A 108557-nucleotide genomic window follows, 5' to 3' on the forward strand; every position below is an offset into this window, starting at 1 on the left:
ATGGTTTCCTTCTTTCACTGGATGTTCCTTCCCGGTGCATTGGTTCCTCTCTCTCAATCAGAGCTCTAAATATTGCAGTACCCTGAGTCCCAGTCCTGAGATTTCTTCTTTTCTCTGTCTTACTATCTCTTTAAGTGACTTTATCCAGTCCCAAAGATTCGAGTATTACCTGTATTCTGTTGGCTTTTATTTTTTCTCTCTCTTAGTGATGGAACCTTACTCAGCTCTACATGTCTCTTACTTAACCTATTCAAGAGCTCCATTTGGATATGTCATATGCACCTTAAAATCATCATAGCCAACACATAGTACTGTTTTTCCTCTGTGGCAGCGACTGCTGGCTGACTCCAATAGCCACACTTCACTTATTTGGTAATAGAATTCCCAAATTTTAACTGGGCAGATATTTTCCAAGATGAACATCAATGACATCTAGCCTCCTTTTTTTTTTTTTTTAAGATTTTATTTATTTGATACAGAGAGAGAGATCACAAGTACACAGAGAGGCAGGCAGAGAGAGAGGGGGAAGCAGGCTCCCCGCCAAGCAGAGAGCCCAATGCGGGGCTCGATCCCAGGACCCCAAGATCATGACCTGAGGCGAAGGCAAAGGCTTTAACCCACTGAGCCACCCAGGCGCCCTGACATCTAGCCTCCTTTGGGTATGGTCGCGTTACCAAGTTCTGGCTAATGGAATGTGAATGGAAGGGAGATGTACAACTTCCAGGACAAACCCTTAAATGGACAGGTAGACCTTTCATGTTTCCTTCACCGCCTCCTCTCAGGCTGGAGCACTGACCCAGTGAGTATCGTGGTGACCTTTGACAATACAGAGGACAACACCAGGTGGACAACAGCAGTTTGAGAAACACTGCTCTACGGGTCAGTGGGGCAACAAGTTAGTTTGAGTTCTGAATACCTAAAGCAAGCCTTTCAGCCCTACACTGCTTATATTTTTGAACTGTTACCTGAAAGAGAACTTAAGTCAATCTGGGTTAAGCCACTGGAGTCTGTCTCCTTATTCCAGCAAGTTAACCTGTATCCTAACTGATTGCTCCCAATCTGCTCCTTCTCATTGGTCATTTTCCTTACCATCAACTTTTCCCATCTCAGTTTCAATCATCAACCATCCAGTGGCTAAGACCCCAAAACTAGACTTAAGTCTTGTTTTCTCTCTTCCCTTCCATTCACTGTCAGGCCATCCATGTGGCCAGTTGGCTTTACCTCCAACATATATCGCAAATCTGATCTCTTCTTCTAATTCACATTGCCACAACCCTTTGCCAAAGAGATTAGCATCTCTTCTCTGGACCCCAGTGGCTTCCTAGCTTCCTACCTTCCTTCCTGATGCACCCAGTTCATCTTCCATATAGCAGCCAGAGTGAGATTTTAAAACCATAAATCAAATCATGTATCTCTCATCCTCTGTCCCAAGGGCTTTTATACTCATAATAAAACTCGAATTCCTTATTTTGGAGTTCAAGATCCTCTAAGATGTAGACATACCTCATTTCTTTTGTTTGAGAGAGAGAGAGAGAGAGAGAGAGAGAGAGCTCTTGTATAAGTGCATGAGTTGGGGGTGGGCAGAAGGAGAGGGAGAGGGAAAGGCAGACTGCATGCTGAGACTGAGCCCAAGGCTGGGCTCAATCTCATGATCCTGAGATCATGACCTGAGCCAAACTCAAGAATTGGTCGCTTAAGCGACTGAGCCACCCAAGCACCCCTCTAGACCATACTTCTGATCTCAACTTGTACAGGTCATTTGGCCTTATTCTGGTCCCTTGAAAATGCCAATTATGCTTTAGTCCCATGTCCTTCGCACTTTCTCTTGGAAAACTGCCCAGATCTTTGCATAGCTGCATCATCAAATCTCACCCCAAATATCATCTCTCTCTCTTTTTTAAAAAGACTTTATTTGAGAGAGGGAGAGTATGAGCGGGGTGGGGAGGAACAGACGGAGAGGGAGAAGCAGACTCCCTGCTGAGCAGGGAACCTGATGCAGGGCTCGATCCCAGGACCGTGGGATCATGACCGGAGCTGAAGGCAGACACTTAACCTACTGAGCCACCCAGGTGCCCCTTCAAATATCATCTCTTCAGAAAGCTCTTTCACCATTATTTTTTAACTTCACTTTAGCAGTTAGTTCCTGAAATATTAGCTTGTTAGCTTTTGTATTTGTCTTTCCCTGGTAAATACTATATAAACTTCTTGAGGACAGGGACTAAAAACAAATGGCCTTATCACCACAAGAATTCATATTTTCTGAGACCATTAAGTCTATTATGTGAAGAATTAATATTTATCCTATTAACAATTGTGATCCAAGTCCTTGCAAAGTAATAATCCCACCTTTACTCCTTATTATAACAGTGGTGTCTTTGTTTCCTTGGCATGTTTTATTATTTCTTTTCCTTCCTCCTTTCCTTCCTTTTTCTTTGTTTCTTTTTTCTTTCTTTCTCCTTCCTTCTTTCTTCTCCTTCTTCTTCTTTTTCTTTTTTTTTTTAAGATTTTGTTTATTTATTTGACAGACAGAGATCATGAGTAGGCAGAGAGACAGGCAGAGAGAGAGAGGAGGAAGCAGGCCCCCTGCTGAGCAGAGAGCCCGATGCGGGGCTCGATCCCAGGACCCCGGGATCATGACCTGAGCCAAAGGCAGAGGCTTTAACCCACTGAGCCACACAGGTGCCCCTCTTTTTTTTGTTTTTTTGTTTGTTTGTTTGTTTTAACATAGAGCCTTCTCATGAACTGAACAGCCTTCTTTTATGGCCATCCATGAAGAAGGATGACATCTCCCTTCCTCATCCCCGTAAGAAAAAATTGAGAAAATAAAAAAGCATTATTTTTAAGCATTAGGAAAAACTGTGAAATATCACTATTTAAAATAACTCTACTGCAGGAGAACACAAGATTTCACTTAATTCCCTGCCCATATATAGAAGTCAGCTAGTATAAAGAAAATTAATTTATGCTTTTGTTTAGTTTTTCATCTCTAGAACTAAAAACAAGCTTTAGCATTCTTTTTCAAAAGATTTGTTGATTTTAGAGAGAGACTGTGGGGGGGCGGGAGGGACAGAGAGAGAGAATCTTGAGCAGACTCACTGATCCCAGAGCCTGAGGTGGGGCTAGACGGGGCTTGCAGGGGGGCTGGACCTAAGCTTGATCTTACCACCCAGAGATCATGACCTGAACAGAAATCAAGAGTCAGACATTTGACCAACTGAGGCACCCAGGTGCCCCAAGGCATAGCATTCTTAATGCCAAGAGTTCTTACCCTTAGCTGCTACTGGAATTACCTATAGATGCTTAGGTCAAACCCCATACCACGATCTCTGAGGAGTGAGGCCAAAGCACCAGGTTTTTAAAGCTCTCAAAGTGCTGCCAACGTTGAGAATTATTAGTCTAATTAGTTTGCTCTTTAGCTTTTACTGCAATGGATTTATTCACCTATTAGTCAAAATGTATTTGCTTTCCAGTTTACCTTTCAAGGATTTTAAAATATTGATTGGACACTGACATTCTATTTAATGTTTTAATCTTTTTTAAAAAAGATTTTATTTATTTATTTGACAGAGAGAGAGACAGCGAGAGAGGGAACACAAACAGGGGGAGTGGGAGACGGAGAAGCAGGCTTCTCGCTGAGAAGGGAGCCTGAAGCGGGACTCGATCCCAGGATCCTGGGATCATGACCTGAGCCAAAAGTAGACACTTAACTGACTGAACCACCCAGGGGTCCCTAATGTTTTAATCTTTAATGTTTTTCTTATGCCAGACTCTGGCCTAAATATGCCATTGTCCATTCTTAGTAGAGTGAATTCTTTCCAACAGAAATTCAATGGAAGTGCCCCCCTAAATACCTAGTATCTGTACAACTTAAGGCTTTGAAAAGGGAGAGTGTGTGTGTGTGTGTGTGTGTGTGTGTGTGTGTGTGTGTTGGGATGGTGAGGGCCTTTATATACAGTATTTATTTAGGACTTAACATTTTTACAAACATTTCATTTGATGTTTACTTCAGCATTCTGTAAAGTGGTACCATATTTGATAAGTAAATGAGGAAACTAATGCTCCGAATTAAGTAGGCAGTCCAACGGTTACATAATTTGTTTTCCTTAGTATAGGCTGCTCAAAATACCATTAGTCATTTAGTTGTCAAAAACTAATATTCAGGGACGCCTGGGTGGCTCAGTTGGTTAGGCGGCTGCCTTCGGCTCAGGTCATGGTCCCAGGGTCCTGGGATCGAGTCCCGCATTGGGCTCCTCGCTCAGCAGGGAGCCTGCTTCTCCCTCTGCCTCTGCCTGCCTCTCCGTCTGCCTGTGCTCACTCTCTCTGACAAATAAATAAATAAAATCTTAAAAAAAAAAAAAACAAAAAAGGGCACCTGGGTGGCTCAGTGGGTTAAAGCCTCTGCCTTCGGCTCAGGTCATGATCCCAGGGTCCTGGGATCGAGTTCCGCATCGGGCTCTCTGCTCAAGAGGGAGCCCGCTTCCCCCTCTCTCTGCCTGCCTCTCTGCCTACTTGTGATCTCTCCCTCTGTCGAATAAAGAAATAAAATCTTAAAAAAAAAAAACAACTAATATTCACACAGTTTCACAAGAAGGGAACTAACATATTGAATGTAAAAGTAGAAATATAACCTGGGGCACCTGGGTGGCTCAGTCGATTAAGCATCTGGCTCTTGGTAATGATACTGGAGTCGTGAGATCAAGACCGCCATGAAGCTCCCTGCTAAGTCCACAATTCTGCTGGAGATTCTCTCTCTCCCTCTCCTTCTGCCCCTCCCTACTCTCTCTCAAATAAATAAATAAAATCTTTAAAAAAATAATAATAATAACCCAGCCTTCTTTTAAGCCAACTATTGAAGAGATTTGCAAAAATGTAAAATATGCCAGTCTTCTAAGTTTTCATTTTGGAAAATGGAAGTTTCATAAAAACCTTCATGTTAACATGTATTGGGTATATTGTTATTTTAAAATACTTAATGCTTTTAAATGTTCTGTTTTAATTTTGGATACAGTATATATTGATAGATAAAACAATGCATATAAACAAAAATTCTTTGGGGTCTCCAAACCAGAAAGTTTGAGAATCACTATAAGCTATATGCTATAAACTATATGCTATCTTTTAGATGTAAGAAAAGCTAAAGATCTGAATGAATTATTTACCTTAAGCCCAGCTCACATAAAGCAACTTGAACACTTCCTCCAAGGCTCAACACTATTAGCAATGCTAAATATTTTTACTGCACATGAGATAATTATTACAATTACATGACTACAGGTCATGGATCTCAGGGTCCTGGGATCAAGCCCTGAATCAGACTCTCCACTCAGCCGGGAATCTGCTTCTCCCTCTGTGCTCTGCCCCCTTCAAATAAACAAAGAAAATATTAAGAAACAACAACAAAAACAGCAAAATAGTAGACTTTTTCCATAATGCTGAATCTGCTATGTAGTACTTGTCCTTTTTGAGAAACTGTGCTCAGTTCTTCAAAATCAATAAAGGCAATGCAATTCAAATCCATTCATCATCAAAACATAGCCTGAGTGTCTGAGGTTATGAGCAGTATGGGAACCAAATATTTAAGAAGTAATAAGGCCTCTACTATTGCAGGGGTTATAAATATTTTTTTCTCATTTAAACTTCCTGGAAATAAGCACAGTGTTATAAAAGGGAACATGATTTTTTAAAAGATTTATTATTTTAGAGGGGGCAAGGCAGAGGGAGAGGGAAATAGAATCCCAAGCAGACTCCCCACCAGCACAGAGCCCAAAGCATGGCTCAGTTCCACATCCCTGAGATCATGACTTGAATGGAAATCAAGAGCTGGATACCCAACCGACTAAGCCCCCCAGGCACCCCAGGAATATTCTTTTTTTGACATGAAAGTTGCTTTATTCTTCAAACTACACATAGGTGCACCTGGATGGCTCAGTGGGTTAAGCCTCTGCCTTTGGTTCAGGTCAAGATCTCAGGGTCCCTGGATCGAGCCCTGCATCAGGCTCTCTGCTCGGCAGGGAGCCTGCTTCCCCTTCTCTCTCTGCCTACTTGTGATCTCTGTCTGTCAAATAAATAAATAAAATCTTAAAAAAAAAAAAAAAGCTACACATATTATTCTTCATCCCTATCTATTCCTGCTTCCCAAACATCTTCCACCTCCCTTTCACAAGACATCTTAATCTGGCATCTGATGGTTTAAAATGTTTTCTGTAACATAATTCTGAATAACACCCATTTTATTTGGGGGGGCTGGTTTTTTGTTTTTTTTTTTTACAGATTTTTAAAATTTATTTATTTGACAGAGAGAGAGATCACAAGCAGGCAGAGAGGCAGGCAGAGAGAGAAGGGGAAGCAGGCTCCCTCCTGAGCAGAGAGCCCGATGCAGGGCTCCATCCCAAGACCCTGAGATCATGACCTGAGCCGAAGGCAGAGGCTTAACACACTGAGCCACCCAGGCGCCCCTGAGTAACACCCATTTTAAAGTAGAAATAAATACATTCTCGAAATGTTTATTGAACTGACATAGTCTATTTGTATGAGAAAAGATATGCAAAGTTAAGTTGCCTACGGGAAAAGATCACTCTGATAACTTCAGTTTTTAAAAATGTATGCATGATAATCTCAGTTGGTGTTTATGGAACTTCTTGGTGGCAAGAAAAATCGACTCTTAAAAACAGATTTGGAACTGAGACAACTACCAGATGAAAGCAGGAAGCAAAAAAACTTAGGAGAATTGTACTTTCTGAGAGGAAAACTAATATCGCAGAACCATTTAATGACAACTTAGTCTTACAGAGGTTCAGGTATCTACTGACATTCATGACAAACTTTAGATTGAAATCATTAATTATCTCCAGAAAATTATATGTTTCACACATTTTGCTATTTTAAAGAACACTTAAGTATCACACAGACACTGACCCATGCCAGGGCAATTTTACCATTTTTACGCGGATGTGGGGATTAATGATCTTTGGTATCTGGGTGCATTCCAGGTCACAAGACAAAGAGCAGATCTTTACTTGTGTGTGTGTTCGTACAGTTACACATCTTGCTCCCTTGAAGTAACATAGGACTGCTCAAATACATAATTAATATTATTGAATATTATTCCTTCAAAGCATAGGTCTATTAACCTTGTATTCTAGGAAGAAATTTAAAAAAAAAAGATTAAGTAAAGAAATGTAATTGTGATCAGGGGCGCCTGGGTGGCTCAGTGGGTTAAGCCGCTGCCTTCGGCTCAGGTCATGATCTCAGGGTCCTGGGATCGAGTCCCGCATCGGGCTCTCTGCTCAGCAGGGAGCCTGCTTCCCTCTCTCTCTCTGCCTGCCTCTGTCTACTGTGATCTCTCTCTGTCAAATAAATAAGTAAATAAATCTTTAAAAAAAAAAAAAAAGAAATGTAATTGTGATCTAATCTCCTAGAGATTCTCAGAATCCCTACTTCTGAATATTGGCCCTACTGCTATTACATATATATTTTTCTTATAACTTAAAGTTCTCTCTGTGGAAGGTCTTCGGTTAGGGGTAAAAAGTCTTACAAAGAAACCGTTTAATAAAGGATGTAAACGTTCTACTAAGCAAAAGATTCATTTCCCCAAAAAAGCCAAACAGAAAACAATACGTTACTAATGTTTTCTATTTATTCATTAATAAAAAGTGCATAGTACAAGCCCTTTATCCCAGTCCAAGTACTCAGTAAAGTATTACAATAAACCCTGGATGGCACAGACATGATTTGTTTGGCATGATTTAAACATTGAAAAACAGCAATTCATACTTAGTACATCACATGACCACTTTCGCTTCTAACAAAGTAATCATCAGACATGGTAACAAATACATATGCTCTTCATTTAGAAATATCATGTTAAGACTAAATCTACTATTGCAACAACAAAAATTTAACCCCTTATGTGTAAACTCTTCGTTTCTCCTCAAGTTGCTGTTTTGTGTCTTAAGCTGATGAGCTGGTCAAATTTTAGCATGTTTATTTAGAGTGACAGGCTTTAATTCAGGGTGATACATTTCCAAGGTTCCTTTGAAAATAAAAGAATTCAGTCATTCTATAAACACTATCACATCACATACCACGATGACACTAAAAGTAACCATGGACTAGCTGAACCTAATTGTTACTTTAGAAAATCTCTGCAAGTTTATTTAAAATATGACTTGTTGGCCATGGGATAGTGCTTGGATAGATACATGATAAACTCTTTTACTATACACAGTTCCAATGTTAACTTTTTCCATATGGAAAGCAAGAAAACATTATTTTGCATAAGGGACATTACATGACTCTAAAACAAAATAAACTTAATGTTATTTGTGGAACATTTAAGAGCCCAAAGTGATTAAAATATGAAGCTTTATCTTTCCTTTTTCCAGATTATTAAAAAATGAATGTAGCCACAGTTCCGGTGAATGTAAGCCAAGTAATGAGTAAGAGTGTGCTCAATAAAAAGGCCACATGTAGAAGCTTTAAGAATTAAATAGAGTAATATAAATTACTAGTTAGGTTAACAGGAATACTTTATAAGCAGTAGTATGCGGTCTTTCTCAGGAATGCAGAGAAATTTTACAAGCAAAAAAACCCAAAACTAAGTATTTCTCTAGGAACTTTCGTTCCTAATTAAATAGACGGCCCATATAGAAAAGGTTAATATACTAGATGTACTGTCAATTAAGTGTATGTGACAGAAATGAAGAACCAGGAATAAGAATCTAGATTTGTAGGTCTCTAGCCAACTAACACTAGACACTCTGTTTCCTCGTCAAGGCCAACTGGCTTTAACCAAAGCCAATTCTCAATTACTTGTGAGCCACAGATTCAGTGAATGCATCAGCATCTCTGCCAGAGGTTGGCTTTCCAGCAGCTTAGAGAACAGACTGCTAGGATGTATGTACAACCTTCAAAGTCCAGGGGCCAAGGGCAGAAAAAGGAATGCTTATAGAGATTTAACTCCAACCTATGCCATCCCTGCCCTTTCCACATTGAATACTCTAACAGCTGTAAAGCTGGGAACGCTTCCAGTAGGCCACAGCAAGAGGAAGATTTAAATCTCTGGTGCTCCCTTATCTAAGATTTGACTTACCTGTGGTATGATCCCCCTCAATTAGCACAAGTAATTAAGAATAGATGATACTATGTCAAGAAGTTGAGCTCAAAGCTAAGATCCACAGAAGGAATGCAAGCAGTCAATATTGGATTATATAATGAAATGAAGCCCTTAAAAAGTTAATGGCCTAAAATGTAATCATAATAAAGGGGGAAAAAATACCCTAGGAGCATCACACAATTGTATCAGAGACTCTATTAAACAGTACAATGATATAGAGAAGTTTATTAATTCATACATGTAATTTCTCAGATCGATACAGTGAAAAGCTAGACTGATCTGGGGGGAAAATCCTTACATTGATAGCAAAATATCTTCCAGCCCCCATAAACCATCTGTAATCACTTGCTAAGGAAAAAAATTCCATAACCACATAGGTCATGCCAGACTTGTATTTATGGCATTTGTATTCATTTCTTTCAAACTGAGCAAAACAATGCAACCTTTTACTTTTTATACATTTCAAAATTTTACTTATAATGTTCCTCCCCACCCCAATCCATCTTATTACTAAAAAAGAATGAGATAAGGGGTGAGAAAAAGATCCTTGATTGCTTCTTCATTTTCCTCTTTTTCCCTTGGAGTAAACCATCAAGTATTTTCTGAAGTCAGAAGGGTAACAAAAGACTCAATTTTTTCTTCACAGAAAAAAACCAGGCTAAATAAGTAAACAGCTTTCAAATGTCAGCAACCAAATAGACCCCCAATACAGCTTTCAGAGAGTTCCATTTAACAGGGAAGTGTTAGAACAGAAAAGGTTCCTGAGAGGCACCCATTTAACAAATAAATTATAGCTTAAATTATTACTGTATAGAATATACCTGGCAAAGGCAGAAAGCATTAACTTTTTTCCTCCTTTCATGAACCTTATAAGGCTATAATGGACTGTAAATCACCCACCATATTTAAATCATGCTTATTTAAAGTTCTCCTAATATTAGACATTTTTGTGGGAATAGAAAACTTAGTAAACAACTATTTCATTTCTTCTCCTCTCTTTTTTCTAGCCACATAAGCCAGTTGTAGTGGATGACACAGATCTGTAAAATATTCCAAAGGCTGCCACAGTCCCAAGAACTAGAAAAAACTGCCACCCACAAATAAACTATTAAGGTAAATGTAAATACAGTGTGGTTCTAATTTTTTTTCATACAATCTCAGAGAACACCAAGTAACTTTATAAATACCTTATGAAAAAAAAGGAATTTTAAAAACCTATCAAAACTATTTAAAATATTTAAAGGCAGGATCTCAAATTTCCTTCAATCGGCCAGAAATCATCACAAAAAAATTATGATCACAGTTACAAATAGAATGAGTGGAATGTTTAAGTTTAGGATAACCAAAAAAGCCCATGTAAATTTTTTAATATAATCATTTACTCAAATATACTGTAAAAAGGAATGGTGATAACACAGGAAGCAAAAATAAGCTTGCGAGTGAAATTTCTAGAAGCTCATGAAAACAATACCATCCCATATTGCAGATGCAAAAGGAAAAACAGTCTAATGGGGTTAAGAGTACTCTGGTCATCTTCGTTCATTTGGTCGTGCAAGGTGTTAACTATTTTCACTTCCCATATCACAAAGTTAGTCCACAGGAGGGGCTGGTGGATCTTGTCCCTGGCATTAGAAAGACAGAAATTATGGAACCGACTTCTTGAATCCCAGTGCAACCGAACTAACACATAGTAAGAACTGAGCAGCATGACCCCCACCCTCCAATCCCTATGCACATACTTATTTGGACTTCTCATGTGCTGTTACACCAGGGAACGCTAGCTTAACACTATAATTCACCAACGTTTGTCTAATTCCTCCCTGTGGTATGGAAGAAAGGAAAACTATGTAACAGTAAAATGATTTGGATGACACTGCTCTCCCTGACAGCTCCAGAGGTGACATTTACACCGATAAAGAACGCACCATCCCTCTGGCTCAAGGTGACTGAGCACATTACAAAGTGACGTAGAGACTCTTGCTTCTCCCTACCGAAGGTCAATGAGGAAGCATGTGGCCCCTGCTGCTACTGGCAGGCATTCTGTGACCACAAAGGGAGCCCACTTTGGAGCGAAGGTGATGGCTGAAGAAAGAAAGTAGGTCTTTGATGATATTGGTTTTTTTTTTTTTTTTAAGATTTTATTTATTTATTTGACAGAGAGATCACAAGTAGGCGGGGGGGGGGGGAGCAGGCCCCCTGCTGAGCAGAGAGCCTGATGTGAGGCTCCATCTCTGGGACCCTGAGATCATGACCTGAGCGGAAGGCAGAGGCTTAACCCACTGAGCCACCCAGGCGCCCCCTCTGGTGATATTGTTAAACAATCCAAACACTATCCCTACTTCTCTGGATATCCTAATGTGTGAACCAATAGAGCCACTTGTTTAAACCAGGCAGAGCTGCTCACTGTTACTTGCAAGAGAAAGTATGTGAACTGGAAGGGAAAGTTCAGAGCTTTTAGGAATCTTCAGGGAGATACCATTTATTTATTCTGACACGTTACAGGAGGTGCTGGTGGAGGCTGGTCAATTTTCTGCTCGAAATTAGTATGTTTTCTTGCTTACTCCTAGGGCAATGGACCTACTAGCCAAGAACTGCGGACCTATGATGAAATCAGGTTTAGGGGCTGTCATCTTAAATTTGTCCCTTTCGATGGCTTCTAGGCCAGCTTATTAAGTTGGATTTCTTTAGCTGCAAATGTTGAGGAAGTTGCTCTCTGATATGAAAGTAATAAAACTATACCTAAAAAGTAAGAAAAAACACCGAGGAGAAAGCATCTTACCAGGATAACATATAAGCTGTTTTATGGATACCTTCTTCTCCAAGAGAAACAAAGAAAAAAAAATTTAAGGCTTTTTATATAGAGCTAATGATGCCTTCTTTCTTAAAGTCAGGATGGCTATGTATCTAAATGTTCCTTTCCTAAACAGACCAAAGCACTGACCAATTATCATTCCACATTTGCTTTCTCCCACGTAAGGAGTTAGTTTAACTCAACTTCTAATATTAGCAATACAAGATTGTGGAAAAAAAAAATTATTTTAGGAATTCCACGTGGTGAAGGTTGGAGAATGGAATCAGTGGGATAATTTGGTGTTCAACAAGTGAATTCACCATGTAAATATCTTTAAAGAAGTAATATCCAAGACAAATAGAAAAGAAAAAATATAAATACCCATTCTCCAAACGATTAAAAGGAATCCTTCCATGAAGTTTCTGTTAAAGACAGCACCAAAAACTCCCTGTTGGGTCACTTTATTTATCATGTTTTTTCATTTTTAGAAGGTTCTAAAAATGGTAGTTATCAGGACTATCAAGATTTACTAACATGAATGATCCTACCTCTCCTTCATCAGTTCAGTTGACCTATTATGCAGAAATGGAAGAGTTTAAGAGAAATTGGATGGGAAAACAAGAGGAAAAATGGATTTCACCAGACAGGCTCAGGACCTCTATTGTATTTAATAGCTAAGAAAGAAGGGGAGAAAATGAAGTAGAGGGAAAAACATTTGAACTGTAGCTAGTGAGAGAATTTAGGAAGCTGAAGGGACCAACTGTGAGGAACTGGGGAGTAGAAGACTGAGAAATACTGCTGTGGATTATTATAAACTGGATTTCTTTTTTAATATTAAGAAAGACTGGAATGTGAGTGAAGATTGGAATGTGTTTTAAAATTCTCTTTGGGCTACTGGTCTGTGCTTTTCTATGTAACTCCTTGAAGACTAAGCTATTTGGGGTTGCAAGATTCATAAGGACTCCACGGCAAGAACTTATTCCGTGAGTTAAATCTTCCTTTTGCTGATGCTGGTATTTCACTCAGAACAAACTCCTCCCATTTCCAGGCCATACCCTTTCCCTATCCAAATGAATTTCTAATCCACAACACTTACATTATGAGGACTGGTTGGCTTGCCCGTTAGGTTGGATCCTCTTAGATTAGGAGGTCTCAGTAGAAACAAGATCACTGCAATAACCATCCAGGCCATCAAGATCATGGTAATACTGATGCCATTATCACCAGAGGGTCCTGGTACTAAAGAAAAACAAAAAATATATTTGCAAAAAAAACTGTAGCATGGTTATAACATTGTTAGATAATATAAAAAGAAATTCTAATGTTTAAATGCCAATTTCAAAAATTGTATCAACATTAAAAATTGTATAAATAATTTTAAGAAGTGCAATTATGAAATACATCTTCAATTTCCCTTTCCTCTTGTGAGAAAATCTAAATGGTTAATGATATAAAACAGTCATAGGACAAAACCTATATTACACAAGGATTTTAATAGTCTAGTGGTTCTTAATATTTTGGTGTGATAGAATTCTTTGAGTGTTTAGAAAAATTACAGATTCTTTCTACTCTAAGAACTCATGTATACACACTCAATTTTGCATATAATTTGGGAAGGTTCATGAACGCACAAAACCACCAATCCCTAGATACACCGAGACCTACAAAACCCAAATTAAGACCACCTGATGTACAGTAAAAACAGCCTACTTCAGGACAGGAAAATTCTGCATTTTAATTATAGAAGTAGCATGAAAAAATAACAGAGTATAAGGAAAAGGGATCATCTGGGTTGTATAATATATCAATGAATTTCATGATATTCTCAAAGAAAGAGTAATTTGGCCTTCTTTTTTTGCAAAAAGAAGTTGGATTCAGATCTAGATATTCTAAAGTTTATGCATTTATCTAAAGAAAATGTCAGGGCTGTGTGTGTTGGTCTCTCCCAGCTGCCTGAGGCAGCCATATCTTATTTAATCCATTATAACAAGTACCTAGCCTAATGCTTGGCCCACAGTATGAGCTTAACATATTTCTGATAAATAAAACAAACTTATCATTGAGGTACATTAGAGAACTCAGTTGTCAAAAATGAAAATTAAAGATTAGATTTCTAAAGGAAAACAGTTTATCTACATGGTTACTAAAATAGTTCATCAGGACTGTAACTCTTTAGTTTAGTCTCCCCACCCGGAGAAAAAGTAAAAGAAATCCATACAAGAAGTTGAAACTAAGCTGATGCACCAAACTGGGGTACATGGGCCCAGGTCTCACTCCCAAGCAAGGGAAGGGATGGGTGGACTTACTGAGGCCAAAGGTTAATGACCAAAGGGAACAACAGCCAAGCAAATTGCTGGGCTGGCCCAAGAGCAAGCTGGAGAGGAATGTGGCCTCTTGTCCAAGCCCCCATCACTTCCCCAGAACAGAAAACACAGGACTCCAGGTCACCAAAACTGTGTTACCACACAATGCATCAGTATTTTTTTCCTCTGTATCATACCCATTCCTTCTTTGTTCTCTGCAACTATATTAAACATGCCTCCCTCGTAACTAAGACAATTTCTCCACTTGGCTTTGGATCACATCTCTCTTGCAGAGATCTTATCCATTATCCACTCTCTTAGGTGTTCAACACCCCTCCCCATTGCAGCCATCCTGTAAATCACTTAAACACAATCAACTTTCCCTGCTTGGGGGAAAAAAATCCCTCCCTCAAACCCTTTCCTTGCCCAGCTATCAAAGCTAACAGCTTAAGAAATTAGTACATTTCACTACCTCCCATTCACCCTTTAGGTGGGTACCCACCTCCATCCTGCAAACAGCTCTTCAAAAGGTCGCCTATACATCTCCATGCTGCTAAGGCCCCTGGATAATTATAGAGCTCATTTTCCATGACCATTCTCTCCTTTTTTTCTTCTTCTTCTTCCTTTGTCTTGCCTTACTACTGCCTAGTTTTCTTTCTTACACTTACAACTCCATATATGCTTGTTCTCCTCTTCCTGGCTTTTATTTACTTATTTTTATCATTTTTTTAAGATTTTATTTATTTGAGAGAGAGAGAGAGAGAGAGAGAGTACAAGTAGGGGGAGCAGCAGGCAGAGGGAGAGGGAGATGCAGACTCCCCGCTGAGCAGGGAGCCTGATGTGGGGCTCATCCCAGGACCCTGAGATCATGACCTTTCACGACTGGAGATACTAGGTATCTGAACTGACTTGGACTTGCTGAAATATTCAGAAACAGAGATGAATGGAGTCACTGAGGGCTTTCTGTGATTATTTGCAGTCCCTTATGACAAGACACTTCATAAAGTCTCAAAACGGGTATGCTACTCAAATTCCCTCAGACTACATAAAGTGAATACAAACAACTATAAGGAACAGCTTTTAAAAAAAAAACCTTTTTTTAAAGTTTTAGTTTTATTTAAGTAACGTCCACATCCAACATGGGGCTTGAACTCACTATCCTGAGAAAGAGTCACATGCTCTTCTGACTGAGCAGGCCAGGAGCCCTAAGGAGCAGCTATTTTAAAGTCAGTAAAGAGAGGTGAACAGGCTCTGGCCATTGTGTGTGTGTGTTTTTGTTTGTCTGTTTTTTGTTTTGTTTTTAAGATTTTTATTTATCTATTTGACAGAGATCACAAGTAGGTGGGGGGGGGGGAGAAGGCTCCCCGCCAAACAGAGAGCCCGACGCGGGGCTCGATCCCAGGACCCCAGGACCATGACCCGAGCCGAAGGAAGAGGCCCCAACCCACTGAGCCACCCAGGCACCCTTTGTCTGTTTTTTTAAGTGAGTTTTCTTTTTTGAACTTATTTATTTATTTGACAGAGAGAGAGAGATCACAAGTAGGCAGAGAGGCAGGCAGTGGGGGGGGGGGGGAGCAGGTTCCCCGCTGAGCAGAGAGCCCGATGCAGGGCTTGATCCCAGGACCCTGATCTCACGACCTGAGCCCAAGGCAGAGGCTTAACCCACTAAGCCAGCCAGGCGCCCCACCACTGTGGTTTTTATTGTGATAACTTTTCGGCACTTACAAGTATCAGGGGCACAATCACATGGGAGTTATAAAATCTGTTCCCTTACTGTCTAGAAACTTTGTCTTAAGAGAGTAAATGCTTTTTACTCTATGATCTGGAAAGACGTCAAATCAAAAATATAAAAGGACTCTACATGAAAGTACAGCATTCTATTTTGCTTAAAGTTTAAGTCTTTAGTTACAAGCAAATGTATTACACTAGCTTACAAATGGAATATTCACAATAAAGCCATTAACTTAGCTGGATACCAGGAAGATGAAAGAGTAGAGAGGGAGGCTCTAAGAGCTCGTAGATCCCAAAGGATTATTTCTATAAATTGAAATAGGTTTCCAGTGGAATAGTAGAAACAGAACAACAGTGAATGTGGCACAGTAGCACCAGGAGGTTTTCACTCCACAATTTTGGGGTTGTAGAGAATAATTACATTATCTCCAGCACAGCTACTTGTTTTCAAGTTGATTTACTCCAGAATCACGTTAGTGATAGAGCCGGTTTCCATATAACGCTTTATCCGAAAGGCAGTCTTTTGGAAGAGCGAGCAGACTTGCTCTGTACTGCTCTAGGCAGCAAAACTATGGGTGAACACCACAGTGAAATGGAGGTTACCTCAATATAAAGAATCATGCGGCAACTGAATCTGCTAACACAGTGCAGCTAAATTCCGCTACCACACAAAGTCATGAACTCCATATTCAATTAAATCATCTCAAGTACATGCAACATGATACCACGGCAGGCACAATGGGTACTGTGATCTAATAAGAAATACAGATTTGGTTTTCATTCCAGTTCCTGGCAAAGAAATCCTAAAACCCTTGGAATTTCCTGAGAGACAGGAGAGAAATGTCATTTGTTGTTACTAATAATAAACTTGAGTCTATGCTAATGAGGTGACCTTGATGGGCCTCTGGAGAGCTTCAGGATGGGGTCTGGTTGCCAGAGTTGGACCATATAATTAGAGAGCTGGAACTAACCTCCAGAGAGGAGAGGGGCTGGAGATTGAGTTAATCACCAATGACCAATGATTTAGTCACTCACATCTACAGAATGGAATCTCCATAAAAACTCTAAACAATGGGGTTCAGAGAGCTTCCAAATTGGTGAATACTTATGAGTGCTGGGAAAGTGGCACACCTAGAGAAAACAGGGAAACTCTGCACCCCTCCACCACATAACTTGCCCTGTGCAACCCTTCTGTCTGACTGTTCTTGAGTTGTACCCTTTATGACACACTCGTAATGCAAGTAAACCGTTTTCCTGAGTTCTGTGAGCTATTCTAGCAAATTACTGAAATTGAGAAGGGACTGTGGGGACTCTTAATTAATATATATTTTATGAAAACAGCAAAAACTCACTGGAGAAAATTTAGAATACAAAGAAAAGTAATTCTATCGCCCACAGGAAACAACTGCATAAACCATTTAAAAATATGGCTTTCAGGCAGGATTTCCACCAAATGCTGAAGGAAGCAGTGGAGAAAAACTGGCCAATATAACTAAATTGATACTTAAGCTCTAAAGTTTTGTCTTTATATGTAGATTAAGAAAATGAAATCTCACTCAAAGAAATAAAGAGTTTATTTGGGTTAAGGGGGGGCTGGCTCGAGCATGGTAAATACCACAAATGTAATACATACTTGTTTTTCCATAAGGAGTTCAATAAGATTATTTTCAACTAGAAGAACAGGTTTTAACTTAACCTGCTAGGGGAAAATTTTGAGCTGCTTGTCAGAGGGCATAGTGTAGATTAATGAATGCTACTGAAAAAATACCACAAAGAAATCAAGACTGGAGGAACCACTACCTAGTATCCTAACAATCTAACACGAAGTCCGCACATGACCATTACCTACTTGTTCAGAGGCTGCACCAGTGGACAATGATCTGACAAGATTTCTACTTTGGGCGAAGCACTGTACTAGCTCCTATTTCTCTAAGTTGTTGTACTTACAGAATTTAATGGGCTATCCGGTTTACACAGCAGTAACAATAATTAATAATGCAATTAAAGTCCTTCTATAATAGCACTTACAGTATTTAGTGTCAGATACAAAATAAAGTGGAGCTCAGCTTCAAGGATAGTAAGGATAAGCAACTAGCCTATTAATAAATGCAATTTGGTAATATGCCAAAAGCCTTAAAATGTACATAAAATGTAGCAGGGGGAGTTAAAGTGTTGGGATTTAGAATGGGATCACACTTTAGTTGTTATCAACTTAAAACAGACTCTTCTAAGTTGTTTTATGTAAGCATCATGGTAACCACAAAACAAAAACCTACAGTAAATACACAGAAGATAAGGAGAAAGAAATATAAGCATAACACTAAAGAAAGTCCTCAAACCACAAAGGAAGAAAGCAAGAGAAGAAAAGAACAGAAAGGAACTACAAAAACAGCCAGAAAACAATGAACACAATGGCAACAAGTATATATGCCCATCACTAATTATTTTAACTGTAAGCAAACTAAATTCTCCAATCAAAAGACACAGAATGGTGGGGTGCCTGACTGGCTCCGTCAGCATGTGACTTTTGATCTCAGGGTCATGAATTCGAGCCCCATGTTGGGTGCAGAGCTTACTTGGAGGAATAAAAAAAAGCACAGAGTGGCTGAATGGATCAAAAAAACAAGACCTGTCTATATGCTGCCTGTAAGAGACTCACTTCAAATGTAATGGCATACACAGACTGAAAGTGAAGGCACAGAAAAAGATATTCCATGCAAACAGAAACCAAAAGAAAGCTGGAGTAGCTATACTCATATCAGATAAAATCAATTTTAATACAAAGACTGTAAGAGACAAATAAGGGCATTACATAATGAAGGGGTAAATCTACTAGGAGGATGTGACATTTGCAAATATTTATAGGAACACCTAATATATAAAGCAAATATTAACAGACGTAAATGGAGAAACAGATAGCAATACAGTAATAGTAGGAGACTTTAATACCTCACTTACATCAGTGGACAGATCACCTAGACAGGAAATCAATATGGAAACATCAGCCTTAAATGACACACCAGACTAGATGGACTTAACTGTATATACAGAACATTCCAGCCAAAAGCAACAAAATACACATTCTTCCCAAGTGTACACCGAACATTCTCTAGAACAAATCAGATGTTGACCACAAGACAAGTCTTACTAAATTTAAGAGGACTGAAATCATATTAATCATCTTTTCCGACCACAGCAACATAAAACTAGAAGTCAGTTATACAAAGAAAGCTGGAAAATTCACAAATATGTAGAGATTCAACACACTTATGAACAGCCAGTAGATTAAAGAAAAACAAAAGTTTTTAAAGACAGTATTCACCCACTTTTATTTTATCTATTTATTATTTTTTAAAGTAGGCTCCACACCCAACATGGGGTTTGAACTCAGGACCCTGAGATCAAAAGTTACATGCTCTACCAACTGAACCAGCTAGGTGCCCCAGAAAAATTTTTTAGAGAATCCCAAAATATCCCAAAGCAAACAAATATGGAAATATAACACCCAAATTTAGGGTATGTTGCAAAAGCAGTTCTAAGTGGGAAGTTCAGAGTGATAAATATCTACCTCAAGAAATAAGAAAAGTCTCAGTCTAATTTTACACCCCAAAAGCTAGAGAAAAAAAAAAAAGAACAAATAAAGCCCAGAGTCAGTAGATATAAGGAAATACCAAAGACTAGAGTAGAAATAAATGATACAGAAATTAAAAAGGTAACAGAAAAGATCAATACTGAGTCTCTGAAAAGATAAACAAAACTGACAAACCTTTAGTCAGACTAACCAGAAAAAAGAGGGACAGGACTCAGCTAAAATCAGAAATGAAAGAGGAGATGTTACAACTGACAGTACAGAAATATAAAAGGATGATAACAGACTAGTATGAATCATCATATACCATATTCTTGGTATATAATCATATACCAAGAAATGAATAAATTCCTAAAAACATGCAGCTATCATAAAACAGAAAATCTGAACAGACTGACAACTAGTAAGAAGAATCAGTAATGAAGAACCTCCCAACAAACCAAAGTCCAGGACCTGATGGCTTCACTGATGAGTTCTACCAAACATTTTTTTTTTAAAGATTTTATTTATTTATTTGGCAGAGAGAGCCAGAGAGCACAAGCAGGCAGAGCAGCAGAGGGAAAGGGAGAAGCAGGTTCCTCACCGAGCAGGGAGCCTGATGCAGGGCTCGATCCCAGGACCCTGGGATCACGACCTGAGCCAAAGGCAGACGCTTTACCAACTGAGCCACCCAGGCACCCCAAACTAAAAGACTTCTGCACAGCAAAGAAAACAATCAACAAAATAAAAAGGTAACCTACTGAATACAAGAAAATATTTGCTCTTTAAAAAAAGTTGGGGGTGCCTGGGTGGTACAGTCAGTTAAGCATTCAGCGCAGGTTGTGATCTCAGGGTCATGAGATCGAGCCATGCGTCGGGTTCCACGCTCAGCAGAGTCTGCTTTGGACCCTCTCTCTCCCTTTCTCTCTGCTCCTTCCCACTGAGCTCATGCTCAATGTCTAAAATAAATCTTTTTTTAAAAAATATTTTATTTATTTATTTGACAGAGAGAGAGAGAGATCACAAGTAGGCAGAGAGGCAGGCAGAGAGAGAGGAGGAAGCAGGCTCCCTGCCGAACAGAGAGCCCAATGCAGGGCTCGATCCCAGGACCCTGAGACCATGACCTGAGCCGAAGGCAGAGGCTTAACCCACTGAGCCACCCAGGCGCCCCGAAAATAAATCTTAAAAAAAAAAAAAAAGAAAATATTTGCAAATCATATAAATATTCAAATATTTGAATATGTTTTGTGTTAATATTTTGTGTTAATATTCAAAATATATAAAGAACCTATATAACTCAATAGCAAAAAACAATCTGATTAAAAAATCATCAGAAGACTTGAATAGGCATTTTCCCAAAGAAGACACAGATGGCCAACAGATCAAAATCACTAATCATTAGGAAATGCAAACAAAAGCATAATGAGATATCATCTCATACCTGTTAGAAAGTCTATCACCCAAAAGACAGGAAATAAGTGTTGGTGAAGCTATAGAAAAAAAGAGCCCTTGTGCACTGTGGGTAGGAAGGTAAACTGGTGCAGCCATTATGAAAGACAGTATGTAGTTTTCTCAAAAAATTTAAACAAGAATTACCATTTATATGATCCAGCAATTCTACTTCTTGGTTTTTTACAAAGAAAATGAAAACATTAATTAAAAAAGATATATGGGGGCGCTTGGGTGGCTCAGTGGGTTAAGCCTCTGCCTTCGGCTTGGGTCATAATCTCAGGGTTCTGGGATCGAGCCCCACATCGGGCTCTCTGCTCAGTGGGGAGCCCGCTTCCCCCTCTCTCTCTGCCTGACTCTCTGCCTACTTGTGATCTCTCTCTCTGTCAAATAAATAAATAAAAATCTTAAAAAAAAAAAAAGATATATGCACGCCCATGTTCAATGCAGCACTATTTACAATAGCTATGAGCTGGAAACAATCAAGTGTCCATCAAGGAATGAATGGATAAAGAACTTGCAGTGTACATATACAAGAGAATATTTTTCAGCCACAAAAACAATGAAATTTTGACATTGTGACAACATGGATGGATGTGAAATAAGCAAGACAGAGAAAGACAAATGCCTTTTTATCTCACTTATATGTGGAATCTAACAAAACAAAACAAGCTCATAGACACAAAGAAACTACTGGTGGTCGCCAGAGGGAGGTGAAGGGTGGGAGAAAGTGAAGTAGAAGAAGGTAAAAAAACAACTTAAAAATGTGCATATAAAGAATGCTTGTTCAACTATTATTTGTAATAGCAAAAAATATACCAGCAGCCTAAGATTTCAACGAAAGGAAATAATTTAAACACTGGTATATCCCAGGGCGCTTGGGTGGCTAAGTCAGTTAAGCATCCAACTCTTGATTTTGGCTCAGGTCATGAGGTCACGGTCATGAGCTCAAGGCCCAAGCCTGGTTCCACACTCAGTAGGGAGTCTGCTTGAGATTTTCTAGCCCTCTCCCCTGACCCCTCCCCCGCTTGCATGCACAAGCTCGTGTTCTAAAATAAATAAAAAAATTTTTTAAAAAAACAAACAGAGGCGCCTGGGTGGCTCAGTGGGTTAAAGCCTCTGACTTCGGCTCAGGTCATGATCCCGGGGTCCTGGGATCGAGGCCCAAATCAGGCTCTCTGCTCAGCAGGGAGCCTGCTTCCCCCTCTCTCTCTGCCCGCCTCTCTGCCTACTTGTGATCTCTGCCTGTCAAATAAATAAATAAAATCTTTAAACAAACAAACATACAAACACTGGTGTATCCCCATAAAGTATTATTTATTTAGTCAGTTACTATTTTTTAAGATAAATATATACTGATATGTTTATAATACAGTAGTGAAAAACAACACATACAAAGTGATTCCATTTTCCTAAGTTATTTAAAATTAATTGTACCAGGTTTCAGCCTCCCGTTAATGTCACATTTCTGTTCTTAGTCAAATTATTATGGCCTAAGACAGAACTAGCTTAAATGTTAGTTATTAGTTCCTCTCAAGTCATTTGTGTCCTGAAAAAAAAAGATGTCTCACCTAATAGCCAGTCTAGGGGCACCTGGGTGGCTCAGTCGGTTGCGCCTTCAACTTTGGATTTTAGCTCCCATGGGTTGTGAGATCGAGCCTCAAGTTGGCTCCATGCTCAGTGGGGAATTTTCCTTTCCTTTCCTTTCCTTTCTCTCTCCCTCTGCCCCTCCCCTTCTCTCTCTAAAATAAATCTTAAAAAAAAAGAAAAAAAAAAGTCACCAAGTCTCTCAGCTATATTCATAATGCAGGATCCATTTTCCTGCTCTCATTCTCACTTTGTATATCAACACTGCCATAAAGCCACATTGAGAAACCTCCCAACCGCCTATGCTCTCTTGAAAATGCCAATGTCAGAACCAAAAGGCCCCAAGTTTCCAAACCATAGGAAAGAATGGCTTCCTTCCTTCGTTCAGAAGTTCCCAAAGCTGCCAACAGATGCAAAGAGATTATAGAGAAAGGGTGAGGGGTTCGTGCTAGCGGCCTTGATGGTCTGGTAGGACCAGCCAAAAGTGCGCTGTTACACGTATGTTTGCCAAGAAAAAGGTCTGAAAGATTTTGCACCAAGTTGTCAATAATGGTTATCTTTTTTTAGTGTTCTGGAAGTCTTTTCTTATCTATGATTTAAAAATTTTCTTTAATGACCAGAGTTTGTTTTCAAGGCAAAAAAAATTTTTAATTAAAAAATGAAATATTTAAGTAGGAAATACATTACTGAGAACCATTTCCTTAAACAGTAAACTGTAAGAAAAATTTCTGACAAATATTCACAGTTCTCTGTCCTCTAATTCTGCCCCCAATGCTAAGGTTCCTCCTGTCCCATCATTACTTACATTCCTGAAGACATTCCGTGTCTGTGCAGTAGGACTGGGACTGCCTCAACTACAATGAATAAGAAGAAAGGAAAGTTAGCCATCGGACTTAACCAAAAAGGGATAATCTTTATTAGAAAAGTCATGTTTTATTTTTTAATGAATGCTACCATACTAGATATACTGTACCTGCAGAATCAAATACTAACATAGACCACACTAAAGAGTAGTCCAGCTTTGGGGGACTTTTTTCTACTAAAAATAATTTTCAAATATACTGTGATCTAGTGCAGTTCACTTATCTAAATTAAGGAATTTTTTAAAAAAGCACCTGTGACAGAGACTCCTACTGCACGTTAATAAACTTCCCAAAGGAAAAGCTGTAAACTGTAGAGGAAGATGACTAGAAAGAGAGTAAACTCTGTTAATGAGATTTTTTTCTTACTGAAAATTAGAAGCATATCGAGAAAAAACAGATTCTATTTGTAGAAAATATGTCTTTGAAAGGGAGCAATCTATTTTTCTCCCTTTTTGCTTGTATTTGCATAAGCAGTGGCTGGATAAATTAAGAAACTAATAAAAATGGATACCACAGGGGTTGAGAGGGGATGGAGGAGTAGACTCTGACAGAGACGAAAGCTGAAGCTTCCAATGTCTCTTTTTCCACAATTTAATTTGGGAACCATGTGCTTATCAATTTTCAAAAGAAAATGTAAGAGAAAAACGATCATAGACATACATCATCCTTTTATGTTCACTCTATGCTGAGACATCTTAGGATGTTTAGAAACGATAATAGGATAAACCTTAAAATAGAGATGACTATATAGTAAAGAGAACGAGGAGCATGGGACTTTTCAAATCAGCCTTGTTACTTTGTAATAATACCCTTTCTGCATTACAGCAATAACTCAAGACTTACAGTTGCTGGGGGAAAAGCAACAACAGAGTCGTTGTGCTTAGCTGGTTAAGTATGAGCTCTGCAGAAAGGCCTGGTCTTTAAATCTGGATCTGCAACTTTCTAGAGTATCAAGGTCTTGGGAAAGGTCTTTAAGACTTCTAAGCTTGAGTTTCCTCACCTGGTAAATCAAGTATACTGTTACCTATATTTGAGTACTAGTGAGAATTAAAACAGATAATACATGTGAAATGTAGTAACAACCCAAGGAATGTTAGTGATTATTACTACTGTGCGACACCAATTACAACCTCATCTAAGCAATTACTGCAATTAACTACACAAATCATTTTGTAATTTGTTCTCTAAGAGGACCGGACTTGCTTTGGTGTGTACCTCTAAAAGTCGTCCTACTTGAACTAAAATGGGAAAACAGATCATAATGTAAAAATATGCTATATATCCTAACCCTAAATGTGAAAGGAATTAATCAAAAAACTCTTCAAAAATTATACATTCTATGGCCGTTATCAAAAAGACAAAAAACAAGTGTTGATGAGGGCATGGAGAGAAGGGAGCCTTTGTGCAATGCTGGTGGGAATGTAATTTGGTGCAAGCCACTATGGAAAACAGTATGGAAGTTCCTCAAAAAATTAAAAATAGAATCACCATATGATTCAGCAATTCCACTTCTGGGTATTTATCTAAAGAAAAAGAAAGTTCTAGTTTGAAAATATATGCACCCCCCACTTCACTGCAGCATTACTTACAATAGCCAAGACATAGAAGCAAGCTAAATGTCCACCAGTGTACAAATGGGTAAGGAAAACGCGGCAAACATACACAATGGGATGTTACTCTGCCATTTGCAACAACAAGGATGGACTGGGAAGACATTAGGCTAAGTGAAGGAAGTCACAAAGAAAAACATAAATACTATATGATCTCATTTATTGCGGAATATAAAAACAAAAAGCAAACAGAGTTTATGGATATAGAGACCAGATTATTATTTTGCCCAGATCCATCACAGGAATCACTGTGTGTGGCAGCCCTGGCCTGATGAAATGTTATTTCTTTTTTTTTTTTTTTAAGATTTTATTTATTTATTTGACAGACAGAGAACACAAGTAAGCAGAGAGGCAGGCAGAGAGAGAGGAGGAAGCAGGCTCCCTGCTGAGCAGAGAGCCTGATGCGGGGCTCGATCCCAGAACGCTGAGATCATGACCTGAGCCGAAGGCAGAGGCTTTAACCCACTGAGCCACCCAGGCGCCCCTGAAATGTATTTCTCAAGTAATAAGCCTGAATGTGATTCCCTGATCCACGGGCTGCAGACTCCACGGTGTGTTAGCAGGCATGAAAACAACATTCACCTTGTTGGAGATCATCATCACAGCTCTTGAGTAACCAGGTGCGTTGTCCAGGAGCAGTAATAATTTGAAAGGAATCTCTTTTTTTCTGAGCAATAAGTCTCAGCGGGTTTAAAATATTCAGTAAACCATGTTGTAAACAGATATGCTGTCATGCAGGCTTTGTTGTTCCATTTACAGAGCACAGCAGAACAGAATCAGAATAATTCTTAAGAACCCTAGAATTTGGCGAACAGTAAGCACTTGACTTCAACTTGAAGTTACCACCTACATTAGCCTCTAATAAGACAGTCAACTTGTCCTCTAAAGCCAAGTATTGACATCTCCTCTCTGGCTAAGAAAGTACTAAATGGTGTCTTCTTCCAATAGAAGCTGTTTCATCTTCATTGAAAATCTAGTGTTAGGGACGTGTGGGTGGCTCAGTCATTAAGCGTCCACCTTCGGCTCAGGTCATGATCAGGTCATGATCCGAGGGTCCTGGGATGGAGTCCCGCATTGGGCTCCCTGCTCAGTGGGAAGCCTGCTTCTCTCTCTCTCACTTTCCCTGCTTGTGTTCCTTCTGGTACTGTGTCTTCTATCAAATAAATAAATAAATAAATAAAATCTTTTTAAAAAGGAAAAAAGAAAATCTAGTGTTTGGTATGGTTACCTTCATGACTATCAGCTAGATCTTCTGGGTAACTTGCTGCAGCTTCAACAGCACCACTAGGGGCTTTACCTTGCACTTTTTGTTATGGAGATGACTTCTTTCCTTAAAACTCATGAATAACCTCTGTTAGCTTCAAACTTTTTCTTCTGCAGCTTCTTTACCTCTCTCAGACTTCATGGAATTGAAGAGATTTAGGCTCTTGCTCTAGATTGGGCTTTGGCTTAAGGGGAGATGGTGGCTGGTTGTTCTTCTATCCAGACCACTCAAACTTTACCATTATCAGCAATAAGGCTGTTTTGCTTTCTAATCATTCTAATCATTCATGTGTTTGCTGGAACAGAACTTTTAATTTTCCTTCAAGAACTTTTCTTTTGGGGCACCTGGGTGGCTCAATGGGTTAAAGCCTCTGCCTTCAGCTCAGGTCATGATCCCAGGATCCTGGGTTCAAGCCCCACATCGGGCTCTCTGCTCAGCAGGGAGCCTGTTTCCCCCTCTTTCTCTATGCCTGCCTCTCTGCCTACTTGTGATCTCTGTCAAATAAATAAATAAAATCTTAAAAAAAAAAAAAAAAACAGAACTTTTCTTTTGCATTCACAGCTTGGCTAACTGGCACAAGAGGCCTAGCTTTCAGTCCATCTCAGGTTTTGACATGCCTTTCTCACTAAGTTTAATCATTTCTAGTTTTTAAATTAAAGTATGAGATGTGGGACTCTTCCTTTCACTTGAACACTTAGAGGTCATCATAGGGTTATTCACTGACCCAATTTCAACACTGCAGTGTCTCAGGGAATAACAAGGACAGAGGAGAGGGAGAGAGATGGGGGTGGGGGGATAGCCAGTTGGTGGAGCAGTCACGACACACAACATTTATGGATTAAGTCTGCCATCTTATATGGGTGCAGTTCATGGTGCCCCCAAATCACTTATAATAGTAACATCAAAGACTACTGATCACAGATCACCAACATAAACATAATAATGATAAGGTTTGAAATATTACAAGAATTACCCAAATGTGACAGAGAGACACGAAGTGAGCAAATGTAGATAGAAAAATGGTACTGATAAGACTTGGCTCAATGCAGGGTTGCTACAAACCTTCAGTCTGTAAAAAAATGCAGTATGTGAAAAGTGCAATGAAGTACAATTAAAATTAGGTACACCTGTAGTTTAACTGAAACATAGCCACACTCATTTGTCTACAGATGCTTTCACTACAATAGCTGAGGTGAGTATAAAGACATAAAGCCTGAAATATTTACTGCCTTGCCCTTAAATCACTGAACCTAGAAAATAACACATGGGATAAGCGGAAAAAAACAAATATTTCTGTGTAGCTATATAAAAATGTTCATTTAGAAATGTGAGATGCTCATAAATTACATCTACCTAATAATAATAATACAACAGGGGTGCCTGGGTGGCTCAGTGGGTTAAGCCTCTGCCTTCAGCTCAGGTCATGATCTCAGGGTCCTGGGATCGAGCGAGGAGCCTGCTTCCTCCTCTCTCTCTCTGCCTGCCTTTCTGCCTACTTGTGATCTCTGTCAAATAAATAAATAAAATCTTGAAAAAAAAAATACAACAATCATTTGTTCATTTACTCATTCAAAATACTTAACGAATGCCTATTATGTGCCATGTTGAGTTCTAGGTACTGAGGATATGGTATGAAAAAGACAAAGTTTCTACTGTTATGGATCATAACAGTCTTGGGGGGAAATCAGACAACTGACAAATAAATGTATCATAAAAATGTCAGAGAGCCTTGCAGAGAACAAAAACAGGATGGCATTATATCTAAATCCGGCAGCAAGACAGAGGCAGTGACTCTTAAGAGGGTATCTACATGATAGTGAAGGTCAAGGGGATGAGCATTCTGGGCATTCCAGGCAAAGTAAACAACAAGAATGGTGATGAGGAACCAACCACAAAGCTAGTGTGGCTAGAGCATAAGAGCCATGCTACTTACTAGCTTTTGTATTTAACCCCAGAACCAAATGCTCTCTATGCGCAAATCATCACAGTATGCTATTGATGTCCTTTGTCTGACTGCCCCCAGGTGGGAGACATATACCAATATACAACAGATACCTACATTGTTCAACAGTGTGGAATTGCAGTACTTTCTCATTATTTTATATCTGAGATATATTTAAATAAAAATATTTTTAATATGTTAAAATTTATAAATTATTACTCTTAAAGTGACTTATTATAATTTAAATTTGACTTTATATAATTTAAATAACATAATTTATATATTATAATAAAACATTATGAATATTTAGAAATTAATGTGGATTAACTCACTGCCCCATGTATGCTTTTCTAGTCCTAAAATATGCACACTTTCACATAATCACAATTATGATAACAAATATTAGAAACTTGTATGTACTAAGAACTTTAATTTGTTGTCTTCTTTAATCCTCACCCAAGGGCCGGAGGCAGGTTCTATTTTTGCTATTTTATGAATGGATGAAACCTGAGTTTGTGGAAGGTTAGCTACTTAGTATGAACTCCAAATTATAAATTTATTTTCCAAAGTCTAAATTCTTTTTTTTAAGATTTTATCTACCTATTTGGAAGAGACAGAGAGAGCACTAGAGAGAGAGAGCAAGTACCAGTGGGGGGCAGAGGGAGAGGGAAAAGCAGGCTCCCCATCAGCAAGGAGCCTGATGTGGGGCTAGATTCCAGGACCCGGGGATCATGGCCTAAACTGAAGGTAGATTTAGTTTAACCAACTAAACCACCCAGACACCCTAAAGTCTATAAATTCTTAACACAATTTCATTCTACTTCACAATGTACAAAATTCTGTGTCATACTTTTAGTTAACATATCATTACATTCTCTCAAGCACAATTCTGAATGGTTACAAAATACTTCTGTGAACTGATGTACTATATAACCGATCTGAAGCAAATTCAGATTAAAATGAAAATAACCATAGGTATAGTTAATTAAATAGTCTCTAAGACCAACATAGCCAACGTTTCCCTTCCGCACTAAAAGAGATCTCTCTGGAGGTGCTGGCTGGCTCAGTCCATACAGCAAGTGACTCTTGATCATGAGGTCGTGAGTTTGAGTCCCATGGAGATTTCTAAAAAAAAAAAAAAAAAAAGTGCCACAGGAAGAAAGAGTAGGCCTCCCTTTGGGACTATGATTAAAAATAGTAATGTAGGGGCGCCTGGGTGGCTCAGTGGGTTAAAGCCTCTGCCTTCGGCTCAGGTCATGATCCCAGACTCCTGGGATTGAGCCCCGCATCGGGCTCTCTGCTCAGCGGGGAGCCTGCTTCCCTTCCTCTCTCTCTGCCTGCCTCTCTGCCTACTTGTGATCTCTGTCAAATAAATAAATAAAATCTTAAAAAAAAAAATAGTAATGTACAGGGAGCCTGGGTGGCTTAGTGGGTTAAGCCTCTGCCTTCGGCTCAGGTCATGATCTCAGGGTCCTGGGATTGAGCCCCGAATCAGGCTCTCTGCTCAGCGGGGAGCCTGCTTCCCTCTCTCTCTCTGCCTGCCTCTCTGCCTACTTGTGATCTCTGTCTGTCAAAGAAATAAAATCTTTAAAAAAAAAAAGTAATGTACAATTTGTCCTGCTATATAAGTTTCTAGAAAATTAATTAATTCACATATAATTGGTAAAAAGAGAAATTATGCCAGTTTAATGTGGAAGCTATGTTGATTCATAAGAAGTGATTTTTCCTAGGTAAAGGCAGCCAGAAGAGTGGGAGTCAAATGCTTTTCAGCAAGAAAGGATAAACCCTGTGGCTCATGCCGTGCAGACAGGAGCTCCCTGAGCTTTAAGAAAATTAAAAATGAGTGCCTGCGGGCATGTGCACAAACTCACACACACACACCCAAGAACGAGAAGAATTTATTCACTGGGAGCCTGGCTGAGTGCAGCAAATCTTTGGAACATTCCACCAAGAGCTGTGGTGGGATCCTGCTCTTCTGACCAGTCTTTGAGTTTGCAGTGACACTCTTCATGTTCACAAGGAGGCAATGCTGCAGGCTCTGAATAATGAATGAGGTGCCAAAGTATTATGACCACATTCCTAGTCCAGCACTTAGCGTGCTTCCAAAACAGGGTTTTGGAATATATTTATATCTATACCTATATCTATAACCAGTGTTCAGATTCAAACACCTATCATGAATACATTACAGTCGTTAAAAAATTCAAAAACCATGTATTTAGTACAACAAGAGAATCTCACTGTTTTGATGGAACTCTTTAAACAAAGGCCTAATTTACAATACATCTCAGTTTTCTTTTGACTTATTTGAAGATAAGTGGTACTATTGATGCTAATTTTGGCTACTCCAAAAGGAAACTATTTGTGAAAGCAAATAGTAGGAAACCAAGGATAATATGTGAAGGAAACAGAAATGCCAGTATCTATAGGATGGTCATGGACTTCAAGTATTTTCTGTACTACAATGGAGGGGATGAGGAGGGAACCACGTGTGGATTATCTATAGCCAATAGTTGCTGTCCTGGTAAACTTTCATGTTAACATTGATCCCAGGATCCCAGAAAAGAATTAAAAGTAGATTTAGATCTCTCCACCTAACTAGGATGGTCATGGAAAGTTCTTGCAGTGAGTTAGCTTCAAAATCACAGACATCACAGTTATGAGTACAATAAATATATTTCTTCACTGGGGAAAAAGGCGGAAAACAGGGATTAAGAGAGACTGAAAGAGGAGCATCTGGGTGGTTCAGGCAGGAAGTGTCTGTCTTTGGCTCAGATCATGATCTCTGGGTCCTTGGTTCGAGCCCTGCATTGGCTCCCTGCTCAGCGGGAAACCTGCTTCCCTCTCTCCCACTCCCGCTGCTTGTGTTCCCTCTCTCGCTTTCTCTGTGTCAAATAAATAAAATCTTAAAAAAAAAAAAAATTGAAAGAATAAAAGATACCTGGCACACAGATTTCATGTTAGGGAACATTAAACAATCTAAAATAGTCTGTTAGGATATCCCAGAAGCCTAATAGAATACCTTCGCTGTCGGAGGTCTATGGGAAAAAATGTAGACCAAAGAGAAGATTCTAATGACAAAAAGCAGGGAAGTGGATCTTCTATGAGCAATCTTACTTTGGAAAAAAAATATTGAAAAGAATTACAAAGAACAGTCTCTTTTTGGAGTTATCAAAATGTACCTGTTATGGAGACTGAATGTACCCCCAACATCATAGGCTGAAGCCCTAAATCCCCAATGTGATGGTATTTGGAAGCAGGGCCTTTGGGAGGTAATTAGGTTTAAAGGAGGTCATAAGGGTGAAGCCCCCATGATGGGATTAGTGCCCTAGAAGAAGAGACTAGAGCCCTTATTCTCTCCATGCTATGTGAGGATACAGCAAGAAGGCAACCGTCTGCCAACCAAGTACAGTTATCACCAGACACCAAATCTGTGTGCACTTGATCTTGGACTTTCCAGACTCCAGAACTGTAAGAAATAAATGTTTGCTGTTCAAGTCACCTGTTTGTGGTATTTTGCTATAGTGGCCCGAACTAAGTACCTAAACAAGAAGTTATTTACTATTTTCCTATGTCTGCTCAGGAACCGCACGCATACTGGAAGTCATCTCCCATCCCATGGACAGGAGCTGCTTATGCACTGGTAAAAAGAAGAGTGGTTAAAAGTGAAGCTTTACTTGAAGTCAGAGATATTCAGGTTCAAATTCTGTGTCTGTTACTTTCTATAAAGTTTCAAACTATAAAGACGTAAATATGACCTACCGATGTCACTGGGTTGCTTCGTTATTGTCCCAGATATACCAAAGAATCAGAGACCTCAGACCAGAATGGGGAGATAGAGTTTACTGAGGAGATACTAAGTATAGCACATTTTCAAGAGAAAGCAAGCAAGAGCGGCAATGGCTCCAAGAAGCTCTAGCTGCATTAAGCCTGCTTTCTGTATATGTAAATTTGGCTTTGATTGACATTTTTGACTGACACCTGGTGGTTATATAACATTTTGGCTTCTGCGTATCCGCCTACCCGTGATGCATTCTGTTATAACTCTATTTACTTACGTCTTCCATATTCTTGAGTTTCTAATGAGTATTTTTGCCTGGACCTTAGGGCAAGCTGCACCGTCTGTGTGCCTGCTCAGCTCATGGAGGTCCTCTTGTCGCTTCTGGGCCAGCTCCGTGGCTAGGCCTCTCCTGCTGTTAGCCCTTGGAGGTGGCTGTGAAGGTGTGGCTGTTAACCCTTAGGGATGGCTGCAAGGGTGTGGCCACCATGGGCTTTCTCCCTCCTTGCTCTGACGCTCCCTGGTGGTCTAGTGGTTAGGATTCGGCACTCTCTCCCTCCTTGCTCAGACCTAACTACCCTAACTACCTTCCTAACACTATGAACCTTAAGGCATCGTGAGGATTAAATGATATGATTAAACATATATAAAGTAAAATATGTATATAAAAAACCCAGTTCATGGCCCATAGGATAATGTTTTTAGATCACAGCATCACAACAATAATATACAGGCAAGAGAGAAAATGTCCTTTTACTATACAACAGGGCTGCTTGTTTGTGAAATAAGCATGCTCAAATTTATCACTACTATTTTTTTAAAAAACGAAACTCTAAAACCAACAACAAAGTACTTTCAAAGCAATGACTAAACAGTTGGGTCAATGTCTTCTCTAGCCAGACCTCACACAGCTCACAGCTGTAAGGTTGGCTTGAAAATATCCAAGCAGGGAGATTCCTGCGGCTTTCCTCAAAATATCAATACAGAACACTTCCTACATCCTAATGGGGCTCAGTAATGTTCTAGTAGTTCTTAGGGATAGAGCAGTGACCAAAATGGACAGAAGCCTACCATACAATAACTCTTTTTTAACATTCTGGGTAATATATTCCAGACACACACATTCGTAGTATACAGTTTATCCTTGAACACAGTGAGTAGGGATGTTGGTCTCCTGTCAAAAATCCATGTATAAGTTTTAATTCCCCCAAAACTTAACTACTAATACACTACTGCTGACTGAAAGCCTTACCCATAACGGTTGATTAACACATATTTTGTACGCTATCTGTATCATATACTGTATTCTTATAATAAAGCAAGCTAGAGAAAAGAAAACATTAAGATAATGACAAGAGAAAGCACAGTACGGTACTGCATCTATCAAAAAAACCGTGGGTAGGGGAGCCTGGGTGGCTCAGTGGGTTAAAACCTCTGCCTTCCGCTCAGGGTCCCAGGGTCCTGGGATCGAGCCCCACATCGGGCTCTCTGCTCAGCAGGGAGCCTGCCTCTCTGTCTACCTGTGATCTCTGTCAAATAAATAAACGAAATCTTAAAAAAAAAAAAAAAAAAACAACACCATGGGCATATGTGGACCCACACAGTACAAACCCATGTTGTTCAAGGGTCAATTGCATATATGTATGTGTATAGAATTTTACAAAACAACCCTCTCCATGTTATCTTGCTCTTTTTTACCATATTTAACAGTCACAAATCTTTTTTTAAAGATTTATTTATTTATTTTAGAGCACACACACATGGTGGGGAGGGGCAAGGAGAGGGTGAGAGAGAGAGAAGCAGACTCCCTGCTGAGTGTGGGGCTCAATCCCATGACCCTGAGATCATGACCTGAGCTGAAACCAAGAGTTAGACACTTAACCAACTGAGCCACCCAGGTGTTCCTAGTCACAAATCTTTTAATGCCCAAAACCAGCTCTACATAACTTTTAATATTCCACAGCATTCCATTTAATTACATCATTTCCCAATTTATACATGAAAAACAATGCTGTAGTGAATGTTCCTATAAATACATTCTTACTTAATTAATCTCTTTAGGATAAGGAGAGAAATTGTTAGAATAAAGGTATACACATTTTAAGTTTTCATACACATTATCAAATTACAGTAGGGATACTTTAAAGAAATGACAAAATACAAAAAAAGAATATTCAATTCAAATATTTCTACATAATCACACCACTGCAGAAGTCCAATGTTTCAACTGGGAGATCAGCTAGAATCTAGTATTTTGATCATATTTAGTTCTTTTTTTAAAATTTTTTAATTTTTTTTATTTTTTAAGATTTTATTTATTTATTTGAGAGAGCATGAGCAGAGGGAGGGGCAGAGGGAGAAGCAAAGTCCCCACTGAGCGGAAAACACGATGCGGGGCTCCGTCCCAGGACCCTGGAATCATGACCTGAGCCAAAGGCAGACACTTAACCGAATGAGACACCCAGGCGCCCCTGATCACACTAAATTCTTAATGACTAAGTAGCATCTCTACATATTTTCCTATAACACTAACAAAAATAACTTGCGGCAACCACAATAATCCATGTGCCTTTCAAGCTTCAAGACTTCAAATAGCTGGGTTGAAGAGAAGTCTGAATATTCTGAAAATATTTTTTAAATGTCTAAACACTAATAGGTTGGGTTACTTTGTACAAATGATATACATATGCTTTCTCCAAGCCTACAAAATATCTTCTGATTTTGAGTTTAATTTTTTTTAAGATTTTATTTATTTATTAGACAAACAGAGATCACAAGTAGGCAGAGAGGCGGGCAGAGAGAGAGAGACAGAGAAGCAGGCTCCCTGCTGAGCAGAGAGCCCGACACTGGGCTCGATCCCAGGACCCGGAGATCATGACCTGAGCCGAAGGCAGAGGCTTTAACCCACTGAGCCACCCAGGCGCCCCAAATTTAATTAACTTATTGAACAAAAATCAACACACAACTTAAAGCCAGTGACAAGGGAACAGTGTTAATTCATATGCTATACCCTTAGGTACAAGCGATTTTGATTTTATACCTATATAAGGATAGATAGATAGATATGTATATCTGTAAAGATATACAAATGCATAAGATATGTGACTGGGAAGTCCACAAACTAAATGCAACCTCTGGCAAAGCAAGCAATAGTGACCATGGGGCCAGAGCTGAGGGGTAGGCCACAGGAAGTTGCCAAAGTCAAAAGATTTTGACTTTTTGCTCTATTTTTCTATATTATTTCAAGTATTCACAATTTTAATATTTACATCTTACTCGTGTTTCTGAAAGAGAAAATTCCAATACCATTACACTGTTAAAAATGTTGAAGTCTTAATCCTTAATGTGCTAGTATTTGGAGGTGGGGCCTTTCAGAGGTGATTAGATCATAAGGATGGAGCCCTTATGAACAGGACTGATGTCCTTTTTTTTCCTTCACGTTTTTTTTTTTTTAATTTGAGAGAGAGAGAGAGAGTGCGCGCGTGAGCACTGGACAGGGAAGGGTCAGAGGGAGAAGCAGACTCCCCACTGAGCGGAGAGCCTAATGCAGGCTTGATCCTGGGACTCTGGGATCATGACATGAGCTGAAAACAGACGCTTAACCAACTGAGCCATCCAGGTGCCCACAATGGATGTCCTTTTAAAAGAGACCCCAGAATACTCTTGCACTCTCTCTACCATGGGAAGATCCAACCAGAAAACAGAGGTCTGCCACCTGGAAGAGGGCTCTCACCAGAACCCAATCTTGCTGGCATCTAATCTTGGAACTTCCAAGTCTCCAGAACTGTTAAGGATAAATGGCTGTTGTTTATAAGCCACCCAGTCTATAGTATTGCTGTAGAAAACTAAACTAAGACATTTGCTAACATGAAAAGATATATAAAGTAAGAAAAAAACAGTTGCAGAAATGTATGTGTACTATGGATCCCTTCTATGTAAAACAAATTTCTAGAATGATGTACGCAGCAAACTGTTTTTTCCAAAACCATCCATAGCCTTATTTCCAGTCACATATGCTCTTCCAGATCTTTCTACTCCCTATTAAGAGGTGGAGGGTCTTAACTAAGAAATTGATTAACATTAATTAAAATTAATCAAAATTAACTCAAAATGAGTTAAATACTTGAATGTAAGATCTGAAACCATAAAACCCCCAGAAGAAAGCACAGGCAGTAAGCTCCTTGATACCGGTATTAGTGGCATATTTTTGATCTGACTCTAAAAGCAAAGGCAACAAGAGCAAAAATAAATAAGTGGAACCATGTCAAACTAAAAATCTTCTGCACAACTAAGGAAACCATCAACAAAATGAAAAGGTAACCTACTGAGTGGAAGAAAATATTTGCAAATCATCTGTCTGATAAGGGATTAATATCCAAAATATTTTTTTAAAAACTCCTACAGCTCAATAGCAAAAAAAAAAAAAAATCTAATTTAAACATTCTAAAAGGACATTTATCCTAAGATGACATACAGATGGGCAACAAGCACATGAAAAGATGTTCAACATCACTAATCATCAGGGAACTGCAAATCAAAACTACAGTGAGACATCACCTCATACCTGTTAGAGTAACTATTACCAAAAAGACAAGAAACAACAAGCATTAGTGGGAATTGTGCGCTACTGGTGGGAATATAAATTGGTGCAGCCACTATCGAAAATGGTGTAAGGTTTCTCAAAAAAAAAAGTAAGTCTGGAACTATTGCTACATGATCCAGCAATTCCACTTCCAGGTATTTATCTGAAGAAAATGAAAACACTTATTTGAAAAGATATACGCACACCCATGTGCATTCTGCCACATTATTTTCAAGAGCCAAGATATGGAAACAACCTAAGTGTCTACTGATGGATAAAGATGGTGTGTACACACACACACACACACACACACACACGGGAATAATATTCAGCCACAGAAAGAATGAAATCTTGCCGTTTGTGACAACCCAGATGGACTCTGAGGACACATGCTAAGTGACATAAGTCAGAGGAGACAAATACTGTATAATCTGTCTTATATGCGGAATTTAAAACGACTAACCAAATAAATACAGAGAAGAGACTGGTGGATGCCAGAGGTGGGTGGTAGAGGGCAGGCAAAATGGCTACAGGGGTCTAAAAGTCTTTGTATCTACATATGACAATAGATGTTAACTAGACTTACTGTGGTGACCATTTAGTGATATGTAAGTATCAAATCATTTTGTTGTATACCTGAAATTAAATGTTATTTGTCAATTATACTTGGAAAAAAAAAAAAAAGGAGGTGGAGCCTATTTCCTCTCCTCTTGAACCTGAACAGGCTTGTTGACCACTGTAATCAAAAGTGTAACAGGGGCGCCTGGGTAGCTCAGTCAACTGAACGACCAACTCTTGATTTTGGCTCAGGTCATGATCTCCGGATTGTGGGATCAAGCCCCACATTGGGCTCTGTGCTCGGTGCAGGGAGTGTGCTTGAGGTTCTCTATCTCCCTCTGCCCCTCCCCCACAGCGCTTGCATGAACACATGTGCGCACACACGCTCTCTCTCTCTCTCTCAAATAAATAAATCTTAAAAAAAAAAAAAAAGATGCGGCACCTGGGTGGCTTCGTCGGTTAAGCATCTGACTTCCACTCAGGTCATGACCTCAGGATCCTGGAATGGAGACCCACTATGGGCTCCCTGCTCAGCAGGGAGTCTTCTTGTCCCTCTCCCTCTGCCCCCTCCCTCACTCATACTTTCTTTCTCTTAAATAAGTTTTTTTAAAAAAGAAAAGTATAACAACAAAAAAATTTAATAAAGAGGGCTTCTGGCTGGCTTAGTCGGTAGAGCATGTGACTCTTGATCTCAGGGTGGAGAATTCGAGCCCCACATTGGGCACGGAACCTATTCAAAATGAAAATTTTTAAAAAGGGGCAGGTGGGTGGCTTAGTCAGTTTGGCATCTGCCTTTGGCTCAGGTCATGACCCCAGGGTCCTAGGATTGAGCTCCACAGCAAGCTAGCTGCTTAGTGAGGAGCCTGCTTCTCTCTCTGCTACCACTCTGACTGCTTGGGTGCTCGCTCTCTCTGTGAAACAAAAAAATAAAATCTTGAAAAAAATTAAAAAAAAAAAAGTATAACAGAAGTGCTGTATGCAACTTTTTAGGCCAAGTCATAAAAAGCATCCAGATGCTGGGGTGCCTGACTGCCTCAGACAGTAGAGCATGCAACTCTTAATCTTGGGGTTGTGAATTTGAGCCCCATGTTGAGTGTAGAGATTACTTAAGGAAATTAAAAAAAAAAAAAAGTATCCACCTGTTGCCTGGTTCTCTCCCTCCCACATCCTCCCTTGGGATGGATACTCAACCTTGGAACCAAGCCACGGTGCTGCGAGGAAGCCAAGCAACCACACGAAAAAGCCATCCAAGTAGGTGTTCCGGCTGACAGCACTAGGTAGGGTTTCCGTCACCTACCAGTATCAACTGCCAGACAGTGAGTAAGTGAGCCTTCATACACTTCCTGCTCCCAGCCTCTGAGTCTTACAGCTAACCCAGACATGATGCAGCACATGAGCCATCCCCACGATGCTGTGTGTGAACTTCAGACAGACGGTCTGTCAGCTTAATAAAAGGTTCTTTTATGCCGCTAAGTTTTGGAGTAATTTGCCCTGCAGACATACAACTGGAATAATATATAAGAATCAGTTACTAGTTCATATTCAGGAAAGAAGCAATGAGGGGTGGGAGAATATAGGGAGATTTTTACTTTTTTTTTTTTTTTAAAGGTTTTATTTATTTGACAGAGGGAGAGAAAGAACACAAGTAGGCAGAGAGGCAGGCAGAGAGAGGAGGAAGCAGGCTCCCTGCTGAGCAGAGAGCCGGATGCGGGGCTCAATCCCAAGACCTGGGATCATGACCTGAGCCAAAGGCAAAGGCTTAACCCACTGAGCCAACCAGGCACCCCAGGGAGATTTTTACTTTCTTTTTCAACACTTAGTATACTGCTTGAATTATTGAATTAAATATACTGACATGCAATCACCATTTTATCTTTTAAATAAAATATAACCTCACTTCCTAATTGGTAAAGTGAATTATACCTCTAATCACAGGAGGACTAACTAGTCTTCCAGTGCCTGGATGACACTGATAGAAAGTATTAAGATTTGAAAGAAAAAAGTCAAAAAAAATTTCCTTTATTGACTAAAATAAAACTCAAAAGTTAATCAGATGATTAAAAAGGCTTTGTAGCCACATGAAAATGGTAGATATCAGTATTAAAGTGGGGAAATATATATATAAAAATACACACACACACACCACAGTATCTAAATATATATTTGTTAAAAAGATCTGGGAAAGTGCACACCAGATTCATTTAGGGAAGTGAAGAATAAGCCACATACAGAGACGTGAGTGACAAGTTTAGTCTTACTTTTAATGTACTGATTTTTTTTTTTGGAAGAACACATTCATATATTATTTCAGTAACTAAATATTTTACAATTTAAGTTTACAATTAAATAAGAAAAGGATACTATCAGTAGCCATATTTGCTAGGTGAGAAGTTTCTCAAGAAATTTTTCAGGCATACATATTTTTCTTCTGGGAAAGAGGCCAATCAATCTTGATGCGACTTATTTAAGTACAGTGAACATTAGCCACAATTTACAGGGCCTTTGGGCCTATTAAGAGAAATCTGATCAAGGATCTCCCAGATCACATGCTTATAGTATTTTAATATGAAAATAAAGTTAAGTAAATTAAAAATGTAGAAGTTTCAGTTATACTGTTTAGACCTGAAATACAGAGCTCGACAAACCAAAAAAAAAGGGATTATCTGTATTCCAAATCTTAGGTTACAACACAGAACAGGAAAAACACAGAGCATAATCCAAGTTCACATTACTAAATCTGTTCTCTCTTTCTGGAACTTCTATCATTAATAGAAGAAACTTTATGCCAAGAGGCAGCTAGTCAAGGAGAACAGAAGGAGGGGTGGAAAGGGAGCCCAAGAGGGTGCAGCCGGAATAATTCTGCAAAAGGCTTCAATGAGAAGAATGGAAAAAGTCCCTCTGCAGTCCATTTTTATTGTTTTAAGGAAGCAGTAGTCATTAAAAAAAACAAAAAACAACAACAAAAAAAACACTATACCCAAAACCAACTAAATATAGTTGTTTTAAGGATTTTTTTTTTTAATACTAACCTCACAAGGGACAAAAAAATACCAGACAACTTAAAAAAATGATTTATGGGGCACCTGGGTGGCTGAATTGGTTAAGTGTCCGACTTGATTTTGGCTCAGGTCGCCATCTCAGAGTCATAAGACCGAGCCCCACACTGGGCTCCATGCTCAACATGGAGTCTTCTTGTTCCTCTCCCTCTGCTCCTCCTCCTGCTAGCTTTTTCTGTCCCTCTCAAATCAATCAATCAATAGAATCTTTTAAAAAATGATTTATAATTAGATTACAATTTTGTGTGGGCATCTTTCTACACATGTAGTAGTATTCTACCATCATATCAACAAAAACCCATATTCATCACTGGGAGTATTCCCATATTAAATCAAGTAATAAAACAGAAAAACGTGATAAAGATACCTGATTTTAATTGAAAGAAACTCACTGTATATTCTTATCCACTTCTTTGAGTCTTATCAGCCAGTATTTGCTGAGTAAAGCACTAACTAGAATAGGCTAGAAATAGACTATAATCTCTGATAATGCCTCTATTTGTTAATGTTTCTGAACATTCCTAAGACTAATAGAAACATACATGCACCCAGCAAAATACAACTGTTATGAACATGTGTGTAACTCAATGATGTAATTAAATCACTGGAAGGAGACATGCCAAGTGAGTAAGCAAAGCTTTGTCATGAGCACCCCAAAATGGGCATTCTTTGTACTGCAGTCTTACCAACCTTACACTTAAATTCTGTTTATAATGTATCATCTAAATCACTCCTATAACACAGTCAGAAATACAGTCACTTGCTTTACGGTCAATAGTGCAGACAGACAATAAAATGAATGAAAATCATACTTATATTCTTTGTACTAATGCAGCTTAGCAGTTAAAGAATCCAAACTTACATAAGCACTGATGAGGCAACAGTTAAGAATTTGAATTGCTGCTTGTGTCCGTTTTGCCTTAAGAAACACGTGTCTTCTATTTTTTTTCTAAGGTTTTATTTATTTATTTGGGAGAGAAACGGAGAGCATGAAGCGGGGCGGCAGAGAAAAAGGGACAAGCAGACTCCCCGCTGAGCGGGAAGCCCAGCGCAGTGCTCAATCCCAGGACCTGGCATTCACGACCTGAGTGGAAGTCAGATGTTTAACTGACTGAGCCACCCAGGTGCCACTAGCTTTTTCTATTTTTATATATATATTTTAAATACTGATGAGAAAAAAAAATCTACCAATTTAGAAATCAAAGAATGTAAGAAGAGAAAAAAGTCTTATTAGAATTATTGGAAAGCGGGGCACCTGGGTGGCTCAGTCAGTTAAACATCTGACTTCCACTCAGGTCGTGAACTCCAGGTCCTGGGATCAAGCCCCACATCCTGCTCTCTGCGCAGCGGGGATCCTGATTCCCCTTCTCTCTCTGCCTGCCTCTCTGCCTACTTGTGATCTCTCTCTGTCAAATAAAAAAATCTTAAAAAAAAAAAAAGTAGAAAATGAGAGATAAATTAAAAAAAAAAGAATTATTGGAAAGCTAAACGTCATAGAATATATTTTCTTTTCAAATAATGTTAACAGTGCATTCAAAAATTTTACTCCTTAGGGAAAAAAGTCTGTCTTAATTATTGTATATTATTTTACTGCTTATAATGTCTCTGAAATAGCTTATAAAGTTTTATTTTTAGGGGCACCTGGGTGGCTCAGTCAGTTAAGCCGCTGATTCTTAACTCTGGCTCAAGTCATGATCTCAGGGTGATGGGCTCAAGCCTCACATCAGCCTCTGAGCTCAGCAGGAAGTTCTGCTGAGGACTCTCTCTCCCTCTCCCCCTGCTTCTCCCACGGCAGCAGCTCTCTTTCAAATAAATAAATAAATAAAAGTTTTATTTTTAAGATTAATTATTTGACTAGGTAATGCATTCACATAGTTTTAAAATGTGAAATACAGTGAAGAATCTCCCTTACTGCTTTCTCCTTCTGCCCCCCCCACCCCCAACAGGGCCCTTGATTACAAATACAGTGTTTTTAAAGGTGCTTGAAGGAGACCACCAGGCAGCAGAACTGTGTACGGCACTACAGAAACCAACCACGGCCTAGAGCTGAACTGCCAGGGTTGAATATGCCTCCGCCACTCTCTGGTCAGCTCTAACACCTGGGAAAAGTGACTTAACCTCTCTGTGCCTCAGTTTCCTCATTTGCAAAAGGCAAATTTACATCAGAGACTTTCTATGGGTACTAGTAGCTAGACCAGCTTCAAAGTCTCCTTAACGTAACCATTATTATAAGCCCAAGGTAAATCCCTTGGAAACCATTTCTACATATTTACAAACATATTATACTGACATACACACACACACCTCCCATACTCCAACGTGCAAAGGCATCTCTATGGCTTTCACTATCACTTCTCAGATACTTGTAAAATATATTTCTTCTTGTATTTGTAATAGTTCGTGTGCTCTCTCCCCAAAAAAAGCAGTTCCCACCCCCTGCCACCCACTTCCCCTCCCACAGAGGCAACCACTTTCAACTTTCAGGTGATTATTTTAGTATTTACCTCCATGTCTTTATTTTTATTTTTTATTTTATTTTATTTTATTTTTTTTAGATTTTATTTATTTATTTGACAGACAGATCACAAGTAGGCAGAGAGGCAGGCAGAGAGAGGAGGAAGCAGACTCCCCGCTGAGCAGAGAGCCTGATGCGGGGCTTGATCCCAGGACCCTGGAATCATGACCTGAGCAGAAAGCAGAGGCTTTAACCTACTGAGCCACCCGGGGGCCCCCTCCATGTCTTTATATATAAATACACATTATTGCTTCTTCTTGATTTTTCAGGTTTTTTTTTTTTTTAAGATTTTATTTATTTATTTGACAAAGAGAGAGAGATCACAACTAGGCAGAGAGGCAGGCAGAGACAGGTTCCTGGCTGAGCAGAGAGCCTGATGTAGGGCTCAATCCCAGGACCCTGAGATCATGACCTGAGCTGAAGGCAGAGTCTCAACCCACTGAGCCACCCAGGCGCCCCTTGATTTTTCAGTTTTAAACAATATCCATTGATTCACCAGTATAAAATAGGAAAGACTAGGATGTTGCACTGGAAGTGTGAGAAGTGTCTGGATTCTGGATATATTTTCAAGGTTGAGCCAAAAGGATTGTTTCTGCATTAGCTATGAGGTTGAAAGAGTAAACACTGACACAAAAGGTATGGCTTAAGCAACCAGAACAATGGAGTGAATAGAGAAGTCAAGAAAGTTTAAGCTTGGGGGCAAGAAAAAAAGTTTGGTAATGTGCATATTAACTGTAAGACACCTACCACTTATCTAGATGGAGATGCTGCATCAACACTTGGACACACAAAATTCTGGAATTCGGGAGCAAGCAGCGTCTTGGCTGCTCTTGTTCTACAGCACGACTTTGGCTCTTTCTTGTTTTGGCACTTACCCTCCCTTTGATCCTATTCATTTTCTGTGCCAGGCTCTCCTGTGTAAGCCACATGATTTCCTTTTAATACGTCTTTTTCTGCTTAACTCAGCCAGAACTTCTATAACCTATAATAAAGAACCTTAACCGATATTGTTACTAAATTAGGGAAAGCAGTTAGCTTAAATTGTGAATGAATAGAACTTTATTGAAATAGAAAGGAAATAATGATAAAATCTTAACTGCTCCTAAGCTGAATACCTCCCTTGGCAAAGCCCATCTATTCCCCCAGAACAGGCAAAACTAAACTGCAGCCCAGCATCCAACCAATGAGCTAACCATAAATATTCACTAGACTATTTTGGGGCACCTGGGTGGCTCCGTGGGTTAAGCCTCTGCGTTCGGCTCAGGTCATGATCTCAGGGTCCTGAGATCGAGCCCTGCCTGCATCGGGCTCTCTGCTCAGCAGGGGGCCTGCTTCCCCGTCTCTGCCTGCCTCTCTGCCTACTTGTGATCTTTCTCTGTCAGATAAATAAATAAAATCTTTAAAAAAAAAAAAGAATCCTCAAGTTTCCCCAGGTTTTTACTTGCTATCAGCACTTTAATCCTTAGGAATTGGTAATACTCTAACCTACAAGAAAATCCAGTTTGATTATATGAGGTAAAAAATAACAAAAATTCCAAATTAGTACCTAAAATTAATAAGATACTACTCTATTGCAAGGATGAAATGTCCATTTTTAGAAAGATGAAAATAAATTTCTGCTCTATCATCATACTGTAATACCTTATTATTATATCCATGAGTTTCCTGAACATGTAGACAGCTAAATCATGGTGGTTATAACTAATACAGAAAAATTATACCCTCGGATAAACTGCTTTTAAAATAAAGGCTGGGGAGTTAGACTTCCACAGAGTAATAAGATAAAGGTACTAAAAAGTATAAGAGTAGAAGATAAAGAATGATTGAGAGGTAGAAAAGCCTAGTATATTATAAGCTGACAATATTTGAATGAAAAAAAGATAATTTTTGTTAACTAACCTTTTTCTAATTATAATATATATTATCACAAAATACAGAAAACTATTTTTTTAAAAAGCCTCACTTTATATTCTACAATCCAGAGATAAACAATGTTAACATATTGACATATCTTCTTCAAGTCTTTTTTTCCGGTGCACACATATATATGGTGTATGTGGGTACAGAAAAGCAAGACTGTACTAAATGCCATTTCTATATCTTGCTTTTATTCACTTCATATATGAATTTCCCTTATGTTATTATATATTCTTTAAAGAAGTAATTATTTGGGGCCGCTTGGGTGGCTCAATGGGTTAAGCCTCTGCCTTCGGCTTGGGTCATGATCTCAGGGTCCGAGCCCCGAATCGGGCTCTCTGCTCAGCAGGGAGCCTGCCTCCCCCTCTCTCTCTGCCTGCCTCTCTGCCTACTTGTGATTTCTCTCTCTGTCAAATAAATAAATAAAATCTTTAAAAATAAATAAATAAAGATGTAATTATTTCAAACATCTGTATAAAATTCCATCATATGAACATAAAAGATATAAACCACTGCCCTCCTGGTAGGCAGTTAGGTGTGTTTGTAACTATTCACTACCAGAAATAATGCTACACTAAAGAGTATTACACATTACTGAATTTAGAGAAGTTAGACCTTATTTCTGAATTTCTGAAATTTTTTAGAGATCTTACTTCAAAAGATACTCTTTCAGAAAAAAACATTTTGAGGAAGCACTTAATAGCTACTAGGTAGTGGATGGAACTAGAGGGTATTATGCTGAGTGAAATAAGTCAACCAGAGAAAGACAATTATCATATGATCTCTCTGATATGAGGAATTTGGGGGATCATGGGGGAAGGGAGGGAAAAATGAAACAAGATGGGACTGGGGAGGGAAAAAAACCATAGAGACTCTTAATCTCAGGAAACAAACTGAGGACTGTTGGGGGGTGGGGGAGAGGGTGAGGGTGGCTGGGTGATGGACATTGGGGAGGGTATGTGCTATGGTGATTGCTGTGAATTGTGATTCACAGACCTGTACCCCTGAATGAAATAATATATTATAAGTTAATAAAATAAAAAAAATAGCTACAAGGCAGATGATATGGCCCCAAAATGCTGCCTGATTAGGAGTTTAAATAAACGAAATAAAAATTATAAAGCACAATTCAAATCAAACAAATGTCTATCAAGCCTAATCTGCAAGTTGCCTTATTGAATCAAATGAGTTTCTCCTCCCTTCTGGCATCTTCAATTCTGCTTATCAGCATGTTATACACCAGTGGATCACCCATCCAGGATCACCCATCACTGATTTATAGCATGTGAAAATATGCAGCACAGACTAAAAACTGTAAACTTTTAAAGGTTTGTAAAATCTAAAATCTATATTCACATAAAGTACTTTCCACTAGGATTGCTGCTATAAACGATGTTCCATCAGGCATGAATGTATGCATTAAAGACAAAACAAAACAAAACCTAAGTATGGTTTCCTTGGGAGTCTACTAAAGAGGACAGAAATGTACAAGGGATCATAAAAAGTAGGGCTTAGTTTTAGCTATCTCTAAAAACAAAACAAAACAAAACAAAAACAGCAGAGCTAAGAGGAAAACACATGATACTATGTTAACAATAAAAATACTATACTAAGAAAAAAAGAGGTAGTAATTCTTATTAAAAACCGATCTCCTGGGAAAATTTACCAGTTAAATTCAAGTCTATTTTTTTGTTCCTAGTATCACAGTAATTTGAAAAAAAAAAAATGCCTTATGTTTAAATTTAGACATAAAAACTATCGGCTATGTAACGTCATGAGTAGGAGAATATATTTTAAATATTCTCTCCTTAGACTCATCTATTTTCACATCAAGTTATCAGAGATATGATTCTGCCATTTTATCTCTATAGCCATGAGTCTAATTTATAAGTCCTTATTTTATTGATTTCCCTCGAAGACATTCTTTAGGATCATAATTCCCAGCACATGCTGACTCTAAGAGGAATATCACTCACTAAAATCACACTTCTGATCACTATATATAGACACTGAGTCAGCAGAAAACCTGCTTACTGACCACCAAAACTTCAAATATTTGAACAAATGTTTTTTTCTGGCTTTATTAACTGGTCTATGATAATATACCTCTGTACAAGAGTATTCTAGAACAATAAAATATTGTCTAACGTAATAATAATATATCTTATTGCTAATAATAGTTAATTTCTTCTTTTGCACATAAAAAGTATAAAGTACAATACATTAAAAGTCCTATACTTAAGATTCTAGAGACTTAGGAAAGTCTTAAAAACCTTATAAATTCAAACCTCACAACAATCAATTCAATGAGACTATCTAAAGCTTGCTGTTCAGAACCTGCCTCTATAGAATAACTGATTTGGATTTGGAAATGTTTTATGTAGAGATTTTTATTGTTATGTCATTTGTTAGAGTAGGATCTGAAAAATGTCACAATAGGAACTGTGACTTCATATAGCAATTTATCAAGTAAACAAGCTCCATATAGATAAAGACCATATTCCTTAATACAGAACAGAAAAAGTTACACACGTTTTACTTACCTATGACAGTGATATCACCAACACAAATCTACCATAAACAGATAACAATCTGTTTTTATCTCTAATAAAAGAATTGCTGACAGGCACTTTGACCATTATGACTTAAACTGCTGTGGACTTTTAATTATGAAATAATTTTAGTGACCATCAAATGAAAATTCTCCAATAACCCATGCCCACAAAAATAGGACAGAAGGGGTACACAGTTCAATTCTGAATAGGACTGTCCCATTCATCTTACCAGATTGATCAGCCTTCTCATTGCATGTTCATGAGAGCAAACACATTCACAGGGATCGAATCCACCTTCTGCCATGATTGCCCAGCTTGATTTAACTCGACTGTTTAAATCTAGGAGCAAGAAAAAAAAGCATAAGACAACTACTGAGCATTACTCTTTCTGTTGAACTATGAAAAATTCTTATTATTGTACAGACTCATAGTAATTCTCTTAAACTAAGGCTAGTTTACTTATTAATGACCTATATTTATGAATTTATACTAACATATAAATTATGAATTAATTATATAAATTATGAATTTATAGAAACAACTGCCTACCTCTTCTACCATCAGACTGATTTCCTACAAATGTGACTGTCTTCAGATGCTCTATCCTGGCTCTCTTGTGTGGCAGATGATGCTAGAGTCCTACTCTGCTTACTTCTTTAACTTTGTTAGCTACAGTCCTGCCATAGACCAAATGCTTATGCCACCCCTTAAAATTCTTATTGTTAAAAAGGAGACAGCAGGCCCAAAAATGGGAGTCACTCATGCTAAAGCCCATGTCAGCAAACCAAGACCTAATCACCCAATCTAATTGCAGTTTCAACTCTAAGAACCATAACCTTTAGCCAACCAACATGAAATTACCCAGTCAGCATTAGTGAGCTAATCCATCTATACGTCCCTACCATTCCCCTTGGGAAGGTGATCTTGCCTAAAACAATATATTCTTCGCTAATAATTTCCTTTTTCCACCTCCTTTCTGCCTTTAAAAACCTTTCCTTTTCTACAGCTTTGTGGAGCTCCTTTCTATTTGTTAGATGGGATGCTGCCCAGCTCATGAATTGTTGAATAAACCCAATTTGATCTTTAAATTTACTGCTTAAGTTTTGTTATTTAACAAATTTGGTGAAAAAGGCAGGATCAAGAGAGACTTCTGATAGCTTTGGGGACAACAAGAAACACAGGTGTGGTACCCCATGAACTGTTCGAGTTCTCTTTCTTTCTAGCCATTTCTGGGGGCCACTGGGAATTGGGAAATTCCTGTCAGTTTTGAGCTCTGCTATCTTTGTGTTGAACTTCTAAACCAACCAGCTTTTCAGTCCTGGGCTTAGTGGGTCAGTTTGAGCTGACATACAGTTTCATCTGGAACCTGAGTCCCTACCTCTTGGTTCAGTCCCACAATTCCCCAGTTGTTTGGAATACCTTTCCTCAGTTTCAGTCACAGTACCCACTTACTGGGATATGGTGGTTTAGTCCTTTCCTCAGTTCCAACCCACAGTCCCCACTTATTGTAGTCTGCTGGTTGAATGCATGCTGAGAACTGGTGATGGTATGCAAGGCCTTTTCTTGGCCAGTCCACAGTAACACCTTTTGGTTGCTCCTGGTATGTTAGGGTGCATGTTTGTTTGTCTTATTTTGTCTAGATAAAGGGTTATAGCTAAAAGAATCTCAGAAGGAAAAAAAAAGGCCACAAGAGCTGGTGGGCACTAGAAGAACATTTATGAGCTGTTAAGGGTATCCATCACGCAACTCAAAAACTCCCGCATTAAGTGGGTCACTGAACAGGTTAGGTTGACACTAGGCCACCCCCAACCTCAAGAAAATTTCTGTGCAATGAGTTAACTGTAACGCTGCACAATTCCCAACCCAGAGGTACATCCCCCTCAACTCCCAAGAAACCCAAATGCTTCCTTCTGGCACCCCTGCTTATTTTATGCCTAAGATATATTGACAAAGTGGCAAAATCTTATTAAGTTTTATTATGTCCTCACAACCTGGCTTGGTAACCATCAGATTGGCAGCCCCAAAATGAGGCCAGACAGAAATGTGGATTACACCCCATTTACAGCTAGATATGCTGCACAGAAAGGCACGTTAAATTCTAATTGTGGCTAGGGTCCTACCAAACTTCCTCAGAGGAATTACAATGGCCATTACAAGAAACGTTCCAATTAGATAAGATCATTTAAGAAGGGCACTTAAAAGCAAGGCTTCAAATCAAACAGAATGGGATGCCTATTTTAAACGGTATGCAAGAGACTTCAAAATTCCAAAATATCTTCATTAGAAGATTGTTGTAAGAGGCTAGTGAAAAACTAAAGTTGTAAAAGGTACCTAGCAAAAAGCTTTCATTCTTACCACTTCCTTGTATCTTCCTTTATTTGAGACTCATTCTAGTACTTCTCTATCTAAGGGGGGTTATTTGATACGGCCAGAAATGTTTGCTATTTGTCCTAGGTGAAAACCGACAAGTAACCTAAAAGAATTTTTAAGTAGCTCTGGGACTAGCCATTGGCCAGACTGAAAGCTGAAACACACATCCTGATAAGAATATTTTTTTAGGCCTCCTCCCATAAGCTAAAATGAAACTAGGTACCGAGAAGGAAAGAAAAAAATCTTCTGAAGCCTTTGTAAAAGTATTTACTTAAAAAAAAAAAAAAAAAGGCAATCAGATGGGTGGACCCACCTATGACGTCGTTCAAATTATAACCTGATTCTTTGAAGAATTGAGAGCAACTGTCTGCATTTTACAAATCTTGGCAAAATTAGAAATGCAGCCCTAGAGGCAATTCAAAGTTCACCTATTCCTTTTATTACCAATTCCAAAACCTCTATTTATCTCAAAAGGCTTATTGACCTTACAAAACCAAAGTCTCAGAGCAACTTGCATTCTTCTCCTGTGCCTTTGAGATGTAAATATTAACTCCTATCTAGACCACCCCAATTCCTAAGACTGAAAATAAAAGCGGTGTGTACGTGGGGGGTTGGGGGGAGTTAAAATTCAAATTGCAAATGAGCCTCTCTTGTCCAAACTCTAGGCCGAGCCTCCTTAAGATTTCCTGTCTCCCATCCAAGTACTAACCAGGCCCGACACTGACACTGCTTAGCTTCCGAGATCAGACAAGATCTGGCACATTCAGGGTGGTATGCCTGTCTCTACAAATACAAATCTTTTTTTTTTTTGTCTTTCTTTAGTAATCTCTACACCCAACGTGGGGTTGGAACTCTGAGCTTAAGGATCAAGAGTTGCATGCTCTTCCTGCCTACTGAGCCAGCCAGGTGCCCCAACAAATACAAGTCCTGAATGTCTTCTCCATGGGGTGCCTGGGTGGCTCAGGTGGTAGCGCAGGCATCCCTTGATCTCCAGTTGTGAGTTCGAACTCCATGCTAGGCGTAGAGCTTACTTTAAAAAAGAACTGTTTAATTGGCTTAAAAACAAGTGCTTATGAAGCATTTCTAAACCTCAGAAATGTAACAGAAATGAACCCAAATGTTTTTCAAGTTCACATGATGTAGGATAATTTTCAGTATAAAAGCTAGTTTAAGTATGTTGGTTAAACTAAAACAAGACATGTCTTTTGGGTTATCAGATCAAATACAAAACTTTTATAAGTTCATTTTCTCTCTCATAAAATCTGTCAGCCAAAAAAACAGCTTGCGGCAATGACCTAATGTCTAAGGCTTTTGTGTGTAATCTAAACATAATTGTTAAAAACAATTCAAAAGCCTAAATAAAAAGGTTTTAGGTAAACTTTAGTTTCCTCCTAATCTTTTTTTTTTTTTTTTTTTAATTTTTTTTATTTTAATAAACATATAATGTATTTTTATCCCCAGGGGTACAGGTCTGTGAATCGTCTGGTTTACACATTTCACAGCACTCATCATAGCACATACCCTCCCCAATGTCCATTTCCCCACCACCCTCTCCCATCCCCCTTCCCCCCCGCAACCCTCAGTCTGTTTCTTGAGATTGAGTCTTTTATGGTTTGTCTCCCTCCCAATCCCATCTTTTCATTTTTTCTTTTCCTACCTCCCCCCAAACCCCCCCACCTTGCATCTCCACTTCCTCATATCAAAGAGATCATATGATAGTTATATTTCTCCGATTGACTTATTTCGCTAAGCATGATACCCTCTAGTTCCATCCACGTCGTCGCAAATGGCAAGATTTCATGTCTTTTGATGGCTGCATAGTATTCCATTGTGTATATATACCACATCTTCTTTATCCATTCATCTGTTGATGGACATCTAGGCGCTTTCCACAGTTTGGCTATTGTGGACATTGCTGCTATAAACATTCGGGTGCACGTGCCCCTTCGGAGCACCACGTTTGTATCTTTAGGATATATACCCAGGAGTGCAATTGCTGGGTCGTAGGGTAGCTCTATTTTCAGTTTTTTGAGGAACCTCCACACTGTTTTCCAGAGTGGTTGCACCAGCTTGCATTCCCACCAACAGTGTAGGAGGGTTCCCCTCTCTCCTCCTAATCTTTTTGATAACCTGAAACTTTAAAGTTCTGTTAATTTAGATAATGATTTAAATTCATTAAACAGCCATATCATTTCTAAATAAGATAACATATTGAAACACTAATACTGAACACAGGTTTATCAATTTTGCCTTCCTTTTACAGAAGAACTAAAGATATTTGGGGAAAGCACATTTCTAGAAATTACAGAAAGTATTTAAAGTCTGCCAAGCCACAGGACGCTAAAGCAATGTCCATTCACAATTGTTTACTTCTTTACTTCCATTAGAAACTAAGGTTTCTAAAGGTTAAAAACGTCAATATATAATAAGGGAAACATCTCCCTATGCAAGGAAAGTAGGATGTGTGTTTTTGGTAAAGAAGGCCTATAAATTGGGACTGGATTCCAAGTTTCCTCAAGTATCTGGCTGTGACACACCATACTGTTTCCAGTTTTCTCCCATTCTTCTGATTGGGAGTCACTAAGAACAAAGACTGCCCTGGAACTTCCTTGGAAGGAATTATATACCAGGTCCTCTTCAGGACCCACAGGAGAGGGACTCGAACCCTGGATGCACATCCCACCGCTGACAAAAACTGCACCAGACATCTGGTCCTATGCAAACACCAGAGACCTCCACATCAGGTTGACTAGGAAGATTAGCTGACATCGAGGTGCTCCTCCAAAGACACTGGATCAAGACTTCGTATTTTAACTAAACGTGAAACCCTTTTTCCCTTTTGTTACAGTGGTACTGGCCTGGAAAGATGATGCTATCATCCGTTATCTCCCAGGCCACTGCTACAGGGCGGTGGGGTGGGGTAAACTATGGAATTTAGAATATTTTATTTCAAGCTAAAGAGAAAACCTAACTGACCTGTGGCTTGAACAAGCAAACACAACATTCCCTCTGCTTTCACCTATTAACAGTACTACCTTAACGGGAATGGTCTGTGCCCCAACAGGGTTTATCTTTGTTGATGGTGGTTATCCATCAATGCCTAGACAGCTGGCAATGCCTCTTTGGTTATGAAAGTGTGCCTGTTAAATGTTTCGCCTCACTGGTTAACTCCCCTGAATTTACACTGCTAAGTTAGAAAAGACCTAAAAGGAGGCTTTCATGATTCAAGATTCACCTTCTTTGGCAGGGCCCTAGTTTAGATTAATAAATCTAAATGAGGCTATGATCAGAAACCTCTCCTTAACTCTTCGAAGTATTACAAAATCCACAACAGCTATACAACAAAAATATTAGACTATCTAGCCACAGTTGTTTTCTTCTGTTTGTTTCTTGTTTTGTTTTGCAGTTGTTTTCAGTAATAGGATAGCCCTTATTTATTGTTTAACTGGGCAAGGAGGTGTCTGTGCTGTGACCACCACTGCCCGCTGCTCGTGTATTAACATTTCTGGGAAAGTTGAAACTCAATTACGTAAGATCATTGAGCAAGTCACTTGGCTTAAAAAAATGACCTCCTTCAGCAGGGTCTTTCCTCGACTTACTTGATTTTGATTGGCTTTGGTCCTGGGAACCATAGCTCTGAAGTGCACTGGGAAATCATTCTGAATATAATAATCATAATAATCATAATAAGCACACTGTATTCTCTCAAAAGCTTTACATGCGTGTTCCTAGCTCTTAAACACCATGCAAATGATCTCCCTAAGATGGGAACATCAGAAGAGGACCAAAGAGGGGTGCCTGGTTGCCTCAGTTGGTAGGGCATGTGACTCTGGATCTTGGGTGTGGAGAGCACTTGAAAATAAAATCTTTTTTAATTTTTTTATTTTTTTTAAAGATTTTATTTATTTATTTGACAGAGTATTCACAAGTAGGCAGAGAGAGAGGGAAGCAGGCTCCCTGCTGTGCAGAGAGCCTGATGCAGGGCTCGATCCCAGGGCCCCGGGATCATGACCTGAGCTGAAGGCAGAGGCTTTAACCCACTGAGCCACCCAGGTGCCCCCCCGCAACCCTTTTTTTAAATGTATTTTTTTTCTTTTTTAAGATTTTATTTATTTATTGTGGGGGGGGGAGAGGGAAAGCATAAGCAGAGGGAGGGGCAAAGGCAGAGGGAGAAGCAGACTCCCTGCTGAGCAGGGGAGCCCAAGGTAGGGCTTGATCCGAGAACCACAGGATCATGACCTGAGCCAAAGGTAGATGTTTAACTGACTGAGCTACCCAGATGCCCCGAAAGTAAAATCTTAAAAAAAAAAAAAAAAATTGTGAACCTTAAGTTGTGGCCTATCACAGAGATTAACCAAAAAAGAAAAAAATGTCACAACCTGTAAATATCCCAAACAAAAAATGGACAGAAACCGGGACACCTGGGACCTGGGTGGCTCAGTTGGTTAAGCAGCTGCCATGGCTCAGGTCATAATCCCAGGGTCCTGGGATCATGTCCCACACTGGGTTTCTTGCCCAGAAGGGAGCCTGCTTCTCCCTCTGCCTGCTCTGCTTGTGGCTCCCCCTGCTTGTGCTCTCTCTCTCTCCCTGAGAAATGAATAAAATCTTAAAAGGACAGAAGGACAGAAATGGTGAGAACTTCAGAGCTGAAAGTGGTAATAATGCCTGAAACTTTGATCACACATCTTATCAAAGGGGGTGAACTGTTCATAAGGAGAGAGAAAGCCAAAACAGCAAAAAAATTGTTATATATATTATATATTTTACCAAAATTTAAAAAAAAATTCTGGTTGTCCAGGACTAGAGGGTTTGAGAAGAAACGGGGCCTGAATGCTAACTGATACCTGCTTTCTTTTGGGGTTAAGAAAATGTTTCAAAATTGATTAGGGTGATGGTCACACAACTCCATGAATACACTAAAAACCACTGCATTTTACACTTTAAATGATGCAAAATATGGCATGTGAATTATATCTTTAAAAGGCTGTTATTTTAAAAAAGAGGGGGTGGGGAGGGCACCTGGCTGGCTCAGTCAGAAGGTGTGTGACTCTTGAACTCAGAGTCATGAGTTCAAGCCCCACATTGGGCACAGAGTTTACTTTAAAAAAAAAAAAATTTTTTTTTATTTTTATTTATTTATTTTTTTTAAAGATAAATGGTGCTTAGAGAGCACATACAGGTTCTTAACTTACCTAGGGAGACAGGGAAGATTTTATCAAGAAGTTAACTTTGTGGTGCACCTGGGTGGCCCAGTGGGTTAAGCCACTGCCTTTGGCTCAGGTCATGATCTCAGGGTCCTGGGCTCGAACCCCACATCGGGCTCCCTGCTCAGCCAGGAGCCTGCTTCCCCCCCAACCCCTCGCCTGCCTCTCTGCCTACTTGTGATCTCTGTCAAATAAATATATAAAATCTTTAAAAAGAAAAAGAAAAAAGAAGTTAACTTTGAGTTGAAAGTAGAAGGATGCACTAGAATACAACAGGGCAAGACAGAAGTAGAAGGTGTGAGGACTGGGTTCTGGAGGGCATTGCAGACACAAAAGGAATAGGAGTGTAAAGACCCTGGAGCAAGTAAGAGTATTGACATGGAGGAGGAACTCAAAGAAAGCCGTAGGTCTTCATCCAAAAAGCAAATAAAGGGTGGTTCGAAAAGATCACCTTGGCTGTATTATGGAAAACTGGTATGAGGAAAGCTGGTCAATATAGGAAGCCTAGCCAAAATGCTCTTTCAACAGGTCAGAGATAACAGGTGTCCGTCCGTTCTAGAATTATCCAGGTTTGATGACAGCATATTAAATCACTGGGGGGGGGGACAAATTATTCCATAAATGATGTAGGGCACAGTTGGCTCCCCGCCCTCATTCCTTACACCAAAACAAATTCCAAATGCTAGTGGTTTAACTGTTTTTTTTTAGTTTGTATTTTTTAAAGATTTTATTTATTTATTTATTTGACAGAGAGAAACACAGCAAGAGAGGGAACACAACCAGGGGCAGTGGGAGAGGAAGAAGCAGGCTTCCTGCTGAGCAGGGAGCCTGATGGTGGGGCTCAATCTCAGGACCCAAGCCGAAGGCAGACACTTAACGACTGAGCCACCCAGGCGCCCCCAACTTTTTTTTAATATTTACTTATTTGTCAGAGACAGCACACAAGTAGGGAGAGCAGCAGGCGGAGGGAGAAGCAAACTCCCCACTGAGCAAGGAGCCTGATGCAGGAACTCAATCCCAGGACCCTGGGATCATGCCATGAGCAGAAGGCAGCTGCTTAACCGACTGAGCCACCCAGGTGTCCCAGTGATTTTACTTTTTAAAATAAACTCACACAGGTGGCTCAATTGTTAAGCATCTGCCTTCAGCTCAGGTCATGATCCCAGGATCCTGGGATAGAGCCCCACATTGGGCTCCCTGCTCAGCAGGGAGCCTGCTTCTGCTCCCACTCCCCCTGCTATGTTCCCTCTCTCACTATGTCTCTCTCTAATAAGTAAATAAAATCTTAAAAAGTAAATAAATAAAATAAAATAAGGCCAAACAAAAAAACAGTCAACTAAACCAACTAGAACAATGGATTAGAATACCCACAAACTAACCCAAGCTTTTTTTTTTTTTTTAAGATTTTTATTTATTTATTTGTCAGAGAGAGAGTACACACAAGCAGGCAGAGGCAGGCAGAGGCAGCGAGAGAAGCAGGCTCCCCGCTGAGCAAGGAGCCCGATGTGGGACTCGATTCCAGGACCCTGGGATCATGACCTGAGCCGAAGGCAGCAGCTTAACCAACTGAGCCACCCACGCATCCCTAACCCAAGCTTTTTAAGGGGCATTTAGAATATGATAAAGGTGCCACTTTCAACCATCAACCATTTAATAAATGGTAAGATAACCCTTTTCTTTTTAATTGAAGTATGATGCACACATAAAAGATTGGAAACATACATACCCAACTTAGTAGGTGGTTAGCTCTAGGGAAAAGAATATAATTTTAAGACAGACTTTCACTTTGTCAATTTTTGAACACTTATTATAATGAATGTGTACTCATATATTAAGACTTTCAAAGTACAGAAATTTAATTTTTAAAAGCCACAAGTGTATAACTACAAGAAGACTACTGGAATACTTGCAATGCAACATAAATCCAAGAAACCATATAGGACCAATAAATCTGGCAACCAAAAATTATAAAAAGTTTCTATAAACCAAAAATATACTGTAAAATAAAAAGACAAAGAACTTGGAAAAACACTTGCAACACACATCTGGTTAATTTAATTTACAGTGAACTCTGAAAAATCATTATAGAAATGGCAACTTTACAAAAAATAAGCAAAGATCATGTTCACAGGGAAATACAGAGCCAATAAACAAAACATATTAAGAGATGCAAATCCAATTATCACTTTCATCTACCCAAAGATCGGTAAAAATTAATTTATCTAGTTAACCTGGATATCCATATCCAAATAATCACATAATGTTGTTGTATAAGGATGTTCACTGTTTATGAAAGAAAAAAATTATAAAGCAAAGTGTATATCCTTCTTCCCTGTGGTTCTGATTAAATAAATGATAGTATGAGTACATGATCCTACGCAGCTGTTGAAAACACTGAGGCATGGGGCACCTGGGTGGCTTAGTCAGTTAAGCGGCTGACTTCGGCTCAGGTCATGGTCTTAGGGTCCTAGGATGGAGTCCCACAGCTGGCTCAGAGCTCATCGAGGAATCATCTTGTCCTTCTCCCTCTACCCCTCCCCCTGCTCATGCTCACTCTGTCTCTATGTCAAATAAATAAATAAAATCTTTAAAAAAAAAAAAAAAAGAATGAGGCAAATTTCTTTGTAATGATTTGAGGAAATATCCAAGATAGACTGAGATGAAATCAAGTCAAGGCAAACCTACCTCCCATCTAGTATCTTTGGAGATCTGTATGCCTGAGCTAAGAGGATGTGGCAATTAGAAGGGAAAGAGAAGTCTCAGGCCATCTAAGCTGGAGAGCCTTACTCTTTCAGAAGGTAGGAAATACCTAATATAAACTACTTCACAGTATGGTCTGAGCCCAATTTTTTTAAAAAATGATTAGCCTTCATGTTAGAGAACTTACTGTACATACCCAATACAGAAAACCCTGAAAGTAAATGTATCCCACTCTTACAGGCAGATAAAAATTCACCCCTGAAAGCCTGTTTCTCGCCTGTCTTTTCAAATCCTTAAGCAAATCTCTACTTACAAATTGTGGTCCCTCCCTACCTCTTATCTGTGCCTCCCCAGGCCAATAAAATGTCAGCTGAAATTAAAAAATACTATAAGATTTTTTTTAAATGAAATTCAAATACTGAAATGCCTAATACCTACCCAGTTCTGTACCCTCTGAATGCAGAAATGCTAACAAATCGCCTTTTATGAAAAAAGGGAGACTTGTTTTTATCACCCACAAAAATTGCAAAACACAGATATTTTTAAGTCTTTTTTTAAATCCATTTGATTAAGAAGGCCAGATTCCACCAATACCACCATCACCCTCCACCTCCAAAAAGCCTCCACCTCCAAAGAGCCAACAGCTTCTTGAGGGCAGGAACCTCTATCTTACTCACTCTGTCTCTAAACACCTCCTTCACTGCGTAAGCCACAGCAATGAATAAATATTTGCTGAATCTCTGACGTTCATTTCCTATCTATATATGCCAGAAGCATGTAAATCAACTCGAATTTTTTTTTTTAAGATTTTACTAATTTGTCAGAGAGAGCACAAGCAGCAGAAGCCTCAGGCAAAGGGTGAAGCAGGCTCCCCACTGAGCAAGGAGCGTGATGTGGGACTTGATCCCAGGACCTTGGTATCATTACCTGAGCTGAAGGCAGATGCCTAACTGACTGAGCCACCCAGATATTCCAAATCAACTAGGATTTTAAAGTATATGCCAGTATTACTTAGCCTCCAGTAAAATGAGAAAATGTATTTATACCCAGGGCATTCTTCAATAGTACTATGCTTCTGTGGAAATTTTCTTCACATAAACTTGAGCTATTTTAAGTACTATGCAGTTTTCAGTTAGTAGTTTCCACTTTAAAATTACCTGTTTTGTTTGTTTGTTTAAACAGAATGGAACAGCTTTTTGGCAAGGACCTCAGAACAAGCGTCAATGCATATCAGCAGCTAAGCACTAGAGCAGAAAACTTAACCAATCCCACCTCACATTTAAACCTCATGTGTCCACAGACATTAAGTAGCTGCTCTATCGTGGGCAAGACAGAACTCTACCGTTACTGAATCAGAATTCTGGTATATCAGAATTTATTGGGCGAGTTTTACAAATACCTAGAATTTATTTCAGGGGACAGCAGGGTATTTTACAAATACCTAAGGATATTAAAACAATGGTTTTGATGTCTTTGTTGCAAAGTTGTTGTTCACCTCAATATATGTCCCTCATATGAGAGCAATGCCAAATAATGCCAAAGCCATGGACTTGACTCTTGAAGACAACCAGCTGTATTGCAATTGGTCATAAAATGCCTAAGTCATGAAACCATGAACAATACGCTGAAAAAAATCAAAATCCAAAATAACCCAGGTGAGGAAGGAAGGAATTAAATGTGGGCACAGATAAAATAGATGAAATAAAATAGGCCATTCGTTGATAATTATTGAAGTTGGGTGACAGCTATTAGAGTTCCTATACAATTCTTTTCCATACTCTGAAATTTTTTATAATAAGCATTTAATTTATACATCAGTATTTTCCTATTACAATTAATATTTGCGACAGCAATCTGTGGGCATAAATTAACCAACAGTTTATGGGTTGCTTTTTATGCCACATAAAAGACAGAACTGTGCACACATCTAAAGCTCTCAAACCATCCTCTCTTAAACAACTCCTATCATAGAAGTCAAAGAATACACTCAAATGCAATTCCCCATATCCCTCGGATTCAGGTCATTTCCTCCTTCCACTGCAACTAGCAGACCTTTCCTGGTAGAGTTCAGTGGTAATAAGTCAGTTGAGTCATCCTGTTTCTATATGCTGACGGAACTTTCCAGTGCTGTTAACCAGGTTATTATCTGCTGTTAGAACCTTAAACACTCCAGCTCATGCAGGGTGGGTTTAATTTACCTTATTTCACCTTCGGGAAGTCAAATTTAATCTCCTACTTTTAACTTTGGAAAAGGTGAAAAAGTAGATATTGTAGTTTCACTACCCTATTTTGTAGAATTATGCCATAAAATTACATGCTTATATACAAGATTTATTCCTTGGGAGATTAACTTCTTAAAAGTGGTTCTTTTTTTTTTTTTTTAAGACTGTATTTATTTGAGAGAGAGAGAGCATGAGTAGGGTGAGGATAGTGGGAGAAGCAGACTCCCTGCTGAGTGGGGAGCTCAATGCAGGGCTCAATCCCTGGACATCAGGATCATGACCTGAGCCAAAGGCAGATGCTTAATTGACTGAGCCACTCACGCACCCCTTACAAGTTGTTTTTAATGAGGCTAAACATTCTTAATAGCAAATAACTACAAAGTTATCAGTGTTACATAATTTTATCAGATCACTTGCTATCAGTGGTAACCCCAAAAGTATACAGAGTAAAACGGAAAATGTTAACTTTCCCATTCCTCTCTGCCCAAGTCTCCTCCCTTTCCCCAGAGGTACCACAGCTGATAGTCTGGTGTGAATACCTGCAGGTTTTTTCATATGCATGTATGTACACCCTTATAAATACATACATATGCATGTATGTACACCCTTATAAGTACATATATACATATATCATTTTGGTTGATCTTACAGATCATATTATACATATTCTGCAACTTGCACTTTTGTAGCATAAAAAAACCTTTAGACCACGGCTCCTGGGTGCCCCAGTCGGTTAAGCCTCTGCCCTCAACTCAGGTCATGATCCCAGGGTCCTGGCATCAAGCCCTGCATCAGGCTCCCTGCTGAGTAGGAAGTCTGCTTCTCCCTCTGCCCCTTACCCTCCCCATGCTCTCTTTCACATAAATAAATAAAATCTTAAAACAACAACAACAACAACAACAAACCTTCAGACATTTCAATACATAAAGCTCTACGTCATTCTTTGTAATGGCTACATAATACTCCAAAAACATGAACATATTTAGCATTCCTTCAGTAGAGATTACTTAGGAACTTGCCAATGTTTAAGTAAACTCTATCCCCAACAGGGTGCTCAAACTCATGACCCGGAAGTGAAGGGCTGCATGCTCTACTGAGCCAGCCAAGCCCCCATGGACTTTCCAACTTTTTATTAGTATAATACTGCAACAACCATCTTTGTGCCCATATTTTTGTGGGACGGAGTACAAAAAAAAAATTAAGTATCTAGGTCTAAGGTCATTGACGAAAAGCCTTTGCCAATTCTATCAACAGCACACAGTACATGTTACTATGTAACACAGTAATTACATACGGTATTATCACTGATAGTACAATAACACATGGATATACTCAAAATATATCTATGCCAGAATGATCCCCAAAATGTAACTCATTGTTTTTATTTCCTAATTCCAATAAGGTTGCATATCTTTTCAAGTTTATTGGCATTTATATATCTTCTTTTTCAAACTTTTGTCTTACTGATTTTAGCAGCTCTTTATAGCTTTTTATTTATTATAGCTTTTTATGTAGTATTAATTCATTGTTATATCATAGTAAGATTAAGAACTTTTTATAGGTTGTGTCCCTTCCTTCTAGGTGGTTCCAAAGCCAGATTCATAATGGTCTATTTTTACATATTTTTCTATTTAAATATTTATCTAACTTAGACTGTTAGCTAAAGAGTTAATAAAATTACAAACCATAAAAAATAGATCTAGGGGCACCTGGGTGGCTAAGTCAGTTAAGTGTTTGCCTTCAGCTCAGGTCATAATTCCAGAGTCCTGGGATGGAGCCCTCCCCATCAGGCTCCCCGCTCAGCAGGGAGTCTGCTTCTCCCTCTCCCTGCCACCTGTTCTCTCTCTCTCAAACAGGTAAAACCTTAAAAAAAAAAAAAAAATCTAAAATCCTAAGACGGTAATTGAAAATAACATCCAATGACAATATGAAATAATATCTAGAAGATATTTTAATTTTCTTTAATGTTTTAACTAACACACTAACAATAAACCCTAAATTATCTTTTGATAATTTTACTTAAGCTCTTTCATTTTGGAACTATTTTTTGTTGCCATAGAGGTTAAGGACACACGTGAAGGAAAAAAATGTCTTCCAAGCCATTAAAGATTTAGGAAGGGGCGCCTGGGTGGCTCTGCGTTAGGCCTCTCTGTCTTCAGCTCAGGTCATGATCTTGGGATTCTGGGATAGAGCCCTGGGTCAGGCTCTCTGCTCAGCGGGGAGCTTGGTTCCCTCTCTGTCTGCCTGCTTCTCTGCCTACTTGTGATCTCTCTCTCTCAAATTAATAAATAAAATCTTCAAAAAAAAAAAGATTTAAGGAGGAAAGCATTTCTATGTTAGTATGTATATGGGAGTGTTCATTTTGGTTCCCCTTACAGAAGAAAATACTTGGTTTGGTTAGATCCTTTTAAGAACTATTATATTCTAGGGGCGCCTGGGTGGCTCAGTGGGTTAAAGCCTCTGCCTTCAGCTCGGGTCATGATCCCAGGGTCCTGGGATCGAGCCCCACATCGGGCTCTCTGCTCCGCAGGGAGCCTGCTTCCTCCTCTCTCTCTGCCTGCTTCTCTGCCTGCTTGTGATCTCTGTCTGTCGAATAAATAAATAAAATCTTTAAAAAAAAAAAAAAAGAACTATTATATTCTAAATTCTTTTTTTTTTTTAAGATTTTATTTATTTATTTGACAGACAGAGATCACGAGTAGGCAGAGAGGCAGACAGAGGAGTGGGGGGAAGCAGGCTCCCTGCTGAGCAGAGAGCCTGATGCGGGGCTCCATCCCAGGACCCTGAGCTGAAGGCAGAGGTTTAACCCACTGAACCACCCAGGCGCCCCGATATTCTAAATTCTTTCAAAAGATAATTTTGGGGCGCCTGGTGGCTCAGTCGTTAAGCATATGCCTTCAGCTCAGGTCATGATCCCAGGGTCCTGGGATGGAGACCCGCATCAGGCTCCCTGCTGGGCGGAAAGCCTGCTTTTCCCTCTGCCACTCCCCCTACTTGTGTTCCCTCTCTCCGCTATGCCTCTCTCTGTCAAATAAATAAATAATTAAATCTCTAAAACAAAATAAGAGAGGCAATTTTACAAATACCTAGGAGTAGCAAAAATTTCCAAAATGTAATAAAATGTTAACATAGGTTTCAAGGTTATAAAAGTCATTTTCAAATGAGTTAGCAATTTCTATAGCACACTGTAAAACAGTAAATATTTCAAAAGTGCTTTTAACACAAAATGGTTGGGAGACTCGTCATGAATTTTTAAAGGAAATAATCTGGTCATATGCTAAATTAACCTACAACAGTTCTCACATTAAGTTGGAATGGAACTACTGGTACATGACCTTTACCTATAAATGGCCTTAAACTGTTTACTTCTTGCTTTATCAGTGGATAGCAAATTTCCTATGAGGAGGTAAATGTAACAGAAACAGGGAAAAATTTTTAAAAATATAACAGGACCGAGAAGGATGTGCTCATGAAATGTGAATAAAAAACAAAACCCTGAAGATCATTAAAAATTAGGAGCCGGTAAGCAAAATGGTAGATAAATCTCTTAAGTCTCTAAGAGACAAAAGAACTAATAAAATAGCCATGAGAGTCTCTAAAAAATTTCTGGAGTAGGTAAAGCCCAAGAGAAAAGACAATTCCCAAAAAAGTCACTATTGCTCATTAACATACATAAAAAGTCACCCTGGGTTACCTGGCTGGCTCAGTGTGAGGAACATGAGACCCTTGATCTTTAGTTCAAGCCCCAAACTGGAAGGTAGAGTTTACTTTACAAAAAAAAAAAAGGTCACCTTAACTGAGACATCAAATACATGCAAACTAATGTGAACTTTCACTTAAAAAACAAAACACAGAAAGTACAAGAGTACACTGAAAGTTTACTCATACACTGCTAGTCCTGCAGCTAACAGCTGCAAAATTCTGAAAAGGAATCTGACAATATGTATCAAGACCAATAGGGGTGCCAGGCTGGCTCCTTTGTAGAACAGGCAACTCTTGAACTCTAGATCTAGGAGCTGTGAGTTTGGGTCCCACACTGGGTGCAGAGTTACTAAAAAACAAATTAAAGGGGCGCCTGGGTGGCTCAGTGGGTTAAGCCTCTGCCTTCGGCTCAGGTCATGGTCTCAGGGTCCTGGGATCGAGCCCCGCATCGGGCTCTCTGCTCGGTGGGGAGCCTGCTTCCCCCACTCTCTCTGTCTGCCTCTCTGCCTACTTGTGATCTCTAATAGATAAAATTAAAAAATCTTTAAAAAAAAAAACACAAATTAAAAAAAAAAAGGACCATAAAAATGTTCATATCAATGATGTGTGTTATCTGTGGTTTATTTTTAAATACTCCCAACAGAGGAGGGAAAGCAGAAGGATGGAAAGGAATAAATCTTCCACAAAGAATTCCAAATAATTTAAGTAGATTTAACCCCTTTAAGAGGTAAAGCTTAACTCTCCTCCGACCTTGAATGTGTCCTGGACTTAATGACTTAACTTCTAATGGGTAGAATATAGAAAGAGAAGGTGACTTTATAGTGGAGAAACTTAGCAAATACTACCTTAACCTAAAGATCAAAGTATACATCATTAGTGATAAATCATGTTGCTGTCATGGGGGGGTGGGGGAGGCGGCGAGAGGGGAGTGGGCACCTGGCTGGCTCAGTCAGTAAAACATGCGACTCAATCTTGGGATCATGAGTTCAAGCCCCACAGTGGGTGTGGGAGGGAGGGAGAGGAGGAGAAGAAAAGAAGGGGGAAGGAAAGGGGGAGGAGGGGTGGAGGAGTAGTAAAGAAAAGAGAAAGAGAAAGAAGAGAAGAGAAAAGAAAGAAAAGGAAAAAAAAAAAAAAAAGGAAAGAAAAGAAAATCAGGTCTAAGAACCCAGAATTATGGGGCACCTGGGTGGCTCAGTCATTAAGCAACTGCCTTCAGCTCAGGTCATGATCCGAGTCCTGGGTTCAAGCCCTGCTTCGGGCTCCCTGCTCAGTGGGAAGCCTGTTCTCCCTCTCCCACTCCCCCTGCTTGTGTTCCCTCTCTACCTATATCTATCTCTGCTAAATAAATAAAATCTTTCTATAAAAGTAAAAAACCAAGAATTACTATAATTTGATTTTTCCTTTATTTTTCTCAAGGCTGCATTCTAAAAATATGTACCCTTATTTAACCTCCCTACTTTGTTGCCAATCTCTAGTTTTCTCTCTTCTTCAATAAAGATCAGTTCCCTGCCCTGCTTCCAAGAGCAGTATTACTGAAAATTCATTTCCCTCATAAGAAATGAGTATGGAATCCAGAATGTTCAATGTGAAATTCTTGTGGTTAGGGGGAAAAAGTATGTAGAATTACTATATGCCCAGAATTTAAACACAAGGAAGAATTACACCACATTAAAATGACTGTACGGGTTCTGTTAAGGTGATCAGATGACATCTTCTCATTTTCAGAAGTTGTCCTACTACATTTTACTGCTCAAATCAATTATGTATTTACATAAGGATATGTAAACTTGTATATACATGTAAACATTCATACATTAAATGATTCTACCCAAAATACTAAAGACTGATGCCAAAACTCCCACACAATAAAAACAAATATAAATTCTTATCTATAGAGATAAAAATTTATCTATGTTCACAAATGATCTAAAACCTTAAGAATTTAGTATGCAAAAATAATTACATAATTGGTTGCCTCTGGAAGGGGGCCTAAGTGGCTAGGAGGCAGAAGCAGTATGGACACTTCACTGTATACCATTTTGTGGCTTCTGAACTATTCAAAAAGTATTAGCTTTTATTATTATTTTTTAAAGATTTTATTTATTTGACAGAGAGAGACACAGTGAGAGAAGGAACACAAGCAGGGAGTGGGAGAGGGAGAGGGAGAAGCAGGATTCCGGCCAAGCAGGGAGGGTGATGCAGGGAGCCCGATGTGGGGCTCAATCCCAGGACTCATGACCTGAGCCGAGGGCAGAGGCTTAATGACTGAGCCACCCAGGCACCCCCCAAAATATTAACTTTTTAAAAGAATAACCATACAGTAAGGTTTTTATTCTTCCCCCTACCAGAACTATTAGCTCTAGGAACAAATAATTGCATCTCAATTTTCTCTTGGACTGAATATACTAAATCTTCTTAATCCTCATCTGACCCTTTGTCATCGCTGAATTTGTTGGCTAGAGTTTATATAATAAAAGGTGGGTCACCTGGGTGGCTCAGTTGGTTAAGCATGTGACTCTTGATTTTGGCTCAGGTCATGATCTCAGGGTTTTAAGACTGAGCCCTATGTTGGTTTCTATGCTGGGCAAGAAGACTGCTTAAGATGCTCTCCCTCTCCCTCTGCCCCTCCCCCACCTCCCTCCCCCCCCTCTCAAAAAAAAAAAAAAGTGTGTGTGAGTGTATATGTATGTGTGTACATATATATGTATGTGTATATATATGTATGTATGTATGTATATATATATATATAAAGGTTTCTAAACTTTTTAAGTAAATGTATTACAAAATGAACCAAATTCCATCATCAACAAGAAATGACTAAGTATATAATGGACCACACAATGGGTACTTCTAAAATCAGCCTCTGCCCTAAATCTGGTGTAATCATTCTTTGCAAACTCAGTTTGGAAAAGTTTACCTTTCCCTAAAGAGTACATTTATCATGATGAGCACTTGTACCGCACTGCTGAATCACTATATTGTACACCTGAAACTAACATAATGCTGTATATTTCCTATACTGTAATTAAAATTAAAAACTTAAATTAAAAAAAAAAAGTTTACCATTCCTTTCTCCTACTCACCCTCCAGTGGACGCTTTAACAAGAAAATCAAAATACTGAAACTGTAAATACAACAAACTACTAATGTTGATATGATGTTTTGTCAAATTGAGTTTAAAATAAAAGCAAATGGAAATTCACTTTTAAATTCATTTCTAAAATATACATTAAAAAAGAACAAGAGGAGGGGCACCTGGGTGGCTCAGTGGGTTAAAGCCTCTGCCTTCGGCTTGGGTCACGATCTCAGGGTCCTGGGATCGAGTCCCACATCCCGCTCTCTGCTCAGCGGGGAGCCTGCTTCCCTTCCTCTCTCTCTGTCTGCCTCTCTGCCTACTTGTGATCTCTGCCTGTCAAATGAATAAATAAAAATCTTAAAAAAAAAAAAAAAAAAAGAACAAGAGGAAAAAGACAAGGACTAGACTAGTTTTGTTACAGGCATTTTCCCAAGGCACATCTAGAATCAAAGACATCTGGATACACACAATAGATGGGATGGTAAGGAGGAAAAAAGAAGGTGGAGGAAGCAAAAGGATAAGAGATAATCCGACCTAGTAAATAATAAATTCTTTCTTATAGAATTTTCTGGACATACCAACCACAAAATGTATTTATTTATACATCAAAGTCTGAATTACAAATAATAGGATCAATATTTTAATAAATGGCCCTAGGAAAACCTCCTAGCAAATAAAAAGGAAAAAAACCTATCAGTAATTCTAGAAAACAATTTTGTTGAATATTTGACCACTGTCGAAGAACTACCACATACAATGGAAAATACCAACAAATTTACAATATAATACTGTGTGCATTAAAAAAGAAGAAGAGGAAGAAGAAGAAAATCCCAAATAAAATAAAAAGAGCAAAAGAACTGGGAAAAAAACACATTTGACTAATATGCCTGGCAAAGGCATTTTAATAACATAGAGCATATGCAAACAGATTCTTAAGTAAGCTACAGACTGTATTTGAGATTAAAAACTATAATAACTATTACGACAAAATGAATCCAGAAGTTAAAAAATATTCATGCCCTCTGAATTACTCTGCTTCTATCAAAAAAAAATCTAAAATACAAAGATTTATGTACAAAAATGGTTCTCATAATTTTACAAGAGTCAAAAATTGGAACAATCTAAATGTCTGGGTAAAAGGGAATGTTTAAATTATGATACATACTGCGAAGTATCATGCAGCCAAATGTTTCATTTTCCTTCATAATGACATGGGGAAATGATCACAACACAATATTAAAGTATATCAAATAGGATATAAAAATAAGCATAGCACATGCACATGGTTAAAAAGCACAGGAAAACACATGCTCAAAAAAGTTGGAAGAATGTATACCAAAAGTTCAACATTGGGTGTCTCTGGGTGACAGGATTTTACTTTCCACTTTATTCATTTCAAGTATCCTATAATGATTATGTATCAACTCTTTGAATAAGGAAAAAACTTTGGATGCAGCACCTAAATCCAGGAAAACTAAGATTTATCAGTAAATAAATAGCAAAGTAAATAAACAAAGATATGGCAGGGATATGGTGAAGAGATTTAGGAGACATTAATCAAATGCAATGTACAGACCTTGTTTGAATCCTGATTCAAACAAACATTATAAAAGAACATTTATGCAAGAACCAGAAACTTTGAACAGTGACTGGATTAAACGATATTTAGGAATTACTAAAATAAATTTTTTAGCATAATTACAATGTCAATTATCACATCTAAAAAGAATCCTTATCTCTGAGAGATCCCTCTAGGTATTTTCAGTCTAAGATAGATAATGCCTGGAATCTAGTTGAAAATGCAAAGGGAGAAGTATAGACAAAATAAAACAACCATGAGTTAAATAATTGTTGAAGCCAACTGATGAGTACACAAGGACTCATTGTACTATTTTATCTTTTAGCACCAAAAATTTCAAACATACTTAAGATCTTTTTAAAGTAGTTTTATACAGGGCGGCTGGGTGGCTCAGTGGGTTAAGCATATGCCTTCAGCTATGGTCATGATCCCGGGTCCTGGGCCTGAGTCTGGTATTGGGCTCCCTGCTCAGTGGGGAGTCTGCTTCTCCCTCTGCCCCTCCCCCACCCTATTCATGTTTGCATGCACACACTCTCTCAAAAATAGATGGATAAAATCTTTAAAAAAAAAAATAAAAATGTAAATATAGTGTTACAGAAAAACAAAGCACTCTTCTGTTTCCCCCCAGGCAAACATAGGGGGCTCTTCTTGAAAAAGCATGGGTAACCAAGGTTGATTCAAGGTCAGATGATGTGATTTTAAGGTCAGATGATGTGATTTTAAGAAAGTGATTTATGATGAAATCATCTTTTCAAATAGCCAACCAAATCTTTACAGTGATCAACAATGGTATCAAAATTCTTTCCAATTAAAAAATAAAAACCCACAGCAAGAGCAAAAAGCAAAGTAACAATTTAGAATGCATATAATTTGTTTTTTTTTTAAACAGAAAATAGAGATGATGGTCAGTGAAATGGGGAACTCAGAATAAGTATTCTATTTTTTTTCCTAAAAAGCATCAATTTCTACTGATGAGAGCTCCAAAGTTATAAAACTGAGAAAGTGAAATATGCCAGAAAGTGCTACAACTGCCTCCAGGGCATTTAGGGAGCCTACACCTCAGTTTGCTTTCTACTCTATTTTTAATCTTATTCCCAATTATATCACAGAGGTAGTTGCTCACCTCTAAAAATAATTTTCTTCTAGAAACACCTTTCTGACCCCAAGTTTTTATGCAGAAGTTTTTATTCAGTAGTAAATCAGACAATGGACCAAATGAAAGGGTAGAGATATCCCAAAACTTTGGCTACCTTTCATATTAAACATGGAGAACAAAATATTTGTCTAGAACTTAGTAATACTAACATTATGATGCTACAGACTAACATACTACCATTTGGGATTACTTTCATCGGATGACCCAACATCTCAATGTAATAAGATGTTCAAGTTCACTTATATACAACACTTCTTTGTAACACATTCACTTGCTCTATTCTTTTATCAGAAATGGATCTCAATCAAACATAGCCATACCAATAGTTTATATCTGCCTGTATAATGGCTAAGTACTTTTACATGCTAACAACAGTCCTTCTGACAAAGTCAAAGCAGAATTATTCCTGTTTTTAAATGAGGAAAATGGGTTCAGGGAAGCTAGTAATTTGACCATGGTCACACATTTGAGATGTGACTCTGCACAGGAAGTCACAATGTAAATTCCTGATCAGGACTCATTCTACATCTGTCCGATATGACCAATCCCGCTACCGACATTTGTTTCACTCTTACAAAGATCCCTTCGGAGCAATACAGAAATTACATAACATCAACTGACTTCCTATTACTTCTTACTAATGACATACTTTTAAACACATTTGCATCTCTGATGGGAAACGGGCAAGGAAAGGATGCAGACACAAGTTCAAATTAGTCAATCATTTACTAAAAATTGTGCTAAAGCTATGCCTGGGAGAAGTTAAAGACATTTTAAAAATTTAAATGTTGAAATAAACTCTATTATATACCCTAAATAATCACAATTCTTTGTTCTTAGGAGTTAAGACTCCATGGATTCTATCATGACAAGTTTTAAAACTCAAATTAATAGCCAAGCAATTATAGTTACAAATTCCTTGTATTTCCTGTACCGATCCCAACAGGGTGACCCTATATTGTTCCATCTAGAGCCATTCACAAGAGAAAATACAATTAAGATCCAACTCTGAAATTCTTACAAAATATTTTTAAGATAACAAAAAGCTTTAAGACACCCTTTCAGAGAGAGCATACTATTCAAAAGGAAGAAACTAAAGCAGGCTAGAAAGGATAACAACAAAATACTTACTTTCCACAGAGTGGAATGCTAATGTATACAAGAAACAAGGTGAATGTGACTAACAGGCTTGTTGTGTAAGACATCACGGTATAGATAAGATATACATTAGAGAATGACAAGTCTTTGCTTACTCATAATTCAACAAATCACAACTTGACAAGTACTATTAAAACTTTGGGGATGCAGCAGTTCTCACCTACTCATTTAAAGACGAAACAACTGAGGCCCAGACAGCTTCAGCAACTTACCCAACATCACCAAGCAGACATGGGATTCAAACCCATGTCTTCTCTTACTTCTCCTTTCCTTGGAAGGATATATCTAACAAATCTTCAGGGGACTAAGTAACTGGAAGAGGAGTTTAGAGGAGGATATAAAAGAAATAAAAGGCATCCCCTACCTCTATGAGCCTGCAATCAAGTTAATTATTAATTATAATTTAACTCACAGAATAATAATTACATACCAGCATATAATTAACAGCCAAAATAAATGTCACAGACAAATGACTTCTCAGGAGAAAGCTCAAAATCGAAGGAAAGAACTACTCTCCTCAACTAACCTTCTATCCCATTGCTTCTGAAAGCTTAACACTTGGAGGTCATCAAGAATTTCCTCAGCTCTTCAATTCCTCCACATCTCTGCAGCACGAGACTCTGTTATAGGTCCATCTCCAGGGCTGCCACCACTCTTCTGGAAACTCAATTAATGTGACCCTATTTTCCTATGTCTGAGACACTACCTTCTCTTTCCTCAGTGACCTTTTTCCTCCCTTACCTATTTGACCGTATTCTAGGAATCACCTTAGACTAAAATATCATGGGATAGCAGAAAGAGTACATCTTAGATATATGATTCAAGTTATGGCACTACTGAGAAAAGGATAAATTAGCTTCTCTGTGACTTCAGTTTCACTATCTATAAAACAGGCGTGATAACAGAAACTATTTTTAAAGGGTTGTTTTGAGGATCAAATGAGAATGTGTAAGAGTGCTTTTTAAGCTATAAAATGCTCTAGGACAATTCAACTCTAAGCCCTTAGATTTGAAATTTATCCTCAAATCTCAGCCCAAGATCTCTGTATACTGCTTTGGTATGTTTGTATTCCCGTGAGGCTCAGCTATCACTCTTCTGCATAAAAGAAAAAGAGCAGAAAGAAGTCTCCTGTTCTCAATCTTGGTCCCTCACCTATGAATTTCCTTTTCTGGCTGTTTTTTACTTTTGTACAATCCCGAAGATTCTCTCAAGGTCTGGGGTAAGATTTATCATGAATGGTCAAACAAAGAAAACTTTTCAAACGAATGATATTTGCTTATATTCATATATAATATCATAACCAAATATCATAACCAAAATTTTCATACTCTGAAATGTTTTCTAAAATTTCTACTCTAAAGTACATATAAGTCATATTCTGAATAAGAAAATTTTAAACTAAGGAAAAAAGGCTGTTTTTCCTAAGTTAGAAACAAAAATTCAACAGAAGATGACATAAAAATTCCATACGATGTCATCCCAAATCATAGTGGATAGAAGTTAGTTAAGAAAACAGTTTTCAGTAGCTGTATTACAAAATATTACTGTGTTCTGAAATTGTGAATTATATCACAAGTAATAAGTTTGTGAATGATTTACGTCATTCAAATAAATTAAGAGTGGAATCAAGACTTTTTATCTCATTCATCTGCTTGCCTATATGATTTCTTGAACAGAAAGGAGTTATGGTTTCTGCTCTCCCACCTCATGTAACTCCTCTCAATAATGTTATGGCTAGGGGCGCCTGGGTGGCTCAGTGGGTTAAGCCTCTGCCTTTAGCTCAGGTCATGATCTCAGGGTCCTGGGATCGAGCCCCGCATCGGGCTCTCTGCTCAGCGGGGAGCCTGCTTCCCCCTCTCTTTCTCTCTCTCTCTGCCTGCCTCTCTGTCTACTTGTGATCTCTCTCTGTCAAATAAATAAATAAAATCTTTAAAAAATAAATAAATAAATAAATAAAGTCTTTTTAAAATAAATAAATAAATAAAATCTTTTAAAAAAATAATGTTATGGCTAGATAACATTTCTATACATAGATGCACATAAATGCCATTCACAATGACAGGAAAAATGCTCAGAACCACTGAGATAAAGAAACCAACATTATCAAAAACTGAAATTTGAATAAACACCACAGTTTTTTTTAAGTCTTCAAAATTTTAAGCAGGTCAGTTTCTTTTACATTACCTTTGCTAAGGGTAAGAAACAAAATACATACTATGCAAAAAAAAAAAAAATTAACTTGTATTTTTAAAAGTATGTTGTAAGATAAAGCAAGACAGCAGCCAGAACACTGACCTCTAAGTCTGGTGCACATACCATGAGGATGTTTACTGCACTCCTATCCTGACTTGAAACATCTATATTAGCTGTTAAATTCTGGAAACACTATACATGTAGTACTTGTCAATGAGTGCAGTCAAGCAAAAACCAGCTTCATTTTATATTTTTACAAAGCTGAGACATCTGTGCTTTGATCTAAATTTAAAAAAGGAAATGAAAAGTCAATATGAAAATAAGCAATGAGAAGGTAACTTTCTCCAAAACAAAAGCACTGAAGTTTAAAATGTTATAAACAAAATATAAACCCTATTATATATTTTTAAATTGGGTATTAGTTTAGAACCAAGATATTAATTTTTCAAAGAAACAATTTTTTTAAAAGCAATACACATTTACAGTTTTAAAATTCAAATACAAAAAGGCAAAAAAAAAAAAAAGCAAAGTAAAAGGTACTCTCCTCTCCTCTGAGGCAATGTCTATTAAAAACTCTCATGTAAATTTTCTAGGAAGTATAAGTACATGCATGTGGTATATACTTATCAAGTTATGACTAAAGTCACTACGTTTCAAATCACTAAAATGTCTTAAATATAACTTTTCAAAAATTATTAGACCGGTTACTCTAATTACTCAGAGCTTAGGTTAACCTTAAAAGCCAATGTTCATCACAATATCATTTATAATGGTAAAAACTGGAAACTACACTCATGTTCAACATTAACTGAAAACCTCCAGTAATCAGTTTATTCAAAATATCTTCTAAAATGTATCCAGTAAAGGGATGCCTGGCTGGCTCACTCTGAAGAGCATGTGACTCTTGATCTGGGGATCGTGAGTTCAGGCCCTACATTGGGTGTAGAGGTTACTAAAAAAATAAAGAAAACTTTCAAAAAAAATTATAAAACATAGCCAGTATTTAGAAAGTTTCTAAGGCCATGGTAAAAAGCTCATTAAGTTAAACAAACAAACAAACAAAACTAAAACAAAACAAAATGAAGACACAAGCTTATGTGGGTATTATATCTCATTTACACCAAAGATACATTTTAAATAAATAAATAAAACACTGGAAGAAAATACACATAAGGAGTTAACTTCTGAATGAGATTATAGATTTTGTTGTTCTGGGCTTCATATACTATTCTCTTGCAGCTTTTCAGTAACAAGGATGTTTTGTGTTAAGAGGGGCAATTAGAAATCCATATCCAAGGCACCTGGGTGGCTCAGTGGGTAAAGCCTCTGCCTTGGGCTCAGGCCATGATCTCAGGGTCCTGGGATTGAATCCCGCATCGGGCTCTCTGCTCGGCAGGGAGCCTGCTTCCCCCTCTCTCTCTGCCTGCCTCTCTGCCTACTTGTGATCTCGCTTTCTCTCTGTCAAATAAATTGGAAAAAAAAAAAAATTAAAAAAAAAAAAGAAATCCATATCCAGTTCAGGTTTAAATAGAACAAATCAATTCATGAAAGTAGTTCTACTAGTGTATTCTGACAGCTGTAACAAGTAGGTTTACTTATTATAACTTCTAGGATTCTGTAAGACAAAAGACTAGTCAATACCGTTAGAACAAAGTCCAAGGTCAAGGGAAAATTGGGTTTGAATCCCAATAGTACCAGGACCTTTACCCTGGGCAACCTACCTAACTCGCCAGAGCCTGCTTCCTCTTTTCCGTGTATATTAGGGATAACAATCTGATTTAGAGGACTGATGTGACAGGCAAACATAAAGTACGCAAAGGAACTCAAGGGACTGGCAAATAGAGCCATAAATAGTAAATGCCATTATTACTGATATTCAACCAGGTAACTGTATTTTGATTTCAGACTCAAAATAATTTTCAGCCACTTTTCAAAATGGCTTTGAAAGTGCCCACACTGCCCTTTACACAGATGCAAGATCTACTCATTTGTGCCCAACTACAGAAACAATTATTCATATGGTTAGTATTTATTATGTGGACCAAAGCATGAATATACACATAAATACAAACCAAAAGAATATCGTTAACTTATAAACCTATAGCAGTCAATAGTCTCAGAAGTTTTATAATTTTTTTTTTAAAGATTTTATTTATTTGAAAGAGCAAGTGAGAGCAAGCAGCCAAGAGGGACAGGGAGACGGAGAAGCAGACTACCCCCCCGGTCTATCCCAGGACCCCAGGATCATGACCTGAGCCTAAGGCAGACGCTTAACTGACTGAGCCCCACCCAGGTGCCCCAGAAGTTTTATCTTAAAAAAATCCTAATATAAGCCAAAATATAACAAAGAACAGTTGGGAGTGCTAAACTTTTTGCAGAATCTTTACACTCCACATACTAATATAGCACTATTTGTCAGTATCAACTTAGACAATTTAGTATCTTATATTGAGGTTTTAAGTCCTATTAAATTATATGGGGAAAGATCACAAATAATTCCTTTCAGCAATGTACCATATTTTACAAGCATAGATTAAAGTTGTGATCTTTCTTCATTTATTTATTCCATCAACAAGCCTACTGATTATCTAATTGGTCCTCCCTGACCTCATGGGCCTCCCAATGAAATAGGCCAGATAGCCACCGACAATTAAATACAAAAGGTGAAGTGATGGGAGCAGACATATGGCTATTTACAGAAGCCTGAGGTGGGCAAGGACAGAGCTCGGGTAAAGGTCATGTGCGACCTGAGCCTCCACAGATAACAGCCAGGCTTAAAAACTCAGAAGAGACCAAAGACAGTATTTCTCTAGATTAAGTTCCCCCACCTTAAAAAAACCAACACACCAATCAAATTTAAAAAAATTTTTAACTCATTTGGAAAGGGGTCTTCCAGTGAGAAACCTATTCAGTTTACAATGATCAAGTAATAGTCCCAAGTAGTAAATCACCCAACTCAATGGAGAAAATGTAGGAAAAATTCAAATGACTATACAAGCAGACAGAAAGTGACAGATAGGTTTCTGGTGTGTGGAACACAAGGTAATGAACAGGAAGGAGAAAACACTTCAAATACTTAAAATTTAAGCCTGATAGGCTCTCAGTACAACAAAGCAGGAAGACCTAGGAGTGTTTGCAGAGGTCATCTTCTGCAACTTTGCCCGTGAAACTTCAGTTAAAAAGCCCAACAAAACAATGGACTTCATTAAGGACTGGATTGGAAATGGGACAGAATACACTATCTCGCCCTTAACAAAAACATGGCCTTTCAAACCAAAGTACTGTGTACAGTTCTAAACTCTAGTTCAGAGGCAGTCAAGTACAGTGATTAACAGATGTATTCAAATCCAACTTTCTGCCACTTACTATGTCACAGTTCCTTCACTTGTAAAATGGGAGTAGACCTACCTGAGTTGTTCTGCAATTAAATGAAAAAACATGTAATTTTTTAGCATAGTACCTAACATATAAGAGTGTTCCCCAAAACGGTAGCTATCATTACTACTATAAAGCATGAAGTAAAAGCCATTACAATACCAAGAGACATTCTTAAACGTTGATATGCATTAAAATCACCTCAAGGGCTTGTTGAAAATGCAGATTCCTAGGACCCATTCCTCCCAGGGATTAATTCTACAAGTCTAAAGCAGAAATGTGGGGGGAATAAAAAATTGAACATAAAAATAAAACATAAAATAGAATGTGGCCATTCTCTAGCCCAAACATCAAGTAAGAGAATCAAGCTACTACGTTAAAGAAAAAAAAAAAAGGCTAAAAACAAGGGTTCTTCCATTCAAAGAATTAATCTAAAACAGTATGTTCAAGAGGAATACACACCTGTTCAGCAAGTTCATTAATTCAACTAACATTCACTGAGTTCCTACTATGCAGTGAAAAGGATAGACAAGGTCCCCATTCTCTCAGATGAATTTCTAGTATAGGAAACAGAATATATAAATAAGGAAATTCCAGATAGTACAAAATGTTATGAAGAAAATAAGAGAATGGAGAGATAATTAGGAAGTAATCTTCTCAAAGAAACATCTGGGGGCACCTGGGCAGCTCAGTCATTAAGTGGCTGCCTTTGGCTCAGTTCATGATCCCAGGGTCCTGGGATTGAGCCCCACATCAGGCACCCTATTCAGCGGGAAGCCTGCTTTTCCCACTCCCCCTGCTTGTGTTCCCTCTCTCACTGTATCTCTCTGTCAAATAAATAAATAAATTCTTTTTAAAAAAGAAAAAAAAGAAAGAAACATCTGAACTGAGACCTGAATGACACGATAGAATCAGCCACAGCAAGATCTGGAGAATATTGAAGCCACAGGGTATAGCAAGTGTAAATACCCTAAGGCAAGAACAAGCCTGGTAAGTTCCAGCAACAGTGCCAGTAGGGCCGGAAAACAGGAAGAAACTGACGTGGCCAGGCTCCCGGATACTAATCTAGGCAGAGGGATATATGGTGAGTTAAGGGAAGGAGGCAGGGCCAGAACATGTAGTGTGGATTTTATTCTGAACATGATGGAAGGTTTTCCAAAAAAAAGGGTAACATAATCTGATTTGTACTTTAAAGGATCTCTTAGGCTGTCGTAAGGGGAATGCACCACAAAAAGACAAAGTGGAGGTTAGGAGACCAGGAGGTTAATACAGTAAGCCAGGTAAGAGATAGTGAGAGCTGGCCAAAGTAGAAGCAGTAGCAAAGGGAAGTAGTGGCCAAATTTAGAATACATAAATTAAACACTTATAATTAAATGCAAATCAGAGAAAAAGAACTAAGTTGCAAAATAAGTAGTAAGCATCTGGGACTCATTATCCAAGAGATAGGGAATAAAAATTGAGATTTAAGGTTTTAGGTATGTTTATGACTAAGGAACGTGAATGGGTTAATATTTAGGATACTTCCTAATAAATATTTATCCTCTGAAGTTGAGATGAAGGGGACATTTTCTTTTCTTTTGGCACCACCAAGAAGGCACTGGGCTAAACAGGCATACATCCAACACTCTTAAGTGTGATTCATAAAGTAAAATCTTTCAGGACCTCACTGACAGAGGCCTGGCCAGGTGGTCAGCATTTGGAGCATAGTGTAGCTATGGAACAGAACCAATGCTTTACTTGAATCAAATCACTAAATCAGTAAAACCCTTTTAAACTTTCTATCATCAGCTTAGGCTATTCTATCCCTGCTCTCCTACGAGTTAAACAAGAAAACCTTACAGTGACACACAATGCACGTTCACTTCTTAATGTTATCATAGAAGTCTGGGAGGAAATCTTTTAAAACCACGATTTTAGAGACGCCTGGGTGACTCAGTCGGTTAAGAGTCTGGCTAGGGTCATGATCCCTCCTGGGATTAGTCCCCTATCAGGCTCCTTGGTCCTCGGGGAGCCTGCTTCTTCCTCTCCCTCTCCCCACTGCTCGTTCTCTTTCTCTCTCTCTCTCTCTCAAATAAATAAAATCTTTTAAAAAATAATAAAACAATTATTTTAATCATTATGGTTTGGCAAACACACAGTGAATATACCCTAAAATTTAAGGCCCCAAAGTCCCTCTCCACCAAAACGTAAATTGTTACTCCAAAGTACTACCACGTAGGAAGAACAGGTTACAGAAAAGCATATGCAGTATGATACCACTTTTATGTAAAATGTATAACTGCAAAAAAGAAGTCCGGAAGGATATAAATCACTGCCAACATTTTGATCATCTCTGGATGGCAGGATTATCAATGACTTATTTTCTTCTTTTTTCCTTATTAACTGTAATAATTCTCCAATTATAAATTATTTCATGTAAGCCAGAATATTCAGTTCACATTACATAAAAGGTTAAAAAAAAAAACAAACCCTTCCAGGAAACCTAATTTCATTTATCTAAATCAGGATTCCAACTGTGGTATTAAGAAAAAAGATCTCAACTGCACACACAGCACACAGGAGAAAGAAATTTGTTAAGAGACCCATGATCTACCACACAAGGATACACCCTTCAAGGAAGTGGTCTAAATGCCTAAGTACTCTTCCTGAATTTCATAAGGTGCAATCAATTAGCACATACTTCTGCTGTTCTTTCTTGCCATTTACCAAAGAAACACCTCAACCAGTTCTCTGGGGACAAAAAAGGGGGGGGGTTTCCAAGTTAGGGCGAAAAGGAGGTTTGGCCCTCTGGTCTCCTTTGTGCTGTCGAGGGGTGCGGAGGGCAGCAGGGCTTAAAGCAGGCTACACTAGAGGAATCTGCGTGACAGATCACCTGAAGTGGAAGGGAACACAAGCTTTCTACAATCTCCACTGAACTGGGCCATGAAACCGCCTCCTAAGTCTCAAGGCTAAAACACCTGAAAGGGCTTACACCATCCAAGTTATTGTGTATGTAGAGCTGCCAACGGTTTCCGACAATAACACAAAAACTGGAAAGGCTCTTCAACAAACGCAGGTATTACGGGCATGAGGCTCACTCGACTCGCTATGCAAAAACCAAGACACCTTCTCTCATTAACGCCATATCTTCGATTCTGCAAACTAGGACAACTCAAAACATCCTACTGACTTTCTACAGCTAACAAACATCATCTTGGCTAAAATCCAAACACACGTAGAAGCAGCCACTTTGGAAAACTTTGGCTTTAAACGGCAACACTGGACTTCAAGTGCTCCGGTAACCAGTTTATCGCACATTATGTCTTATAAAGGGTGCTACCTCTTTACTGTCAGCTCTGGTTCCACTTACTGAACAAACAGAAATAAGGAACACTTTCAATTCGCACAATAAGGACTAAAAAAGCTCCCGCTTTCTGGAAGGCAGCTTTCCTGTCTCATCAATCACAACAAAGGACGCATCCTAATGACTTCATCAAACCTAGAGAAAGAGAGGTAAATGATAGTGTGGATTTCAGGGTTTGTGGGTTCTTCCTTCCAGCTACGACTCTCTTCTTTTTACTCCATTATACGCCTCCACCCGAGCTGACTGTCTTGCCCTAAAAATAAAACCACCCGTGGCTACCGTCCACTTTCCTGCTAAGCCCCGACTCTGGTTTCCTGCAGAGAAAGCCAAATTGAAGGCTCTCTGCCTCGCTCTTCGCCGGGGGGGCGCGGGCTCGGCAGCAGCGGGCTTCTCCCGGTGCAGAGTCACCAGACCGGCCGGAGAACCACGGAGCCCGAGAAGCCAGCCCCGCTCTGCCGCAGCCGCCGCAGTCCCCCAGAGCCTGAGGAGCCCCCAAGAAAAACAGGGTGAGGGGAGGGTGGGCCGGCAAACGGCGGTGGTAGATGGGGGAGACACTCACCCGCCCAGACAACAACCGACGGGGCGGGGAGGATGGGGGCCGGGACCAAGGCTCGGCAGAAAGACCGCCTGAAGCTTCCGGAACGCTGCGGCTGCTCGGGACGCCGCGGCCGCTGCTGCTCCTGGCCGCTGGCTTCCTCCCCTCCTCTGTTTTGATTCGACTGACCACGTCACTCTAAGCCACGAGACCCGGATCTGCCGGCTCCCGAGGGCGGCGGCGCAACAGATTGCAGCGACTCGAGACCCCAGCGGCCCGCCTGCGGAGCATGCGCGCGCCCCGCGCCTGCCCAGTGCGTCGGGGTAGGCGGGGCGGGCGCGCTCGCTACGGGCGCGAGCCACACGCTATTCGTGGGGGCGCTGAGCGCGGGGGTTGCAGTTCCGGTTGGGAGGGGTGGGGCCGAGCGCTGTGAAGTGAAGAGGGCGAGGCCCCGCGTCTGTTGAAGTGGCCCGCGTAACCTCTGTTTCGTCTTTGGTGAACAATGTCCTTTGCTGTGCGTCTCCCTTTGCCTGATTTGGTGGCTGTCTCTGACCCGAGCCCTTAGAATAGCGAGGGGAGAAGCAGAGGTGGGTGCAAGTTCGTGTCTGCTAGGAAAGGGTACCTCTGTAGAGTTGTGGGTTTTTTGTTTTGCGTGTGTGTAATGTAGTGTTTGGTTTGGTTTGGTTATTTGGGGGAAGGGGGCTGGGAGGGGTTGGGGCTCAGGCCGGGGTGAAAATCGGAGATGAGAATTTAGTTCGATGCACAAAAGTATGTCAAATGTAGCAGTTAATTGAATCCCTTTACCCGAGCTAACGTTTTTGCACCCGGAAAGCTATCTAAAATCAAGCTCAAGAGAGATATTAAAGGGACTATGTCACCAACCATGGCTTGCTGGTCGAGAGATGGGGAATGGGCAGGGGGGAAGCTCTGTTGGACAGCAGCCCTAAGCCTTTGTTGCCAGAATAAGGATACTATTTGGGGAGTCAAACCTCACTTCTTTGGGAACTAGTTTGGTCCTTCCTACACCCCCATTCTGGCCTTCCTAGTCTCCCAGCTAAACCTTTGGTGCCCTGGAAATTTCCCAGATTGGCAAAATTTAGGGCTTCTCTGTTTTAGGTCCATGAATGAACAAACTTTAATTAGAACAGGACCAGTGGCAAAATAAAAGCGAAAGTTCCAAACAGGTTTCACAGAGGCATATCCTCCGCCTGTCTTGCAGAAGAGGTGAAAGTTAGCTGTAAAAAACTGTCTTCCTTACTCTGACTTGACCTTTTCACCTCTCTGAATTTCTACCCAGCCACTCTGTAAATCCTCTCGCCTGAGTCACCTTCAGCAGTTAGTAGTATACTATGCAAGATCTTTTTAATGCACGCAGATATTGCACACAGATAAAGGTTTCTAGAAATTTAAAAGTTTTTGGTAAAACTCAAAATGTTTCTTCGTTAATTTACAGATTACAAGTAGAAGTCAAACTTCTTGGCCTTAATCTGCCATCTTGAACTCTGTTTCCGCAAAGTTAGAGAGCTTGAGGTGGGATCTAATGCCCTAATAAAATTCATGTGCTAAAAAAAAAAAAAAAAAAAGTTCATGTGCTGATACTATATAGCAGAGGGTTTTTAATGTGTGGAACTTTGTGGAACAGAAAGTCTTAAATGCTTAGGTGCACTCATGTGCGCAGGTGTGTTTGAGAACACTGTTTAAAACAACAGACTGTCATAAAACTAGAACAGGTTGTTGCAAAATTATCAATACCTGCTTTATAAACTATATTACAGGAAAATTAAGATGTTAGGATCCTTGGTAGGCAGCTTCCAGGGTAACCTCCAATGATTCTCACCTCTGAAAATGTAGTCCCCTCCAGCCCTTTGAATCAGTACTGGTCCCATCCATAGAATACAGCTGAAGGTGTGTGACTTCTGAGGCTAGGTCATAAAGGCACTGATTGCAGCTTTCCACTTCATTCTTTTGGACTGCTTGCATTGGGGGAAGCTAGTGTACACACAACTCCACTCAAACAGCTCTGTAAAGGGACCACGTGGAGAGGAACAAGAGCCTCTACCAACAGCCTCACCAACTTGCCAGCCATGTGAGGGAACTGCTTTGACTGGGCTGATCTTGTAACCTTAGGCAAGCATTGGATGACTGCATCCCTGCCCAGCATCCTCTTGCAATCCGTGAGAGAGAGAAAGGGCCAGTTTTATTCCCAGACAGTGATACGGGATCTTAACATGGTTTATGCCCAATCATAAACTTCAACCTTTCTAAACTTTAAACAATAGAAAGACAAAATGTGTGTGATTCTAAACATAAAGTAATTTGAAGAATGACATAGAATTCCTACCACAGTATCCGAAACATGGTAGATACTGAATAAATACTTCTTAAATTATTTTTTATTTATTTTGGGGGGCAACAAAGCAAGATTTGAGTGATAGTAAATCAAAGTTTATTGACAGTACAGAGCCCCCAAAGAGGTAGAGGACCCCAAAGAGTTAACCAATAAATACTTTTCTTAAAGATTTATCCATTTTAATCCAAGCTGATTCCCTCTCCAGGGGGCCTGCTCGTGCCCCTCTTCAGGAAAGTAGCAACTTGGAAGAAAATCTGGCATGCCTGAGGTTGCTGGGGGAGAGGGCATGTCTGTTTCCTTTGCCTTCCTTTGGCTGCCCACACTCAACTCCAGTCCCTTCTGGCTCAATTGTGTCCCCTCCTCAAGCTCATGCTAACGTGTCCTCTCCCCTGACCTAGGCCAGAGGCATTGATGTGCAGCAGGTTTTTTTTTAGTCATCAACTATGACCTTCCCACAATCAGGGAAAACTATATCCACAGAATTGGTCAGTGGACGATTTGGCACAAGGGTGTGGCTATTAACATGGTGACAGAAGAAGACAAGAGGACTCTTTGAGACATCAAGACCTTCTACAACACCTCCATTGAGGAGATGCCCCTCAATGTCACTGACCTCATCTGAGGAGCTGTCCTGCTACCTAGCCCCACCCAGGGTTCAGTCTGGGGGACTGAAGAGGAGCAGGAGGGGGAAGGGAAGGGAACCAAGGGATGGACATCTTGTCATTTTTTTCTTTGAATAAATGTCACTTTTTGAGGCAAAAGAAGGAACCGTGGAAAAAAAAAAGATTTATCCATTTTAGAGAGACCATGTGTACAAATGCATGAGTCGGTGGGGAGGGACAGAGGGAGAGACTCTTAATGAGGATTCCCTGCTGAACCCAGTGCTCAAGGCAGGGCTCAATCTCAGGACCCATGAGATCATTACCTGAGCAGAAACCAGGAGTCACATACTCGACTGAGCCACCCAGATGCCCATGGACACACAAAATTAAAAGACACAACATTTGGAAAATATTGGAAATAAATACTGATAAAGGAGTAATACCATAATATATGAAGAACTCATACATATCCATACGGAAGAAATCAATGCTGCTAATACTTGTATAGGTATAGAGTATGTACACAAAAAGAGTTGACACACAAAAAAATACAAATAACTAATATTTGAAAATCTTCGATCTCGTCAAAATGCAAATTAAGGTGTGCTTGGGTGGCTCAGTCAGTTAAACATCCAACTCTTGATCTCAGCTCCGGGTCTTGATCTCAGGGTCATGAGTTCAAGCCCCACATTGGGCTCCATGCTGCATGTGGACCCTACTCTAAATAAATAAATAGATAAATAAATGCAAGTTAAAGTAAATTTCCTTTGTAAACTACTACTTTATAGAGATTTTTTTTTCTTTATTTTTTTTTCTTTATAGAGATTTTTAAGATTTTTTATTTTTAAGCAATCTCTACACCCAACATGGGGTTCAAAATTCACAACCCTGGGGCTCCTGGGTGGCTCAGTGGGTTAGGTCTCTGCCTTCGGCTTGGGTCATGATCCTAGGGTCCTGGGATCAAGCCCGGCATCGGGCTTTCTGCTCAGCAGGGAGCCTGCTTCCCCTCCTCTCTCTGCCTGCTGCTCTGCCTACTTGTGATCTCTCTCTCTCTGTCAAATAAATAAAATCTTAAAAAAAAAAAATCACAACCCTGAGATCAAGCGTCTCATGCTCCACTGACCAAGCCAGCCAGGCAGCCCTGGAGATATTTTTAAATAGGAGTATCTAATATTGGTATTGTTAGCTCTACTGGTAGAAATTTTAAGTTGGCAGTTAGCTTTTTGAAGATCAGTTTGGCTGTATATAAGAAGTTCTATAAAAATCACATCCATTAACTCGATTTCACTATTAGGAACTTAAGTAATTTAAAAGTTAATAACATTATAAAGATATTAATTGCACTTATATGATGGAATAAAAATATGGAAATAACCTATGTGATCACTGGTAATGGAATAGATAACGTTGTTGCATTGTGTGTTAGGATCTAAGAAAACTTGAGTATAGAAGTAATTTTTATTTTTATTTTATTTTATTTATTTGATAGAGATCACAAGTAGGCAGAGAGGCAGAGAGAGAGAGAGGAGGAAGCAGGCTCCCCGCGGTGCAGAGAGCCTGATGCAGGGCTTGATCCCAGGACCCTGAGACCATGACCTGAGCCGAAAGCAGAGGCTTTACCCACTGAGCCACCCAGGCGCCCCTAGAAGTAATTTAAAATAGATTTTTAAAAAGTTAACCACATTTTATATAATGGAGAAAAAAAAATCAAGAAATCATCTAAACATATAATGGTAATGGAATGGATGAATATGTTAAATTATGTGCTAGGGATTAACAAACTTGAAACTTTCTTCCCTTTCTGAACCAGACCCTACTTTGATTCTTGATCTAGAAGAAGGAAGTATTTGTAAATAATATATGCTTTATATATTCATAAAAGCATTCTGGAAGATATTCCTAAAACTACTGACATTGGTTACTGGGGGCAGGGAGCACGGGTGAAGAGGAGTAGGTGATGAGAGACTTCCTTATGACTTTACACTTTTGTGTGGTTTGAATTTTTACATATCCTTGCATTAGTTTTGCGATGAAAAAATTATTAATATTTTTATTTTTATTTTTTTTTTTAAAGATTTTATTTATTTATTTGTCAGAGAGAGTGAGCACAGGCAGACAGAGAGGCAGGCAGAGGCAGAGGGAGAAGCAGGCTCCCCGCTGAGCAAGGAGCCCGATGTGGGACTCGATCCCAGGACGCTGGGATCATGACCCGAGCCGAAGGCAGCCACTTAACCAACTGAGCCACCCAGGCGTCCCAAAAATTATTAATATTTTTAAAAAGATTTTATTTATTTATTTGACAGAGAGAGATCACAAGTAGGCAGAGGGGGGAGGAAGCCGAGCAGAGAGTCTAATGCGGAACTTGATCCCAGGACCCTGAGATCATGACCTGAGCCGAAGGCATAGTCTTAACCCACTGAGCCACTTAGGCGCCCCAGTTATTAATATTTTTTTACCTTTTTTTGTGGTTGTATCAGGCTGCCTGTTTCTACACAGGCTGCCATAACAGAATACCACAGACTGGATGGCTCAAACAACAGAAATTTATTTTCTCAAAGTTCTGGTGGTAGGAAATCCAAGATTAAGGTGTCCACAGAGTTGGTTTCTGGTGAGATCTCTCCTTCTGGCTTATAAATGACCACCATCTGGCTGTGTCCTCACATGGCCTTTCTTCTGTGCCAGGCCCTCCTAACGTCTCTTCTTATAAGGACGCTAATGCTGTTGAATTAGGGCTTACCATTATGACCTCATTTAACTTTAATTACTTCCTTATAGGCCCTCTCTCCAAATATAGTCACATTGGGTGTTAGGGCTTCAATATATGAATCTGAAGAGACATAATTTAATCCAAAAGAGTGGTTTTATGTGTGTGTGTGTGTGTGTGTGTGTGTGTGTGTGTGAATGCACATATACATATGTATATATACACACAAATATACAGATATATATATCATGAAATTTATTGTTCTAACCATCTTTGAGAATACAGTTCTATGGCATTAAATACATTCATGTTGTGCAAAAATCACCAACATCTATCTCCAGAACTTTTTCATCTTTCCCAGTTAAGACTCTATGCCTGTTAAACACTAATTTCCCATTCCCCCTTCTCCCAGTCCCTGGCAAACACCATTCCATTTTCTGTCTCTGTAAATTTGACTACACCTGGAACTTCATAAAAATAAATCACAGAGGGTGTTTGGCTGGCTCAGTCCAGAAGAACATGTGACTTTTGATCTTAGGTTCATGCATTCGATCCCTATGTTGGGTGTAGAGATTACTTAAATAAGGCTTAAAAAAATAAATGCATCATACAATATTTGTCCTTTTGTGACTGATTTATTTCACTTAGCATAATTTCTTTTTTAAAGATTTATTTACTGGGGGGTGGGGTTGGAGGAAGAAAGAGTCTTAAGCAGGCTCCACAGGACATGGGGCTCAGTTTCACAACCCTGAGATCACGACCTGAGCCAAAACCAAGAGTCAGATGCTTAAACTGATTGGACCACCCAGGCACCCCTCATTGAACATAATTTAAAGTTATCCATGTAGCTTATAGCAGAATTTCTTTCCTTTTTAAGGCTGAATAATGTTCTATTGCATGTGTTTGCCATGTTTTGTTTATTTGTTCATCCATTGATTAAAAACTTGGGTTGGCTTCCACCTTTTGGCTTATTGTAAAACTTCCATGAATATGGGAGTACAAATATCTATTCAAGTCACTGCTTTTTAATTCTTTTAGACATACACCCTGAAGTGAAATTGCTGGATCATATGTTTGAGGAACCATCATACTGTTATCCACAATAGCTGTACCATTTTACATTCCCACCAGCAGCACATGAGGCTTCCAATTTCTTCACATCCTCACCAACACTTGTTACTTCCCTTGTTTTCCATATTATTCATCCTAATGGGTGTGATTATAACTTTGATTTGCATTGTCCTGATAATTAGGGATGCTGAAAATCTTTACATGTGTTTATTGGCAATTTGTTTTATATATCTTCTTTAGAGAACTGTCTGTTCAAGTACTTTGCCCACTTTTTAATTGGGTGGCTCGTTTTTCTGTTGTCGAGTTATAGTTCTCTATATATTCTGGATATTAACCCCTTATCAGATATATAATTGGCAAATATTTTCTTTCATTGCATGGGTTGCCTTTTCACTCTGTTGACAGTGTCCTTTGCACAAAGTTTTAAATTTTGATGAAGTCCAGTTTGTTTTTTTTCTTTTATTGCCTATGCTTTTGGTGTCATATCCAGGAAGTCATTACCAAATCCAATGAAGCTTTTCCTCTGTTTCCTTCTCTCTCTCTCTTTTTTTAATATAAGATTTTATTTATTTGACAGAGAGAGAGCATGCACAGACAAAGGGAGAGGGAGTCTAATGCTGCTTGATCCCAGGACTCTGAGACCACAACTGGAGCCAAAGGCAGACACTTAATAAACTGAGCCACCCAGGGCCCCCCTCCCCTCTGTCTGTTTTCTTCTGAGAGTTTTATAGTTTTAGCTATTAAGTTTAAATCTTTGATCAATTTTCAGCTGATTTTTTTATATAGTGGAAGGTAATGGTCTAACTTCATTCCTTTGCACTGGATATTCATTTTTCTGAGCCCCATTTGTCGAAAAGACTGTTCTTTCCCTATTGAATAATCTTGATACTATTGTCAAAAATCATCGGACCATACATGTGAGTGTTTACTTCTGGGTTCTCTATTCTATCGTATTTCTGTGTGCGCGCGCCCGTGTGTGTGTGTCCATTTTTATGTCAGTACCACACTGTTTTGACTATGATTACTGTGGCCCTATAGTAAATTATGAAATCTAGAAAAGTGAGATCTCCAACTTTTTTATTCATATCTAAATTTTTTTTAAACTATTCAGGGTCCCTTGAGATTCCATATCAATTTTAGGAATGATTTTTCTATTTCTGCAAAAAATGTCATTGCGATTTTGATAGGGAATGTGTTGATCTATAGATCACTTTGGATGGTATAGATGTCAAAATGATATAAAGTCTTCCAATCCATGAAGATAGGATGGATGTTTTTTCATTTACTTGTATCTTTAATTTCTTTCAGCAATGTTTTCTTGTTTTTGGTGTAGTGGTTTTTCACTTCCTTAAGTTTATTCCTTAATAATTTATTCTTTTTGATGCTATTATAAATTGAATTTTCTTAATTTTTCTTTTCTTTTTTTAAAAGATTTTATTTATTTATTTGACAGAGAGAGAGAGATCATAAGTAGGCAGAGAGGCAGGCAGAGAGAGAGGGGGAAGCAGGCTCCCTGCTGAGCAGAGATTCCAATGTGGGCCTACATCCTAGAACCCTGAGATCATGACCTGAGCTGAAGGCAGAGGCTTAACCCACTGAGCCACCCAGGAGACCCTGTTTTCTTAATTTTTCTTTTGGATTGTTCATTATTTGTATATAGAAATGCAAACTGATTTTTTAGTGTTGATTTTGTATCCTGCAACCTTTCTGAATTTATTAGTTCTAACAGTTTTTTTGTGGAATCTTTAGAGTTTTCTACATATAAGATAATTTCATCTCCAAAAAGAGATAATTTTACTTCCTTTCAAATTTGGAGGACTTTTATTTATTTTTCTTGTCTAATGGCTCTAACTAGGACTTCCAGTATAATGTTCTATAGAAGTCATCAGTGAATGAATTATGACTACCGTACAGCTCACGGAAAAATGCTGATGGACCTATTGTTAAGGGGGGAAATGAGACAACATGCACATTATAATTACATCTGGGTAAAGATTATTACACAGATGAATAAACACTAAGAAAAGGAATAATTAAAAGGTAAAGATGGTAGTATTAAGAAGTGAGATAATTCTGATCTTACCATGTTTGAAAAAAAAATTTTTTTAAAGAAGATGGTTTCTTTCTTTCTTTTTTTTTTTAAGATTTTATTTATTTATTTGACAGACAGAGATCACAAGTAGGCAGAGAGGCAGGTAGGGGGGCAGGCTCCCTGCTGAAAAGAGAGCCCAATGCGGGGCTCGATCCCAGGATCCTGGGATCATGACCTGAGCTGAAGGCAGAGGCTTTAACCCACCAAGCCACCCAGGTGCCCCTGAAAAACATTTTTTAAGATATTTTATTTATTTAGAGAGAGAGTGTGTGCGCACAAGCGAGGGGAGGAGCAGAGGGAAAGGCAGAGAGAATCTCAAGCAAACTCCACACTGAATGCAGAGCCCAACATGGGCTCCATCCCAGGTCACTGAGATCATGACCTAAGCTAAAATCAACAGTCAGATGTTCAACCAACTGAACCACCTAGGTACCCTTCATGTTTGAAATTTTAAAAATATTGCAGCAGCTGGACTGTAGTCTGAATTGAGCATATTGAGAATTGCTTTGTTTTTTAATATTACTATTCAAAGGATATTGGGCTTTGTTCTTAAAATTAATCCATTCATTCCAAACAGTAGTTGAGTTTGGTGTTTTATATCAGACCTGAAGGTTTTACACCTATTAAAACAGTTTACCAACTTTTAAAATGCCTGAGGTAACTTGAAATTCAGGGACATCTATGTTTTTATGTTTTATCTTTTTTTTTTTGTTTTATCTTTTTAATAAAGATCTCTACTCTTGGGCACCTGGGTGGCTCAGTTGGTCAAGCATCTGCTTTTGGCTCAGGTCATGATCCTGGTATCCAGGATCCAGCCCTGCATCCAGCTTCCTGCTCAGCAGGGAGTCTGCTTCTCCCTTTCCCTCTGCCCCTCCCCCTGCTTGTGCTCACTCTCTCTCTTTCTCAAATAAATAAAATATTTTTTTAAAAACCTATCATATTTACCTCCAATGCTTTTACAGTTTGCAGTCTTCTTTGCATTAATTTTTAATGTGCTGAAATTTAAAATTTTAAATTTAATTAAATATTTCCTATTTTCCTTTGAGCCTTTTTTTTCCTTCTAAGCCTAGGTTATCTTCAGTTCAGCAGGTGTCTGTTGAATACCTATTGTGTGCTGGGACACTATGGGCACATTTTTGAGTGAAAATCATGTGGCCTACAAAGAAAATACAGACCTAAACATTTAATGAATATTTATTCTAATTTCTTCTAAATTCTCAATTTTTTATATGTAAATTCTTAATTTACTTGGGATTAATTTTGGTCAATAGTGCTTCTATAGTAGCTAACTGTTGTTTTTTTTTTAAGATTTCATTTATTTCTTTGACAGAGAGAGACACAGCGAGAGAGGGAACATATGTAGGGGAGCAGGGCTCCACAGAGCAGGGAGCCTGATGCAAGGCTCGATCCCAGGACTCTGGGATCATGACCTGAGCCGAAGGCAGACACTCAATGACTGAGCCACCCAGGCACCCCAACTAACTTTTTTTTGAAAGTTAGTGAGGCACTTCAAATTCATATTAGAGCTGTTTTATTATTCAATGTAAAACCTTCACTGTTAGCCAGTTGAAGTTAGTTATATAACTTAAATTCAGGAGAATTAGATCTTGAGAAAGTATATTCACTTTCATAATCATCAGAATAAATTAAATTACTCTTATATTTTGAAGGGTTTGCTGTCTCATTACTATTGTGCGCTTTCCTCAGATAGAGAAAATGAGTTGTATCTTCATAATTTAAAACAGCAAAGGGAAAAAAAACTGCAAAAGAAACCAAATAAGATTTTGGATGTTCGTCTTATTCTATATAATAATAAATAAATAATATTCTATTTACTAATTTTTAGAAAGTAGCAACATTAAGATAGAATTTATAGAATGATCTTTCAAAATTTTGTGTACCAGATATCGAGGAAGGGGATGTGGTAAAGGAATATATTTGTTTCATGAGTAGAAATTTGAGTAAGAAAGACATTTCTTTGGGTTAGGAAAAAAAAGGCAAATTATTTGTCCCCTGACATTGGGGATAATATTTAATAAGCAAGTATGGATAATATTTAATAAGTGTGGAGAAGCAGTATGATAGCTTCAGTACGGTTGCAATTTGCCCTTCCACATTTCTTCTTTTTAGAAGATACTACTTGTGAGTGCATGGCTGGCTCAGTGAGTAGAGCATGCAACTTCTTTCTTTTTTTTTTTTTTTAATTAACACATAATGTATTATTTGCTTCAGGGGTGCAGGTCTATGAATCATCAGGCTTACACAATTCACAGCACTCACCATAGCACCTACCCTCCCCAATATCCACAACCCAGCCACCCTATCCCTCCCTCTCAGCCCCCAGCAACCGTCAGTTTGTTTCCTGAGATTAAAAGTCTCTTATGGGGGCGCCTGAGTGGCTCAGTGGGTTAAGCCTCTGTCTTCAGCTCTGGTCATGATCTCAGGGTCCTGGGATTGAGCCCCGCATCGGGTTCTCTGCTCAGCGGGGAGCCTGCTTCCTCCCCACCCCTCTCTGCCTACTTGCGATCTCTCTCTCTCTGTCAAATAAATAAATAAATAAATCTTTTAAAAAAAAAAAAAAGTCTCTTATGGTTTGTCTCCCTCCTTGGTCCCATCTTGTTTCATTTTTTCCCTCCCTTTCCCCACCATGACCTCCTGCCCTGCCTCTCAAATTCCTCATATTAGAAAGATTATATGATAACTGTCTTTCTCTGATTGACTTATTTCATTTAGCATAATGCCCTCTAGCTCCATCCATGTAGTTGAAAATGGCAGGATTTCAGGTTTTTTGATGGCTGCATAGTATTCCATCACATATATACACCACATCTTCTTTATCCATTCATCTGTTGATGGACGTCTAGGTTCTTTCCATAGTTTGGCTACTGTGGACATTGCATGCCCCTTTGGAGCACTACATTTGTATCTTTAGGGTAAATACCCAGTAGTGCGATTGCTGGGTTGTAGGGTAGCTCTATTTTTAATTTTTTGAGGAATCCCCACACTGTTTTCCAAAATGGATGCACCATCTTGCATTCCCATCAACAGTGTAAGAGGGTTCCCCTTTCTCCACATCCTCGCCAACATCTGTCGTTTCCTGACTTGTTAATTTTAGCCATTCTGACTGGTGTGAGGTGATATCTCACTGTGGTTTTGATTTGCATTTTCCTGATATCGAGTGATGTGGAGCACTTTTTCATGTGCCTGATGGCCATTTGGATGTCTTCTTTGCAGAAGTGACTGTTCATGTTTTTGCCCATTTCTTGATTGGATTATTTGTTCTTTGGGTGTTGAATTTGATAAGTTCTTTATAGATTTTGGATACTAGCCCTTTATCTGATATGTTATTTGCCAATATCCTCTCCCATTCTGTCAGTTGTCTTTTGGTTTTGTTGACTGTTTCCTTTGCTGTGCAAAAGCTTTTTATCCTGGGGGTGCCTGGTGGCTCAGTGGGTTAAAGCCTCTGACTTCAGCTCCGGTCATGATCCCGGGGTCCTGGGATTGAGCCCCGCATCGGGCTCTCTGCTCGGTGGGGAGCCTGCTTTCCCCCTCTCTCTCTGCCTGCCTCTCTGCCTACTTGTGATCTCTGTCTGTCAAATAAATAAATAATAAAATCTTTAAAAAAAAAAAAAAAGCTTTTTATCCTGATGAAATCCCAATAGATAATTTTTGCTTCTGTTGCCCTTGGCGATGTTTCTAGGAAGAAGTTGCTGCAGCTGAGGTCAAAGCGGTTCCTGCCTCTGTTCTCCTCCAGGATTTTGATGGGTTCCTGTCTCACATTGAGATCTTTCATCCACTTTGAGTCTATTTTTGTGTGTGGTGTAAGGAAATGGTCCAGTTTCATTCTTCTGCATGTGGCTGTCCAATTTTCCCAACACCATTTGTTGAAGAGACTGTCTTTTTTCCATTGGACGTTCTTACCAAGCTCGCAACTTCTTGAACTCAGGGTTTGTGGGTTCCAGTCACATGCTGGATATAGAGACCACTTAAAAATAAAATCTTTTAAAAAATATATTACTTATTTCATTCTCTGGAACATATTAAACACACACACACAAATAAAACTAGGGGTTATTAAGTTCTAACATTTATTAAGCTATGTCTGTTTTGATTCCGCAATCTCTATCTAATTCCTCATCAAAGTATTTCAGTCTCTTTAAAGCTTAAAAGATACCATCTTTGGGGTGCCTGGGTGGCTCAGAGGGTTAAAGCCTCAGCCTTCAGCTCAGGTCATGATCCCAGGGTCCTGGGATCAAGCCCCGCGTCAGGCTCTCTGTTCAGTGGGGAGCCTGCTTCCTCCTCTCTCTCTGCCTGCCTCTCTACCTCCTTGTGATCTCTCTGTCAAATGAATAAATAAAATCTTAAAAAAAAAAAAAAAACCACCTTTGAGGCACCTAGGTGGCTCAGTTGGTTAAGCGACTGCCTTCAGCTCAGGTTATGATCCCTGGGTCCTGCTTCTCCCACCCCCTGCTTGTGTATGTGCATTCTTTCTCACTAGCGTGTGTGCAAATATATAAATAAAATCTTTTAAAAAATTAGAAGATATCATCATCTACTATAGGAATATTCTTTCTCCTAATGTGATATGTAGAATTGTACATCTTAAAGGGACCCCAAAGCATTACAGGAGGATTTTAAGTACCCATTTCCCATTCCTGGCTATTATTATTACCTCTTTGTCTCACTAAATCCACAGACTTTTAGCTTCAGCCACATTCCAAAATGCCACCTATTTAACTTCCCCTTGCTAGTGGAAATCAACTTCAAGTTGTTAAAAGGAATCTAAATGCCAAATTAATGGGAGACTAAAATAGATGAAAAGATGTTCCTTTTCTGAACAGGATTTAATCTAGGATCAGCTATGACTAGAAAAACTTTGGCTCTGGGAAGGAGGCTGTGGACCTTGAGGAAGAAAGATAATTAGAAACTAAATGGGATATTAGGATGCTCTGGAATGTTCATAGATTCAATCCCATAGGACTGTGGGTCAGCAACAACCCACACATTTAATTAAATGGTATAATATATATTAAAATGCTCTGTAAACAATAATGAACTAGACTATTAAAAAAACAGGCAATTCTGAATGATTTGTAATATTAGTCTTATATACATATTATCAAGTCTCTACTTCAAATGATGCACTTATGCTTCTAATTATATAAAACAGAGTTTGAAAAGAGTCCAGCTCAAATCACTGTCAGTATCAGGGATTGTTTCATTTCAAGTGAAAAGAGGTTCTGTTTTTGGCCCACAGCTAAAAATACGCGATACTAAAGACTACCTTCCCCTGGGATACCTAGCTGTCTCAGGCAGTGGATCATGGAACTCTTGATCTCAAGGTCATGAGTTCAAACCCCACATTGGGTGTAGAGATTACTTAAAAAAAAAAAAAAAAAAAAAGGTCTATCCTCCCCTAACCCATTCGGTGTTTGAAGAAGCATCAGCTTTTATTTATTTATTTGACAGACAGAGATCGCAAGTAGGCAGAGAGGCAGGTGGTGGGGGTGGGAAGCAGACTCTCTGCTGAGCAGAAAGCCTGATGCAGGGCTCCATCCCAGCACCCTGAGATTATGACCTGAGCCGAAGGCAGAGGCTTAACCCACTGAGCCACCCAGGGGCCTCTGGCTTTTATTTATTTATTTATTTGTTTAAGCATCAGCTTTTAGAGTCTATCCCTTCCCTATTGGGTCTAGTGACAGGCATCAGTTAAGAAAAGGAGCACAGGGGCACCTGGGTGGCTCAGTGAGTTAAAGCCTCTGCCTTCAGCTCAGGTCATGATCCCAGGGTCCTGGGATCGAGCCCCGCATCGGGCTCTCTACTCCACAGGGAGCCTGCTTTCTCCTCTCTCTCTGCCTGTCTCTCTGCCTACTTGTGATCTGTCAAAAAAAAAAAAAAAAAGAAAAGGAGCACAACCCCCACCATTATCCCCTTCCTCATGTAAGGGAAGACAGGAGTAATGAAAGCTGCCTTTTAGAGGGAATACAGTGTTCTAAAGAGAGGGCATTCTCTCTCCTTACATTGTGAGGGAGAGTAAAGAATTTCCCCCTTCCCTAAGACCAGGAAGGGAGTTACCAAACAATCATTCATGAAGTAGAGGTGCTTGAACCCTCTGAACCATTACTTGCCTCAATAAGTTGAGAATCAGTGATTGCCTCTGTTCTAAAGATTGCTAAGCCATTCACCTGATCCTGCTAGGGAATAGAAAAAGGAGAGATGAGAGGGGTGCCTGGCTGGCTTAGTCAGTAGACCCTTGATCTTACGGTCATGAGTTCAAGCATCACATAGGGCACAGAGCTTATTTAAATAAATACATAAATAAAATTTTAAATATTTAAAAAAGACATGAGAAAGTGGGTAAAGCTGAGAGGGGGGTGTCAGCTGTGTAGCAGGGCATTCTGCACACCTACTATTTGGAATGGCAAGTTTCCAAGTTGTACTACATGATGTAGCAGGGCCCTAGACAAATGCCCCAGCACCACACATGCCCAAATGTACATGCAATGTGTACCCATACCAGCTATGTATTCTCTCCCGCTCAAGCGGGCAAAGAAACTCCAACTCCAAATTCTGAGGAGAGAAAAACCAATTAGCCCAGGTTAGTGCACTCCTGGTCCAGCTGGCTAGAGACTGAAAAGCAATATTATATGTGAGCCAACTCTTGGAGAAGGAGGCATGGGCAATCTCGTTTAAAGAAGTGGATGGAAGGTGAATGACAGACATCACAGCAGAATTATCTGCAACTGATATTTTGATGATAACGAAATTGGGAAACTGGCCCATTGTAAGAGAAGATATGTTCCATTCCCTGACTAAATGTCACATTTTGAGGTAAAAATCTCAAAAAGAACAATGTCATTGACCTATAATATTGAATAATGTTTAATGGAAAATTTATTTGCCATTATTACATAACTGTAGTTGGCAAAAGTGGTCACATATTTTATCTCTCTAAATTATTTATGGAAAACACCCAATCCCCCCCACCTCCAAAAAACAAACCTCAAGAGCAAAAAAAGAAAGTACTCATTTGAAATAATTGTAATTTTAGTTAATCATTATGTTCCTGACTTCCAGGCAAAATGTTTTTTGGACCATAAGAAGGTTCACAGTATACAAGTAGTCATCATTATCAGCAATAATAACAAATACCTATAAAGCACTTACAGAAGGTCAAGTTTTTCTGCTGCTCCAGTCATGGTTAAGTTCAAATAAACTGAGTGCCTTATAAAAGGAAATCATTGTGTGGAGTACTGGTGCTGGAACAATTGGGAAACCATATTAAAAATCTTAAGTATAGACTGGGTTGAGCATTCGACTCTTGATTTCAGCTCAGGTCATGATCTCAGGGTCATGAGTCAAGCCCTAGATCAGGATCCATGCTGGGTGTGGAGTCTACTTGGAATGATTTCTTTCCCTCTCCCTCTGCCCCTCCCCAACGCATGCTCGTGTGCACGCACCCTCTCTCTCAAATAAATAAAATATTTTTAAAAAAGTAAAAATATAGGGGGGCGCCTGAGTGGCTCAGTGGGTTAAAGCCTCTGCCTTCGGCTCAGGTCATGATCTCAGGGTCCTGGGATCGAGCCCCACATCGGGCTCTCTGCTCTGCAGGGAGCCTGCTTCCTCCTCTCTCTGCCTGCTTCTCTGCCTACTTGGGATCTTTGTCTGTCAAATAAATAAATAAAATCTTAAAAAAAAAAGAATCAAAAAAAAACAAAAAAAGAGTAAAAATATAGGAACAAATAGATCAGCGGTTGCCAAGATTAAGAGTGGAAAAGGATTATAGGGGCAGCAGGAGGGAATTATTTCAGGTGTTTAATTGTTTTGTAGCCTGTCTGTGGCTACAAAACATGCAAAAAAAAATCTATACATGCATAAAATATCATAGATATGCACATTACACTGAAAACATGACTTTTATGTATTTTTTATTTGACAGAAAAGATCTGTATGAAGAGCTTCCTTGATGCTTTAAAAAATATTACCTTGAATTAACATATGTCTAATCATAAGTATTAACATATGTATACATCTATGAAGCTAGCACCACAACCACAACCAAGAAAACTAATTTATTTATCACACTCACCTGTTGCTTTTGTAATTCCTCCTTCCCCTTTGTTCTACCCCCTCTTCCCTAAGCCATCACTACCTAGATTATTTTGCATCTTATAGACTTTTATACAAATGTATTCACACAGCATGTACTCCTTTCTTGTCTAACATCTCTCACTCAGCATACTTATTTTGAGATTTATCCCTGTGGTTTCATGTATGAATAGTTCATTCTTTTTTATTGCCGTGTAACATTCCATTTGTAGAACATACCCTAATTTGTTTATCCATGAACTTGTCTGGGTTTTCGGTTTGGGCTATTTAAAATAAAGCTACTAGGAACATTCGTGTATATGTCTTTGTAGGATAATATCTTTCATGTTTGTTGTATAAATACCTAGGAGTGTAAAGGTTGCATCATATGGAAGGCACATATTATTATTTTAAGAAGCTGCCAGACTGCCAAAGTACCATTTTATATTCTCATCAGCAACGTGTAAGGGTTAATTTCTTCTAATCCTCACCAATAATTGGTATGGTCAGTCTTTTCAGTTTTAGGCATAAGTGTGGAGAGTTATCTCATTGTGGTTATTAATTTGTACTTCTCTAATACAGTGTTGAGCATCTTTTCATGTGTTTATTTGCTGTTACATACCCTCTTTGGTAAAGTAAGTCTAAAGATTTCAGTGAAGCAGCTTTCAAGAGGTATAAACATAAAATTTAAACCTCCAAGTATTTACTATTGGTTAAACGTCTGCCTTCAGCTCAGGTCATGATTCCAGGGTCCTGGGATCCAGCCCTGCTCAGCAGGGAGCCTGCTTCTCCCTCTGCCTCTGCCTGCCACTCCCCCGTTTGTGCTCTCTCTCTCTCTCCCTATCTCTCTCTCTCTCTCTCTGTCAAATAAATAAATAAGATCTTTTTTAAAAAAAAAATAGCTTGGGACACCTGGGTGGCTCAGTGGGTTAAAGCTTCTGCCTTCGAAAAAAAAAAAAAAAAAGCTTCTGCCTTCGGCTCAGGTCATGGTCCCAGGGTCCTGGGATCCAGCCCGCATCGGGCTCTCTGCTCAGCAGGGAGCCTGCTTCCTCCTCTCTCTCTCTGTCTGCTTCTCTGCCTGCTTGTGACCTCCATCTGTCAAATAAATAAATAAAATCTTTAAAAAAAATAATAGCTTTATTGAGATCTGATTCATACACCATAAAATTCACCCATTTAAAGCACAATTCTGTGTCTCTCTCTGTTAAATAAATCTCTCTGTTAAATAAAATCTTTAAAAAAATAAATAAGACAATTCATAGTTTTTAGTATACTCATAGATTTGTGCAACCACTACTACTGTCTACTTACAGAACGTTTTCATCACTGCCACAAGAAACCTCATAATCAGTAAGAATCATTTTCCATGCACCTCCTTCTTCTGGCTGCTGGAACCCACTACTGTATTTTCTGTTTCTGTGGATTTGCCTGTTCTGGCCCAGCAGTGGAATTGCTTGGGCATATGGTAACTCTAGGTTCAGCATTTTGAATAATTACCAAACTGTCTTCCAAAGTGGCTATACCATTTTATAATCCTACAAAAAATGTATGAGAGTTCTATGAATTCCACATACATTCTACATTTTTTCCAACTTGTTACTGTCTTTTGTGTTTTAGCCATCTTATTGGGTATGAAGTGGTATGTCACTGTGATTTTGACTTGCATTTCCCTAGTGACTAATTATGTGGGGTATCTTTGCATGTACTTATGGCCATTGGGAAACACGTCTATGCAAAACTCATGCATCACTTAATTTCTAAGCTTAGTATCATCATACTTATTTAATGTCTACCAGAATTATCTGTCATCTTATGACCTGAATATAAATAGTCATAGTTTTAGTTTTAGTTTTAGTTTGCTTTGACATCTGAGAGATTTCCAGGAAGTAAGCTAAATTTGCTTTTAAAAAAAAACATGTTTCTGGGGTACCTGGGTGGCTCAGGCAGTTAAGTGTCTGCCTTTGGCTCAGGTCATGATCCCAGGGTCCTGGGATCAAGCCCTATATCGGGCTCCTTGCTCAGTATGGAGCCTACTTCTCCCTCTGCCTGCTGCTCCTCCTACTTGTGCTGTCTCTCTCTGTGTCAATTTAAAAAGATCTTATTTATTTATTTATTTGACAGAGAGAGAGAGAGCTCACAAGTAGGCAGAGAGTCAGGTGGGGGGGTGGGAGGAGAAGCAGGCTCCCGCTGAGCAGAGAGCCTGATGCGGGGCTTGATCCCAGCACCCTGAGATCATGACCTGAGCTGAAGGCAGAGACTTAACCCACTGAGCCACCCAGGCACCCCAATAAATAAAATCTTTTAAAAAATTAAAAAATAAAAATAAACCCATGGTTCCTAGTACCATAATAATTCACATTATTCTTTAGAGACAAGAAAATTTAACTGTTTAAAATGTTATTTAGTCCTAAGCTTTCTTGTATAAACATATCATTTAAAAAAAAGATTTTATTTATTTATTTGACAGAGAGAGACACAGCGGGAGAGGGAACACAACCTGGGGGAGTGGGAGAGGGAGAAGCAGGCTTCCCGTGGAGCTGGGAGCCCAATGTGGGGCTCGATCCCAGGACCCTGGGATCATGACCTGAGCCAAAGGCAGACGCTTAACGACTGAGCCACCCAGGCATCCCTAAACATATCATTTTTTTTTCTCAGAAATTTACTCTATTAAGGGGTGAGAAACAAAGCACAAGAGCAATGGCTATAAAGAAACATATCATTTTTTAAACTGCAAAGATATTGGTAGAACCCTTACTTATATCCAGTGATGACTTCCTTAGAGCTAGAATGTGGGTTCTCCATCTAGCTTAAAAGTTTACTTTTTAAACAAAATTAACACAATTTAACAGAAATATTTGTGGTGGTTTTGTACTGTGTTAACTCAGTTAAACAAGAACTGAGTCCCAGAAATTTTCTTCCTTACATAGTTACAGGTTAACCTGAACCACAGTGACATTTTGGGCAAGGGAGAGATTTGGAAGGCAGAAGTGATAAAGGAGGAAAGGAGCGATCTTAAAAGAAGAAGAAGAAGAAGAAGAAGAAGAAGAAGAAGAAGAAGAAGAAGAAGAAGAAGAAGAAGAAGAAGAAGAAGAAGAAGAAGAAGGAGAAGGAGTTTTACTGTGACATAATTCACTCCCCATCTGGTTAGATAAACTCACCCATTATCATCTTTTTACACTCGATGGGTCAATGCAGCACACCACAAGCACACTACGTACTGTCGCAGCTTGCACACATTGTCAATGATTTGTCGGCTCACTTTGGAGGTCTGCAGCAGGAGCGGGGTCCAAAGCAATTCTGTTTCCTGTTGGATCTCTTCCTTAGCTTCTCCAACTCTGACTCCTGAGTCAGCTTCCCATTTAGCTTCATAATGAAGGATACTAGCTTCTCTTGTTAGTTACCTGTATCACTGAAGTTAAAGGCTTAGAGGTCATAAGGGACCAAAGCAGGTTCCAGCCTGTCCCCATGGATTCCAGTTTTCCTTTGCTCTCCCCCACTTCGTGTCCATTTTTCCTTCTGGACTGCCTGCCATGCTGGCTTCAGGTCCAGTACCAGGCACAGAACCAAAAGCCATACATGAACTATTGAACCAGTTTCCACAATTGCCTAAGTCAAATTCCTATAACATATCCTCTATCATTTGCAGTAGTACTGTTTCCCTGATCAAATCCTGTTACATCAATATACACTTCCAACTTGGAGAATCCTCCCTGTCAATAAGCCATCTAAGTATATAATTAATGAAGAGTCAACTGATCTATGCAGCCTTCACCCCTAATTCCAAAATGCTTGTCTAGAAAGTGTTTTATCCAATCATCTTTTGTGAGCTCTTGTCTCTTACAATATTCAGCTCAAGACTGTCACTTGGATATTCCCCCATGGTCTGTTTTAGTATATCCGATGACCACCAAGACTGGATGAAATGCCCTGGAGGTAAAAAAGAAAACTTTAGGGGGCACCTGGGTGGCTCAGTGGGTTAAAGCCTCTGTCTTCAGCTCAGGTCAGGGTCCCGGGTCCTGGGATCGAGCCCCATGTCGGGCTCTCTGCTCAGCAGGGAGCCTGCTTCCCTTCCTCTCTCTCTGCCTGCCTCTCTGCCTGCTTGTGATCTGTCTGTCAAATAAATAAATAAAATCTTTTAAATAAATAAATAAATAAAAAGAAAACTTTAGGTCTACTGAATACAGGAGTACAATGTACAAGACTGGTTAAGCTTGCTAATCAGTCTCTTAGGGTAATGGAATTAATTTAAGGGATATGGAATGCCACTACAAAAGGGATAAAAACTAAAATGTGGTTAAAATTTAGAACTATGATTTTAAAAATGTATGTCATCAAGGTATCTTTTTTGCTTTAATGTGTAATTTGTACAGATAAAGATTTTAAGAGAAATTTCTCTCCTTACTGAAAAAAACTTAAAAGGAAATGATGTATTAATTGACTCTTTGACCAGTACTAGGTGGAGATACAAAATGAGAACCTTCAGGGTTAACTTAAACCAGGTCTTCCCTGCTGTTCTTGCAGAATTTGGTCCCTCATTTCAACTGATTGTTCAAGGATATCCAGCAATCAACCTGGTTCACTGATAGCAATTCCAGAACACAAGGTCATGGAAAGCGGTGGCCCAGAGTCCAGTAGATGGCAAAATTCTTTTCTTTTCTTTGTTTTTCAAGATTTCATTTATTTATTTGACAGAGAGAGGGAACACAAGCAGGGGGAGTGGGAGAGGGAGGAGCACGCTTCCCACTGAACAGGGAGCCCCATGTGGGGCTCGATCCCAGGATCCCGGGATCACGACCAGAGCTGAAGATAAACGTTTAACAACTGAGCCACCCAGGTGCCCCAGATGGCAAAATTCTTGTGAAAGAAAAGAACAAGTTGGTCCGGGGGGCTGGCTTATAGGCACTATTCCTGGCAGTGATAGAATTAGATAGAAATAGAAGTCCTACTCTCTGAGTGTCTACTGACTCTTGGGCTGTTACCAAGGGATTTGCAATCTGGCCTAGAAAGTGTGCCAAAAACCATTGGATGATAAAAGGGGTACTGCTCTTTGGAAATCTTTATGTAAATTCCAAAAACTAACAAAAGTGAAACACGTTGCTTCTCACCAAAGAAACTTGATGCAAGGGATCAACAAGTTTGATCTCTCTCTTTATAAAGATTTTATTTATTTATTTGACAGAGAGAAACAGAGACAGACAGCAAGAGAGGAAGCACAAGCAGGGAGAGTTGGGGAGGGGGAAGCGGGCTTCCCACTGAGCAAGGAGCCTGATGTGGAGCTCGATGGGGAGCTCAGTGTGGGGCTCCATGTGGGGCTCAATCCCAGGACCCTGGAATCATGACCTGAGTCGAAGGCAGATGCTTACCGGCTGAGCCACCCCAGGGCCCCCAACAAGTTTGATGTCTTGAAGTGACAACCTGGGTCCATGAAATGAGTTGACATTAAGGAATTCAAGCCACGTAGCAATGGACCGCATGACAAAATGTACCAGTGGCTTTTACGGAAACTCACTGTTAATAATGTTTCTGTTTACTATTAGCCTTTGGAATTATTCCCAGGGGAGAAGGTCCAGCACATAGCTGGCCAGTAGATAATATTGACCCTTTATCTATTGCTTCAGGGGAACTTAGATGGATATTGAACTTGATACATACTCTGGGTTGGGTTTTGCGTATCTAGTGACTGAAGCCACTGTCTTCAAAACTACCAAAAACCTGGAACAAGAATATTGTGCCCATTTGGCTCTCTCACATTTCCTCAGATCAAAGCACTCACTTCTCTGCCCACATGGTACAAACAATGGGCAAAGAAACATTGCAGTCAATGGACTGGGCTTATCATACTCCTTAGCACCCTCGAAGGAGTTGATTAGGAGACAATTAGAACTGGACTAAAACCAACAACTACTTAAAAAGATGCAGGGGTGACGATGGATTGAAGGATTGGTCTACAAACCTCTTGCTTGTGTTTTGCAACTTAACAGGAGGGAGACTGAAGTTGGGTCTCAGTGAAACAAATTGTTAAGCTTTTACAGTAGAAGTAGGGAAAAGAGAGTGGGGGATAATAGAGGAACATTAAGAAAGGTCTTTTGTGGTTTATGACAAATTCCTTTTTTTAAAAAGAGATTTTATATATTTATTTCAGAGAGAGAGCACGAGCAGGGGGAGGGGCAGAGGGAGAAGCAGACTCCCTACGGAGCAGGGACCTCCCCTGCAGGGCTCCATCCCAAGACCCTGAAATCATGACCTGAGCCAAGGGTGGGTGCTTAACCGACTGAGCCACCCAAGTGCCCCAGACAATTTTCTTTTTTTAATGCTGTCTTAGTCCATTTGGGGTGTTAGAACAAAGTACCATAGACCGGGGGGCTTGTGTACAACAGAAATTTATTTCTTACAGTTCTGGAGGCTGAAAGTCAGAGATCACAGCGCCAACACGGTTGAGTTCTAATGGGGGCCCTCTTTCAGTCTGCAAAACACTGATTTCTCATCGAGTCCTCACAAGGCACAGGGAAGAGAGCAACAGTCTCCCTCATGACTTTTATAGGGGCACTAATCTTATTTATGAGGGAACAACCTTCATCTAATCCTGATCATCTCGCAAAGGCTCCACTTCCTAGTACCATCACATTGAGGGGAGGGTTTTGACATAAATTAGGGGGTTGGGGATGGACACAGACAATCAGTCCATAACAAACACACTGGAACAGTAGTCCCTGGCCTGGGTTTACATTCAAGGGCTCCCGAGGGTGATAACATAGAACGGGCTAGCATCCACTAATTTGAACCTAACGCAAGAATTTCAAAGAGCTTGATGGGATAGACTATCCCTTCCCCCACTTTGCCAAGATGGGGCTAACTGTACAAATGTTTTGTTGCCTAGTGGACAGGATTGTCCCCTTTTCTCTACTTATTCAATCTGACCCTCTAAATTTGGAACGGTCTGAAAGCTAAGTCCAAGCACATCTCATCTCATTACCAGCTACATGGACTAGCCCAGGGGCTAAAGCAGAGGGATCTTATTCAGGAAGAAAGGTTTGAATTAAAATTAATGATTAATGAAAGAAAAGTGAAATTATTGCTGAGGGGAAAGGAGCCAATAAATGGCTTTTGCAGAAGGGAAAATCTAACAATGAGGGCGAGGCTTAAACAGAGACTTAGAATAAGAGAATAATATTCTGTCTTACTTCAAAATCAAGTGCCTGTTCCTAAGGAAGGACCCTGCCAAAACCTCTTCCTCTTTTGAGGGATGCCTGGGTGGCTCACGTCTGCTTTTGGCTCAAGTCATGATCTCAGGGTCCTGGGATCGAGCCCCGTATTGTGCTCCCTGCTCAGGGAGGAGTCTGCTTCTCCCTCTGCCTCTCCCCCTGGCTTGTGATCTCTCTCTCTCTCTCTCAATCACCCTCTCTCTCTCCCTCTCTCAAATAAATAAATCAAATCTTAAAAACAAAACAAAACCTCTTCCTCTTTTGAAGAGCCAGGAAGTGAACCAAAGAGAAACAAACAAACTTCCAGGAATGGTCTACATTCTCAAAATGAATGATAAAAGTGGGAAGTTCTAACTATGACTATATAGAAAAATAATAATGTGACTGTGTCTTTTGGTTTTTGTTTCACAGGACATTATTCCTACAGAGGAGAACTGGCCTTTCCAAGGAAGAGGTAGACTTGACTAATGACAGATTGATTACAGGTCTTAATCATTTAGCAGATGTATACCTTATAGTTGAGATAGCTCTAGATTAGGGAGGCATAAAGTCATCAAGTCATCAAGTCAGCATAAAAATATGAGAAAATTTATGCCGATATTATTTAGCGGTTTAGTTTCTGCTTGAATTCATACCACCTCCTCACTGGTCATTGCAAATGTTTATTTAGAATCTGTGCATGCATTTCAATTATAAGGCAAGTTCATTTCTGTCAAAATAAGGATAATTGTTTTGTCGTAAAAAGGTCTCGACTGCCAATTAGAATGGCGGACTGAACTGTGACGGTTGATTCCCACAGGCCAGAAACGAGTCTGCACCGTTTTGCTAAAGTTCCTGCCTGGCACTGATCCCTGGCCAAGGCATGAAACTTATCGATCGATAGTGTTGTTTCGTAACCATGGGTGTGAGGAGTTTGGGGGTAGTTGTGATTTGTACCACTTTGTCTCCACTGATTATTAATATGAGCGAGACCAATGCTTTATGGCTGGTCTCAGCTCTGCTGTTGAGACTGGCTATTCAGCAGGAATATACCTACAGACCAGTAAAATGTAACAAACGCCTGCAAGACGCCATCTTGGGCTTTCTGCTTCTATGATATTCTGTGCACATGTCAGTGGTTCCTGATCTGAGAGAGAAAAACGGCCTCTGGCTTCAACCCTCACATAAGGCAAAGCAGCCTACCCTGGCCTCTCCAGACTCCTACCAGTGAGGCAGACTTTGTTGTGATGCAATCTTTACTTTAATGCCATTGAGATAGATAGATAGATAGATTTTTTTTTAAACAGACTGTAAATTGTAAGCACTGTCATTTTGAGTCTTGTGAGTCTTCTTGAACAATAAAACCCTGTTTGACTATTACTGTCAGTGCATGAGTAGATATTACACATTAACTAAAAATATCCCAAGAAAATAAGGACACGTAGTTTAGGTTATCATCAGGGACGCTGTTTAAAAGATAAGAAAGGAAATAAAAGATGACAAAAGGATGTAATATTACTTAATTTAGGAGGAACATAATAAGCAGAATATTTTGACACCAGAACCCCACTACTTAAGGGGGGAGGGACAAATCTGGCTGCTCCAGGTCCAGTTAGAACCATCCTCAACACATAACAGTTTATTTGAAATTAAAACCCTTGACTAAACATTCAGCTGCTATGATATCATACTGAGGTTGGCCAAGAGCATGGTCAGACTCCAGAGAATGGTTTTATGATATTTGAACTTATAATCCTAGAGTTTTCCCTAATTCCAAGCTAAGGGCACCATGTTTCATGTCTAAAATGAGACAGTGAGGAAATTTAAGGAGAGGTACTGATGACTAAATTGGTTTGGTGAAATACTTTGTAGCATCCCACGTGAGTTGACGTGGGAATCATTTGGAAACCCAACCATGGACAAATTTTCATTTCTTAAATATAATAGTTGTCTAGGACTAGAGCAAAAGTTTTAAAGAGTGTAAGATTAGTTAGGTCCACCAGATAAGCATGAAAAAGAGACGGTACTTGACAATTTTTTGAAAGCACGGTGTAAAAGCAAAGAAATCTTACCCTAAAATTATAGAAACCAAGGTATTTGTAGGTGAACTAGGGATAAAATCTAGGACAAAGTTTTCCCTAACAGAATGATCTATATGGGTGGAGGCCTGCTTTTCCTACTGGAAGACTGACCCTACCTTCAAATATAATTTAGGACCTGATATCATTTTCAACAATTAAATCATAGAACTACTGGGTAACATAAGACAGACACTGTGGTTATTTCACGACTGAATAAACATGACACAAGAAAAGAACACACAGTCCTTGGCTCAGATAAATAGTTCTCCACCCAAATACTGGAAATCACATAAGGAAAAACTGCCATTAAATTCTGGATGACTCTGTCCACCAATTACTTGGAAGAGTAAATAGATCATCAGGGACAGTCTAAAATAAAACCTGATGGTTGTTAGCTAGCAGTAGTTGAACATTTTAGAGATGCTGGTTCTTATGCTATGTGTTAAGTGTAGTATGTAACTCACAGTAATGCCATAGATAACATTATTATTACCTTTTCACAGATGAGGAAACTGAGGACCATAAAGCACTCCAGTTTTTGAACATCGGGCCCCTATTTAATGACCTGTGCAGAGAGGCTATATGCAGCAATGAAGAAAGACTATCTGAAAGGACCAGAAGTGATTATTTCAAATGAAGAATTCATAAGAATTTATTCTAGCTCTTCTTCTGTACATCATGCATAATTTATACAAATCATAGCACCAATTAAATTTCCACTTTTATAAAGAATATTCTTTTATTCCTCATTCATTCATTCATTCATTCTTTTCTTCTTCTTCTTCTTCTTCATCATCATCATCATCATCATCACTCAGTATTAACTGTAAACTGTTCATTGCCTTAATATACTAAATCTTAATCAAAGAATCAACCAAGGGACACCTGGGTGGCTCAGTTGGTTAAGAGTCTGTCTTCAGCTCAGCAGGGAGCCTGCTTCTCCCATTGTTTGTGCTCTCTCTTTCTCTCTCTCATTAAATAAATAAAATAATAAAATAAAAATAATAAAAACTTAAAAAAAAAGAATCAACCAATAAAAAAATCCTTACCTTCTGCTTCCTGGTATGCAAAGGATTTTAACAGATTCCCACTCCCCTTCAGTAAAGCCAAACAATCCCTCCTACTGAGAAGATGCTGCACAACACAGAATGATGTAAAATAAAAATAAGCAGGGGTGCCTGCATGGCTCAGTCAGTTGGGCATCTGCCGTCAGTCAGGTCATGATCCCATGGTCCTGGGATCAAGCCTGGCATGGGCTCCCTGCTCAGCAGGGAGCCTGCTTCTCCCTCTGCCTCCACCTGCCACTCTCCCTGCTTGTGCTCTCTTTGTCAAATAAAAAAATAAAATCTTTAAAAATAATAAAAACAAATAAAAATAAAAGTATGTAAAATAGAGACTGAGCTGCCTGGTATAGAGGTGATTCTTTGATTTTCTTTTTCTTATATTCAAAAATGTGCACATTTAAATTCCTATTCTGCGAGGAAGAAAGTAACAAGAGAACCACTAAATTGACATTATGTAAGGTAGACTTTCTGAAACACAACAGAGAAGCGTCTAATACTTTTAACTGAAATTTTATATTTGGACCATTTTTGTTGTATTAATAGTAAATATGCTTCAAACAACATTTCTAAAGCCACCAGCATACTCAGGAGATACTTCAGGTGGTTTTACTAGCACAAAATTAGCTTTTAGTTTATAACTTTTTTTGTTAAGTATGACACCAACACTTGAGTTTAAGTAAGATCACAGTTCTTCAAGTGTTCTTGCTTTTGGTTCTACTCTTGCATAGACGTTCATACAATGTGCTTTATTAGTCAAATTTCCCACCCTAATCAAGCCACAGATAATTACTGAGCATTTGCCATTTGTAAGACTTTGATGGACATTGTGAGAGAGAAAAGAAATAGATGACAGGGCATTTGTCTATGAAGAACTACACTGAGTGGGAAAGAAAAACAAATGAAAAGAGAATTCCTTTGGAAACATTCATTCCATGCCTACAAGGAGACTGTTACCACCCTGGTTCCACAAATACCTGCCTCTCTGGCCACCCATCAGTTTCTTCTGCTGGCTCCCATCACTCAGCATTGACCCTTTAACGTAACTCTTCCTCAATGTTCTCTTGTTCTTCTCCCTACACACGGTCACCCTCAATGACCTCAATTCTTCCAAGTCTTCAAATTAACGTCAATGCAAATGACTCCCCAATCTGTAATTCTTTGTGCTGTGGAATCACATTTCCAACTGCCTGCGGGATTCATTCCAGCAGACTCTGTGGTTATCTCCTCTGCGTGCAATACCCTCCAGGTCCAGAGGCAGGTTCCGCAGGGCTAAGAATCCTGTCCAGCCTCCTTGCTAGTTATTGGTTTAAATGAGCACAAAGCATTCTTTTTGGTCTCAGGGCCTGAGTCGGTGCTGGGTTTGAGATTCAATCTAGGCGTTGACAAGTGAATAAACAGAGAGTGCCACATGGGGAGATAGCCTCTTTTTTCTCCAATATAGTGTAACGGAGGAAAGCTTTTTTTTCTTCCTTTGTAGGTTCTTTGGCTTGTCTAATACTGAAATTGACATGAGAAAGATGAGCAGGA

The 108557-nt window shown here is 39.2% G+C and overlaps 1 protein-coding gene across 1 annotated transcript; it reads right to left on the bottom strand.

The window, feature by feature from the left end:
• Window positions 1–7614: 7614 nt before the first annotated feature.
• Window positions 7615–80117, bottom strand: SMIM14 (small integral membrane protein 14). Its single transcript, XM_080796906.1, has 5 exons — window positions 79822–80117; window positions 47414–47523; window positions 23350–23398; window positions 13003–13145; window positions 7615–10737 (listed from the first exon to the last, which is right to left on the bottom strand). Exons 2-5 carry the CDS (start codon window positions 47486–47488, stop codon window positions 10705–10707), a joined length of 300 nt encoding a protein of 99 aa, XP_080653032.1. The 5' UTR covers window positions 47489–47523; window positions 79822–80117; the 3' UTR covers window positions 7615–10704.
• Between the last annotated feature and the right edge of the window lie 28440 nt (window positions 80118–108557).

Source organism: Martes martes (assembly GCF_963455335.1).
Source record: "Martes martes genome assembly, chromosome: 2".
In the NCBI taxonomy this organism is placed as follows: Eukaryota; Metazoa; Chordata; class Mammalia; order Carnivora; family Mustelidae; genus Martes; species Martes martes.

Bases quoted from the DNA above. Each gene is read 5' to 3' on its own strand.
- SMIM14 (XM_080796906.1), bottom strand. From the start codon at position 47,488: ATGGCAGAAGGTGGATTCGATCCCTGTGAATGTGTTTGCTCTCATGAA. The intron at 13,146-23,349 runs GTAAGTAATGAT...GTTTTTCTTTAG, and splicing joins CACGGAATGTCTTCAGGAAT to TACCAGGACCCTCTGGTGAT. The intron at 10,738-13,002 runs GTAAGTGTTGTG...TTCTAATGCCAG, and splicing joins AGCCAACCAGTCCTCATAAT to GGACAAGATCCACCAGCCCC.